Source organism: Pipistrellus kuhlii, unplaced genomic scaffold, assembly GCF_014108245.1.
Source record: "Pipistrellus kuhlii isolate mPipKuh1 unplaced genomic scaffold, mPipKuh1.p scaffold_m20_p_47, whole genome shotgun sequence".
In the NCBI taxonomy this organism is placed as follows: Eukaryota; Metazoa; Chordata; class Mammalia; order Chiroptera; family Vespertilionidae; genus Pipistrellus; species Pipistrellus kuhlii.
Genome location: NW_023425548.1, coordinates 1,490,954 through 1,629,505, shown reverse-complemented (window position 1 = coordinate 1,629,505; position 138,552 = coordinate 1,490,954). Strand labels below are relative to the sequence as shown.

Sequence of the window (138,552 nt, the reverse complement as noted above, 5' to 3'; positions counted from 1 at the left end):
TGATGAGAGTCAACCAGCACCTCCCGACCCTTCACCCGCCTGTCCAGGCACTAACAAACTCAAACTGCTAACCTCTACCTACTTAGAGGGGGCTTGGACACCAAAGCTAAACTAGGGCCAAGTATTAAATTCTCTGTGCTAATACAAATGTGAATGAGTCCTCTATTCTGAAGTCTGCCAACTCTTCCAAAGAAGGAGGCGGAGATGATAAGCTTGCCTGTTTAATGGGTAAAGGACCATGTTAGGAACAGGAGGTCTAACGGTGCACAGTGGGCAGCCCCCAGGCTGGGGAGGAACAGATGTGGCGGTAGTTTACATGAGAAGAGATGGTATGTGTTGAATTTCTAAGGAGGTTAGTGACGGTTCCATGTAGTTTCTCTACATGTCCTTGTATTATAGATAGGCAAGATGGTAGCCACTCCGAGGCAGGAAGATGGAGCTAAATTCTGGTTGAGGATAGAGGAAACATAACTTTCCCAAGCCCTCTCGGTGCAGACAGACAGGCAGATAGATCCACATATACAAAATTTACACAAAATAAATAAGGAGTTGTGATCAGTGTGGCTGGCCATTACCCTGGATCCTTCCCCACCCCTGTCAGTGATTCCAGGAACCTCTTAGGCCTTAGGCATTGTAGAGCCACCACCTCCTCAGGAGTCCACCTCAGTCCCCAAAGCTCCTGGGCAATAACCTAAGGCCTTTAATCCTGAAGCCCCAGTCCCGAAGGTCTCTGGAATAGGCTTCGGGACCAGGTCCCATATCTCAGATTGCCAGGAGAGCATACCTAGTGCTAAGTGCTCTGCCAACTGAGCCCCCTGTTAGGGCAGAATCAGTGGTAGCCTCCTGGTCCACAGAGCCCTAACCCAGTCTCAGCAAGCCCAGAAAACGAATCCTTTGCCTCTGAAGTCCTCACGAGCCCCATTCAGGGCCGGGCCCCCTGTTCCATTTGTTGGTGCTGGCTCCGCACGGCAAACCTGTTAACGTGCACAGGTATGGGCACCACAATCTTGGGGTTTCTTATGGGCTCTCCAGAACGGCTGCTGACATTGCCAGCTTTGATGCGCTTCCACTTGGCTCTCCGATTCTGAAACCAGATCTTGACCTGCACCTCGCTGAGCTTGAGGGCATGGGCGATCTGGGATCGCTCTGTCAAGCTCAGGTATTTCTTGCAATGAAACTCCTTCTCCAATTCCAAAAGCTGCTCACTGGTAAATGCTGTGCGGCGCCTCCGGCTTTTGCCCCCAGGAGCTGTGACTCCTGATGCCACTGGGGCTGCCTCCTCAGCTCCAGTCCCCAGGCTTCCCTTTAGCTTCGGTTTAGGTGCCAGGAGAACCCCCGGGCCCCCTGCAGAACTGTCCAGGAAGCCGTCGTCTTCACTGTCTCCGCCTGAGCCCTCTTCCTCCTGTTCGCTGCCTGCTGGGTCTCTTGCTGGTGCCTCCAGCTTCTCCTCATCTGAGCTGTACACCTTCCCCTCTGGGGAGCAAAAACCAATGGACAGGGAGGGAGAAGGTAGGAAAGAGGTTGGAAGAGGCGCATGAAACCATGACCAGGCATGGCCAGAAAGACAGCAGGAAGAGAGACGGATGTAGAGGGGATGAGATGGGGATGGAAGAAGTTCAGGGAAGACAAAGAAATAGGAAGAAAGGTATTAACCAGCACAGATTTCACTACAGCAAAGTGGGGCAGGCAATAAGTGTCTACGAAAGGAACACCATTCCCAGGACTGTCCCCTCCACATTCCCACACCCTACCTCAGTTCTGCCTACCCACTACCTTCCCGGCTTTCTCTAAACCCAGACCACACTGCCTCAGGCCCCGGAGTGAAGTAGTATGGGACCTGGCAGGGTCCTTTCAGTTGCTGGGGCCGGAATGAACAGTACAGGTGAGTTTACTTTTGCAGGATGGGGCTATCAGCCTTTGTTATTCTAGGAATCCTAACCAGACCCAGCGGAAGAGCTGTGTTGACTTCTGTTTTCCCTCTTCCTTAAATCTAGAATCTCATTTCCAGATGGGAACTTCAGGTTCATGGGATCCCCTATCCTCACCCTATTCCCAAAATTTAGGTCCGAAAAATGTAACACAAGGACCTGGAAATCAGTGTTCCTTACTGTATTCCTCCCAGTTCTTAATTAGACCATCCAGCCCATAATGGGAAACCCTCCCAGCCACATGCCTTACAGTTACCAGACTTTTCTTCCAAAATTACTTAGTCTCCTCGGCCCCTTTCATTCCTTTTCCTTATTTAAAAAATGATGTCATCGCTTTCCCACCTTCCCTCTTTCCCAGATAAGGTTGCTGAGCAGCACAAACAGCTGCTTTCTGCTTAAGTTCAGAATCCTGAGGACCCTGAGCTTGCTGCCAGCTGGGAGCATGGAGGGAATATGGAAAGAAATAAAAATGCAACAAGGGAAAATATAGATGGTGAAAACAAAATTTTGATTCATTTAGTAGATTACTGATTATTTGTAATCACAGCCACATAAACATTTTAACCCATATATAATTCTAAAATTTAATTGAACCATTGGTTCTATCCACTGACATTTTTATTCCTATAATGCAAATAATGCATTGCAAATGTTTTCAATATTTGAATTTTATAAAATCCCGTTTTCTGCCCAAAGGACCAATAAGTAGTGAAACAACAACAAAAATACCGCAAGGAAACCAACGAATAGGAAAGAAGAGAAAAATGAATAATCTGTAAATAGCTCTTACCAATAGAGTTTAGTGCGTAAAAGTGGGGAGCACCTCACAAATTGGGAGCACATGTATCTACACCCACATGTCACATGTACACTCATAAGCACACTCCAAGGTTGCTAATACAACCCAAAGTAAAATAACTTCAGGGAATGAAGTGCCTTATATGGAAAAGAAGTGTGCACGTGTACACATGGCTAGTACACCTCTCAGCACTCAGAGGTTACCTGCTGCTCTCCTCTAACCCCTCCCCACCTGCCTTTTTAAGCCAGCAAGAACTTCTCAGGGCCTCTACCCTGTTTCCCCGAAAATAAGACAGTGTCTTATATTAATTTTTTCTCCCAAAGTTGCACTAGGTCTTATTTTCAGGGGATGTCTTATCTTTCCATGCGCTAGGTCTTATTTTCGGAGGATGTTTTATTTTCGGGGAAATACGGTAGTAGCAGCCCAGTACATTTCAACCCCCTTCCCCATCCCGGAGTCGTCCCTTTCCTCTCTGATGCAATCTATGCCGGTTCCTTTTCCTTAAGAGCCACACTGACATTATCCTTAGAGGCCAAAATTCTCCGCCATATCTACATCACCCACTTCCACCTCCATTAGTGTCTTCATACCTCAAGGTTATTTTAAAAAATGTTTTTATTGATATTTTAGAGAGAGAGGAAGGGAGAGGGAGAGAAGATAGAAACATCAATGATAGCAAGACATGACAGAGACATCAATTGGCTGCCTTCTGCACACTCCCCACTAGGGATCCAGCCCACATCCTGGGCATGTACCTTCACTGGGAATCGAACCAGCAACCTCTTGGGTTCATCGGATGATACTTAATCCACTGAGCCATGCCAGCCAGACTCAAGGGTATTTTTAATCCCCAGACCAGCACCTTTTCTCCCTGTAGTACCCTGTTTCCCCGAAAATAAGACAGTGTCTTATATTAATTTTTTCTCCAAAGTTGCGCCAGGTCTTATTTTCAGGGGATGTCTTATCTTTCCATGTGCTAGGTCTTATTTTCGGAGGATGTCTTATTTTCGGGGAAACACAGTACTTCATTCTTTATCTAACCTTCTCAAAACCTACATGGCACACCCCAGCTTAGGCTTACTCAGCCTTTCTATGTGACTGTTCATTGCTTTTCACCAGCAAGCGGTCCTCATTCTCTCATGAGCACCCAGCTTCATATACTGTAAGGTGCTCCTCATGAGCTCACTCTTATCACCCACACCTTCTCCCTTATCTATCCCTAGCCAAATCCATTTTATTTACTGTAAGATTCACACCCTTGCTTTCTTCCTTTTTTTCACTAAGGCAGGGGTGGTTTGGGAATGTCCAGCCTGGTGCCATATAAGGCCCACAAAAATCATCTGGTCTGGCCCTGCCCAGGCATTAGGGGTGAGTTAATTAAATGTTTGACCAAATATAGCAGGCTAGTTTTTAAGTTGGTAATTTTGTATGGCCCGAGAATGGCCCACAAATTATGTTACAAATATCCAAAGGCTCTTGGCAGAAGAAAAGGTTCCCCACCCCTGCACTAAGGGTTTCCTCACACATCTTCCACTTTCCACTTCCAGAACGCAAACTTACCATGTCCCAAATGGAACCTGTGATCTTTCTCCCATGCTAGTTCTTCCCCACCTGCACCCACATCTTTGCCATTTCAGTTAATGGTAACTCCACCCTCCCTGTTGTGTTCAAACCAAACCCTGTCCAATCCATCAGCAAGTTCTGCTGGTGTTGCTGTCCTTAAAAACAGACCCTGACCTCTTCTCACCACCATTTCTGTGTCCAGTTAGTCCAGGTCACCATCATCTCTCTCCTGGTTCATTGACATTTTCTTCAAATTGGTTTCTCTGCTCTGCCCTCTCCCCCTATCCAGGTTCTTCTCTCTGGAATACATACATACTCATCACTTAGAGTTTTGCAGTGGCCCATATCCTATCTCCTTAGGTTTTTACTTTATCACCCTTTTAGAATTAATACTCCCAATACTCCCTACCTCTGCTTTTTTTGTTTCTATAGTACAAATCACCAACTTCATTTATTTTGTTGGTTCTCTCTTCCTATCCTAATATGTAAAAAGCCAGGGGCCATCACGACCAAAATGGGTCAGTGGTTGGCAAACGGCAGCTCGCAAACCACAGTTTGCCGACCACTGGGATGGGTGACTGAACAGCAGGCTGTGTGAGGCGACCAGGCTGGTGGGGGTTAGTGAGGGACGAATAAACAACTGAACAGCAGGCTGCATGGGGTGACTGGGCCAGCAGAGGGGGCAGGTGGGGGCGACCAGGCTGGTGGGGGCGGGGCAGTTAGGGGGGATCAGACAGGCAGTGAGCAGTTAGGAGCCAGCGGTCCTGGATTGTGAGAAAGATGTTGGACATCCCCTGAGAGGTCCTGATTGCAGAGGGTGCAGGCTGGGCTGAGAGGACACCCCCCAGTGCATGAATTTCATGCACTGTGCCTTTGGTTAGAATATAAACTCCATGAAGGTAGACTTCATTAATATATTTTTTCACTTTTGTACCTTCAGTATATAGAAAATTACCTGCACAGAGTAGGCATCAATAATTATTTATTGACTAAATAAAAGAACTGTTCCCTGCCGAAACCGGTTTGGCTCAATGGATAGTGCGTCAGTCTGCGGACTGAAAGGTCCCAGGTTTGATTCCGGTCAAAGGCATGTACATTGGTTGTGGGCACACCCCTGGTAGGGGGTGTGCAGGAGGCAGCTGGTCAATGTTTCTCTCTCATTGATGTTTCTAGCTCTATCTCTCTTCCTTCCTCTCTGTAAAAAATCAGTAAAATATATTTTAAAAAAAACAAAAACAAAAAACTGTTCCCAAGCTTGCTCTCTCTCCTTCTGTCCTTTCTTTCCCAAGTCTCTCCTAAGATATCCTCCACAGCCCCAATCCATCCCAGGTCTAGTGCCCATAAGGCATCTTCTCCATGAATATTATCCTACCCACTTCTCAGCAATCCCTCCGATCTCACAGTAGATGGAGAGGAGTCTATATGGAGTAGTAACCTATAGAATCATCTGCTAAAAGAAATGAAGGACAATTTCCAACATTACTACTAAATCCTCTAACTTCTAATTTTCAAAACATGGTTTGTCATAAATAATAAGAAAAAAACACACAAGAACTTGTAAAAACTCTGCCCATTATTATAATATTTTAAATAGCTGTTAAAAAGGCAGATACTGGATTACAATATTTTAAACAGCTGCTAACAGTGCTTGGAAGATGAAATCATTTAGCACAGTTCTGAGGACTCAAGGGGTGTCCAATAAATCTAAATTGAAGATGATTGAGGTGAGGCTCCCAGGTTCCTTGATCTGGCAGGGCCCTCCTGAGATCACATCATCCATCCCTCTGTCTTCAGACAGATTCCATAAAATCAAGCCCCCATAAGTGGGCCACCCTCAGTGCTGCTTTTAATGCCAAACAAGAACCACAGATTCACAGCCTCTCTTGGTTACTTGGTCCCAGTGGGATGCTGAGAGGGAGGGGCAGGAGTTTCTGAGTCTTTATAATCATGATATTGAAGGCTCTGATAAGCAGCTCTTAGAAGGACATGGGGTGGGTAAAAAAGAAAGCAACCAAGAGGGGGAAATACAGCTAACCAAGAGTCTGGCATAGAAGACAGAAGGAGTGGGTGAGAAAAAAGGAAGTGGGTGAGAAAAAAAGTAGGCAGAGAGGAGTGGGGCATGAGAGAAGTGGGGTAGAAGAATTAAGTGATGAGTCAGAGAAACTGAAAGAGCTGAACAGTTTAGAGAAGGAAGAAAGAAAATAGCAAAAAGCTTTAAAAAGGCACATACACCCTTACCTTCTTTACCTAAACACTGATGCATTGGAGCAAAGCAAAACATTTTACCCTGCCATTTTCTCTTTGCTCCACCAACAGTGGAACACATTACAATGTAATACCCAAAGTGTTAGAGACAAATTCAGAAGAATCGAAGGAACAATACATTAACCCAATCCTTTGCAATGTATCAGTCTTGAAACAGCTTATTATTTTCTCATGTTTTAACTAAGAAATAAATACAAACTATTTTCTTTTACCCAATTTGTAATAAATATTAATGATAAATATATTTAAATAAAATAAAATGGAAATTGCAATAGAAAAACGTGTTGACTAAAAACAAAAGCGAATCTTTTTGATAAAATTTCCATTTGCAAAATTTGATTTAGAATAATTGGACTTGTTAGATTTAATGTCTATAAAAGTAAAATTCTAACTACAGGTGCTATCACTAGTTGATATGAACAAAAAACCTTGATCAACAAAACAAGACCTCATTGAAATTTCACATGAGAAATAATGATTCTGATGATAATAATTTCACCAAAAGGAAAACTTTAAATTGGAAACAGTTTGCCTGAGCTAGGTAGGTAAGCCAAACAGAAAGAAAGATTCTGTCCTTTGTGTATGAAAATGTTATTACTGGTAATAGAAGAGTATTTGCATTTTAAACTTGTTCTCTATGGGTAAGTCTAGAGTCTGTGATAAAAGCTTGGTGTCTGTTCAGAAGGAATAATGTGGGGCAGATTGGTTATGAGAATATATCGAGCTCATGTGAGTTCTCCTTGTGGATGCTATGATACTAAGAACCCGAAATCACAAGTTTTGAACCACAATGAGTTACAGAGTCCGTGCCAGGGCATTAATGCCACTCCAGAGAGTAGCGTTCAGGCTGCAGGGACAGTGATGGAAGGAAAGCAGCTCCAGAGATAGAGAAGCCCCATGTTGGTAATGGTCCAGTCAGGCTGGAGAAGAAATCAAGGACCAAAGAACCCCTGGCAGCTATTTTCCTGTAGAAAGAATTAATAGCACTGGCTCTCACCATCCAGAGGGGAATCCCAAGGATGGTGGCCTGGGCTGTGGCACAGAAAACTACCCAGGGAGTGGAGAACCATTTTAGATTCCAGCTACAGAAACTCACAGGGCCCCTGTGCCATCCCTCATCCACCCTGCTGTTCTAGCTTATATGAAACCAATTGTCTTTATTACCCACTGAAGAGAAGTCTCTCCTCCATTCACTCAATTCTGACTTCTCTTTCCTATACTTCAAAGACAAACTACCTTCACACTCCCCAGCCACTCTCAGGACACAGAGTTTCCTGATCCATCTGATCAGGTCAACTACTTGGTTTCCTGAATACAGAACCAATGGAGGAAGGTGCTGTCAAGAGGTGAAAAGAAATGCAGGTTATACCTCATAAAAGGGGTGTTTGCTACACCCTTCATCTCATCATCAACTCCAGGACAGAATTATTGCTCTGTTCTTTTCAAAGACAGTACTTTCTCCAATTGTAGCAACTAGCTTACTTTCTCCCGCCCCTCATATACCCATTTATTGCCATCAGTTATCACTTTATTATTTATTTATTTATTTATTTATTTTTAATCCTCACCAGAAGATACTTTTCTATTGCTTTTTATTATTATTTTAATATATTTTATTGATATTTCACAGAGAGGAGGAAGGGAAAGAGATAGAGAGCTAGAAACGTCAATGAGAGAGCAACATCGACCAGCTGCCTCTTGCACACACTCCACCGGGGATGTGCCCGCAACCAATGCACATGCCCCCGACCGGAATTGAACCCGGGACCTTTCAGTCCGCAGACCGACGCTCCACCACTGAGCCAAACCGGTTTCGGCTCTATTGCTTTTTAGAAACAGTGGAAGAGAGAGGGATATACAGAGAGAAATGTTGATATGAGAGAGACACATTGATTGGTTGCCTCCTGCACGTGCCCTGATTAGGGCCCGGGCTAGAGAGGAGCCTGCAACTGAGGTACAGAATCAAACCGGAATCGAACCCAGGACCCTTCAGTTCACAGGCCGACACTATCCACTGGCTAGGGCGCAACTAGCTTACTTTCAACTTGTTTTACAGTAACCCTCCATTTCATGCCCCCCCATTATGCTATTACTCCTCCCTATAAGTTAGTCTCTCTCTCTCTCTCTCTCTCTCTCTCTCTCTCTCTCTCTCTCTCTCTCTCTCTCTTTCTCCCCCCCCCCCCTCTCCCTTTCCCAGGGCTCTTCAGCATTCTTGCTTCAGATTTGACATGAGAATTTTCTCTGCATCTCAACCATTCTGAGTCCCTCCCAACTTCATGACAACTTCAGGACAATTTTCCCACAACTCCAAGCTCAGAGCTCCTCTCATGGCATACTAATGGTGCCAATGCCAAGAGCACCTTAGCTTTCCAAAATACTTTCACATGTATTATTTTATATTCAAACAACTCACTGAAGCGGAGTAGAACCTATCATTAATAGTAATGAGAGGTTAGTAACCTCTCAAGTGAAAACACTGAGTTTCAAAAGATTAAAATGTTTTTCTTTAGTCACACAACTAGGGACAGAGCCATATCTAACCTTGGCCTCCTAAATCTTTAGTCAATGCTCTTTTATCCTTTGCAGTAAAATATCTTCCCCCGCCACTTGAAGTAAAAGTCCTTTCCCTAGATGTTTCATCAGATAAATAACCTTCCTAGCAAATCTAGTTTTAGGTTAGACCTCATCCCTTTCACTCATCACTGTAGAGCTCTAGCCTAATATTGTCCTTTAACAGGATATTTCTCTCATTTCCCAAAACAAAATTCCCATCAGATCTTTCTCATATTTTTTCTGTCATTATTAGTTTGATGATATAATCCATCCAGTCAACATTCCTTTTATTTAGAAATGTATTTTCTCATTTAAAAAATATTGTCAAACTCTGGAAATAGCTTTTTTAATATAAATTTTCTCTACCTCCATGTTTATAAGTGTCTCCCTCAAGTAAAGCTTTCTTGTACAAGAATCAGCCTAATTGAGGAATACAAATTTTCTACTATCTTCATTTCTCTCTACCTTCCTCATTACAGAACTCTCTTCAAGGCCTCACTCCAGGTATCTCTTCTATCATTCCCTAGGACTCCTTATCTAGCCAGGGAGAAGGCTTTCCTCCCTAATACTGAAAGGGAGTTAAAGGTTGGTTCTTTTCTTTCTTTCCAGTCAAGATAGGTATCTGTTTGGGGTTTGTTTTTGTCTGCCCAGCATCCCTTCCCCCTTTGTTCACTCACAGCACCCCTTCCTTTGGCCACTGCTTCTCATCTATTATCCAGTACAGTGGGGCTGTCAATCACATCCCTCCACTTTAGTGAAATGTAGGCATGGGACCTGGATCTGACCAATCCTAGCATCCCATCTGCCTGGCGACCTGACTCAAGCTAGTTAACCAACCTTCCTAGGATTTGATATGTGCTAGAACCCACTGGAGTCCCAATATCTATCTATCTATCTATCTATCTATCTATCTATCTCTATAGATAGATAGATATAAAAAAGAGGTAATATGCAAATTGTCTAGGACACCATAACATCACAACCGCTCAGGAGGAGGCTGCGTGCACAGGTGGGCAGGAGGGGACTGCGTGTGTGGTGAGGCAAGCCATGGATGGCGCAGGCCTGCAGAGAACAGGGCCTGCCAGTCGCAGTGCGCAGGCAGTCCTGCCTCTATGTGTGAGCTGCAGAGGAAACACCTTTTCTGACTGCTCATTGGTTAAGCTCCCTGTATGCAGTGTTCTTGGTAATTTGGGTAATAAGAATCCAAGAGGTAATCTAGGGTTTTTCTACCTCATTCTTGCAGGAAAAAAATGAAGGTCTGCTGCTGGAGGGCTAAGAAATGTCATATCTTGCCTAGCCAGTTTGCCACAGTGGATAGAGCCTCGGGCCTGCCAGCCGCAGGGTCCAGGTTAAGTTCTGATCAAGGGCATGTACCTAGGTTGCAGGCTCCTCCCTGGCCGGGGCTCAGGTCAGGGGTCATGCAGGAGGAAACCAATCCAAGTGTCCCTCTCAGATTGATGTTTCTCTGTCTTTCCCTCTCTCTTCTACGCTCTCCAAAAATCAATGAAAAAAGATCCTCAGGTGAGGATAAATAAAAAGAAAGAAATGTCATATCCTATGAAAGATATCTTGAAAATGCATAAAGAAAGTTGTCTTTTTTTTTTTTTTTTTTTTTTTTTTTTTTTTTTGTGGTGAAGGGACTGGAGTCTGTGTGGATGAAAACACCTTGGTGGCTATGGCGGCCGGCAGTGGCAGCAGCAGCGGGGTGATGGGGGTGGTGCCTTCCCCTGATCAGTCCAGTTGCCTCCTGCAGAGTGAGGCCAAATTGATGGAATACCCATCAGTAGGACATCCCTTCAAGGCTCCTGGATTGGAGAGGGTGCAGGTCAGGCTGAGGAACCCCTCCCATGCATGAATTTCATGCACCAGACCTCTAGTAAATTATAAAACTTACATCAGCTTATGCTTGTGCCACACTCATCCTCCTGCCTCTCATAAGGAGAGAATGAGGTGAAAACAGAGGAAGGAGACAAGTTGAAAAGAAGAAAATAATAGCACGGTTTGCATTCTTGTATTGCAAAGTCATATGAATCAATAACTGCCCATTTTAGCTTAAATTAGAGTTGAGCTGCTGTCACTAGCAACTCAAAGAGTTCTGACTACATACAATTCTGTAACTAGCTTACTCCCCTCCCCGCCAGGGAAAGTATGCATCTCCACCTCACTCCCATAAATTCCCAACAAAAATAACTTTTCACTCTGGCTGGTGTGCTCAGTGGTTAGTTTACAACTGAGTGCCAGGCCTCAAACTGAAGGGTTGAGGATTTGATTCCCGGTCAAGGATATGTACCTGGACTGCATGTTCGGCCCCCTGTATGGTCAGTGGGGGAGTTTGTGAGGCAACCAATTGATCGTCTCTCTCACATCAATGTTTCTTTCTCTCTCTTTCTCTCACCTTCCCTCTTTTCCTCCCTTCCACTCTATCTAAAAGCAATAGAAAAATGTCCTTGGGTGAGGATTATAAATGATAATAATAATCATTTTCCCACATTACCTGAAATCATTTATAATACCACCCCTTAAAATTCCACCAGTTTGAAATTCATTTGGATTTTTAAAAATCTCATTAGTTCATTTGAGTATGAATTATTTTTAATTCATTGGCTTTGCTCCTAACATCAAGTTGAGATCAGACATGAGAGAAAAGGAATTTGGATGAAGAAAAAAGGAGATTTTTGTTTTTGTTTTTATTGGAGAGAAAGGAAGGATAGGTGCCAGTGGAAATCAACAGAAAGGCTTTGTGCAGCCTTGGAATCTAGAGCAGATGCCAAAATGTGAGACAAGGAAACCAAAAAGAAGGAGCAAAAGACCCAGAAATTCCACTTTGGGGAATATATCTGAAGAAACCCAAAACATTAATTCAAAATAATATATGCATTCCTATGTTCATAACAGCACAATTTACAATAGCTAAGATCTGGAAGCAGCCCAAGTGCCCATCAGTTGATGAGTGGATAAAAAAGCTGTGGTACATTTATACAATGTAATACTATGCAGCTATAAAAAGGACCTCTTGCCCTTTGAGACAGCATGGAAGGACCTGAAGAGCATATGCTAAGCAATGTAAGCCAATTAGAGGAAGACAAATATATAATTTCACTGACGTGAAATCTAATGAACAAGTAAACTAACAAATAAAATAGAAACAGATTTATTAGATACAGAGAACAGACTGACAGCCATCAGAAGGGAGGGGTATTGAGAGTCTGGGTGAAAAAGATGAGGGATTAAACAAACAAACAAACAAAACAACAACAAAACAAAACCCTTATAGATACAGACAACAGTACAGTGATTACCAGAAGGAAAGGGGATGGGGGAAGGTAAAGAGGGTAAAGGGGGGATAAATTGTGATGGAGAAATGCATGACTTAGGGTAGTAAAACACAATACAATATATAGGATGATCCTGTATAATTAAAGGCTAATATGCAAGGGGGCAGATGCTCAATGCAGGAGCTGCCCGCTGGTGGTAAGTGCACTCCCATAGGGGGAGTGCTGCTCAGACAAAGCCAGGTTCATGGCTGGGAGCGCAGTGGCAGTGAGAGGAGCTTCTCCCACCGCTGCAGCAGTGCTAAGGATGTTTTCCTGGGGAGAGGGACTCAGCCATCAGTCGTACATCCCCCAAGGGCTCCTGAACTGTGAGAGGGTACAGGCTGGGTTGAGGATACCCCCAGTACACAAATTTTGTGCACTGGGCCTCTAGTGTATTATAAAATCATATACCTGGAACCTATATAATTTTATTAACCAATGTCACCATTTTTATAAATTCCATAAAAATTTAAATTAAAAAAAAAAGGAAGAAAAGCCCAGAGACAAAATCTACTCCTATTAGATTCATACAATGTTCTCTCCCGGCATTCCCCAATGAATAATTCTCAGAATACAGTGCTACTTCTATCATCACTCCCAGAAATATTTGTCCCTATCAGTAGAGAGAGTATCATCTATCCTACACAATTCCTATAGAAGATATCTTTCCCAACTTAATTCCCAGGAAAGCACCCCATCCATCCATCAGAACAAGGACAATACTGATAATTTTTTGCACACCTATTATGTTAGGATGCTAGACAAATATCTCCTCGTTTAGTCCTTAATTCTGGGAGGTAGGTATTATTGCCCTAATTCTACTGGTGAGTAAACAGATTGTAGAGGTTAGTTTTTTGCTTTAGGTCACAAAGAAAGGGTGGTACAAAGATCTGTATCCAAAGGTACTCTGGTACTTCTTCCTCTACACCACACCACATCTCTTCAACACTGAGTGAAGAGACTGATTCCTAATGTCACCCTATCATAAATATTGTACCATAATATTGGAAACATAATATAGAAGGTCAGGAACTGATTCCACAACACAACTTTTTAAAAATATATTTTATTGATGTTTTACAGAGAGGAAGAGAGAGGGATAGAGAGTTAGAAACATAGATGAGAGAGAATCATCGATCAGCTGCCTCTTGCACACCCCTTCTGGAGATGTGCCCACAACCAAGGTACATGCCCTTGACCGGAATCGAACCCGGGACTTTTTAGTCCCCAGGCCGATTGAGCCAAACCGGTTTCAGCACAACTTTTTAAAAAATATATATATTTTATTGATTTTTTACAGAGAGGAAGGGAGAGGGACATAGAGCTAGAAACATTGATGAGAGAGAAACATTGACCAGCTGCCTCCTGCACACCCCCTATTGGGGATGTGCCCGCAACCAATGTACATGCCCTTCACCAGAATCGAACCTGGGACCTTTCAGTCCGCAGACCGACGCTCTATCCATTGAACCAAACCGGTTTCGGCCACAACACAACTTTTTTTCTCACCCCCTGGTGGGCACTGCTCTCTTGCCCACCAGATAAAGTCGGTCACACTTGATCCCCAGTCTTTTTGGCCTGGATAAGATCAACTCCCACATTTATCACATGTTTCTCCATCTCATTTAATCTGAAGGCTGTACACAGCCACAGCTCAGTTAACACCTCCTTGATCCCAGATGACAATGTCTTTTCTATCCTAAAGCCCAGTCCTGATTTCACCTCAGGACACATATATCCCAACCTGCTCCTCCTCATCAGCTGCCACAACAACTCAGCTCTGAGAAGTATAGAATTTCACACAATCTCTTTGCTCAGGATGACCTTTTTTAAATTTTTTTAAATTTTTTACTTAAAGGAAACAGATCATTAAGTTATCCACATAGATGAAAACAGAATTGTAGATTTACAGCTCACCTAATTCAATCCCTAATTTTACTGCTGAGGAAGCTAAGACACAGAGAGATGTGATTTGGCCAAGATCAATTACTTACATACTTCTAACATCTAGCTATAACTTATAGAATAGTTATCACCCAGCCCAGCACTCAGTGCTTCTGATCTTCACTCTCAAGATAATTTTCTCCTCCTCTCCCTCCAGTACACCTCTGCATCACTTCTCTTCCCATTGCTCCCAGTTCCATCTTCTCTGTTCTATTATAATACCATTTCCCAGGAATCACAGACAAGAAGTCCATCTACTATTATCCCAGTTCCAAAATATAATATTGTCCTGTTTCTCCTGCACTCATGTTTCAGTGCTTTTTCCTCAGAGCCCCGGTCTCTGCCCTGCAGTCTTCCTGATTCTAATACAGATTTTTCATTTCATCACTTGGAGATTATTCCTTTCTCTTCCACGAGATGAAAGAAATTACTTGCTGTACAGTATTGTTTCTTCTTAATACAACTTATTCCTGCCTGTGCAGGTCATTCTTCTATCACACTGAATTCAAGCATCTCCTTTCTCTATCGTTCTTTCTCCCAATTAGCACATCAATACTTATCTCACATTACTCTAAGCTGATCACTTTCTCCCAGGGTGACCATATTTCCAATAAAACATCCCAACTTCTTTGCCACTCTTAATCCAGATCTCTTTCGTACCCATCATGACCACTGAAGCTCTGGTACCACCACTTGCATACAGAGCTCTGTCCTTTCAACTGGTTCAGATATGAGCTTTCTTCTTTTTGGCCTCAACATGGGGCATCTCCCCATTCCTCTAGATTAGGGGTGTCAAACTCAATCAGAGAAGGGGCCAAAATCTAAAATCCAGCCTAAATCGCGGACCGAATGGTTTACTGAACAGTCATAAACTGTCATTGTGATGGAAACGCAGCGGAGTGCAGTGATGACAGCGCGGTTCAGGCCACATTGCAAGGCCTGGCGGGACGGATTTGGCCCGCGGGCCTTGTGTTTGACACATGTGCTCTAGATAAAAGTTCTCTTCCACCAAACTCTCCTCATCATCCCTATTTAAGTGTCTCTCTTTTTTGTACAACTACTCCATTACTTCTCACATTTCTATTTCCTAATTCCCAATCAGTTTCACCACAAAGATCCTTTCCCTGTTACTTGCAAGGCAAAATGCTTCCCTAGCTTCCCAATGAAACATCATTCTCCGTACAAAGCACTGCTCATACTCTATTCTTCCTTCTTTCCATTTAAGTATTTGCCCTGGTTGAGTGGCTCAGTTGGAGTGTCATCCCATATGCCAAAGGTTTCAGGTTGGCTTCCTAGTCAGGACACACACCTAGGTTGTAGGTTCAGTCCCTGGTCAGGCATACACAAGAGGCAACATATCAATGTTTTTTTTCTCACATCGATGTTTCTCTCTCTAAAAATTCAATAAAAACATATCTAATTATTGTCTCTTTCCCATTGTTCCCTGTATAGACTATTCTTGCTGATGACTCTAAGAACTATCCTCCTAATCCTATATAATAAAAGCATAGTATGCAAATTGTCCCTCAACAAGAGTTCTTCCAGGAGTTTGACCAGAGGGCAGGCAGGCTGGGGGAAGGGAGGGAGGCCCCAGTTGGTGGTGCTGGCAGGGGGTCAGGGGAAGGGAGGCCCCAGCTGGTAGCCACTAAGGACCCCACTAGTGCACTAATTTCATGGACTGGGCCTCTAGTCATTTTACTAGAGGCTCAGTGCATGAATTCATGTACCAGTGGGGTCCCTCAGGTTGGCCTATAGGATCAGGCTGAAACCTGCTCTCCAACATCCCCAAGGAGTCCTGGATTATGAGAGGATGCAGGTTAGGCCAAGGGACCCCCCCCCCCAATGCACATCAGGGCAAGGGATGTGGAAAGTTGCCCAGCCGGAAAGGGACTGCTGGAGGGCTCCAAGGCATGTCTGGCCTGACTTGCTCAGTCCAGATCAGCTATACCCCAGTGGCAAGCTAACCTACCAGTCAGAGCATCTGCCCCCTGGTGGTCAGTGCATGTCATAGAGAGCAGTAGAGTGGTCTTAGCATATTATTAACATACTAGAGGCCTGGTGCATGAAAATTCACTGGAGGGGGTGTCCTTCAGCCCCCTCTCACAGTTGGGGAGTCCTCAGGGGTGGGAAGCGACCTGGTGATCAGGGGAAGGTTACCTCTGCTACTGCCACTGCAGGCAGCACAAGCCTCAGCTGGCCCTGGTACCTTAGTTTCAGGTGGTCCTGGGCAGCTGGGCAGCTGCCATCTGAGGCTTGCCTTTGCCTCAGTCCAGTCCTAGGCGGCTTGAGGGCTGAGAGGACTGGGGAATTCTGGATGCAGGTGCATGGAGTGGCCAGGCCCACCCAGAGTCCGGCCTTGTCACATGCCTGCTGCCCCAGCAGGGCTGAGGGGACTGGGCGCTGCCATTTTTGAGGGCGTGGCAATCAATTAGCATATCCCCTCCTTATTAGCTGTGGGCGTAATCTTTATGATGGTGTAAGGGTCAATTAGCATATCCCCTCTTTATTAGATAAGATTTCACTTTAGCCGAAACCAGTTTGGCTCAGTGGTAGAGCGTCGATCTGCGGACTGAAAGGTCCCAGGTTTGATTCCGGTCAAGGGCATGTACATTGGTTGCGGCCACATCCCCGGTAGGGGGTGTGCAAGAGGCAGCTGGTTGAGGTTTCTCTCTCCTCAACGTTTCTAACTCTCTCTCTCTCCCTTCCTCTCTGTAAAAAAATCAATAAAATATATTAAAAAAAGATTTCACTTTGATTGGTTGACCAGACAACTGGTCACTTAGCATATTAGGCTTTTATTATATGGAATATCTCCCTATTTACATATGCCACTGCAAAGATCTCTCCTCTCTTCCATTCCTCCCACAGTTTACCTTCATCATGGTACAAGATATCCCAGTATCCCATTCCAACCCTAATAAAATTTTCCTCTTGTCATTTTTTAGATCACTCTCTCAGCTAGGGAACTAGGGATTCTTTTTTTTTTTTTAATTTTTTAATTAAAAAAAATTTTTTTTTGGTCTTTTTATTTTTTATTTTATTTTTTTCCTCATTTTTTTAAATTAAGGTATTATATGTGTACATACCTTACCAATCCCCCCCCCGCCACTCTCATACATGCCCTCCCTTCCCATAGTTTTTCGTCCATTGGTTATGCTTATATGCATGCATACAAATCCTTTGGTTGATCTCTTATCTCCCCCATATATCCCTACCCTCCCGGCTGTAATTTCAGCAAGGGATTTTTAACCTTTTTTGTACCATGAATTCTTTGGCAGTCTGATAAAGCCTATAAACTCCTCAGAATAATGCTTTTAGGTATTTAACTTAAAACATATATGATTACATTACAAATAAATTATATAACAAGTTATCAAATATTTAAAGTGATTTTGTCATATAATCATGTTTCTTTTTTAATTTTTGAAATATATATTTTAGCCGGGACCGGTTTAGCTCAATGGATAGAGCGTCGGCTTGGGGACTGAAGGGACCCGGGTTCGATTCTGGTCAAGGGCATGTACCTTGGTTGCGGGCATATCCCCAGTAGGGGGTGTGCAAGAGGCAACTGATCGATGACTCTCTCTCATCGATGTTTCTAACTCTCTGTCTCTCGCCCTTCCTCTCTGTACAAAATCAATAAAATATATTTAAAAAAAAAAGAAATATATTTTTATTGATTTCAGAGAGAAAGGGAGAGGGAGAAGAGATAGAAACATGGATGAGAGCTCTGGCTAGTTTGGCTCAGTGATTAGAGCATTGGCCTGTGGACTGAAGGGCCCTAGGTTTAATTCCAGTCAAGGTCACATGCCTGAGTTGCAGGCTCAATCCCAGTAAGGGGCATGCAGGAGGCAGCCAATCAATGATTCTTTCACATTGATCTTTCTTTCTCTCTTTTCCTCTCTGAAATTAATAAAAACATATTTTTAAAAAATCACCTGAACCAAAACTTTTTTTGTTTTGTTATTCCTTACCTGAGGATATATTTTCCATTGATTTTTAGATAGAATGAAAAGGAGAAAGGGAAAGGGAGAAGGAAAAGGAGGGGGAGAGGAGGGGAAGAGCAGGGGAGAGGGAGAGGGAGAGGGAGAGGAAAAGAGAGAGAGACATTGATTGGGTGCCTCCTGCACTTGTCCACGCCAGGGCTGCAAACCAGGTATGTGCCCTTGACCAGGAATTGAACCTGTGACTCTTTGGTGCTCAGGCTGATACTCAAACCACTTAGCAACACCGGCCAGGGTGAACCAAGACTTTTAATGCTATCGATGAAGAAACAGAAGCCTAGAGAAATTATAAGACTTTGAATATGACCTGGCTGGTGTGGCACAGTGGCTGATCATTGACTTATGAACCGGGAGGTCACAGCTTGATTCCCGTACATGCCTGGGTTGCGGGCTCAATCCCCAGTGTGGGACGTGCAGAAGGAGCGGAACAATGATTCTCTCTCATCATTGATGTTTCTATCTCTCTCTCCCTTCCTCTCTGAAATCAATTAAAAATATATAGTTTTAAAAAGGAAATTAACTGTTGGTCATGTAAAACAGTCTAGCTACAATCAATCAGCTTACAGCAATCAGCACTCAAATACAGTATCATGCTCCTAAAAGTTTCCTGGTCTTCTGGCATGATTTCTATTATTATTGACAATCTCTATTCAGAAATTAGCAAATCCTTTTGTTTAATTTTAAAATATAATGTTCACTACATTGCTTTCTCTCAGGTTTGTCCCATCACATTCTCTTTTTATATCATCTAAACTACAAATGTTTTCTTTTTCTTACCATACTCAACTATCTTTGCTATTAATCTCTTACTACATTTTTATCATCTATACAAAAATTATTTGTGGATTATCTACCATACCTCACTTCTTAAGTATTCAGATAATCTAATTATTTTTCCCCTGAAGAAACCATTGCTCTAGACACCCCCAATTTAAAGTTTTCTTCTGCATTTCTCCAAACAGACAGCTCTTTTTCTTCATTCCCCCAGCACGCATCATTCTCCTCACTTGTAATCTCTGGGATGTGTGTTTGTACTCATCTTCAAGTTAGCTTAGATTTCTTTCAGCTATAGCTCACACACACCTTCACAACCAAGATCATCTCTGCCCATCCAATTCAAAGCAAAATTCTCCTTTTTCCTGACACGTAGAGCTTACAGCTCTCTTTACTCCATTGTTCCTAACATGGATGACTTCACTAGTCACTGAAATTCAAAGCTCCTTTTCCCCCATCATGTTCATATGATTGTTCTTACGATTCTCTAAATCTGTTATGTTGAATATGGTCACCACTGGTCACGTGAGGCTACTGACCGCTAGAAACATGGCTAGTCTGAATTAAGATGCACTGGAAGTGTAAAATGCATACTGGATTTTGAAGATTTAATATGAAAAGAGAATATAAAGTATCCCATTAAACATTTTTATATTGATTAATGTTGAAATAATATTTTGAATATATTGGGTTAAATAAAATATTAAAGTTAATGTCACCTATTTCTTTATACTTTCTAACATGCCTAATAAAAAATTTTAATTACATAAATGACTTGCTAGACAGCACTACTCTGGACTTTTCTATTGATTCATACTTTAAAATCTTTCCTACTAATTAAAAATTCTCTCTTCTTGTATCACACCTTCTCCAATTACATTCACTGCTCCCCATATGCCAAACTTAGAATTATTTTCAATCTGCCATTATCACTATCTTTTCTACCCTATTATTTCTGTACACAGTATTTCTTGGTGCCTACAATAGAGCTTCTACCCATGCAATCAAATCATAACAAAGTTTCTTCCTCATCAATTCTTGAAGGGTGCTATCTGTTTCAACTCTCAACAAAAATTTTTTTTTAGCCGAAACCGGTTTGGCTCAATGGATAGAGCGTCGGCTTGGGGACTGAAGGGACCCGGGTTCGATTCTGGTCAAGGGCATGTACCTTGGTTGCAGGCATATCCCCAGTAGGGGGTGTGCAAGAGGCAGCTGATCGATGACTCTCTCTCATCGATGTTTCTAACTCTCTATCTCTCTCCCTTTCTCTCTGTATAAAATCAATAAAATATAAAAAAAAAAAAAAAAAATTTTTTTTTAAATGTCCTTTTAATTCCCAAGAAAAGGCACTTCACTCATCATTCACTAAATTGGCCTATCTTCACTATAATTCATTTAGTAATTGTAAAACACTAAACTAATGTAAATTAATAATTTCAGACCAATATCTCCTATTCATACTAGAACAGAAACTCCTCCTTTTTCATTTTAAAGATAGAATTCTTTCTCTAAATTCTTCTAATTTTGAGGTTCCAATCCCATTATTTAAGCAGAGAACTCTCTTATCTCACATAAAATACTCAAATATAATTCTCAAAATGGTGCATTTATTTTCCCACCACTTTTGCAATGGGCCATGTATCATTACTCCTCAAAATGATTTTATGTCCAACATTTCTGCAATTACCTTTTATTTTCTCAACTATTTTGGGGGGGGGGGTGGACAAAACTGTGAAGATGGGTGTGAATGGCGAGCGGAGTTAGAAAGTTTGTACTGAAAGTGATAAGAAGTAGCAGTCACAGATAAGATCTCTTACTCATTATTTTCTTGGAATGTTTCTTCTGAAATATCTCCTTAGTACTCTATCCCAAAAACCCCCTTGTAGACCCTTTCTCTGTATCTCTTCTCTATGTGAATTATTACCTTCACTCCAGCACCTCTCAAAATTCTTCCTCTGTAAGTACTCCTCTCCTCATTTAAAAAAAAATCCTCACCAGAGGATATTTCCCCATTGATTTTGAGAGAGAGTGGAAGGGTGGAGGAGAAAGAGAGGGGGGAGGAGAGGAGAGAGAGGGAGAGGGAGAGGGAGAGGGAGACAGAGAGACAGAGAGAAGGAGAGAGAGAGAGAGAGAGAGAGAGAGAGAGAGAGAGAGAGAGAGGGGGAGGGAGAGAGAGAGAGAAACATCGATGTGAGAGACACATCAATTGGTTGTCTCCTACATGAGCCCCAATTGGGATTGAACCCTGAACCCTTCAGTCCATAGGCCTATACTCTATACACTGAGCCAAACCAGCCAGGTCCCTCACATCATTCTTAGCAAAGAAATTTACCTAAGAGTAAGTTTCTTTTTTTGCTTCCAACATTTTCCTCAGATAATGATCTTTCCTACATCATTCTCTTTATATAAATTCTAGTTTCCCATTACTTTTATTATTGAAAAACCTTTTTAAAAATTACTCCTAGTGTTGAAACTTTCCCGTTTCCTACCTGTATATGTATTTAGCTCTCATCCAGTCCTCTCAGACAGAACTCTTTCTGATCCATACACTGATCCAGATATTGCTTTTTCATCTAAAAATCCCTTGTATCCATCTCTTCCAATAGATAGCTCTCTCCTTTCTAATATTCTCTCTTTGGATAATCTGGGTGTTGTTCCTTTCCCTTATTCTTCCTTCCTCGATATTTCTCTTCTGTTCTTTTCCTCTGCTTACTCCTTTCTCTCTCTCTCAATGTCTGGTTTTACAGCCAATATTCTATCTGCGTCAGAAAAGAGCACCCATTTTACAAATGGTTCAATATCAGAACTGAGGGAAACCTGAAAGAGCAGGACAAGCTGCTTGTTCTTGTTCTTCCATGGTTTGGGCATATTCCCCTTCAGTTCTCCTGCACTGAAGTGTCTTCCTTTCTCCTCCCCACAGCTTATCTCTTCCCCAGGTGTGTCTGGTTCTTCCTCTGCTCCCATAGCCTTCAAAGGTCAATTTCAAGAAAAAGCCCAGAAACCTATTATCAGGAATTGCCTCCTCCTGGCAAAGGACAAAAAGACTATTGCATCTCCTCCCCGTTTTCACTAGAATCAGCCCCCATGCCTCCAGGGGTCACTTCCACTGCTAAGCTGGTTGCGATGAACAGTTAAGCAAAGGCAGGTCCATCCTGATGCTAAAGAAGTTTAAGATTCAGGAACCTTGCACTTGCATGTGGCCCTTATTTTTCTTAAACTGAGCCCACCAAACTGTATAAGCTTTAGATGTCAGCACATCTGGATCTGTCTCTGGATGGGGAGGAGCTTTTTTGGCTTCTAAGGGTTAAGGATCAATAAACAGGCAGTCAGGAGCTTTCTAAATAGATCTATTCCAAACAGGGTTCAGTTTAATTCACCCTGTCTCTATTTAGAGGGCATCCTCTTCCCATGGAGGGTCCAGTGTTCCTGCATTGGCTTAGCTAAATCTCCCGGTTCTAGAATCTTAGTTGAATTTTTGACTCCAGGCTTTTGGGCTGCGCCCAGCCCAGCCTCTCTCTTGGCATCCCAGTCAGCCCTGGTCCAGCAGGTGCTAAAGCCCCTGTTAGCTAAGATTTCTGTAGGGCCTCTACTCAGTTATTTAGGGCTTAGCTCTAAATCTGCCAATTCAGAAATGACCTCTCCTACTAAGATGAAGATTGGTCAACACAGACACCACCACTTTAAGACCCTCCCTTTGCCCCTGCATCCACAGAACTCATTTAGGGTCAAAACAACCTTCTCAGAAGCCAGAACTGCCCTCTTCTTAACTGACAGCTGCCCCAATGTGCCCTCACCCTGGGGTCTTGCTGCTGTCCTCAGGAATCCCACACTGGCAGCTTCTCTATTCCCAGCATCTGAGAAAAATGAAGGGAGTCTAAAAAGAAGACGCAGGAGAGCCAAGGCTTGAGGACTAGAATGCAGAAAGGAAAGACACTAATTTGGAAGTCTTTGGCGAGGCTTCGGGCACTTTGGAAACAGAGCAGGGCTGCGATTCTGGGATTTAGAAGTGCTCTGTATGAAGGGAACAGGAGGTGGTTCGCAGAACCCGCCATTTGGGGGTCTGGGATTCCAGGGCTCCAGGCAAGTGCCCATTCGGAGTAGCCTGCTGTCTGGGATTTTCAGGTAAGGAGCCTCCCGCTCGGCTCCCTGGCCAGCCCCAGCACTTACCCGGCAGACTTGGGAAAGTCTCTGAGAAGTGCGGAGGCAGGGGCGGTGGGGGCTCTGCCACTTTCTCCCGAGCCGGCAGCAGTTCCTCGGCTTCCAGCCCACCCTCTGGGCGTCGGCCGCCGGTCTCAGGGTTGTTTCGGGCGGCGGCGGCGGCGGCAGCGGCAGCGGCAGCAGCAGCAGCGAGATCTGGGGGACCGTAGAAGGCGTCCGGCGGCTCTGCAAAGCTGGGCAGCGCGGTGGTCAGCGCCACCATCGAGGGCACAGCCTGCCCCAGCCCGGCGCAGAAGGTGTTGGTAAGGCGGCCGGCAAAGGAGGCCAGCGGGGCGAGAGGTGGGAGGCCGGTTGGGAGCGGCGCAGGGGCCAGCGCCTGCGGCAGCACGAGGGGCCGGTAGGGCATGAACATGGGGTAGCCGGTGTAGAGCAAGTGGCCAGAGCGTGGCGGCGGTGGCCCGATCAGGGAGTCGATGGAGAAGGCAGTGCCCGGGCCCCCGCCACTGCCCCCGGGGGCGCCTCCGCCTCCAGCTCTCTGCATGGCGCCGGGGCTGTGGCCGCCCCGGGGACTCCCCTCCGGGCACCGCCGTGCGCCCCGCGGCTCGGGCGCCCGAGCGGACACGCAGAGCTGGCTCCAGGCTCCCGGGCCGAGGTGGCGCGAGGCTCGGGCTCAGCGCAGTGTGGCTCCCGTGCCGCGTTCCCTCTCTCTCATAAGGAGGGAGGGGGCGGGCGAGCGGGCGGGCTGGGGGTGTCGCCCTCCGGACTCATCCATCTTCTTCAAATTACGCTTCGCTTCCTCCCTCCGCCCGCCGCGGAGCCCGCCCGCTCCCTCAGCAGCGCCTGTTCCCAGCGGCCCGACCCGCCCGCCCCCCGCGGCCCAACCAACTATTATTAATGGAGATTGATGAGTCGGGACACACCGCTTTGTGAAAGTTTGCGGCCAACGAGAAGACGGCTGCAGCTGTTGGCCAGTGCCCCTCCTTCCACCCAGCCCGCCCCGACTTAGTCCAATGGGCCGGGTGTGCACTGGGCGCGGGCGGCCGGCGAGGAAGGCGCCCCACGAGGGACAGGCTCTGACCAAAGTGCCCCCTGCCCCAGCCACCCCGGCCCAGGCTGCTGCCCTCTGTCCGACCCGAGCCAGTCTCCCGGCGTCCCAGCCCCTGGGGCCAAAGACCTGCAGCTCCCAAAGCAAGCCCAGAGGGGCAGACGAGACAGGACCTTGGCGCCCCCTCGGGCGGTGGGGCGGGACGGCAGGGGGCGCACCTAGGCTCAGGGCCACTCACATTGGCCCTTTTCCTTCTCAGTTGGTCGCGTCCTCCCAGGCCCATCCACACTCTCCCCGGTCTCTCTCGGCATTGGCTCTTCCTTCCTTTGAATCCGCATTTCCTCCTCCGCGTGGATTCCCTTACTAGGGGTGTTGAACTCAATCAGAGAAGGGGCCAAAATCTAAAATCCAGCCTAAATCGCGGGCCGAATGGTTTACTGAACAGTCATAAACTGTCATTGTGATGGAAAGGCAGCGGAGTGCAGTGATGACAGCGTGGTGCGGGCCACATTGCAAGGCCTGGCGGGACGGATTTGGCCCTCGGGCCTTGTGTTTGACACATGTGCCTTAGTCCCTCGCTCTGGCCTCTTGGTGGTTTCCTGGGGGCCCACACTATGCCAAGTGCTTAGCATCCTTCTCCCCTCCCCTCCTCCTCCGTCTTTCTCCCATCCTTTCCCAATCGTCTCTTTCCTGCCCTTGAGTCTATCCCTACTCCTATTTATCATTACTATTTCTCATTCCCTATCCCAGTGCATCTTCTTCTATCCTCCCCCCTCATTTCTCCCCTGTATCTGTATCTCTTGTCTGTCTTTCTGTCGTCCTCCCTCCCCCTCCCTCTCTTACTATTAATTTCCCTGATTGGCTCCCCGGCTCCAGCGCTGCTGATGAGGCCTATTCATTCCTGGGCCTGACACTATCGACCTGCCCCGGCTGATTGCTGGGGGCTGGCCCCAGGCGTGCTGATGAGCCCTAAGGGTCAGCAGCGTTAATTATCTGCTAATTGCTGATGACTCTGCTCACCTTTCCCCATTCTCAAATACTGAAATGGTGGTCTCTTTTACTCTCCCCTCCTTCTGATTCCCAGAGGAAGAGTTGTCTATGAGGCAAAAGTCATGGGCACTTTCGCTTGAAGCAAGTCAACAGAAGAGTGCCCTGAGCTTCAGTACATAGAGCAAGCCTGGCCTGCTAAGATGGGGTCATCTGGCCACTGGGAGGGCCAAGCTAGTTAAAGTTAATAGTAGCGAATCCTCACAAGTTTAGGAGGATGACTTGGCTCAGGTGAGGATGAAAACTTATGCCAAAGAGTCTCAGAGTTTCTGAGCCCAAACAGAGCAGGGCAGGAAGGAACCCTGGGTCTCCGTGACATTTGTTCAGTTCGGAAGTGTTGTGTTGGCTTCGTGAACAACACTAATGTCAGGCTGATGCATTAAAACTCAGCACCCCGAAAGACACTGTTACCAGACTGGGACAGAGATGGTGGGACCCAAGAAGGGAGCTTTCTCTTGTTACACTTGATTGACAGTTCACCAGAGAGGTAAAGGAAGAAGAGTGTGATTGCCATTCAGTCCTGCTTGTGGGCTCTACATTGAACTCAGTGAAACTTCTAAGATGAGTCTGGTGGGAAGATGTTACCAGGGAGAAAAAAAGAGGTGGCTTAACTTAAGTCTGGGAAGCCCAACTCACCACTAAAGTACAAGGATAATCCTTGTACATCCTTCTAAAAATATTTGTCAGAATGCTTTGTTAAATTAACCAAGTGCTTCATGGTACCAATATGGAAGACTGGACTGTAAAGTGTATTGCACTAAAAAGTGAGATAGAGGTCAGTACTTGGTTTGATGGCTTTAGAGTACTGAATACACAATAAGAGGCTTATCGATCTGATAAATTATTGAGGGAACTTTTGGGCTACAAACTGAACCTAGAGCTCTATTAGTAACAATACCAATCAAATAAACCATGAAGGAAGACCCATTTTAAAAAGTAATTGCATTCATTTTTGCATAGGTAATAAAATCAGCACAAAGTTCCAAAAGCTCAAAGGATATATATAATTTTCACACACACACACACACACACACACACACACAGACATCTCCCTCCCACTAGTCATTTCAGTAAAGGACCACTTTAATAAGCCTGTCACTCTCTGGTGGGACAGAATGAATTAGTCAAAGAGGTGGTGCAAGGATCAAGTGAATATGAGGAAATACCTTTCAAAATGAGTTCTTCCTGGACTACTAGTAAATGGACCAAGAAGAGCAGTGTAGTCAAGAATGAAAGTCCCCCTTCCCCCCAAAAGAAAGAAAATAAATAGAAAATAAAATATATGCATTAATTCTAGAAGAAGAAGAAGAAGAAGAAGAAGAAGAAGAAGAAGAAGAAAATAATTAAGTCCCCAAATCAGTGGCTCTCCTATCAGTACCAAGGACAGAAGCCATTGCTGTCAAATCTTTACCAAGAGAAAACTGGTTCTCCCCGGGAATCCCAGAACGGATCCTTTGAGGGTAAGCACCTCCTCTCACTGTCTAAAATGTTACTCTAAAAGTGCTTCTTTAGCCGGACCGGTTTGGCTCAATGGATAGAGCGTTGGCTTGGGGACTGAAGGGTCCCGGGTTCGATTCCGGTCAAGGGCATGTACCTTGGTTGTGGGCATATCCCCAGTAGGGGGTGTGCAGGAAGCAGCTGATCAATGACTCTCTCTCATCGATGCTTCTAGCCCTCTATCTCTCTCCCCTCCTCTCTGTACAAAATCAATAAAATATATTTAAAAAAATAAAATAAAAGTGCTTCTTTAATTGTCCATGTGCTCTGATGTGTCCCACTCTCACTATTCCATCTGTTGGGGAGATGCTCCTGTAGATGAATTTTATTTTGCATCCACACTCTCTTCTTGTACAAGTCTCTGCTGGAGGGCATCATCTGGCCTCCCCTTCATTGATTAGAGGTCAGAACCTAGGATGCCAAGAATGAACACAGTATTCTAAAGTCAAAGCCAACAGCCCTTATCTGGTTTGGCTCAGTGCATAGAGCCTCAGCCCTCGGACTGAAGGGTTGCCCCGGGTTCTGTTCTGGTCAAGGACACCTACTTCAGTTGCAGGATTGATCTGGCCTGATTCCAGCTGGTCAGGGCTCTTGCAGGAAGCAAACAATGTATGTGTCTCTCGCACATCAATGTTTGTGTGTGTGTGTGTGTGTGTGTGTGTGTGTCACTCCCCTTCCCTTCCACTCTCTTTTTAAAACTGTATTTTTATTGATTTCAGAGAGGAAGGGAGAGGGAGAGAGAGATAGAAACATCAATGAGAGAATCATGGATTGGCTCCTTCTGCATACCCCACACTGGGGATTGAGCCCACAAACCAGGCATGTGCCTGGACTGGGAATCGAACCATGACCTCCTGGTTCATAGGTAGATGCTCAACCACTGAGCCATTCCAGTGACTCTTCCACTCTCTCTCTAAAAATCAATGGAAAAATATCCTCTGATGAGAATTAACAAAATAAATTTAAAAAGTTAAAGCCAGCAGATACTGCCGCCTCACTCAGGGACAGGAGAGTCCACTGACGGTGGGCAGCGTTGGGCCCTGTCCGCGAGTACCCTCTGGTGGCAGCAGAGTGCAACTGCGCCACCGCGAGAGCCCCTCCTCGCTCTAGTCCGGGAGATGCCCCGAGGGCAAAGGAATAGGATCAGGGTAGCCTCCAGGGACAGGCACGCAAGAGGCGCTGCTGGGTGAGTGCACTGGTTGGGATGAGGATAGTACACGAGAATCTTAGGGTCCAGTATGCACGCGTGTAAGTTTGTGTATGTCTGTTGTGTCCAGGTACCCGAACCCTGTGTATCTGCTGTTAAATGTGTGCTGTGTGTGAGCACGTGTTACACGCGGGTGGGTTGGTGGTGGGGAGGTCCGCGCCTCCAGTGCAGGGCGGAGTCCTCACGGAGGCGTGAAATTGGTTTGGAGCAAACACATTACGGAAAGCAATTACCGGGGAGAGGTTCTAGGCCCGCGGGACCGGCAGCCAGCAGGCTGGGAGGAAGCTCCGCGGCTTGCAAGAATGTCCGGGTGTCTAACCCTAGAAAGGGCCTTCCTGGCCCTGGCCGGCTGCGGGGAGCTGCAGTTGGGCAGCAGCCTCTCCTGCTGCCAACTCCATACTGCGGCCCCCCCCCCCCCCCGACCCGCTCCGGGTGTGGCCAGAAGTCCTTACCCGCTGGGAGAGGCTGCCTCTTTGCCAGCTCCCCATAGGCCTGCCCTTCTCGCTCACCTCACTCCTCCCGCCCAGCTCCTGCTCCCGCACGTCGTTTGCATTCACTTCATTGCCCCTTGCATTCGAACTAATTATTCACACACCTGTTTCTCAGATTAGATGGAAGACTCACTGAGGGCAGGAGCAGGTCTCATTCCTAAAACCCTTCCAGGGCTCAGGAAGCAGAGAATGAATGATGTGGACAGTATGAAACAGAATCCAGGGTGGGGGCGGAGGTAGTAGAGATTATAGGGGAATAAATGGTGACGGAGGGAGACTTGAACACATAATACAATATACAGATGATACATTGTAGAACTGTACACCTGAAACCTATAATTCTATTAGCCAATGTCACCCCAATCAATTCAATAAAAAGCAAGACATTTTCCACCAAAATGCATGCACAGGGCTCTCTCAGGAAAGCCAGGCATCCTTGAGAGCCAGGGTTCTCTTAGAACAGAGCTTTAGACATCTTCCACAACCCAAGGAGCGCACATCTGTGCCCCCGGACTGACCCTGGTCCTGAACTCCGGATCCCCAGGTCCAGCCGACCTTGTCCCCGGCCTCTGAGATGGACGTGAACTGGAGCCCCAGGTGGAACCCGGCTCCCGCCAGCCCCCGCCCCGCCCCGCCCCGCCTTGGTGGCCAGCACACCACGCGGCGGTTCAGACCGGGGGCGTCCATCAGCGGGTCCGGGGTCTGGGAAAGGGCCTGCGCTTCCCGCTCGGCCAGGCCCGCCAACAGCCTCTGACTCCCTCCCAGCTCCGCTGAGCGACCCTAAAACCCAAGTCAGTGCACGACCCCCCCACCCCCCCCCCGCTGCTCTCCGTGCACCCGCACGGCCGCTCCTCCCGGTCACTCAGGCCTCAGGTCAAAGCGTCACCCCTTAGAGAGGAGGTGTCCCTGCCCCCTGTCCCCGGGCTCACAGCGCCCCCGCCTCACACCGCCCCCCCGCCCCCGCCTCACACCCGCCCCCACCTCACACCGCCCCCCGCCCCCGCCTCACACCCGCCCCTGCCTCACACCGCCCCCCCGCCCCCGCCTCACACCCGCCCCCACCTCACACCGCCCCCCACCCCCGCCTCACACCGCCCCCACCTCACAATGCCCCCCCGCCCCCGCCTCACACCGCCCACCCCCGCCTCACACTGCCCCCGACTCACACTGCCCCCGCCTCACACCGCCCCCCCGCCCCCGCCTCACACCGCCCCCCCGCCCCCACCTCACACCGCCCCCCCGCCTCACACCGCCCCCCGCCCCCGCCTCACACCGCCCTCCCGCCCCCACCTCACACCAGCCCCCACTTCACACCGCCCCCCCGCCTCACACCGGCCCCCCGCCCCCGCCTCACACCGGCCCCCCGCCCCCACCTCACACCGCCCCCCGCCCCCGCCTCACACCGGCCCCCCGCCCCCACCTCACACCGCCCCCGGCCCCCGCCTCACACCGCCCCCCCCCCGCCCCCCGCCTCACACCGCCCCCGGCCCCCGCCTCACACCACCCCCCCCCGCCCCCGCCTCACACCAGCCCCCACTTCACACCGCCCCCCCCGCCCCCCCCCCCCCGCCTCACACCCCCCCCCCGCCCCCGCCTCACACCGCCCCCCCGCCTCACACCACCCCCCCGCCCCCGCCTCACACCGGCCCCCCGCCCCCACCTCACACCGCCCCCCGCCCCCGCCTCACACCGCCCCCCCCGCCCCCACCTCACACCGCCCCCGGCCCCCGCTTCACACCACCCCCCCCCCGCCCCCGCCTCACACAAGCCCCCACTTCACACCGCCCCCCGCCCCCGCCTCACACCGCCCCCCCGCCCCCGCCTCACACCGCCCCCCCCCGCTCCCGCCTCACACCGCCCCCCCGCCTCACACCACCCCCCCGCCCCCGCCTCACACCAGCCCCCACTTCACACCGTCCCCCCGCCTCACACCGCCCCCCCCCCCCCCGCCCCCGCCTCACACCGACCCCCGGCTCCCCCCGCCCCCCACCCCCGCCTCACACCGCCCCCCCGCCTCCCCCCGCCCCCCCGCCCCCGCCTCCCCCCGTCCCCCCGCCCCCGCCTCACACCGCCCCCCCCGCCTCACACCGCCCCCCCCGCCTCCCCCGCCCCCGCCTCACACCGCCCCCCCCCGCCTTCCCCCGCCCCCGCCTTCCCCCGCCCCCCGCCTCACACCGCCCCCCGCCTCACACCGCCCCCCCCCCGCCTTCCCCTGCCCCCGCCTTCCCCCGCCCCCCGCCTCACACCGTCCCCCGCCTCACACTGCCCCCAAACCCCGTCAGTCACGCGGGAGTTCCTCCACGGAGAGCCGCTCCTGCCCCCTAGTGGGTGGCCGCGCCTGGGCCCCCGGGGGCGCCGGAAGGGGCGGAACCTGAGCGGCACCCACTTTTCCCTGGCCCCCCGCCCCCGGGGGACCCCAGCACAGAGGGCACTCCCGCACACGCCTCGCGGAAACCGCTCGGACTTATGCCCTAGGCGGGACCTGGACGCCAACACGGCCCGCCAGTGGCCTGACCTCCGTGGGCCTGGGCTCCGGGCGCGGGCCCTCCCATCGGGCGTCCGTCCTCGCGCAGCGCCCCGCTATCGCCGGTCACCCGAGGCCAGAGCAGCCAGGTGGGAAACCAGCGCACTCACCTCGGGCCATCTCCCTCGGCTGCTCCTTCCTCAGCCCGCGAGCTCCGCGAGCTCCGCGCCCTCAAGCCTCACCCGCCGCCACGCGCCCTCCAGGCCAGCCTAACTGTTGGCGGGAAAAGCGTGGACTCCGGCGCGTGCGCACTCCGCGGCCCTGAAAATCTGTCCAGCAACCCTGACGTCACGGATTACGGTGCACTGGATTGGCTGCTCTGCGGCTCGGTCAACTCCGCCTGCCTCCCTCCCTCAGTTCCCTGCAGGCTGCTCCTGGCTGCTGGGGACCCTGCAGGTTCTTAAAACCCTGGTACTGCAAAGCCCCTCAGGAACTCTCTTCTGTCTTATTTCACAGCCCAGAGTCGGGGAGAGGCTTACTGGCTAGAACCCAAGGGTATAACTCTCAGTTCAGCTCCTGCCACCTCAAAGCTAACTGAAGGAGCAGATCAATAGTGGAAGGAACCAGTGTGCATCCATCCGATGCTCCCTGACCTACAGGACAGGAAAGAGGGAGATTTTTTATTTTTATTTTTTATTTTTTTGTGTGTGTGTGTATGTATTTTTTAAAAATATATTTTATTGATTTTTTTTTTTACAGAAAGAAAGAGAGAGGGATAGAGAGTTAGAAACATTGATGAGAGAGAGACATTGATCAGCTGCCTCCTGCACACCCCCCACTGGGGATGTGCCCGCAACCAAGGTACATGCCCTTGACCGGAATCGAACCTGGGACCCTTCAGTCTGCAGGCCAATGCTCTCTCCACTGAGCCACACTGGTTTCTGCTGTGTATGTATTTTTTTCTAAACCTGGGTCTTCCACTTTCTCCTGAACCATGGTTACCCCTCCATGCTTGCCCACCTTATCAGTTCATGTTGGCATTTCTGTCCCTCCCGTTCCATCCCCACTCCCAGATGCCTTTACTGTCCTGCCCCACTGTCTGCCTGGCCTCATCTGCTGAGGCTCTGCCCTAAGCCTGGTCATTTACTTGCTGGCTGTCCTTTGGGACTTTTCTGACACTATCACCAGGCAGAGAGGGGCAGGGATCTGCCTGGGATCCCCCAACAGCTGGTGGATGCCAGAGGGGGAAGGTGACGCACCATGGAACAGGTCCAGTCTGCCCATCCCGAGGCCCCAGTGAGTGGTCCAGATCAAAGGCAGGCCTGTTGGAGAGAGTACCAAACAACACAGTCTGGAGACTTTAATGTGCATACAGGATTTGGACTGTCCAGAGGGGACCTCAGGAGACCCCCAAGAGGAGAGTATCACTCGCCATGAGTCCTAGCTCTCTCTCCACAAACATGTCCATCCACCTCTCCCTGGTGGGAATGGCAGCCTCCACTCTGCTGGTGGAGATGGTCCTCCTGCTGAGAGGGCCACCGGGGCTTGAGCTGGTTCCGTTCAGTCCTGGGTTCAGTGCACTGTGAGAGGCGGGCCGGAGCCCCTGGTGTCCAGGGCATTTGCCGTAGGCTCTCTCAAAGGGCAGTGTCCACCTGAAAGGAGAGGGTGCATTCAGAGAGGACACTGCCCCCAACTCTCCTCCTGCCTCCTACCCCCCCCCCTCCAAAAAAGAAAAAGAAAAAAAAGATCTCCTGCTGAGACTGTCCACAGAGCCCAGGACTCACCTAGTAGAGCACGTCCTCAAAGTCCAGCTGCAGGTAGCGGAGCAGGCGGGGCGGCAGGGGCAGGCGGACCAGGGCACGGGGCAGGCAGGCCTCCAGGTGAGCTCGGAGCACACAGCGGCTCAGGTGCTGCAGCGATCTGGGCTGCCTTGCCAAGGCGAAGAGGGAGGAGTAGAAACGGCGGTGCTTCTGGGGGTGGAATGGAGGGCTCAGCGAGGCAGCCTGGGACAAGCGGCACCCGTTCCCCCACAGGGCAGGCTGGTGGCCGTGTGGAGCTTCTGGAGCCTCTGGGGGTGTTCACTCTATGTTTTCCTCTTCTGGGACATAAGAGGGTCCCCGGGGAATTTCTGTGTGTGTGTGTGTGTGTGGGGGGGCACCCATGTGGTAGGAGGTGGAAGTCTCCTGGACGGGCTGAGCGGTTGTGTGGTCAGGGTCCCGGAGTCTAACCTGCAGAATTTCAGGAGGAACCAGCCCCGCAGCCTCTGCAGGAAGCTTCATGGCGCTGTAGGTGTTCATCAGGACCTCGATGGTGCGCGGGGATGAGCACCAGCGTTCCAGCACCTGGAGGAGGCGGAGGCACTGAGTGCTCCCAGGGTTACCCCATCCTGCAGATCCCAGTCCGTCCACCCAGGGTGACCCACCAGCACAGAACAGCTGTTGTGGATGTCCTAATCTCTAGGACCTATAAATGTGACCCGTTCAGAGACAGGGCCTTTGTCGATGTAATCAAGTTAAAATGAGGCCTTTAGGGTGGGTCCTAATCCAATATGACGGCTATCTTTAGGAGAAGAGAAACAACACAGACTTCACACAGGGACAATGGAGGCAGAGATTGGAGTGATAAACCTAGAAGTCGAGGAACACCCAGGACTGTGGACAGCCACCAAAAGCTTGGGGACAGGCATGGAACAGATTCTCTCTCGGAGCCTCCGGAAGAAGCCAGCCTTGCCCACACCTGGATTTCAATTTCCCAGCCTCCAGGACTGTGAGGGGGTACATCTCTATTGTTTTAAATGTACTCCCTCACAATTTGTGATGCTTGGTGATGGTGGTAACGGGAAACCAGGATGTCAGTTAACATTTCTATTATGCACACTCTGTGCCAGATACTGTTCTTAGCACTTTACTTGTATTAAGTCTCTTAATCCTGTCCCTACAAGGTACAAACTATTATTATCCCATTTTACAAACAAAGGAAACTGAGGCTCTCTGCTGCTTGTTTTTTGGATGGAAAAGGGGTTCCTGAGCTAAGGTTGGAGCTCCTGAGAGGATAAAAAGATGAATGAATTCTCCTGATGCCAAGTGAGGGGTAGAGACAGCTAGCTACAAGGGGGGCCGGGGCAGGGAGCATGGTGGTCAGGGGGGCTTCACAGATCAGGAGCCTGGGGATGTGAAGGTGAGAACTCAGGATCCCAGAGAGCATTCAGGGAGAAGGGGCCAGACCAGCAGAAGCCTGATATAGGAGAGGGAGGGGGTGAGATCTCATTTCTTCATTCAGCAAATATTTACTGAAGGCCACGGTGGCCAATCACTGAGGAGCTGTCAGTGAGGAGGACCGGCATGTAAGGAAGTTTCTATTTTGAAAAGAAAACACAGCTTGAAGATATGCTACTGAAAATAAAAATCAGTAGGCTCAGAGACCGTGGTTGGAAGGGCACAGTCCTAGGTGATGATCAAAAAGGCCTCTCACCCTAGCCGGTTTGGCTCAGTGGATAGAGCATCAGCTTGTGGATTGAAGGGTCCCAGGTTCAATTCTGGTCAAGGGCATATGCCTGGGATTTTGGGCTCAATTCCTAGTAGGGGGTGTACATAAGGCAGTTAATAATTCTCTCTCATCATTGATGTTTCTATCTTCCTCTCCCTTCCTCTCTGAAATAAATAAAAATATATTTTAAAAAAATTTAAAGGCCTGTCTAAGGATGTGGCCGGATGCAGTGAGGAGCAAGCCATGCCAGGGAGCTGCCCATGACTGGGGGACCATCCATGTGGTCAGAAAGGCAACCATGCACAGGTGTGACACACATAGGTACTGTCATACCCACCCACGCCTGCATGTAATACCCATAAGCAGATTCGTGTTTCATCTTTTCCATTTCTTGCTATATGTCGAGCTACCAGCCGCAGATTCTTTGTAAAATCTGAGAACAGCCAGGTGCCATGTTCCAGACAGCATCTCTGTGCATACCCCACTTCCCTCCCACACCGGCATTGGGGGCTTTACCACCCTGCACAAGGAGAGGAGACCTGTCTGCCCGGACGGCGGGGAGTGCTGCATGTTCTGGGCACTGCCAGCTGATGGAAGCAGGGGAAGGTCTGGTCCAGGAAGCAGGACCCCTGGGAAAGCATTGTACACCCCCACAGTCTTCTGCTCTGGCCCTGCAGCTGGAGGTGCTCACCGAAGCTGCCCAGCTATTTGTCCAGGTCAGGCCTCTTTTCCTTACTCCTTAGAGCTAGGAAGTTGCAAGCTGGTTACCTTGGACTTCCCTGCTCGACCTGCTCCTCCTGCCTGCCGTTGGGGCCCGTCTCTGTCTGTCCTGGCCCACGTTGATTTGTCTGTGCACGCTGCCTGGAATGCCTGTGCCTCCAGCTCTTCAAGCCCAAGTCCCACTCCCTCCAGGAACTCTCCTATGTTCCAATCTGCGTCTCTCTGCCCCCCTTTGTCTAATGATACCCTACACTGGGATAATGCCTAACAGCTCCCCAAGTGCTTCCACATACACTACATAATTTCAAAACAAGGCTAGCTAACAGGTATTGCACATGAACTCCAGTTAGGCCCTACCCAAAGAGCTTTATATGTGTAACTCGTTTAGTTCTCACACTAACCTAAGAATCAGGCATACTGTTATGTTCCTATTTTGCAGAGGAAACTAAGACCCAGAGAGACTAAGCAATTTGCCAAGGGTCACCCAGATAGTGTGCCTGGTTCCAGAGCCTGCTCTCTTAGTCACCACCTACCTCAGAGGTTGTTGGGAGGACTAAGGGGACCCAGGTAACAGGCCACACCCCTTCAAACAATGTGTGGTGCGTGGGCAGGACTGTGCGGGCTCTTACTGTTACCCACTGTGCTCCAATAGCTTTTCATCACTGTTGGTCGCAGGGAACTTGGGTTCAGAAAATTCCAGGGACTTGACTATAGTCACATGAATGAGCATCAAAATGGGGTCTCCAACGTGCTCAGTTCAATAGGGTGGCTCCTAGAGAACTGGCTGGGCTGGCAGTGGTCCCAGGGGCACGGAGACTTCCTAAGCAGGGCGGAGGAGTTCCTCACCGGAGACAGGCATCCCAGCCATGCCTGGCACAGCTGTCCAATCGTGGGAAATGGATCCTGAACTTTCTGATCATGAAGGGATGGATGGGCTCTTTGCTCTGTGGCCCGCTTGGTGTAGGAGGCAGGGAGGAGCAGGGCCAGGGGGCAGGCAGAGGAATCCCCAGAGTCCTGCCTGCTGTTCCACCTCCTCCTCCCACGCCGTTTCTGACGACGGGAATCATTAGCTGTCAGAGCCACTGTCAGATTACAGGGAATTACTTGTCTCCTAATTATCTGGTGTTAATAGGAGATTAATTAGTGTTAATTGTTGATTTTCTTGTATTCTCCCAAAGGGGAGACCAATCTGCCGAACTCTCAGGCTGTTTAATTATTTGGTCTTGCTTAGGAATCTAGACAAATGCTTCTAGGCTTGTGAGTGGAGGGGAAAGGTAGGGACAGAAGGGGAGCATCCAGGACAAGGCGAGGCTGGACAGAATAAACAGGGAGATAGGGCAGGGGGACTTGCCCACAGCCATATTAGTCCTGACCCAACTCAAGTCCCAGTGCCCTTTTAGTCATATAGCCACCTCCAGACATAACCCTGCATGGGACAGGCCCCCTGCCAGCACATCAGTAACAGGTCTTCCAGTTGAGCCCCTTTGGGGAAGTTAATGTAAGTAAAGATACAAATTGGAAATTGATAGTGAAGGATTTTTTCTCAGGTGCCAGGTCAGCTGTGCGGGGCTGGGTGATGCCTGTCCTGCCAGCACTCAGAAACCAGGACCAAGCTCGTCCCGAAGCTCATGACCCAGGCTCATCACCTGCTTAGGGGAGCCTGGCCTGAGCATCAAGTGTCTCACTGATCAGCCCACAGCCAAGCAGAGCTAGGGCTTTCTTTATCAGCTCCCTCCTGTCCCCATCAATCCTGGCTCCTCCTCTCAGACTCTTCCATTTATAATCTGGCCCCACTGCCCTCAGTCCATATGTAGTGCACATGTATATGTATACATACACATGTGTGCGCACTTGTATGTACGTTCACACACGTGTACACACGTGTACACACACACACACACCACACTCCTCCCCTGGTCTGTGTCCTCACCTCTGCCGCTGTTGGGCTTTGCTGGCTTATGGAATGAAAGACAGACTGAACTGACCTATCAAATGCCCAGGTGGCCCAGGCGCACCCAGAGCATGTGGGCACACAGGCCTGGTCTCCTGGTCCCTGGCCTTCGTTGCCCTCCCTCTGCCCCCAGCCCTGTACCTTGGGGAGAGCCCCCGGCCAGATCCGGACAGCACCGTGGTTGAGCAGCGCTCGCACTGCATGCTCTGGGCTCTGGGCCAGGGCCATGGGGGGACCCTGCAGAGCACAGTGCAGGGCTGTGTGTCCCCCGTAGTCCATGGCATTGACACTGACGCCGCAGGACAGGAGCAGCTCCACGATGGCCCCGTAGCCGCGGAGGCAGGCCAGATGCAGCGGCCGCCGCCTGTCCTGGTCAGCAGCGTCGGGGTCGGCGCCGGCTGAGAGCAACAGGCGGCACAGCTGGAGGCAGCGGGCTGCGGTGGCCTCGGGGGCGGTGGGGGGTGTGCAGCGGGTGTCACAGGCAGCCAGCAGCGGTGTCCAGCCTTCGGCGTCCCGGGCATCTGGGTCTGCGCCCCGTCTTAGAAGTAGGTCTGCCAGCTCCACGTGGCCAAGCCGGGCGGCCACGTGCAAAGGGGTCTCCTTGTCCTCCTCGGACCGACCATCCACTTTCGCCCCAAACCTCAGGAGCAGCTCTGCACATCTGGTGAGGGTGAGAGGGCGGTGGGAAAGAAAATGGGGCATAGCCCTTCACCCCTGCATTTTCCCCAGTCTGAGCAAAGCCATCAATGGGGAGTCGTGGGTGGCTCCTGGTTCTGTATGCCCTCACCTCCCATCTTGTCACTGGTCATCCAGCAAGATTTTACAGGTTCAACAATGCCCCCTTGCCGAAACTGGTTTGGCTCATGGATAGAGCGTTGGCCTGCGGACTCAAGGGTCCCAGGTTTGATTCCGGTCAAGGACATGTACCTTGGTTGCGGGCACATCCCCAGTGCGGGGTGTGCAGGAGGCGGCTGATCAATGTTTCTCTCTCATCCATGTTTCTAACTCTATCCCTCTCCGTTCCTCTCTGTAAAAAAAGAAAAAAAAAATCAATAAAATATATTAAAAAACAAAAACAATGCTCCCTTTTCCGGTCCACATATGCCCTGCAGGGACAGTGCACTAAGCCCTCAATGGCAGGAAAAGCCACCAGACGCCATGGTGCACTCACACCTGGCAGGTCTGGGCCTTACTGCGTGCACTTGCTTCCTAGGGCAGATTCCGGTGGGAAACGGAGGCACTGAGGGCCTGAGGCTCTCACCCACGTTTGCACAGCTAGTGAGGGGAGAAGCTGGCCTTCCAGTCCTGGGACAGCAGGGGAGTTACAGGGACCTGAGGAGGGAATGGGGAGTGGGGCCTGGCAGTGAGCACAAACAAAAACAAAACTGAACAGCCAGAATTGCCCTATGAAAGGTCTGGTGCACCAAAATTCAAGGCTAAAGGCATTAGCCTCTTTGCTAAAATAAGCTCCAGCTTCCTCATCTGTAGAACAGGGATAATTGCTGAAATCTAGACCTAAATGATGCTGTTGTGGGCAGCATATGCCTGAAAAGCTGTTTTCATGAGAACTCATAACAGCAGCGTTAATGACAGGGAGAGGTGGGTGGTACAGATGATGGTGGATCATTATCTTATCCTGCCCACATTTCTGTGTTTGAAATTCCCCGTAATGATTTTAGATACACAGTTGCTTACTCAAGAAAGGAAGAAAGGATCATCACTGGGTGTCACTTCAAGGGAGCTGGGCTGGGACATGGCCAGAGCTAAAAATAGGAGCCCTCTGAGGCTGATGAGGTCAACAGGTGGAACTGTGTTGTCCAATCAGTAGCCATCAGCCACATGTGGCTACTGAGCACTTGCAATATGATTAGTCCTAATTGATACCAACTAAGTGTAAAATCACATCAACTTGAAGATAGTACAAAACAAGAATGTAAAACACCTCATTAATATTTTTTTTTTGTTGCTACTGATTATATGTTTAAATGATAACATTTTGGATATATTGTGTTAAGTGAAATATATTAATTAATGTCAGCTGTCTCACAGATATTCTTTTATACATAATTTACAGCAGCATTATTCATAACAGCCAACTATGGAAGCAACTAAGTCTCCATCAATAGATGTATGAATGGATAACTGACATGTGGCATCTACAATACATACAATAGAATATTATGCAACCTTTAAAAATGAAGGAAATTTTGGTAGTTGCTACAACAGGGATGAACCATGAGGACGTTATATAAGTCAGTCTCAAAAGGACAAACACTATATGATCCCACTTGTCTGAGGTAGTCAGAGGAGTCAGAGTCATAGACACAGAAAGTAGAATGATATTGCTGTGAGGAGAAGGAGAATGGGAAGTTGCTGCTCAATAGGAAGTTATTGCTCAACAGTTTTGTAAGATTAAAAACTTTCAGGAGTTGGGTGGCTGGTGGTGATGGTTACACAACAATGTGAATGCACTTATATACTTAGAAATGGTTAAGATGCTAAATTTTGTGCTATGGGTATTCTACCACTGTTTAAAAAGTTAATTTCACCTGTTTCTTTTTCAGTTTATGATAAGGCTGCTAGGAAATTTTAGTTACCTACATGGCTCACACCTCGTTGTATTTCTCAGGGCCTATGCTGGAATAGGACGTGTCTTCAATATGATAAGTCAGCGGAGCCTCTGAAAGCTGACGAGGTTAACGGGTGGAAGAAGGTCCACGAGAGAAGGACCCAGGATAAAAACTGGGCTCCTTTCAGGGGCCGATCTGAAACTTGGCAGGTGTGTAGTCAGTAGAGAGAGGCCTTCGTTGTGGGTGCAATTAGTCAACGGTTTGCAAAGGCTTCCTTTAAGGGAGTCCATGCTCAAAGAGTTGTGAGGACTCATCCTCCAAGGTTCCCTGCTCATAGGGCATACTTATCTGGCATATTCCATACAGTAAGCAATGCCTGTGCCACATTTGGATATATCTCTTAGTTTCTTGTGAGTTTGATTAGCTGGACTCAGTCCCTGTGTCCATTACTGAGGGTGCCTGCCATTCTGGAAATGCCAGACCTGCCAAGTTGAGAACCAGACCCTGTCCCCAGGGACCAAGGTAGACTCTAACAGGAAGTCACTGTCCTTACAGCCTATCTGGACCACTGGACAGTCCATCCCTGAGGGCAGGTCCATGCCTCAGTTGCTGTGGAACACATGAACGAATCCAGACAAGTTCTCCGATGCAGACCATGCGGCTGACCCCTGACACTGCCCTCCTCGGCCTCTGGGGAAGCAGAAACGGTCCCCGGCTCAGGCCATTCCAAACTTCCTGGGCCCAATGGTTGGATGGTTTGAAGAGTAAGTGTATCCTGACTCCCCACCTGAGCCCTGATTCCTCCATCCAGCCCCCGCAGCCTGCTCGCCCCTGACATGCTCCCCATCCCCCTGAGGTCATAGCTTTGTCTCCCCTACTAGTGGGGTGGGGGTTAGGGCGAGGAGTCACTCACTCGAGGGTGCCAGCCCCCCGGCAGAGGTGCAAGGGACGTTTCCCATCCTGGTCAGGGATGTCGGGGTCGGCTCCTGCCACCAGCAGCGCGTGGACACAGGCGGTGTGGCCTGCGGCACAGGCCTCATGCAGGGCGGTGCGGCCCCCGGGGGCGCTGTCTGGCCTTGCCCGCCGCCTCAGCAGCAGCTGCACAATCTCCGCGTGACCCCGGCTGGCTGCCACGTGCAGTGGGGTGGTCAGCTCCTCTTCGTAAGTCAGAGACCAGAGTCCTGGGGAGAGAGGAGACACCGGCCTCAGATCCTGGAGGGAAGCAAAGAGCTGCCAGGTAAGGAGGGAGAAGGGCAGAGGCCGGGAGGAGGGAGCCCAGGGCTCCATTCCCAGCCTCCCCTCTCCTGCTCAGACCCCCCAGTGCCCCTGGCCGTACTCAGAGCACGAATGTTGAAGCGGTAATCCCTCCATCGCTCTGGGTCGCTGGTATCAAAGATGGAGTCTGGTGCCAGGCCAGTGCTGGAGTCGGCGAGGATGCTGGAGACAGAGCCCACGTCCCCGGCCAGCAATGCCTGCCAGAAGGCCAGGGCAGGTCCTGAGGCTGTGCGGGTGACGATGGGTCCCGGGCCAGACTCTGGGTGTTCCGCAGACCCACTGCGGGGCTTCTCCACCAGCCTGGCACAGAGGGCACGTCTGTCACCTGGGGGCTCTGCCCACCCCCTGCACTCACCTGGGGACCAGCTCATTAGGGCAGAGTGTGAGCATATGGGAAGGGGGTTTTGGGGGAGGAGAGGTTGGGGCCAGAGGCAAAGAGAGAAAAGGAAGAGAAGCACAGACAGATGGAAGGAGGGGGTCTCTGTCCCTGAGCTGAGCCTGAGCTGGCCACACGGTTCAGCAGGAGCTATTCTGGGCTCCACATGACTCCACTCCTGGGCCAAGGTTTAGGCAAGCCTTGGGGTGAGGGAGAAGCTGCCAGGGGCTGCTTTTCCTTTAGCGCTTGCTCCCTCCACCTGATGCTGTCAGCCCAGCCGCTGGTCCTCAGCCCCAGCCCCCGCTGCCCCTCACCTCTCTGGTGGCTGCTCCATCGAGGCTCAGCAGCCCGGCTCTCCAGCAGCAGGTCGGCTGTGCTGAGCGGGGGGAACAGCTCCAGCAGCCTGGCCAGGTCTCCAGTGTACAGGGCGTTCTGCAGGGCCATGTCCCGGCACAGCAGCGGCGACGGCCGTGGGGGCTCCCAGTCTGGGCAGGACTGAGGATCCCAGGCTCGGCAGGAGGGGGCTGAGGAGAAGCACCCCGGATGGCGTCCCGAGAAGGGAGGGGAGCCCCTTCTCCCGGGCATGGCTGGTTTGTGGGAGAGAGAGCCAAAGAAGCAGGACTCAGGTGGTGCCTGGCACTGGGCCTGAGCCAGGCGAGGCCCGTGATGGGAGGGGCAGGGAACCAGGCCATAAATAGCCTGGGCTGTCCTAGCTGTCCTTCGTGGGGAATGAGGCTGAGGCTGGCAACAGGAACTAGGGAGGAGCCTGGAGATCGAGTGAGGATGGGACCCTCCAACCCCGAGTTTCACCCTGAATTGTTCACAGCCGGATCGAAGGGACGACCCGGATGGTGGCTCCAATTGCGGTTTCACAGGAAAAGGAAAAGGGAGTCCGGAGGTGGGAAGTGATTGGCCCCTCGTGTGACAGCTTGTTGCAGAGCGGGGATTGGAGGGTGGGGCTCTCCAGCTGCCATTTCTCATTCTTTCTCATCTACCGTGTGCTCCACCAAGAGGCCTCCAGCTGCTGGGGCCGAGGGAGGGCCAGTGAGTGCATGCAATTTTTTCTGTCTTCCCAAATTTCACCAACTAGCCCCACATCGTCATCCTCCTGAACCTGAGGGAGGGATTCAGAGTGGGGACAATTGCAGGGAAGGCCTTTCTATGAGTTATCTCCTCCAGGGGCTCTTAGGAAGACAGGCTCTGCCCAGGGGAACAGGGATCCCACCAGCAGCAACACCTCCTGGCTGCGGATCTCCCACCCCCATCCTCGTGCTGACCCCATCTCTGTGGACGACCCCTGCGTCTCCCCTGACCTCTCTATCTGCCGTGGTGAGAAGGGGTCCGAGCTGGAAAGGGAGAAGGAGGAAGTGGCTCTGCCCACATCAGATACTAAAACTACTTTCATTTGGAGAGAGAACATGAAAAAAAAGGGAGAAAGAAAACTCAAGCCACCCCCTGGGCTCGGCTGAGCCACCTCTGCCATAGGAGCTGGCGCTGCCCCCGTGGGCTCGCCTAGCCTGGCCCTCATTGCCGTTACAGCTGTGGTGTGCACTTGACCTTTATTCACACACTCTTTACATTGCTTCTTCGGGAGAACCCAGAGTTTTCTGACTCCAGTTCCCCCTAGCTCTTTTCTCCCCACAAGGGGGATCCACAGATGGACTTCTGCTCCCTGAGCCCTGGGGGCCAGGCTCTGGTCAAAGACAAAGGCAGGTGGAAGAAGGTGTCCAGAGGAAAGCGGAAGTGAAGACCGTTCAGAAAAGGCACCGGATCTACCAGCAGTCACAAATACCTTTTCTCCTCTCCACCCGCCACCTCCCTGCCTTCCCAGACGCCTTGGCAGGAACATCCAACCCTAGAGTAGAAGGGAGATGGGCTGGAGGTCATCTTACTTCACAGGTGAGGACGCCGAGGCCCAGGTCAGGAAAGGACTGTGCAGCCCACACAGCGGTCAGTGCTGAGCGGGGCTAGACCAGGCTCTGCTGACCTCCGGACTCCTGCTTTTCCCTTTCTTTCTACTTACTGAGATCCTCCCTCTCTCTCTCTCTCTCTCTCTCTCTCTCTCTCTCTCTCTCTCTCTCTCTCTCTCTCTTTCTCTCCTCCCCCCGCCCCATCCCATTTTCCTCCCCTACATACCTTGAGGAAGACAGGGAGTAGGGAGCCAGGACAGAAAAATGACAGGGTGAGGTCAGAGGACAGAGATCCGGGATCAGAGAAACTCGACAGGGTAGGGTAGGAGGTGGAGCCAGGTAACACAGAACAAGGGGTGGAAGCACGGAGATGGACAAAGAGAGCTGGTCCCCAAGCCATCTGGGAGTTTATGCCTCTGCCCCCCAGTCTCTTTGCCCTAGTCCCACTGCTCCTCTTGGGCACTCCTCAGAAGTCACTTCCGTTTTTTTTTCTTCTCCTTTGCCAGCCTGGCCTCCTCAGCCTCCTGGTCCTTGTTAAATTGTATCTTCTTCATGCCCAGTGGGGTCTTGAAGTACCAGTCCTAAAAAAAGAAAAAAAAGAGAAGGAGGAGGAGGAGGAGGAGGAGAGAATAAGTGCATTGCATCTGGCCCTTGGTTCTGCCTCCTGAACTCATCCCTTCTGCCGCTCGGTGAGCACCATTCGGATGGCTTGGAGAACGTGACCAGGGGTGTAGCCATCGGACACCTTGGCCAGGGCACTGATGTCCCGGCGGCTCTGGGTCACCTGGACTCTGGGTGTGCAGCATGTGCTTCCAGATCTGTGTCTGCAGTAGCCTTTTCTCCTCCTCCGACCCCCAATCCCCCGCCCGGCAGCCCGCTAGCGCCATGGTTTCTTTCAGTCCCACCGGGTGCTTCAGGCCACAGTGTCAGACCCTGCGGCCCTCTCTCCTGTGCTCCCATGCCACCTTACCACCCGGGGCGGGGGGGTTTGCCATTGACTCAGAGGCAGGGAGGTGAGTGGCAGCTGGTGCCAGGAACTCGAAGGGTTCCTAATACACAGGCAGCACCTTCAGGTCCCACTCTGAGGAAACCAGGGGAGCCAGTCCTGCCCACAAGTCCTTCCCTGTGACTTGCAGTTCCCTCGTGGGCTGAGCTCCACAGGGCAGCAGAGAGAGGGGCCCGAGGTGTGCTGCCCGCCTAGGGCTGCAGAGGGCTGCCTCGCTCTGGTGCCGGCCCACAATCCTCCCCGCTGGTGACCCCCGACCCCCTAAGTCTCACCTTCAGGGATTCCTCCTCCTCCCTGTACACTGGGTCCACCTTCGCCAGATGACCTAGGAACTCCGAGGCCACCAGGGGCCGCCTGGACAGTTGTAGGAGCCGCCGCTCAGTGAGCACCGATTGGATGGCTTGGAAAATGTGACCAGGGGTGTAGCCATCGGACACCCTGGCCAGGGCGCTGATGTCCAGGCTGCTCTGGGTCACAAGGACTCTCTGGGCGTGCAGCATCCGCTTCCAGATCACTGCAGGCATGGGGGAGGAGGTGGGGCTGAGAGGCAGCGAGCCTCTCCTCCCAGGAAGATGGGGGTCATCCCCACTCCACACAAGAAAATGAGACGAGAGGACTTAAGTGGCCAGCCCTTGTCCACAGAATCAGGCCAGGACCCAGTGTAGCAGCCAGCCCTTCCGGAGCACCTGGCTGCAGCGGTGCTGCTCAGTGGGGGGTGGGAATATGAGGGGTGGTCCCCGGACCCCTTCTCAGGCCGTGCCCACATCCCCAGGCCTCACCATAGCGAGAAGCGTAGTCAGGCCGTGGCATGAAGAGAATCCGTTCGTAGGTCCGGCACAGCCCCTTTATCTCAGCGAGCTGCGGCTGGCTGGTGGTCCCTATCAGCATGACCCGGTCTCCGGGATTCAGCAGTCGCAGGGCCTTGGTGAGGTCCTTCTTTATTCGCTTTGGGTCCATCTGCTCTGGGGAGAAGGGGTGCGGGTGGGGACATGGTGACTCATGATATGGGCTTCCAAGTTCTCAGGACACCTGTCCACACTCACAGGGACCCTGAGAGGCAGGTGGGAGCTGCTGTCAGTCCTGCTTTAAGGAGAAGGAAATATGGCAGGAGGAGGACAGGGGACTTGTCCTAGGTCACGCAGTGCGTGTCACTTGGAGTGGCTTACCAGGGGCTCAGGCTGCCTGCCCGTGCTCCCTTACCTCCTTTTCCTCTTTTGGGACCTTCTTATAGAAATTCTTCTCGGCATTTCCAATCCAGATCACTGAGGGCTGTAGGAGTCGAGCCACCTGGACAGGTCAGAGAACAGAAACCTGACTTTAGCCATTCCTGGGCAAGGCTCACCTCCCCGTGTGATCCAACCCAGGGTCGGGGCCAGCCTAGGGCAGTGGTGGCCTGGGAGCTCCAGGCTCCATGTGACACATACTGCCGACCCCACCTGCCAGCCCTTGGCACACCCATCACCCCTCAGTGTGAGCAGAGTCCTTGCCTTCCCTGGGGATTGGGGGTGGCTACATCTTTTTTTTTTTTAATTAATATATTTTACTGATTTTTTTACAGAGAGGAACGGAGAGGGATAGAGAGTTAGAAACAGCGAGGAGAGGGAAACATCGATCAGCTGCCTCCTGCACACTCCCTACTGGATCGGAATTGAACCTGGGACCCTTTAGTCCGCAGGCCGACGCTCTATCCACTGAGCCAAACTGGTTAGGGCTACATCTTAAGCCTTATCTCTCCTCCCACTTCGCCCCACCTCCCTCATTATGGGGGCTTCAGGTGTCCACAATCTCCTAGCAGTGCTCGGTAAAGACCTCACCAGCTCCTGCGCTCACGCCAACTAGGCAGGTGGGTGGCCTCCTGAGCACAGAGCCCACCCTACTCTGCTGTCACAGTCTGAGAACTAGAAACGCCGAACCTTAAAGACCATATGCACTAGCATCTGCACCCCGGCTTTGCCAGGGTATTTGCCGTGCAGGTTAGCAGGTGACAGGTCGAACAGGTTGGCACCAGTTTCTGTGCACACAGCATTGACCAGCATCTTCTTCCCCACGCCGGAGGGGCCCACCAGGAGGATGGAGCGGATGAGGGGAGCCATGGAGTGTATATCAGGGGAGCCTGAGAGAGAAAAGAGGCCAGAGACAGACAGGGGGCTGTCAGGGACAGGATGGGGCATGGTGTCAGGCGAGGTCCAAGGCCTGGGGCTGAGTGGGGTGAGGCTGCATTGCCGCCTTCCATGGCAAACATAACAAGAGCGGCAGCTCAGAGGCCTTAGCAATCACCATGACTACAGGGGGGTGTCAGGAGGGAGCCCTCCCTGCTTCCAGTGTCCTTTCTGCTTCCCATACCATCTGTTTCCACCCCTGCATTAAGAAGGGGTCCACCTAAAAGGTATGGATATCAACCTCCTTAGAAAGACACCAATGTTCTGGAAATGGGGCAGACTGTGGATGCCACCTGGGATTGAGAAAGGGGCTGGAAGTGTGGTCTCCTCAGCAGGTCAAGAGCCCACATGACTTCTGGGGTGGCCCAGGCTGGCTGTGACCTCCAACAGGGGTGGGCCAGACAAGAGGAACCCAGTGCATTGGAGGTGTGGCTGGACATGCCTACCTCAGCCACCCTCCTCCCCTCCCCAAGGCCTCCCTCCCCTAGGGCCTCTCACCAAGCCGGAGGATCGCGTACAAGGCTATGTTCTGTCGCACGTCGAACAGGGAAGGCATGGGCAACTTGTGGGCCAGAGTCAGAGTGGATCCGAGGTACAGGCAATCACCTGGGAGACAGGTGGCCACCTGGTGAGTGGCACCTACTTGGGCAGGGCCAAGAGAGAGAACCACTGGAGGAAAAGGTTCGCTTCAGAGGTGGTAGTTGGCCATCAGGAAGGCCATGGCCTGGGGGCCTTGGGCACCATTCCTCAGCCTGGGAGCAGGCGTGGGGGAGGGGTCTCACCGAGGAAGTCCTTCAGCATCACTGGATTGCACTTCTTTATGAAGCCAAAGACAACAAGCTCTTCAAACAGAGAAGCCAGGGACCTGTTAGAGGATGGCACAGAGCCTCCCCCCGAGAAGGAAGGGACATGGAGAAAGAGATGAGTGGGGTGCTGTCACAGGCATGAGGAGAGGGGCTAAGAGGCCCTTCTGACCCATATCCTATGGTCAACATCCATAGTGCCACTGGATAGCCAGTGTCAGAAGGCAGGGCACCAACCCGCAGACCCAAGAGGCAGACTGCCCATACACAGGAGGTGCTCTGCGGGTTGGGGGGTATAAGAAGGACCAGCATCCTGTAATGCTCCCTCCATCAGTCTGCTCACGGCCCAAAGTTCCACCAACAGAAACCCAGTCAGCTCCTCTTCCTGAAAACCACATTTAAGGTGAACATGGTCTGGGAGGTGGTCATCAAAGCAGCCAACATCATTGTGCTCATGACTCGCTTCAATACAGAAGTGAGTGGAAAGGGACAGCTGACTTCAATGCCCCGGAGTGGGAAGTCCCTGGGGAGATGGCTTTGTAGGGACAGCTGATGAGGGCGAAGGCTAGAGGGAGTTTATAACAATACTCCACTCGTATCTTATTCTATACCATCATTTCAAATCGCTTTCTTATGCTTCTGTTTGATCTTCACAGCTATCTTTTGAGTTTGGCAGGAGAAGTACTTGATTAATAAGGACAGGGAGTCAGAGAGGTTAAATGACCTTCCCGAGGTCACACAGCAGCAGAACCAGGACCAGCAGTTGGATCTGTGGAGGGTCTGCTACCTGTTCGGGGTCAGATCTTTTTCCTTCTTCCTCTTCCCAACTTTCTTTCCATTTTTTTTCTGGATAGAAACAAGCACATAGGAATCGTCCTGTGTCTCTTGCCTCCCCCACTGTGTGCCCTCCCCTGTCCCAGCCGGGCCTCTCAGCTTGCCTTCGGAGTCTTGAAGGGTCTGTCTTCTTCCCGGTCCACAGCCAGGCGCAGATTCTTCAGCTCTTGACGCATCAGCTCATCTACCTGCAGAGACAAGGAGCGTGTGGAGGGGCGGCCAGGGGCTGAGGAGGACAGGCAGGAGAGGCAGGGATGGAGGCAGGAGTGGAGAGGAAGACAGCAGCCTCAGAGCAGAGCCAGACGAGCACAGTGAAGGTAGCAGGCGGCCCATAACCTTCCTATGTCTTCTTTCAGAACCCTTGGCCTTGGCACTCCCTGACCCTGCACCTGTCCACCCTCAATCCTAATCCGTATTCTGCTCACGCATGAACCCTGCTCTCAGCCGGCTACCAATGCGGGGAGAAGCCCCAGGATAGAGTGGGTCAGCTTTCAGCTGCAGCCCTAGACCCACCCTTTGGGGTCTGTGTGAACTTGAGGAGTTGTATGACCTCTCAGCCTCAGTTTTTTCATAAGAAGCATCAGGAAAATCATGGTGTTTACCTCAGGGACCATTGTGATCATGTGATCTAATGCTCCCAAAGACACATCGCAAGAGCTCTTTAAGGGTTAGTTAAGATGATGATGGGTGTGACCCCGGGACAGAGCCCCCCATTCCCTCACCTCTAGGCTGCAGAGGAGAGAGGGGGGACCCGGAGAGGCAGAGGACGGTGGGGACCAAGATGGACTGAGATGGACTATGCAGGGAAAGCAGTGGCTAGAGGGAGCTCTAAAGGATGAGCAAGCTGGGTATGAGGAGAGGGAGGACAGAGGGAGCTGCAGGCTCTGGTGGGAAGAGGCCCGGAGCAGCGTGCCCACCTGTAACCGGATCTCCTGCTCCAGTTCCTTCCTCTTCTCCGCCCGCAGGGTCTTGGGGTCATAACTCTGGTCAGGGTGCAAGTGATCAGACCGGTTCTTCCACACATCTGAGCATGGACAGATGGACGGAGTGGAGGACAGAGTCCCAGGTGTACTCACACACACAATCACAACACTCATGCACACACACACACACACACACACACACACACACACATGCTCACACACACTCACACATATGCTCACATGGGCCAGGAGCCTGTTTCAGGCTGGTCTACTTCTCTCTCACTCTGTCTCTCTGTCTCTCACTCACATGCACTCACTCACATGTGGGCCAAGAACCTGACCCAGGCCAGCCCCCTGTCCTCACCCAGTTACCTGGCACTGCTTCCAACACATCACAGACAGAGGCCTGACCCCAGGATTCAGACCCAAACCCATATGACTCCACACTTTTTCCCTTTGGTATTAGCTCCTTGGCCTACACACCCACACTGCCACCTCATGACCCACGTGGCACATGTACACCTTCCCCAGGACCAAGGGTCACTCTGAGGTCCTGGACAGCTTCCAGCCTTCTCCCCACTTACTTTTATACTCCTCGTGTCCGTCACTGATCAGGGGTACAAATTTGGATGGCAACACTTTAAGCATAGTATCTGCTTCCTACAATAGAAACACCATTTGACCTTGACCCCCTCGCCTTCACCCTTCACAAACTGACCCTAATTCTCACCAAGACCAGCTTTCCTACCAGAAATCCCCTCGGACTTTGCTCCCCCTGCCCCGCCCTGCCCAATTGGTCCCCACGCCCAGGAGCTGCCTTACGTTCTTCTTGGCCTTTTCTTCCTTCCCTTTCTTCTTCTTCTTCTTCTCCTTCTCCTTCTCCTTCTCTTTTTCTTTATTTTTGTCTTCTTTTTTATAGCTCTCCAGGAGCTGGTTCTCCAGCTCCATTTTTACCTGTGACCCAGGATAAAAGCTGCTTCAGAGGAGACCAAGGGCATTTTATAGGAGCAAGAGAACCCAGGCCTGTGGCTGGGGTGGACTCAGGATCCCAAGGCCTAGGGGAACTTGTGGGGTCCAGATGGCTGAGAGTCCAGAGACTTATCTGGGGTCCAGGAAGAGGGGCACCAGGTGATGAAGTGTTCTGACCAGAGTGGCTGCTCTCTCCTGGTCTGTGGGTACTAGAGCTATAATAGTCTCACCAGACATTTCCTCTCCCTGGACAAGGGTGCCTTCTCAGAGGCAGGTACCCCACCCCCCGTCACCCCCAAGCAGTCTTCCTAACTACATATATCTCTCCTCCAGCCTCCTCTGCCTCCATTGAGACTGACCTTGCCCGGCACCCCACCGCCACCCTCAGTTTACACTCAGTACTCTCTGTAACCTCAGACTCCATCGGCCACAGAAAATCTGCCCCACCTCCAGGATACCTGTTCTGGAGTCTTGTCTGAGAAGATCTGGGTGGATCCACCTAAAGACTCGTCTGGATAATTAGGGAATCGGCCAGTAAGGGCACTAAGTGAACATAAGATGGTCAGAGAGATGGACAGGTGGGTGGACATATGGACGAATGGATGGGCAGGTGGAAGGGTGGGTAGAAGGGTGTGTGTGTGGATGAAGATATGCATAGAGAGAAGGACAGGGAAAGATAAGGGACCAAGGAGGCTGAGGGAGAGAGGGGAGGAATAGTTACAGAATAGAAAGGACAGATCACTCAAGGAAGACATTCCTGGATGCTTTCCCCGTCTTATTCTGGCATTTTCTCTTCTATTTGGGGTAATAGCAAGTCATGGTGGAGATGGCCCTGTAGTGGACATGGTCCCAAGTGTAAGCCAATGCATTAGCAGAGTGCTGGTGGGATGGGGTGAACGGAGAGGGGGGCCCAGGCTAGAACAGAGGACGAGTCAGGTGTGGGGACACAGGCGAGGGGGGAAAGGGGTTGAGGATTGTCAGCTGAGGCTGGGACACTGACTGGCACTCGATAAACCACTGTCGGATTTGATCCTTCATTTTCTCCCTCATGTCGGGGCCCTCGGTCTCTCTGAGAGCATCGTGGGTCTTCACAGTGGCCATCTGGAACTCCTCCTCTTTCTCTATCTGGCGGAATCTTTTGACGTCCTTCCTGAGGTTGGCCACGGACATGTGCTCCACCGGGTCGGGCAAGGGGGTCTGGGGACATGAGGAGGGGGCCAAGGGACTCAGGAGAGGGAGTGGGGAGGACCCGGCACTAGGCTCACACACCTGCCCCCACGCATTCTCTGCACATGCCTCGCGTGCCACCCACACGGAACACCGGGCATGCCTGCATCAGGAGAAATTGTTTGGTGCCGAGACTCCTCTGTGTAAATTACTGTGATAATGAGTTTGCTAGATGCATCTGGGCAGGCCTCCCTGTCCGGGCCCCCAGCACACCCTCCCCTGTGAGCCTCAGCCCCAGCCCCCACCTGCACCCCTGCCCAGCGCCCGCCTTGGCAGCCTCCCTCGCAGCCACTTCCCCGCCTCATTGGCTCCCAAATGTATTTTAAATATCACTGTGCGCAGAGACAATTACTGAAAACGCTGAGCTCACACTGCTGATGGGCCGGGCGGCAGGCTCATTCCTCACGCCCCTGCTGTGCCGAAGCCCCCTGCCCCTCCCCGCCAAAGCCTGACCTCGGCCTCCTGGGGGTCCAATCATCAGCCCCCCAACAAGCCTCTGACCTCCACTCCCGTGAAGCAGACCCTGACCCCTCCTCCTTCTGAAGTCCCGCAGCCTCTTACAGCAGCCATCCTAGCTCTGCCTCTAACCCCTCTGCCTCTGCCCCACATCAGCCAGGCCTCCATGGCTCTGCCCACTGCAAAGCCCCTCCCAAGGGATCATGACCCTTGCCCTGTGACCCCAAGTTAGAGGAAACAGACAGATTCAGGGCGTGGGGCCTGTGCAGAGCCTGGAGTTTGCCCCTTACTACCCACTCGCTCGTGTGCACTCTCACGCCTGCCTCATGCCATTCACACTGAGCCCTGCCCCCCGAGTGCAGAGGAGAAGCAAGTCTGGGGCCCATAGCAAGTGGGGGGCCCATAGCCCCCATGAAACCCCCACTCTGTGTGAGGGGGTGCACCATCCCAACTGGGCCCGTGACCTCCTCCCTCTGCTGGGCTCCCACAGGCAGCCCCTCTTCCAGCCAGGGGCACAGGCATGGGGGCCAGGATACTGGGTGCCACTAACCCTCACCCACACCCATATTTGAGATTCTTCTAAGGGCTCTGGTTCAGGAGGGTGGGAGGGATGTGTTGGCTGTGGCTTTCCTGTCCTTCCTCAGCCAAGCCCTGAGGACCCCTGGCACTGGCCTGCGCCCCTCCATCGTGCCCACCACAGTCCTGAGTGGCGGGGTGTGGGCAGTGCTGGCCGTACAGGGCTGTGCTCTGGGGCTGGGACACAGAAGCTTGTCCGTACAATGGCAGCCCGGGGCCCCTGCCTGTGGCCAGAGGAGGACTCACCATGCCGATGAACACCATCTCTGCCTGCCGGTCGTGCCGAGTGTTTTTCCTCTGCAGGTAACCTTTCCATATCTGGGGAACACACAGGCCCAGACCCTCCGCTCACTGCGTTTCTCCCAGGACGTGGCTCGGGGGCTTAGCAGCTGCTCTGGAGGGTCTGGCTGGGGAAGGTCTGGGTGGGAGGTGGGGGAGGGGCTGGGAGGCACCGGGGAGGTGCAGCTTGCGGACAGATGCCACCTGAGGAGGAACAGCACGAAACAGGTGGGGCAGGGTGCGCCAAGCTGCCCAGCTCCTCCGCATTGCTCCCTCAGGGCCTCCCAGGAAGTCCCTCCTCCTCTCCACCCTGAATCTGCTGTATCTTTTGAGGCACAGGTCAGAGTTCAAGTACTGCCATCTTCAAAAAGCTCATATCTCAGAATTCCCATTGCATTTGGAATAAATACTCGATTATTTCATCCGGTTCTGCAGAGACTCTGGAGCTCCGCTAAACAATTCCTGCATTTTTGACACAAGGAAACTGAGCCTGGAGACGGGACAAGATCTCTCCCGGGCCCAGAGCCCGCCACTGCAGAGCTGAGATCTGGGCCAGGTTTCCTGACTCCTCACCCAGCGTTGTCCCAGGCCACCAGCCCCTCTCAGACCTGCGACAACCCAGTGCCAGAGGGTAGAAGGAGTGCCCTGGGCAGAGGGAGGCTGGGGGCACCTATCGGGCTCCTGGGACTAGCAGTGGAAAAGCCCAGGATAATGGCTTTGGATTAGTATTTGTACTGGAGAACTTGAAGACTGGGATGTAGAATTTCCACACCCGTATGTCTGGCAACAGGGACAAAGTGACTTGCTTTGGTTCCTGGGGGAAGTGGGGCTCTGTCTTTAGGGTTAAGCCCCCCTCTCAAAATGCTGCTTTATTGAGCCCTGGAGGCAAGGACCTCCCCTCCATGGGGTAGCTGGACATTGGGTGGGTCACCAGTTGCAGGGGCTGGGATTGGAACACCCTTCCTACTCATCAGTGATCAAATTCTATCCCAGCTGGGGGTGGGGGGAGGGGTCAGCGGTCAACCTGAGAACCAGGAGGTCACAGTTCTATTTCCGGTCCAGGGTACACGTCTAGGTTATGGGCTCAATCTCCAGTAGGGGGCATGCAGGAGACAGCCGATTAATGATTCTTTTTCATCATTGATGTTTCTCTCTCCCCTCCTCTCCCTTCTTTGAAATCAATAAATATATATTTTTTAAATAATCAAAATCTGCCCACTTGGAGCCCTGAGTGATTTAGCTCAGTGGATAGAGCATCAGTCTCAAGGGTCCCAGGTTCAATTCCAGTCAAGGGCATGTGCCTTGGTTGCGGGCACATCCCCAGTAGGGGGTATGCAGGAGGCAGCTGATCGATGTTTCTCTCTCATCCATGTTTCTAACTCTTTATCCCTCTCCCTTCGTCTCTGTAAAAAATCAATTAAAAAAATATATATTTAAATCTGCCACTTGGAGAGGCTGTCTGTCCTCAGGGGTGATGTTTGTTAGTTGGTTGGTTTACTTCTGGGTTTTGGTAGAAAGTGGTTCCAAGTTTCCTCTCTCGGGCCCAGCGGACAGAAGTCTTTGAGGCATTGGGACTTGAGGGAGAAGAGGAAAACCTAGCTCCGTGCCCGCCATTCTGGGCCTGTTTTGGAAAGAAAAGGTGGCAAGTGACTTCCTGTGATGAGCAGGGTCCCAGGAATAGTAACAGCTGTGGAGCAAAATGGCCCTTTTCTGCACTGAAATCTTCCCAAGGCCCCTCCAGTGTCATCAAGCTGGTAACCACGACTGCCCAGCCTCGAGGCGGCCAATGAGAGAGAGGCCAGCACACACCCTGGGGGCCAGCAGGCGCTGGGAGGTGCAGAATGGCCGCCGGAAGGATGGGGAACCCGGGGACGCAGCTGGACGCTCTGCAGTGAGCAGGACGGGTGTGGTTGTGTTATTTCCCTGTTAAAACTGAGGGTGACCCCAGACGGCACAGGCCTGGAGGACCCCTGGGTCACATCAGATCTCTTCCTTATATTTCCTCTTGCCTCCGCTGCCGGGAGGGTCAGGGTATATTTTAGTGACATTTTTAACATTCTTAAGAATTTCCAAAATGATTACCTACTCTGTTCTGCTACTTTATTATGGATTGTTCTCTCCTAATTTTAATGATCCGTCCATTTCTAGGACTTTTATGGTATCCTACTTCAAGTTCTTTTTGGGGATCAGATGTAGAATAAACAAACAAATAAGATGCATGATTATTGACTATCAAGGCCCCTAGTTTAGAGTCTAGTTGTGTGGCCACAGAACCCAAGCACCTGCACCTCTGTCATCAATTGTCAAGCTAGGGAGGCTTCCTGGAAGAGGCCACTACCTCGCCTTTCTTCCTGGACCCTGGGAGGTTACCTTCTGAATGATGGTCGCTGCTTGGTTCTGATTGAACTTGTGCCACCCGCCCTCCCTCATCTTCCGATCCCGCTCCTCCTCTCTTCGAATCTCTCGAATGAAGGTGGCCCGGAGTCGGCCTTGTCTGGCCCTCTCAGCCGTTTGCAGCAGGATTATGGCATCAGTCCGGTTCATTACTGGTAAGACCTGGCCAAGGTGGAGCAAAGGAGCAGAAGATGGAGGGTGGGGGCTCGTATCTAGGAGGGCAGTCGGGAACCTAGGCACCGAAGGGCATGCTGGGGCATGCGCCTCCCAGGACATCTAGTGCCCCGGTCCTGCTCCTCTGTTGGTGTTGGAAGGTACGAGCAGCCTTGGAGGAGACTAGGGATTATCTAAAGAGCTCTCTCAGGCGGGAACAGGCAGGGCAGGGCCTCCCTGAGCCCAGAAGGGGGCATCTCTATTCCCGGAGCAGGGCTGTGGGAGGAGTCTAAGAGTGTCCCCTTGACTTGCCTCCTGGAAGGACACTGGCTCCATTCTGGATAGGATTTCTGCCAGCATCAGCTCTCGCTCCTGCTGAATGCTGGAGTACTCCAGCTGGAAGTATTTGGGGACTGGAACCTCCAGGTCTGCCTTTGGGGCAATATGGGGGACGGAGGGCCAGGAATCAGAAGCCAGGCCATTTGGCCAGTCCATTACTATCAGCTACTTACAGAGATCCTGAGTTCCTCCCTGCCAGATCCCTGGAGCTGGAAATTTATGGGTAACTGGCAAGTCCACTCTCAGTCATCCCTTTCTCCCCTGCCTGGATCCGTGGCCAGAGTTGAATTCTGGAGGATCATGGTAGTTATTGGGCAGTGGTTCCAAACCTGACTGTGCACCAGAATCAACTGGGGAGCCTTTAAAATGCCGACTCCCAGGCCTTCCCCAGACTACCACATCAGAATTGCATGGCCTGGAGAATTGGTGGGGCGGGTGTGTGTGTGTGTGTGTGTGTGTTTGTTTGTTTTTTTCAAGCCAACCGCTGAGTTTGATGCAGCAGGCCGGACACTGAGACTGCCTTGCATGGGAGCAGGGAACCATGACCTTGGAGCTGCTAGAGGCCCGGTGCAGAAGCTCCATGCTCTGGAACCTGCTGGCACATTCAGATCGCCTGAGGGTCTTGTTAAAATGCAAGTACAGATGAGGAGGTTTGGGGTGAGGCCTCCAGAGTCTGCATTTCTGATGAGCTGCTAGGTGGTGCTGATGCTGCTGGTTCCTGGGCTGCACTTTGAGGAGCAAGCTTCTAGAGGACTCTTTCCTGATCCCTCCCGGGCCAGGAGTCTTCCCATCCACGCGGGACCTCCAGCCTGACTCTCCAGCTACACACATCCCCAACTACCTGCGTGCACCTCCACCCTGCCCCAGTTTCTGAAGGCCTTCTCCCCGATCCTTGATCCATCTGCTTGACCTCCCCCAGCGGTGTCCCAAGGAGGTCAAGACTACCCCACCCCCACCCCACCCCACCCCCACCCCCACCCGCCGCTGGTGTGGGTGGCGCCACATTGCCCTCGCACCGGAATGAGCCCGAGGTCCCGCAGCACGTGGTCCAGGCAGTGCCACTCGCACATGTCTACCCGCACCATCTCATCCTTGAGCTCCAACACGCGGCCCGCCACGCTGTCCAGCAGGCGCCGCAGCAGCCGCCGCTTCTGCGGCTGCACCATCTGGTCATAGAGAGTGTCGAACCCGCGTAGCAGCCCCAGGTAGTACACGTAGAGCGACGAGAGCCTGTACTGGAAGGACTGCCACTCCCAGGCGGGCACGGGTTGCAGCAGGGGCTGCTCTTGATCCAGTAGCTCTTGCAAGGTCACGTGGGAGGAGTCCCAGAGGCGCTGATAGGATCTGGAGAGGAGGCGGTGTGCCCTGGAGCGCTCTGGGCACCGGAGGCACAGGGACAGGGGCTGCAAGGGTGCTGCTGAGCCTCCGAGGAGCAGGAACTCAGGCTCCAGAAGGCGTGATGTTAGGGTTACTTACAGTGGAACTCAGTGAGGTGAGGGGTCCTCAGGGGAAGAAAATGGCAGCTACAGTGAGCACACTGGGGCTTAGAGGTGTGAGGTGGGGGTCACTAGAGGAATGAAGAGTGGCATGGCTCTTAGGGGCTCCCTGGGAGGAAGAGGCCCTTTGGAGTTGGCAACAGTTGGTCCGTCCAGGGTGAGGGTGCAGCGCAGAGTTCTGCAGTGCTCCAGGATGATGGGTGAGGGGTGGGGGGAGGGGGGAGTGGAGAGAATGGTCTCTTCCCCAGAGCAGAGCCTTAGCTCTGGGTTTAAGAGTCCAAGAGATGTCCGAAGAGCAAAAGCTGACCCCAAACTGGGGCTGCTGAGTGAGACTCGGGGCCCTGGCCCAGCATGACCACCCCCACAGGTCCCTCTCCCTGTCCGGCGGCCCCAGCCTGATGGGATCTTGAGAAGGAGGCAGCTTGCTCTTCGCTCTCCCAGCCCTGGGGGCTCCACTCCAGCCCCAGCTTACCCCTCAGACATGGTGTCCCTCCTCACGCCGCCCTTGGTGAGCTGGTCATGGAATCCACAGAAGCCCTGTGGTTCCACTCTGCCTGCACCCCCAGAACAGCCCAGTTTTAAGGGTTCTGTCCCATTGTCTCCATGTTCTAAGGCTGGAGGGGAGGGGCTGTGGGTGCACAATTGGGGACACATCACAGAGGACATTCTGGAGGCAGCACTCTGAGGAGAGGCAGGCTCTCTCTCTCTTTTTAAAAGAATATATTTTATTGATTTTTTACAGAGAGGATAGGAGATGGATAGAGAGTTAGAAACATCGATGAGAGAGAATCATCGATCAGCTCCTCTTGCACAGCCCCTACTGGGGATGTGCCCACAACCCAGGTACATGCCCTTGACCGGAATCAAACCTGGGACCTTTCAGTCCGCAGGCCGACGTTCTATCCACTGAGCCAAACCGGTTTCGGTGAGGCAGGCTCTCTTGCAGCAAGCCCTGGAAAGTTAAGGCAGAGTGTGGGACCAGCTGTGGCTACTTCTCTTGTGAGGATCAAATAAAAGAATGGTCCCTGACTGAAATCACCCTGTAACTTCGAGGCTCTGGTGACTATTAGTCCTGAGGGTATTACTGAAGCTGGAAGAACCCTATGCTCCTTAATGCAGACCCAGCTCATTCTGCTGTGCAACTGTCCCGGAGGTTCAGGAGACCATTCTTTAGAAAAGACAAAACATCATATCCCAACTCTGGCCAGCTGGTGGTTGCCTTTCAGGCTCCATATTAAGCAGGGACTTAAAATTAAATACATACAGAAAGCACAGGGCAAAGGAAGGGGGGGAGGGAGGCAGCAGCAAGGAGGAGCCAGAGATAAGTTCTCAGGCATTAGTACCTGAGGATCTTGTCAAAATGCAGGTTTCAATTCCACAGACTGAGGTAGGCCTGAGAGTCTGCATTCCTGACAAGCTCCCAGCATGTAGACACAGCCAGTCTCTGGATGGAACCTGGAGTAGCAAGGTACGAGCCAGGAAAAGCCAAGGCTCAGGGGCCAGGTCTGTGCCTGCCCGCTTCTAGCTGTGAAACCCAAGCGTGGATAATTAGTTCTCATGTCAGGGCACCTCTATGTGAGTCCGCAGGCTCTTCATATGAGAAAATGTGTGTGAAGGCAGCCACTGTCGCAAAGAGCCTCCTGAGCACATGGAGTTGAAGCCGATGAGCTGAGTCTGTCCAGTCACAAAGAGAACACAGGGGACTTAGTCACTGACTCCCACCCCTCCCCACCTCTCCGAGCTCGGGACAGCATTTATGGGTCACATGCCCATAAGCTGGAACCAAGGCTGAATGAGAGAGAAAAGATACATGGGGTCAGGTGTTAAGTGGTGAACCTGAGTGAGGGACATACAAATGTCATTGTATTCTCTTGCAACTTTGTGTATGTGTGTGTGCGTGTGCGCACGTGTGTGTGTGGTGGTAGTGGTGGGGGAAGTGTTGAAATTTTTTTAAATGAAATCGGGGAAGAAAAGTTAGGAGTCTCGCCGGGACCGGTTTGGCTCAATGGATAGAGCGTCGGCTTGGGGACTGAAGGGTCCCAGGTTCGATTCCATTCAAGGGCATGTACCTTGGTTGCAGGCATATCCCCAGTAGGGGGTGTGCAAGAGGCAGCTGATAGATGACTCTCTCTCATCAATGTTGCTAACTCTCTATCTCCCTTCCTCTCTGTATAAAATCAATAAAATATATTTTAAAAAAAAAAGTTAGGAGTCTCAAAAACCTTTCTACCAATTTGTTCTGAAATGGAGGGGAAGAAAATGTTAGGGGAGAATGAAAACATCTTCCAGATCCCAGCAAGCTATTTGCAAGCTGGCTCAGGCCTTCTGTTTTATATCTTTAAAAAAAAAAAAAAAATGCATCTAGCCGGGACCGGTTTGGCTCAGTGGATAGAGCGTTGGCCTGCAGACTGAAAGGTCCCGGGTTCGATTCCGGTCAAGGGCATGTACCTTGGTTGCGGGCATATCCCCAGTAGGGGGTGTGCAAGAGGCAGCTGATCGATGATTCTCTCTCATTGATGTTTCTAACTCTCTATCCCTCTCTCTTCCTCTCTGTGAAAAACCAATAAAATATGTTTTTTTTTAAATGCATCTAGCCTGGCTGGTGTTGCTCAGTGGTTGAGTGTACAGTTAGATTGCCAGTCAGGGCACATGCCCGGGTTGTGGGCTTGATCGAGCCAGCTGATCAATGATTCTCTCTCATTATTGATGTTTCTATCTCTCTCCTTCTCTCTTCCTCTCTGAAATCAATTATATATATATATTTATGCTAATAAAATAGTAATATGCAAATTGACCATACCTCCGCTACACCCACAAGCCACGCCCACAAGCCAATCAGAGTGAGTATGCAAATTAACTCCAACCAAGATGGCTTCAGCCACAGAGAACAGGAGGGAGGCTTGGGTTTCCCAGGCAATGGAAGAAGCCAAGCTTTCCGCCTGCCCTAGCCTGCCTAAGCCTCCACTCAAGGCTACAAAGTTTCAATTGTAGAAGGTAAATAAATTCCAGATACCAGGGCCTCTGCCTGGGTTGCTGGGGTCGTGGCTGGCTTGTAAACCACCACAGGTCCCTTGCCCAGACCACCCGTGCCCTAAGGGAACACCCACCCTGATCCAGGACACCCTTCAGGGTAAATCAGCTAACATCCACCCATGCACCAGGCCTCTATCCTATCTAATAAAAGAGTAATATACAGATTGACCATCACTCCAACACAACTGCTCCCATATGGTCAAAGACCCTGCCCCCATGTGGACACAAGATGGCCATCACAAGATGGCCAGCAGGGGAGGGCAGTTGGGAGGGACCAGGCCTGCAAGGGGGTGATCAATCCTGCAGGGGAAGGCACATACAGATAGCAGCTGAAGTCCCAGAGAGATATCTCAGCTCGGCGTGTGTGTGTGTGTGTGTGTGTGTGTGTGTGTGTGTTTCACTGAGAACTCTGGGATCTAATCCTGAAGCTGGGCTCCGCATCAGAGAGCACCAAGCTGAAGAGGGTACCCACATAACATCTAGCTTGGAAAAACATGGGGTGCTGTCTGCCAGGGAGTGGCAGCTGAAAGTTCAGGCACCCTTTTAAAGGGCCAATGCATAAGAATTCCCTGTAGAGCCACCCATTCATGCTCAGGCAGAGGGGGCATGAAGTGGACTGGAGCTGTGAGAGCAGACCCTAGGACTAGGTACTCAGGGGATAGAGCTCAGAAGGCAAATACCACAAATTTCCTGGGCTGAGTCATTCCCTCACACAGCAGAGGACATATTTTTTCACACAGACATTTGCCTAACTTGGGGGGAAGACAGTTGACACACCCTATTGGAAAATACCTTGCCCTGAGGCAAACAAGAGATTAAAAGTTCCCAGGCATAAGCAGCTGCCCCACCCTGTTGAAAAAATTCTCCCCACACACCTAAGGATGATTGCCTGGGGGCAATTCAAGTCAGAATTCTATTAGTTTGTAGACAAAGGCTGTCTCTGAAGGTTTGAGTCTTTGCCTGATCCAATTAGTCAGAAACAGCCTTTAACACTGTCCTGAACTAGAGATTGAGAAGTGTAGATACATAGTTACAAACCCAAACAGACACTCAAAATGAGGAATCAAAGAAATAATCCCCAAATGAAAGAACCAATGAATTCTCCAGAAGAGATAAATGAAGCAGAGATAAATTTATCTGAAACATAGTTCAGAGTAATGATGTTAAAAATGCTCAACAGCCGAAACTGGTTTGGCTCAATGGATAGAGCGTCGGCTTGGGGACTGAAGGGACCCGGGTTCGATTTCGGTCAAGGGATGTGTGGGCACATCCCCAGTGGGGGGTGTGCAAGAGGCAGCTGATCGATGACTCTCTCATTGATGTTTCTAACTCTCTATCTCTCTCCCTTCCTCTCTGTATAAAAATAAATAAAATATATTTTTAAAAAATGCTCAACAGTATGAAAAAAGATATAGTAACTATGAAAAAAAAGTCTGAGATAAATAATGAAATAACACAAATAAAGAACACATTGGAAGGAATATTAGGGGAGCAGATTAAGGGAAGCTAATGATTGAATCAGTGAATTAGAAGACAGAGTTGAAAATGTCACTCAATTAGAGAACCAAAAAGAAAAAAACACACACACAATTAAAAAACAGGACGACAGCTTAAAGGAGCTGTAGGACAATGTGAAACATAACAACAATAGAATGATAGGTGTGCCAGAAGAGGCAGAAAGGGAGAAAGGAATAGAGAAGGTGTTTGAAGAAATAATGGTAGAAAACTTCCCTAACCAGATAAAGAAAAAAGTCATACAAATTTAGGAGGCAAAGAGAATCTCAAACAAGAAGAACCCAAACAGACCTATGCCCAGACACATCATAATTAAAATGCTAAAAATTGAAGACAAAGAGAGAATCTTAAAGGCAGCAAGAGAAAAGAAAACTGTTACCTACAAAGGAGCTCCCATAAATCTGACACCTGATTTCTCATCAGAAACTCTACAGGCCAGAAGGGAATAGCATGAAGTACTCAAGGTAATGGAAAGCAAGGGTCTGAGACCAAGATTACTATATCCAGCAAGGCTATTATTCAAAATAGATGGTCAAATAAAGAGCTTCCCAGACAAAAAAAAAAAAAAAAAAAAAAAAAAAAAAGGCTAAAGGAGTTAGTTCATCACCACGAAGCCATCATTACATGAAATGCTAAAGGGACTACTGTAAGGATTTGCTGAGAAGAAGATACAGAGAGAGAAACCTATCCATACAGAATTAAAATAGCTATAAATAAGTACCTCTCAATAATAACCCTAAATGTAAATGGAGAAAATGCTCCAATCAAAAAAGTGTAGGGTAGCTGAATGGATAAAAAAACATGATCCAGTTGGGACCGGTTTGGCTCAATGGATAGAGCGTTGGCTTGGGGACTGAAGGGTCCCGGGTTCGATTCCGGTCAAGGGCATGTACCTTGGTTGCGGGCATATCCCCGGTAGGGGGTGTGCAAGAGGCAGCTGATCAATGACTCTGTCTCATCGATGTTTCTAACTCTCTATCTCTCTCCCTTCCTCTCTGTACAAAATCAATAAAATATATTTAAAAAAAAAAAAAACAAAAAACATGATCCAACTATATGCTGTCTACAAGAGATCTACCTTAAAACAAAAGACCTACACAGGATGAAAGTGAAGAGATGGAAAAATTTTTTCCATGCTCTATCCAACAAAATAGACTTTAAAAGCATCATGTTAAGTGAAAGAAGCCAGTTGGAGAAAGATAAATATATGATCTCACTCATTTGTAGAATATAATGAACAACATAAACTGATGAACAAAAATAGAGCTAGAGGGGAAAATATTCTAGAATATAATAGATGTAATCCTGTTATTTGCAGATTTTTAAAATTTTCTACAACTTTTTTGATATCAGACTATGTTAACACAGTTTTGGTATTATTATTATTATACTTAATATCCTTTTACTCTTGAAATATTAATGTTTATTGCATGTAACAATATATGTAAGGTTATTTTTCTTGAATAATTGGTGTTTATTGCATGTAACATTATCATATTTAAAATAATTTTTCTTGAGATATTAATGTTTATTACATGTAACATATTTAAAATAGTTTTTCTTGAAATTAAAAAAAAACAAAACAGAAAAAAAAGGAGTAACACAGGAGGAATTTCAGGCCCAGAGAGGGCATGATGAAAACAGCTGGCAGTAGCTGGAGGATTCCAAACCCAGCCCCAAGTCCTACAACAGCTCACTGCCATTGAGAACATTTTTCACCTGTGCTCATGGGGTACACCCAGAAAGCAATAAAAAAAAAAAAAAGTATAAGTAAGTGTTGCAATTCCACCTTAGTGGCCATCAAAAGTGACAATACCTGCCCTGGCTGGGTGACTCAGTTAGTTGAGCATCGTCCTATGCATTGAAAGGTGGTTGGTTAAATTCCTGGTTAGGGCACATGACCAGGTTGTGGGTTTATGCAGGAGGCAGCTGATCGATATTTCTCTCCTCCCCCCCCCCTTTCTAAAATCAACAAAAAACCATTTTTAAATAAAAATAAAAGAGGGGGAAAGTGATAATATGCACGTTTGTTTCAAATCACACCTCAATTTCACATGTCCATTTTTAAATCACCACTGCATGAGAGCAGTTCACCCTTTATTTAGCTTAGGTCCCAGGTCACTTGGAGCTGGTGTACTTGGTGACAGCCTTGGTGACCTTGAACATGGCGTTCTTGGCCAGCTCCCCAGGCAGCAGCAGGTGCACTACCGTCTGGATTTCCCAGGACGTCAGTGTGGTTCGGCCTGAGTACTGAGCCAGTCGGGTGGCCTCGCCAGCCAGCCGCTCAAACACATCATTCACAAGTGAGTTCATGATGCTCATCGCCTTGGAGGAGATGCCGATGTCAGGGTGCATCTGGATAAACGGCAGGACTGCTTTAACCAGGAAGCTCTGCCTGATGCCCCAGCCCCAGGTTGGGGACGCAGGACTATTGCCACCTCACCAGCCTCTTCCCAGAAGCCAAGAGACATGGGAATAGGGTTTCATTTTTATACTACTGTTTCCAAGTTAAAAAGAAATGGTTTGTCCCAACTGAAAGAGGCAACACTATCAGGTTCTGTATAAGCACATGTCAGCATCTATCTTTTTAAAAAAAAAAAATCCATAGTGTTAAAAGTATTACATGTCCCCCTTTCCCCCATTGACCTCTTCTAGCCCATCCCTGCCCCTCAGCATCTGTCTTTGACAAATGGAATCAGTTACACAGCACTTTGCTTTTTCCATTGAATGCATTTGCATAGTGTTTTGGATTTTTTTGGATAGTGTTTCATAGTGTGGAGGAATCATAGCTTATATCTCCACTCCTCTTTTAATGGACATTTTGGGGGTTTTGTTTTCTTGCTATCAATGTTATAGTAAATATGCAACTTTGGACACTGTGCAAGCATACAGAAGGTTATTCCTAGAGACCGCACTGCCAAGTCAAAGGGTGTGTGACTTAACTTGGAGATTGTTGTTACCAAATTACCTGCCAGACAGCACACCTATGTGACCCAATCTCAGAGATGAGTCAGGTGTCCTGACTCCTCTCATCTCAGAGATGAGAGGAGTCAGGACACCCAGGTTCTGTGGCTGGACTGTGACTCATTCTGTCACCTCAAAAAAGGCACTTTCCTCAGCCTCAGTTTCCTCTTTTATCACACAGGATATTTTTATTTTTTAAATATATTTTTTATTGATTTCAGAGAGGAAAGGAGAGGGAGAGAGAGATAGAAACATCAATGATGAGAGAGAACATTGATCTGCTGCCTCCTGCATATCCTACATACACTGGGGATTGAGCCCACAACCCGGGCATGTGCCCTGGCAGGAATCGAAACAGTTGGCTGAGCCCCACCAGCTGGCTATCACACAAGACTTTGAACTAGGTAATCTCTAGTAAGACAAACGGTGGAGACCTGATACAATCCTAAAATATGAGTAGGCAGACAGTGTTTCTCTGTAAAGTGGGAGGTAAGTAACTTTCCAGTGACAGACATCAAGCTATTGGTGGAGATAGAACTAGACACCTCTGGTTACCACTGACAACAGGAAATCTGGGCCCTAACAAGGCCGGTTGAGCCTAAACCCCAAGTGTCTCATTAGATCCCATTCTCCTCAGGGTTGCCGGTGAGGGTTTTTGTGTTGGCAGCTCACTCAGCAGCTCTCCTCTGCAAGGCCAGTCCTGGCCCAGCTCTTCCCTCATGATGTTTGAGCCCTGGTTAGGCTAAGCTGCAGGACTCACTAATACCTGCTCCCACACACACTTGCTTCAGGACACTGGAGTGTGTCATCCAGAGCTACCCTTTGGCCACCCCACCTCACCCTTCCCAGAGACCAGGCTGTCAGATCACTAAGACTGCTAATGTCTGGAGACAGGCTCCACCTCTGGGTAAGAACCTGAGACGGATTGCAGAGACCTGGGCAGGCAGCAGGGCTGTTGGCCAGGTTGTCTGGATCCTCCAGACACACTTCAATTGTTGGGTTCCCTTGGTGCCTCCAAAAGTTTGTCAGTCCTAGGCATAGGTGCTTCTCAGAGGCACACCACCGATGTGCTGCCTGGCTAGAGGACACCTGTGGTTTCGGGTGGGACCAGCAGGAAGCATTCAAGGGGCTTGGCTAGAGCTGCTGCTGTCAGGTCCTGTGACTCAGAGAACCCACTGAGCCTGGATGCACCTCAGGTTCCTCCTCTGTAAAGTGGACCAACCCCTTAGCTCCGCAAAGACAGTGCCACTTGTATGGAAGGCCTTCCCAAGACCTGAGTTCACACAAAGTGCTCCTAGCTCTACCGGCACCAACTGGAATTTGTTTGCACCATAATGTGTTTGGCACCTGGGAGATCAATCACCTTCAGCCCACCACTTTCTCATGGTCTTCCCTTTTAATTTTGTGCCACCTAACATTCCGTATAATCATTTTGTCTTTCCAAAAGCCCTGTAAGCTTCAGAACTGTGGTGGAGAGCATGCCTTAAATATCCCCTGCACATCACAGGTGCATGATCTCCTGAGAGGGGTAGAGACCTCCAAGATCAAGTTCAACCACCTCTAGAAGAGCACAGTGTGTGTGAGGCCACTCGTCTCAGCGCCAAACTAAACCAAGTCCTGACTCCCAGTGCAGCACTACCCTTCCAATTCTTTGCCAGTACATTACACACACACACACACACACACACACACACACACACAAACTTCCAGCTCTCATCTGCTTTAGCACCTTGTAGATATACATTGAGTAGGTTTCTTTGCATCCGCTATGCTTTCTGGACTTCATCCTGGAACTACGGCCATTTCCACTTCCAGACTGCTACAGCTGTCCATGCTCCGTGCTTATCCTCCTCCGTGAGCTGCCTCCTGCTGGTTGGGGCTACTTTTTATGAAGTGGGTAGCAGCCAGCCAGGAGGGGTTAGGGACCAGCATCTGGGATGAAGGGGTGGGGCTTGGCCCAATCCTATCCAGAATATGCTCCAGTGGTCGGCAAACTCATTAGTCAACAGAGCCAAATATCAACAGTACAACGATGGAAATTTCTTTTGAGAGCCAAATTTTTAAAACTTAAACTTCTTCTAATGCCACTTCTTCAAAATACACTTGCCTAGGCTGTGGTATTTTGTGGAAGAGCCACACTCCAGGGGCCAAAGAGCTGCATGTGGCTCGAAAGCTGCAGTTTGCCGACCATGGCTCTAGGTTAATCTTGAAAGAGACATCTCCTCTCCCCCAAGTGATTCCCTGTCTCTGAATAAGAAACCCTCCACCAGCCCACTCCTCCAGCCGACCATCCCCTACCGTATCACACCTATTAGAGTTCACACACCATCAAACAGCCACGCAATCACCTGGCACCCACTGTGCTCCGCATGGCTCAGTGCTGAGGGGGAGTTGGAAGGGAACAGGCATACTGTCCCCATAAAGCCTGGCAATTACAGGGGACGGCACAGAACTGGTTCACAATGAATAATAAAAGAAGTCAGCGGGCTAAAGTGTGTGGTGGAAACTGAGTTCAGAAAACTTAATGCAGGCTGTGGTAGCCAGAGAAGGCTTCAAGGAACAAACGGGGATTTGTAGCTAGTTTTGTAGGATGAGTACAGTCCACTGGGGTGAAGGGAGGGGAGTGTAATTGGGAAGAATAGGGGGAAGATAAAGTGTGAAAAGCAGAGTGGAGTGCAGTGAGACTGGAATGAGGTAGAGGATGCAGCGGGAAATCACAGCCAGGAGACCTGGAGGAGCCGGGGAAGAGAAACTGGATGAGGTGGGGTCCCTGTGGAAGGTAGTTGCAAATGGAAGGGAAGGAAAAGGCAGCTGTTATATGGAGTTATTTGTCTCACTTTTCCTGGCTGGGGTGGCTCAGTGATTGACCGTCAACCCATGAACCAGAAGGTCACAGTTTGATTCTCAGTCAGGGCATATGCCCAGGGTGCAGGCTCAATCCCAAGCACGGGGTGTGCAGGAGGCAGCTGGTCAATGATTTTCTCGTCATTGATGTTTCTCTCCCTTCCTCTCTGAAATTATATATCTATAAAACACACACAAACACATATTAAAAAAAAAACTTGTCTCACTTTGAATGCTATGATTAAAGGACCTGGAGCCACTTGAAACGCACAGGCTGGGAGGAAAGATTTCCCAACTCAGGAAGAGGTGGGAAGCCAAGTGAAGACAAGCACCACCTGTCCGTGGGTGAAAACAAACCTGAGCCAGCATCCCTGCACTACTCACCCTCACTCAGTTCCCAGCATCTGGCTGCCTCTTACATGCTAAGGTCTGAGAGGACTAGGAGGCCAATTCTCCCGCCCCCCCCCCCCCCCCCCCGCAAGCTTTATTGTTTCCAGTGTGGTTAAAAGAATGGCTCAGGCAAAAGCCAGACATGAGGGGGATGCAGAGGGGCCCCTCAAAGGCCTCTGGGCTCCAAAGGTCCTAGTCTGCGTGAAGGGAGCCTTTCGAAGAGATACTCGCCGAGCCTAGGGCTGGCCAGCCTGCGGAGGTTAGTCAGGTGGTCGCCATCTTCTTTATGGTTTCATCTCCTCATCCAGGAAGTGGTTTTCCAGGAAGTCAGAGATGAGGGTCTGTGCAGGTAGGACCCAGGGCCTGCCATGGTGGCCTCCATCTTGTCCTGAGTTTTACCCCCCTCATCTTGGGAAGGCTTCAACACGTCCTAGAAGGGAATCTGCCCCTGCGCTGGTTTTGCATCTTTAAGAGATGCTCAGCACCCTCGTGCTTCTTTTCTGCCAACTTGCGCAAGAAGAGGCCCATGCCCCCCAGAGCCACGTGGTGGTGGTCCAAATAAAAGCTCCGAGAGAGGTAGGTGTAGGAGGCCCACAGATGAGGTTGACCAGGCAGCCTCCACCTCAGTGGAAGAACACTGACGACTTAGGGAGCTCGTGGTTGTTTGGCAATAAGAAGTTAATGATAATAAAACAAAAACCAAAAAGCAGTGTTGGCTGGTTTCAAAGGCTGGGGATGGCTGAGGTGGTGACTGGAAAAGACATAGGTGGTTGAAGCTGGAAGAAGGGTCATCCCTGGGTCTGTTCCATCCAAACTTTGAAGCAAGAGACAGATCCGGGACCGCTGAGGGCACTGTCAGGAGGCCAATGCTTAGCCCACAATAAGGCACTGCTGTTTTTAGGCATTTGCAGAAATACCTATTTGGTGAGCTTTTTAAGCATTCATAAGTTTTGAGATTGGCTTTTTCTTTTGCATAGTCAAGCCAACTTCCCTCCAGCTCTGAAGCCCCCATCCCTTCACACCTTAGGTACACTGCACAGGGACCCAGCGGCTTTCAGGGCTGTAATGTAACCCAGCCCTCTTTGGCCGAAGCAGCAAGAGCTCCCAGCTCCACAGCTTATCATCCATGCCCACAGCTCACTCTTGATACCATTCCCTCCGGAATCCAGTCTCTGGATACTCCAGACCAATGACAGGCCTTTGCTGTGGACCCCACTTAGGGCACAAAGAGCAAAGCCTCTGGGTGGAGTAGGAGTCCTAGCTCCTCCTCTGGCCTCGGCACCTTGAGCTACACCTTCTCACCTGATGCTCTTACTGTGCCTCTGCTCTTAGATTTCATGGCCATCTGAGTCCTTCTCATCTCGAGTTAGAGCACTAATTCCCGCCTTTCTGGCAAACTTCCCTCCCTTTTGTATCCTTCTACCTAAACCACAAGTTAGCATCTGATTTATGCCATCTTGCTCTCTAGTCTTGTTCCCTTTCTCATTAGATCATGTGCTCTGTGGGGGTTTAGACGACATCCCAGACTTTTTTTAGTTGGGAGATGCACTATAACGAGCACTGAAAAATCATGGCTGTGTCTTCCCACAGACATGGCTGCCGAGGTTTCAGAGTGGAGTGAGGAATCCATGGTGGCACAAAGGTGAATGCTATTCAAGCTCCGACAGGCTATGCCAATCCATGGGTTGAACGTAATCTAGGTAGTGCTAATGAAAATTAAGGCTGTGGACAGGTAAATAATAAAACTCCCTTATGACTAGAACATGATTCACAAATGTGGGTGTGAAAATGCAAGACTCTTGACCATTTTTGCACCTCTCCCATCCCACCAATAAAATCGACAGGTCTGGAGCTTGGGCAGATGCATTTTCAGCAAGCGTCCTAAGTGTGTGATACAGGCCCCACGTAGCAGCTCAGACAACTCGGAGAACATGTTTCAGGAGCTACTTCTCAGCGTGGTCCCCAGGCCAGCAGCACCGGGGAACCTGCTGGAAGTGTTACTTCTTGGTCTACGGACCTGGAAACTCAGGAAGGACCATGACCTGTGACCTGACATGTCCTCCAAGTGATTCCAACTCATTCAAGTTTGTGAACCTTGAAGTTTGTGAACCATTAGCGTAAGAAAAGGCACAATTTCAAATCAGCCAAAGGGGACTGAGGGTTTTTCCGGATCCTATGGACTAGTCTTTAGACCACATCCATCTCGACACCCACCCCAGCTCTTGGTGAAGGGAAATGGATACTGGCGGTGCAGGAAGGGGGAGCAAAGGGCCCAGAAACCCGAGAAGGAAAGCAGGGACCATGGCTTGTTCTTTCTTTATTGGACGCTTTGTAGATGTCACGCAGGTCTAAAAGTTACACTTTTAAATAATTATTTAAAAACCGATCAGGAATAAGGCCCTGATCCAGAGCTCCAAACCAGAAGCAGAAAGAAATGGGGGCGGTGGGCTGAGTTGTATTCCTCCAACATCACCAAAACCCAGAAAACCAGGATCCTAAGCTCCTTCACAAGCCAACCAGGGTGTGGGCCCTTGGGCTAACCCTCAGGTGCCTCTGGCTGCATCACTCAGGGTCAGGAACCAGCAAGGGGCTGGCAGGAACAGCCGGCTGAGTCCAGACATGGACAAAAATAATGGGAAGGACAGAAAACGGACAGGTACTGTCCAGCTGTAGATAGGATCACAGAGTGTAGCTAAGGCAGGTGGGGGCAGGGGAGGAGCTGGGGAGTGGTAGTGCAGCAATGCAGGAGTGTGGCCCCAGGGGCCTGGCCCATCTGGCCAGGATAGGGCTCACACATTGTGGGCCCTCCTGCTAAGCTGGGGCTCTTCGCCCACCAGCTTGGACTTGAGGTGCTCCTTGTAGGCCAGGATGTCTCCAGGCCACTTGGTGATTGTCTGCTTCTCACAGACCCAAATTTCTTGTGCTACCTAAAAAGCAAATCATAGACTTAATGATCCTGGCCGGCAGTCTCTCCCTCCCTCCCAGAAGGCTGTTCTTAGGGAATTCTGGGAAGAAGATTCCACAGCCTTTCCAAGCCCCCTCACCAGCCTCACATCCAGCTCATGATTGCTTTCACTATCTCCATATTCTTTGGGATGGCTTAACCCAGAGAAACTGTAAAGAGCAGGTTTGGAGACTTCCAGCCAGGACCTGCTGTCCTCCTGATCACCAGTTCCCTAGCAAAGCCCAGATCTGATCACAGGCGTCACTGTCAGCTCCATCCCATCTTCCCCAAAGCTGCAGATAAATGACCAGGAGCTTTTTCACCAAAGACTGGTGGTAGCCCTCTAACAAAATCCTCCTAGTATAATACCACTAGGCTGAAGAGTCTTGGGACAGTAGCAAAAGCACTCTATTCTTTACCCAACTCCCTCCCTGATTTTGGCCAACAATATCAAATAGGCTAATATCCCCAAATAGCTACTGAAGAAATGAAGTATTTCCATTGGGGCTTTCTAAGTTTCCCAAAGAGTGATAAGATCTATCTGATCCAAACCATGCCATTTATGCCCTGAGCCCCTTTCCCAAATAGAATAAAAATGTGTTGCCCTAGCCCAGTGGTCGGCAAACTCATTAGTCAACAGAGCCAAATATCAACAGTACATCAATTGAAATTTCTTTTGAGAGCCAAATTTTTTAAACTTAAACTTCTAACACCACTTCTTCAAAATAGACTCACCCAGGCCGTGGTATTTTGTGGAAGAGCCACACAGAAAGGGCCAAAGAGCTGCAGTTTGCCGATCACGGCCCTAGCCGGTTTGGCTTAGTGGATAGAGCGTCGACCTTCAGGCCAAAGGGTCTTGGGTTTGATTTTGATCAAGGGCAAGAATCTAGGTTTCAGGCTCCTCCCCAGCCCAAGCTCTAATCAGGACTTGTGCAAGAGGCAACTAATGGATGTGTTTCTCTCACATTGTTATTTTTCTGTCTTTCCCTCTCTCTAAAAATCAATGGAAAAATATCCTTGGGTGAGGATTAAGAAAAGAATGTGTAAGTGCCCCCTATGTGTCACAACTGTCCTCCATCCAATCTTCTCCTGTATGCCCCCTGCTAGACCTCCGACCCAAACCAGAGAGAGCCTCACCTGCTGAATAAGTCTGAAATCATGGCTGACCAGCATCATGCCACCCTCAAACTCATTGATGGCATCAGCCAGTGCATCAATGGTCTCAATATCCAGGTGATTGGTGGGCTCGTCCAAGAAGAGCATGTGGGGGTTCTGCCAGGCCAGCCAGGCCAGACATACCCGGCACTTCTGCCCATCAGACAGGTTCCGGATCGGGCTCACCTGAGTAGAACCGTGATATTTATTTAAGTTAGTGTTACCCCCACCAAACAGCTCTCTTCCCCCTCACTTAACAATAACTGGTTCAGGAACACCCAAGTTCAGGCAGCAAGGTGGTGACACAGTCATCAGTCTCTCAGGCCTTAAGTAATGCATCTGGAGACCGGAAGTTCCTGCAGTTACCAAGGCCATGACTCTTAGCACTTAAACTTAATGATTCAGCCGTGGCCTGGTTAGGCATCATCCCATACACCAAAATGTAACAGGTTTGATTTCTGGTCAAGGCACAAACCCAGGTTGCAGGTTTGATCCCCAGTAGGGGTGCATGTGGGAGGCAGCCAATTGATTCTCTCTCAAATCAATGTTTCTGTCTGTCTGTCTCTCTCCCCTACTTCCTCTCTAAAAATAAATAAGCTTTAGGATTCAGAGCAATCCAGTGGACCCTCAGTCAGGACCTGAGTCCAGGAACTTATTTTCGAGGTTTAATTTCCCTCGCCTCAAGCACAATGGCTCGGAGACTGCATGCTGTCCTTGCCCCTCCCTCATAGAGCGACCTAAATGCTCCACTGTAGCAATTTTCAACCGTGTGCCACAGGAATTCTTAAAACAAGAAATACCTGACTATTCAGTCAAAGACCTCTTTTCCCTTAGATTGTCAAATAAAAAAACGACAACAGCCTGGCCAGGTGGCTCCATAGTTGAGTGCTGACCCATGAACCAGGAGACCACGGTTCAATTCTGGTCAGGCACATGCCCAGGTTGTGAGCTCAGTCCCCAGTAAGGGTTATGCAGGAGGCAGCTGATCAATGATTCTCTCATCATTGATGTTTCTATCTCTCTCCCTCTCCCTTCCTCTCTGAAATCAACAAAAAAAAAAACATTTTTAAATGACAACAGCCAACACAACAGCCATCCAGTGTGCATGTATCAAAATTATACCCTTTTGCAGGGTCAAATTGGGGGGGAAAAACCGTGTTTTTTGGTATGCCACAGAATTTTAATAGTTTGTGTGTGCCATCAGGTGAAAAAGGTTGAAAACCGCTGCTCTACTTTATAACAGCCTGGGGCAAAGGAAAGGGAATGGTGGCCAGGACAGTGTCCCCTGACCATCCCGCCAGTCTCCCAGTTCTCTGGGCTTCTTCTCCACACCCCCCTCCACTAACCTGCTGCTTCCCAGTGAGACCATATCGTCCAATGATCTTCCTCATTTCTTCCTTCTCCTTGATCTCTGGATAGCACTTCATCATGTACTCCAAAGGGGAGAGGTCCAAGTCCAGCTGCTCTTGTAAATGCTACAGGAAAAAAGGAATCCACCCAGGCTTGACTGACATCCAAGAACCCTGCTGGGTTACTTGCCAAGTAACTTCCTCCCTCTACCCAGGCACCACCTGTTCAAGGAGCAGCAGGTGGGGGCTGACTGGGTCACATGCAGCCCAATTACCACACCAGGAAGTTCCTTCACCTCAACCCCAAGCCTGTCATACCTGATGGTATCGCCCTATCTTGACATGAGAGTGTTTCCGGATCATCCCATCTGTGGGTAAGAGCTAGAAAGAGTAGTAGATGAAAAACAAGCACACAAAAAGGGAAACTGGTCAGAAGCAGACACAGGCAGAACAGGGACACAAACATATGTTCCCAATGAACAAGACTCATACAACTTCCTATACTGAACCCACATCACCTCCTCCCAGACTGCTCCTCTGGCCCCTGAAAAGTATTTAGGAAGATATACTGAAGCAGATGTTCTCAGCATATCTCAGCGGTGACTAAATGTCTACTGCAGCATGCAACCTACCGCACAACAAAGGACTCGAACATAGGCACCACACATATCTTCTAAAATGAAAGCGTATCTGTAAATGCACAGATGTTCCCATACTCTCAATCAGTGGTTCTCAACCTTCCTAATGCCACGACCCTTTAATACAGTTCCTCATGTTGTGGTGACCCCAACCATATAATTATTTTTGTTGCTACTTCAGAACTGTAATTCTGCTACTGTTATGAATCATAATGTAAGTAACTGATATGCAGGTCTTAGGCAACCCCTGTGAAAGGGTCATTCGACCCCCAAAGGGGTCGCGACCCACAGGTTGAGAACTGCTGCTCTAAATGCTGATTGAAAATACAAAAACTACTGAGACCCATGCATGTGTCCTCTCTCTTACATAGTCTCATACTTTCTCCGGAAGTCCCACCCCATCTGGCGCCATACCTCTCCAGTTAGCAGCTTCAAAAGAGTTGACTTCCCTGCTCCATTGGGCCCTACCAGAGCCACTCGTGTGTCAAGGTCGATACCAAATTCTAGATTGTTGTAGATGCAAGGCTGAGGTGAATGAGAGAAAGAGAGAGAAAGAGAGAGAGAAAGAGAGAGAGAGAGAGAGAGAGAGAGAGAGAGAGAGAGAGAGAGAGAGAGAGAGAGAGAGTGAGTGAGTTGGATACCAGACCACAGTACCGATCAATCTGACTGGCAGACCAACCCCATTGAGTCCCTGGAGGAGGTGGAAGTGGAGGAGGAAGGCAGACTCCAGCCCACTGCCCCCCCCACAGGCCCAGCTGAGTAAGAGGGGCTACTGAATCCCTGGATAAGGCACCTCAGCTGCCACACCTGAAAATCTGCCACAGCCCAGGGGTTAGGAGGTATACTCAGCACAAAACAGAAGACTCTCCCAGCCAGTTGACACCTTGTAAAATGCACCCCAGCCTCCCAACTACACAGGAGACTCACCCCATCTTTTGTATACTTGAAGCTCACATTCTGCACCATAATGACGGGTGGAGGGATCTTGCCACATGGTGGAAAATAAAATGACAACGTCTAGGAAGAGGACAGGGCATTTATCAGGTTAGGTGCTTTCTTAATCACCTCACTTTTAGGCCATCTCACTCCCCCCAACTGGACTCCACCTTGTCGCTCACGACCCTCTCTGTTAGTCCTGATGCCATCATTTTCTGTAGCGTCTTCTCCTTGCTCTGGGCCTGCCGTGCCAGTTTCGCACTGCCATGGCCAAACCTAGCAATGTAGTTCTGAAAGAGATCAGAAAGGGGGCTTGGAGAATGAGCAGGCATCAAACAACTCGTCTTAAAAGCAGAGTAAAAACTTATGTACTCCTCCTGACCTCCTCCAGTACTCCCTGAAACCCTCATCCCACTCCCTGGAGAATGTGAGCTCAGCTCTCCAACTGCCCCACCTTCATGTGCGCAATCTGATCTTGCTCCCAGTGAAACCTCTTCATCTGGTTCTCCTCCAGCTCCAGCCGTGTCTTCACATACTGGTCATAATTACCCTGTGGGGAAAGGCGCCCGTCAGGGAGGTTCTCACCCCGGGTTTAGGGGATGCCGATGGCATGTGACTAGGCCCTGGCTGTAAGTCTGTGCAGTAGGGAAAGAGGAAATGCTCTAAAAAAGCATATTCTGATTTGGAATTTGGGGTCTTTCAAATTGCATGCCTCAGTCAGAGCAGGGCACCAGACCAAATCCTCACTTTAGCCATAAGACACCCACACCCACAGCATTGGGAAAACGACCGTTGTGCAGACATCACAAGGCTCTCCCTAATACACCACTCCTAGAGGCTGAAGCCCCTGCAGTTGACAAGAACTGCTCCCAGGAGGGAAGACATTAGCCAATCAGATTTAGGACCTGGCAAACCCGGCACAATTGGACTGCTATGGTTTCTATCTGCAAAACATTGGACTTAACTTAAATATCCATTAAAAAGGGTCTGACAAATAAGGTACAGGATAGCCATACAATGAAAAACCATGCAGCCACCAAAATGAATAAGGTTGATTTATATACATCTTCATGTGAAAAGCAGTCCAAGATATAGTAAACTTTAATAACAAACTACAGAAGAGAATGATTATTAAGATTACAACTGTGATATGTATACAGGAAAATTTCCACAAATTCTTGCAGGTACACAGGAAATTTCTGGAAAGCTATTTAAGAAACTATTAGTACTCCCATGGCAAGTATAATTATGAATGAAGAAAACTTCTATTTTTCATTTGATATGTTTTTTTAAATAGAAACTGTGAAAAGGCACAAAAGTAGGCTGTCAAGACCCTGAGGCCCATTCTTCATGGAAGGAAGACTCAATAAGAGCCATTCAGGGAGACAGAGGGCAGCCCAGGCACCATGAAAAGTCGATCTCTTTGCCATGAGGCAAACATGCACCATGTGCACTGGCTAATAATCCAGGCTTATGGCTTGAAAGCAATTACTTTGGGACTAAAACAGGCTGCAAGATTCCTTGTCCATATTTTTTTTATAGCAATAGGTAGAAAAGGCTGGTAAGTCTGTTTTTTCAGTCTGTTTGTGTTTTTTTTAAAAGGGGAACTTTAGGTAATTAGTAAGCACAGAGGTTTCTGTGGAGAAGCTGGAGGCTACTCACCGTATAATACTTCAGTTTCTTGTTGTGCATGTGAATGATGTTGGTACAGACGCCATTCAGAAAGTCCTGGGAATGGGAGATGAGGACCAGGATGCGCTTAAAACTGCAAAGCCAAAGAACCAGTCAGGGAGGTGCTCACAACTGGAAGATAGTCCACAACAGGTAAGCTGAGAGTCAGGCCCAGGAAACCATCTCCTTGCTCATCCTCACACTTGAGCACCTGTTAGATTTACTGGCAAATTCTCAGCTCTCAGCAAGCACTGAAACCATTATACACCGTTTACCTCTAAGGACGTTTTAATGCCTTTCAAAGTGTGGTGAGATAGTCTGAGTTTCCCTCATCTTCTAATTTTCAACAGAATGGAACAGAGATGGCAGTTCCAGTGATGGTAAAAACTAAAGTGTATGTGCACAAACCCACCCATAAGTGTATCTACACTATGGATGGGAAGAACTGGAATCGGCACAGTCAAAACCATGACGCTCTTCTTTTTGAAAGAAGTCACTAAGTCACTGCAGAGACGGCTGAAAGCCTTCTTCTAGAGCTGGCACAATAGCCCAGGGTATTCGGCTCTTTAATCAGAGAGAGACCATCGCCATATCTGCTATTTTCCCTTTGTCACTACATCGTAATCTTAGATAATGTCTATAAATACAGTAAAGAAAATTGACTTTAAGCCCAGCTGGTATGGCTCAGTGGTTGAGCGTCAACCTGTGAACCAAAAGGTCACGGTTCAATTCCCGGTCAAGGCACATGTCCTGGTTGCGGGCTCAATCCCCAGTACAGGGTGTGCAGGAGCAGCCATCAGTGATTCCCTCTCATCACTGATGTTTCTATCTCTTTCTCCCTCTCCCTTCCTCTCTGAAATCAATAAAAATATTTTTAAAAAAGAAATTGGCTTTAATAAAAACAAAAATGATATCTATATATGAGGTCTAGAAATACAGTTAAATAAATCAGCTTTACTGTGAACTGAAAGTTCCCAGTTTCAATTCCAATCAGGGACACATGCCTGGGTTCAATCCCCAGGAGGGGGTGTGCAAGAGGCAGCTAATCAATGATTCTCTCTCACCATCGATGTTTCCACCTCTCTCTTCCTCTCTTTTCCTCTCTGAAATCAATAAGAAAAAAAAAAATCTGCTTTACTAAAAACAAAAAACCATCCACACATTTCAGACAAAAGACAGACAATCAAACACAAAGGCCAGCCCTACAGGTGCTTACCACTGTCCCTGTGGCCTTCATGGCCTCACTGCAGTTCACTGGCTCACTGCTCTATATCAGTGTGGTTTCTGGGTGTCCATTTCCTCTGGACTCTGCTCAACTCCCTCCTCAGCATCTGCCCACTCCCAGCCCCAGCCCTGTCCCCTTACGTCTTTAGTTCTTCTTCCAACCACACACAAGCATCGAGGTCCAGGTGGTTGGTGGGCTCGTCCAGAAGCAGCATGAAGGGCCGAATGAAGAGAGCTCTGGAGGACAGGAAAGGACAGAGCCAGCTCAGTCTAATGGGTGTGACACAGAAAGGGACTGTCTTGCCTGTTACTGCAATTCGGGTCAGGCCTGGTTTGAGTCCTGAAACCAACTCTAGGTTCTATACCTCAGAGAAAAGGAAGAACTAGGAGAGAAACCAGAGTCGAAGAGTAGCAGTTAAAGGGCAAAAACAGGGTTGAGAAGCAGAGGGATGAGACTATGCTTTGGAAATGAGACTAAAGTCCTTGAGTCTTTTACACTGATGGTGGTGACCATTAGGAAGAAGATAGGACAGAAGAAATAAATCATTGGAGCAAAAAGCATTCAGGTTAGAGCTATCTGGCATGGTTGCTGGACTCTAGCAAGGAGTCCAGGGAAAGTGGTTTTCTTAGATGGAATCTCAAGACAGGAAAAGCAAGGGGTAACTCTGGTCCCCACACCTGTGGAGCTTTTTAGAAATAATATTTCTGGACAGCAAGCTCTAGTGTTCTGAAAAAGAGGCTAGGAAATCTGTATTTTTTTAAATTTTATTTTTATTTTTAAAAAATAAATCTTTATTGTTCATATTGTTATAAAAGTTCCTCATCCCCCCCCCCCCACTCCACCAGGTTCCCACCCCACCCTCTGCCCTTTCCCCACTCCCCATTGTCCTCATCCATAGGTGCACAGTTTATGTTCAGTCTCTTCCCGCACCCCCCCATTCCTCTTTCCCTGAGAATGGTCAGTCCACTCCCCTTCCATACCTCTGATTCTATTATATTCAAGGAAATCTGTATTTTTAAAAGCTCTCTAGGCAAACCTGAGGCAGTTAGTCCTTCTCACACGTGGAATCCCTGCACTGGTGTTTGAAGGTGCACACAGGCAGCCGTGCTGAGGCAGTGTGTCAAAGCTCACCAAGGCACCACCTATTTAACCAGGGGCTTTCTGGGGGGATTTCTAAAGGAATGATGGTTACAAAACTTGGTAAAGGGATTAAATGAAGAAAAGAAAAACAAAACAGACACAAAGTATGGTGATTACCAGAGGGAAAAGGAAATGGGGGAGGTAGAAAAGGGTAAAGGGAGAATAAATAAATTGGTGGGGGGAAACCAAAACTTATTCCAGGTCCAAGTCACAGGATGAGAAAACAGGTATCTTAATAGCTAATATTCTAACATTCTCTCCTTACAGAGAAAACCAATGAGAAAGAGTGAAGCACAAAAAGGGTGAGAGGGGAGCCAGAAACCCAACAGCGATCACTTCATTCAGGAGCCCACTCCTTAACCCACACATACCAAGCCTCTGCATCGTCGTCGATGTCTGTGTCCTGTTTACAGTTACTGACCACTGACCTCTGTTCAAAACACTTCTCCTAGAGTGAGCTTTCAACCCTGAGAAAGAAGGGGAGCTACAGAGGGTGGAGGGAGAGGGACTCACCTGGCGAGGGCAACCCTCATCCTCCAGCCTCCACTGAAGTCTTTTAGTTTCTTGCGCTGCATGGCAGGTGTGAAACCCAGTCCGTGCAAGATCCGTGAGGCTCTCATCTCGGCCTTGTCAGCATCCAGCTCCTCCAGACGCTCGTAGAGCTCCATGAGCTTCTCACACTCCGCTGTGGGCAGGGAACAGCCATCAGGCTCCTGGGCCCTTCCCAGGAGGAAGCCTCGCACCTCCGCCCCCAGGTCTGGAGCCCTACCATCCTCATGGGCCAGCCGCTCAGCCTCCTTCTCCAGCATAGCCCGCTCTGTATCGACTTCCATCACACACTGCAGGGGTGTCTTGTCACTAGAGGGCATCTCCCGAGTCAGATGGTAGATGTCGATGTGCTCAGGGATGGGCACTTCACGTTTCCCAATGGCAGAAAGCAGCATGGACTTGCCTGAAAGGCAGGCAAAGAATGGAAGGGTACACTCAGCAGTTTTATGTCATTACTCCAACAACTTCCTCCACTCCAGCCCAGCCACCTCACCATTAAAAAAAAAAAAAAAAGCCGAAACCAGTTTGGCTCAATGGATAGAGTGCCAGCTTGGGGACTGAAAGGTCCCGGGTTCGACTCCGGTCAAGGGCATGTACCTTGGTTGCGGGCACATCCTCAGTAGGGGGTGTGCAAGAGGCTGCTGATCGATGACTCTCTCTCATCAATGTTTCTAAACTCTCTATCTCTCTCCCTTCCTCTCTGTACAAAATCAATAAAATATATTTAAAAAAAATATATATATATATAGATTTCAGAGAGGAAGGAAGAGGGAGATAGAAACATCAATAATAAGAATAATTGATCAGCTGCCTCCTGCACACCCCCTACTGGGGATCGAGCTCACAACCCAAGCATATGCCCTTGACCAGAATCAAACCCGGGACCCTTCAGTCCACAGACCAACGTTCTATCCACTGAGCCAAGCTGGCTAGGGCACCGTTTTTTTTGTTGTTGTTGTTTTTTTAGAACCATCCTTCTTTTCTTTCTTTAAAATAATAATAATAATAATAATAATAATAATAATAATATGTCTTTATTGTCCAGCCAATGTGGCTCAATGGTTGAGCATTGACTCACGAACTGGGAGGTAGCAGCTTGATTTCATGTCAGGCTACATGCCTGGGTTGCAGGATTAATACCCAATGTGAGGAATGTAGGCGGCAGCTAATTAATGATTTTCTCACATCATTGATGTTTCTATCCCTCCCTCCCTCCCTCTCTGAAATAAAAAGGGTTATTTTTTTTAAAGTAATAACAATAAAATTTATTGATTGATTTTAGAGAGAAGAAGGAAGAGGGAGGGACAGAAACATCAAGAGAAAGACATGGCTCGGCTGCCTCCTGAGACCCCCTCCTGGGTACAGGTCCACAATCCATGCATGTGCCCCGACTAGAATCAGTGACCTCCAGCTCAAACAAGAGGCACACTGGCCGGCCCCTTCCTTCCTTTCATTCATTCAAACCCTGCTATTACCCCAACCCCATTCTTAGGATACCTCCCCTCCAATTCTTGCCTCACCCCTCCTCTGTGAAGTCTGTTCATCTACAGCGGCCTCACACTGCCAACCCACCCCCCACCCCCCGCCCACTTTTCCAGTACCTATTGTAACTCCTCATGTGGTACTTACCACACACTGCTCTGTATGCTAGCTCCTTTCCCTGGGCATTTCTGCTCCCACCCATCCTGTAAACTCCTTGCTTTGTACATAGCTGGCGCTAGGTAAATACTTGCTGAGTGAGACAGATGAGCCAAGGAGAGATACCTCCCACCTCGCCTTCCAAGGGCCTCACCAATTCCATTTAAGCCAATGAGGCCATAACGACGGCCTGAGTTTAATTCCAGTTTGGTGTCACTGAGCAGCTCTTGACCATGAAAAGTGAGGGAGAGGTTGATAATGTGGACATCAGTACTGTTGGGGTGAGAGGCAAGGACACCAGTGACAGCTCGAGCAGCAGCTTTCTTCATCTCAAAGTCCTCCAGTTCCTTGGACAGCAAATCCACTTCTGGGGACAGAAAAGAAAAGCCGTTGAGAAGAGACTCAGCTCTCAAACAACAAGGCATACCCTAGAGTGCCTGGATAGCCCTGTTGGCAGAACATCAGACTTTTAACCTGAAGGTCCAGGTCTCCAGTCCCTGTTTGGACATTTGTGGCTTTTCCCTTTATTCAGGTTACTAAATATTACCATACAGAATTCTGAATGCTCAAAACGGCATATATATTCTAAAGGACTCCAGATCAAGTTGAGCAGATTCAGAGGTCTCACACACTTTAAACAGAGTATACATTGTATATATTGAGATAGATCTGCCCTAATACCATGCTGTTTGGGACACTTTTTAATTAATAACTTATCCTTTTTTAAAATCCTCACCCAAGGGCACATTTTTATTGGTTTTTAGAGAGAGGGAGAGAAACATCCACGCGAGAAAGAAATATCAATGTGTTGCCTTCCGTACATTCCCCAATCAGAGATCAAACCTGCAACCTAGGCACGTGCCCTGAATGGGAGTCGAATCTTTTGGTTTCTCAGAATGATGCACCAAACCAACTGAGCCACCTGGCCAGGGTTTACAACTTATCCTTTTAACTTCTCATTTCTAGATGATATAAATACCTGGAGGGAATGACTGTAACTACAAATTGTCCTCTATATGTATTACTGACGGTCCTAATGCTCCCCAGAAAGCAGATACTACAGAGGAGTAATTCTCTTATTTCACAAGCTAAGAAGCTCCTAGATTAGGAGTGGGGAGCCTTTTTTCTAACAAGGGCCATTTGGATATTTATGATATCATTCTCGGGCCATACAAAATTATCAACTTAAAAATTAGCCTGCTGCCCTAGAGTGGATAGAGTGCAGCCTGCAGACTGAAGGGTCTCAGGCCTGATTCCAGTCAAGGGCATGTGCCTCGGTTACAGGCTCAATCCCCAGCCTGGGTGGGGGATGGGGGGTGAGTATGTGGGAGGCAACCAATGGATGTGTCACTCACATTGATGTTTCTCCCTCTGCGTTTCTCTCCTTCCCTTCTACTCTCTCTCCTCAGGTGAGCATTAACAACAACAAAAATTATCCTACTATATTTGGTCAAACTTTTAACTAACTCACCCCTAATGCCTTTGCAGGGCCAGACATTCCCCACCCCTGTTTAGAAGATGCTTCCAGGAAGCTTGCTGCCCAGAAGGGACCAGTGAGGAAATTTATAGAGGGAAACCGCAGGCAGGCCAAGGCTGGGCAAGCCAGAAGTTCCCAATCTGGAGGGTTTCAGAGGCAAAATGACCCTGAGATAGGAGACTAACGAGTGGGTTTTCATGCATGATTACATCTTTAGGTTGAGAACTATTACTTTTTTTTTTTTACAATGGTAAATAAAATAAATTTATTTTGCATTTTAATGACGTCTTTCATTTACCTAGATTTGTAAAGTAGTGCTATACGCATTCTTTCAGAACATGATTATATATTTTAAAAATCTTTACTGTTGAAAGTATTACATATGCCTCCTTTCCCACCTATTGATTTCTTCTAATCTGCCTCCTCACCCACCCCAGGGCTCCACAACCTTATTGACTGTGTCCATGGGCATATATGATACAAGTTCTTTGGTTGATCTCTTCCCATGCACCTACCCACCCTCCCCCTAATGACAAAGTTATTAGTATTAATGGCTAATATAACTGGCTAGTTGAGTTTACTCTGTGCCTGGGACTGTGCTATATCAGCATTTCCCATCTAATTTAATACTAATAATCCTTATGACATAAACACTTATAATCATCAGTTTATAAGTGAAGAGGTTAGATAACAGTCAAGGCCAAAAAGGCTAGTATAATAAGTGACAGAGTCAGAATTTGAACTAGTGCATGCCTGGGCCTTCACTTGCTTCACTATACCACCTTTCTATATAGGAAAGTACCCACGAAGAGTTGTTGAAAGTGGGACAGAAGTGGGAGTAGAGAGAGTCTTAGTAAGCTTAGGCCAAAAGAGAAAAGGTGATCTAGTTACCTTTTCAAGTAGGAATCAGAAACTATACCCAAGGTTCCAGTAATGAAAATTTTCTGACTTTTTAGTCTCTTATCCTTATCTGTGTTCCCTTAGTGATTTTAGAGTAGAACCCATGAAATGAGAAAAGCCATGTGCTTGCTCTCAGGGTAAGTAGAGATGTAGTAGAAGGGGGAAGATAGCTCGGTGCCCTCCTAGGACAGGTAAGCTTGGGGAGAGCTTCGCCAAGACAGAAGGTGTGGTAGTATGTGGTCAGCCTTAGAGGTCATCTCCAAATACCCTATCTTGTCAGATAACCTGTGCTGGCACCATTAATCACCTCGCTGCTAAACCTGCTCTATTTGGAAGGAACCAGCACTGAGGGCGGAGAATACCCCACAGACACACACCAGTCATTCTGTACCTACCTCAGCTCCCGAACACTGTGATATATATATAAGTTCTTGATAAAATACTTTTTGAATGGAGGACAAAGTTTTTAGTTTTTACTGCAAGGAGGAATTTTAAATTTTTTTTCAATATTAGAGGCCCAGTGCATGAAATCTGTGCATGGGGGATGGGGTGGGGTCCCTCAGCCCGGCTGTACCCTCTCCAGTGAGGATCCCCTTGGGGGATGTCTGACTGCTGGTCACCCCCTAACTGTCCGGAAGGAAGTCGGATGTTCAAACATCCCCCAAGGGGTCCAACAACACCCTAAACTGGCAGTCAAACATCCCTCTCGCAATCCAGGACCACTGGCACCTAACTGCTCGCCTGCCTGCCTGCCTGATTGCCCCCACCTGCCCACCTGGTTGTTCCCCACCTGCCCCCCTGCTGGCCTGGCCACCCCCCAATTGCCCCCCTGCTGGCCTGGTCACCCCCTAACTGTCCAGAAGGAAGTCAGATGTCTGGAATTATCCAGTCTAATTAGCATATTACCCACCCTTTTATTAGTATATTAGGGGTGTCGAACTCAATCAGAGAAGGGGCCAAAATCTAAAATCCAGCCTAAATCGCAGGCCGAATGGTTTACTGAACAGTCATAAACTGTCATTGTGATGGAAACGCAGCGGAGTGCAGTGATGACAGCGCGGTGCGGGCCACATTGCAAGGCCTGGCGGGACGGATTTGGCCCGCGGGCCTTGTGTTTGACACATGTGGTATAGATGGTTGTTATTACCAAACTTCCCACAGCCTTGCTTTGTGCCAATCCCTGTTCTAGATGCTGAGAAGATGATGGAGCAGGTAGAAAGAAGTTCATGTCTAAATAAGTAGTTGATATGGGGAGGGAGGGGCTATGGGGGAGGGAGGGAGGGGGGCAAAAAAAAAAATCATTAAAATATGTAAAAAAAAAAATAAATAAATAAATTAAAAAAAAAATAAAATAAAAAATAAAAACAGAAAAAAATAAAAATAAAAATAAATAAATAAGTAGTTGATAAACTTTTTCTTTCAGTCCGCAGACTGACGCTCTATCCACTGAGCCAAACTTTTTCTTAAAGGGCCAGATGGTAAATAATCAAAGTTTACTTTGATTTTACCACTTGTCCTGTAAACTTTGATTTTACAAAGGGGGAAAGGAGGCATATGCAATACTTTCAACAGTAAAGATTATTAAAATATATAATCATGTTCTGATAGAATGTGTATAGCACTACTTTACAAATCTAGGTAAATGAAAGTCATCATTAAAATACAAAATAAATTTATTTTATTTACCATTGTAAAAAAAAAAGTAATAGTTCTCAACCTAAAGATGTAGTCATGCATGAAAACCCACTAGTTAGTCTGCTGTTTACAGGACAAATAAGTAAAATCAAAGTTTACAGGACAAGTGATAAAATCAAGATCATTAGGTAGTATCTACATTACCATTTGAAATGTAACCATCTAAAAAAAAGTAAAAACCATTCTTAGCTTAGGAGGGCAGGTGGCTTAAAAAAAAAAAGGCTGGCCAACTGTCTATTTTTATAAATAAAAGTTTTATTGGAACACAGCCACAATCATTATTTATATATTGTATATGGCTGTTTCTACTACAGTGACAGAATTGAACAGCTGCAAGAGACCATATGTGTAGCCCACAAAACTACAAATATTTACTATCTGGAATTTTTGTTTTCCTTGTTCATGGACATTGGGAGAAATCCATCAATATCTTAACACTCTTTTTTCTTTTCTTTAATTCTTTATTGCTTAAAAGTATTACATTACTATTAGGATCTTTATAGAAAAAGTTTGACAATCCCTAGTCTAGCTCTTCATCTGCTCAGGCAAGGGGAAGATCAAAATTAAGGGAAGGCTATATGCCATTTTCTTTTCTTTTTAAAATTTATTTTATTGATTTTTTTACAGAGAGGAAGGGAGAGGAATAGAGAGTTAGAAACATCGATCAGCTGCCTCCTGCATGTCCCCTACTGGGGATGTGCCTGCAACCAAGGTACATGCCCTTGACTGGAATAGAACCTGGCACCCTTCAGTCTGCAGGCTGACACTCTATCCACTGAGCCAAACCAGTTAGGGCTATGCCATTTTCTTTTGATCTCTTCCAATTTATAGCATCTATGACCTAAGTCATCTTCTGAGCTTCAAAAGAAAGAGACTTAAACAGACCTCATTGTCTAGCCCAGTGTTTTTCAACCTTTTTTGGGCAAAGGCACACTTGTTTCATGAAAAAAATCACGAGGCACACCACCATTAGAAAATGTTAAACAATTTAACTCTGTGCCTATATTGACTATATATAAAGTAATTCTCTTGAATAGGAATCAAATAAACACAAAGAAAGTATTTTATAATACTTTATTATGAAATATTAAGTAAACAAAATAGTGAAAAATTATAAAATTCTTGTCTTGTCTGCACCTACGGCACACCAGGCAACATAGTGTGCCGCGGAACAGCGGTTGAAAAACGCTGGTCTAGTCTACAACATCCAAGAAAACAGGCTCAAAAGACAAGTGAATCGCTTTGAAGAAATGGAAAAAAGATTCTGGAACAAACTTCACCAGAGTGAGTACTGTCCCTTCTACTCAATCCCCAAACAAGGGGACCAGATGAACTCCAGTGCCTGTCTTTTAGTGTCTCACGTTGTAAAGAAGGTGGAACTGTTGGTCAGAGGTCACTTTCTTTGCTATTTATCTTGATCTTTTCATACTTTACTATCTAAGGAAGATCACATGGCAACAGCAATTGGTAAAGGTTGGAGAACGGTGACCCAGAGTATCAAATAATCCCAAACCCAGAGAAAAGAGAGGACCTATTAATTATAAAAGCAGAAATGACACAGTTCCTGGCAATAAGTAACGTTTTGAGAAGGTTTGTCACATTTCAGAATAGTATCTTCCTGAGGAAGCAAGGTAAAATCCAAAGATCCTGAATAATTGAAAGGGGGTTGCTATATGTGGGTTCCCTGGGAAATTCTATTTTCACAGAAGAGGAAAGGTAAATAAATTTGTATTGAGGACAGTGGACAATAGTCTCAAAGTGGGATTCAGTTTTCTACCTTTCCAATTCATCCAGAAAACCCCCACAGAGCCAATGACGCATCTTACTACGGTTCCTGAGCATCTAGAGGGGATCCCAACTCTCTACTATAGAGATAACAGCTCAGCCTGTTCCCTCCCACTATTCCTAACTTCTCATCCCTCCCCTCCTATGGCCAAGAACAAAACTTCCCCGTGGCCTGACTTCAATGCACCAGTTTTTTCCTATAATTCTTATTTTGGAGACAATTCTTATCATTTAATTATCTCCTCTCAATTATTTTTAACTCCCCCTTTTCTGAATTTCTATCTGTCTGTCATAATTGGCCTTGGTAATTCTCCTCTCACCTTCAAACATTTACTTAGATCTCTATATGCAAGGTTGGTCATAAAAAATATTTAGGTGAAAAAATGAAAGAGAAAACATAAAAAGATAATGGTATAAGACAGCACAGGAGTGTAGTAAATGGAGATATTAAGATTAGGTTTGATTGGGAAAGGCTTTGAGAAAAAAGATCGAATGTAACTAGCACAAAAATTGTAGTATTAGAACTCAGTGTGTAAAGGACAGAAATGTGGTGACTATTCAAGGAACAATAATAGTCTGTATTGAGAAGGCCTGTTGAGAGAGTTTTTTTTGGGGGGTGTATGTGAGAGAGAGGGCTGGAAATAGACTACCAAGAAACAGGGATATTCTTTTTCTTTTTTAATATCATTTTTCATATCTATCTATATCTATACCTGTATTGATTTCAGAGAGGAAGGGAGAGGGAGATAGAAGCATCAATGATGAGAGAGAATCATTGATTGGCTGCTTTCTGCATGCCCCCCACTGGAGATCAAGCCTAAAACTCAGGCATGTGCCCTTGACTGGAATTAAACCTGGGACCCTTCAGACCACAGGCCGATGCTCTATCCACTGAGCCAAACCGCCTAGGGCTGGAATATTCTTTATCGCACATTGCCATGTTTCCCCACCTGGACTGTCAGTTCTTCCAGGGCAGACTGTGTTTATGGTAAACCAGTATGTAGAACAGTGTCCAAACTATAAATAACAGAAATGTATCCCTTTCCCAGGAAAAACCCATGAAGTAACTCATAAGTTTATTAATAGAAGTCATTACCCCTGAGAGAACAAGGATGTAATTTGGCAAAGAGCCTAGCACACGGACCACCAACTGTAGAAATGGAAACTGAGAAATGGGCAGGGAGCTGACCTCCTCACAGTCTAGCAGACAGAGCAACAAAGTAGCACAGCTCTCTATTTGCTTGCCCCTGGGTATGTGAGAACCCTGTGTTGTTTCCCTGAACAGTAACAAGATGCCACAAGCTCCAGCCCTACTGTTTTGGTTCATTAAAAGTTTCCCCGCACCAGATACAATGTTCAGCGCCCCCGGCACCAGGAGTCCAGGCTCTGGCCCGGGCATGCATCCATTAAGCCCTAGCAACCATCCCTGGACCCCACCTCACCCTCAATTCACCTGTGGTCTCTTGGCCATTGAGCCCCTCGTTTTTGTCTTCTGCCACCTGTGGTTCTGTGACAGCATCTCCGTTTTCTTCATGTCCCTTTCTGGGCCGCTGTCGAGCTTTGGCAGCTTCCTTCTTTTTCGCTGCCTTCTTTTTGGCCAGGTCGGAGGGCATGGTGATGAACCACAGGGGTAGGTTACTGTTCTTTCAGGGAGCCTGAAGGAAGGCAAACACCCCAAAAAGTCTAAACTTAGAGAGAATGCCCCGGGCCCTGCTCGATCCTTTCCGGGAATTTTCCTATCAAACCGCGGGACCCAGCTCCGCCCCGGCCCGGTCGTTCCAACTTTGTTAGTTTCTCAAGCCAATGCGGATCCTCGGCCGCTCTTTTAACCTCAGCATCTCTTCCCTCGGGCTTTGTCCACCAATCCCCGCGGCCTGCCTCGCTCTGGGAACGCTCCTCTTTACGGGGCGCCCGGTGGGGACCGGGTTCTGCCCCTCGGCAGAGGGCAGAGGTCCCGTCTCCAGTTTCCCCCAACTTGGCGTTCCGCGCTCCAGCCGTCCGCCTCGCTCTGCCGGGCTGCCTCCTCCCGTGCGCCTCCGGCCTCCTCTCCGCCGTCCCCTTCCACAGCACCCAGCCAGCCTCTCCCCGGGACGCACAGTCCTCCCGCTCCCCGGGTGAGTCCCCTTCGGGTCTCCTCACACGCCAACCCCCGAACGGACCCCAACCAACCCCCGCCCGTCAGCTTCTTCTCCCCCTTTGACTTTTCTACTCCCTCGAAGATTCCTCCATCCATCCCGACCCGGTCCCTCCTCCCTCTTCCCATCCTTCTTCCCCTTCACTGGCCGGCACCCTTCCCCCCGCGCCTCTCCCCCCAACTCACTGGGCCTTGCCGCTCGGCCTCTGTCGCAACGGAGCTGCTCCTGGGGCTCCTCCGCGTGCGGCCGGCTCGTCGGCCAATCACGGGCCCGCGCGGCTCTCGGCGCGCCGACGCTCAGACTCCTGGGAAGTGTGGTTCTCAACTCGCGGCTGCCGAGGCAGAGAACGCTCCTCGAGAACTACCGCATATCCCAGGGGCTTCACGGGCCTCTGACGTCATTATGATGCGCGAGGCCGGGTAGTGGGCGGGGGGGGGGGGGAGATTAGAGTTCTGGACCCCTCTGTTAGCCGAAGCGCTTTGGCTTCTGGAAACTGCAAATCCCAGGGTGCTCTTCGGATAAGCGGGTTGGATCTTCCACGCTTTACCCCACCTCTCGAAAATCTGTTGAGTTGTATGGAGATACCAAGTTTATAGGGCCTCCCGGTTTAGGTAGCCGGGCGAGTGACTACACTTCCCAGATTGCATCAGGCAGGAATCGGGTCGAAACAATGGGCTAAGCAGAGGAGGGAAAAGGAGGAAGAGAGAGGCGGTCGTGAACAGAAAGCCGTCCCGCATGAAAGGAAAGCGTCCCCGTTTCTTGAAACCCAGGTTTAAGAGGCTAATCCAGCGTTAACCAAACTTGTAGAAGGTGCCGATCGTTGTTCCTAAAACTTGCCGCCTTAGCCTACCAACTCCAGAATTGTTGGATATCAATCGAAATCATGCAAAGTTTGGTGGGAAGACCCTCTTTCTGAGTATATCTTTTTCATCGGTCCGTTACTTTTCCTGCGAGCCTCACAGATTTCTCATCGCCTGCGATGTAAATGCCAAATTTGTAGCTTCAAATGCAAAGCAGACGTTTTGTAATGCCTGTTAACCTCCCCAGGCTTCTGACCAGCAGTGCCACACCATCGGTGACACAGCCTGAAGGAAGCAAAGGAAGTTGTTACTCCCTGTGAAGATTTTAAAAATGAACTCGCTCCGCCACCCAAACTTGATTCTCCAATAGAATCTAACTGCTCGTATTTCAAGTAATCCACCTATTTCACATTGATGCCTTTGAAAGTAACTTTTTCTAGATTACCCTCCACCAATTAAGTGCCCACTGTATGTTAGGCTCAGAGCTAGAGGCTGGAGTTGCAATGGTGACAAGTCATTCTCTAACTAGGGAGCTCTCAACCCTGCTTGAGAACCGCTAGCAGGGTCACCTAAGACCATCGGAAAACACAGATATTTACATTACAATTCATAACAGTAGCAAAATTATACTTATGAAGTAGCAATGAAAACAATTTTATGGTTGGGGGTCACCACAACATGAGGAACTGTATTAAAGGGTCTCGGCATTTAGAAAGGTTGAGAACCACTGGATTAGAGTGTTTTTTTTGTTTTGTGTTTTGGTTAATTCTCACCTAAGGATATTTTTCCCATTGATTTTTTTAATTAAAGATTTACTATTTATTAGAGCATCCAAAATATGAAATATTTAGACATGAATCTGAGAAAAGGTGTAAGATATCTAAACAGTAAACATTATAAAACTGCTAAAAGAAATTAAGACCTAAATGAATACATTTAAAATGTTCATGAGTCAAAAGACTATATAATTACAGTATCAGTTATTCCAAAATTGATCTACAGACTCAATACAATCTCAATAAAAAAATCTTAGGATGTGTTTAGTAGAAATTGACAAATTGATTCTAATATTCACATGGAAATGCAAAAGACCTAGAATGGCCTAAACAATTTTGGCAAAAAACAAAGTAGGATGACTGACATTACATGGCTTCAATTAAGGCAATGTGTGAATGGCATCAAAATAGACAAATAGATCAATGCAACAAAACAGAATCTAGTGCTGGGCCCACACAGACATGGACAGCTGGTTTGAGGCAATGGGGCAAAGGCAACTTTCAAAAAATAGGCGACCCATTTAAAAAGGGAAGGAGGGAGGAACTTAGGTTCATACCTCACACCCTATACAAAATTTAATTCAAAACAGAGGATAGTTCTAAATGTAAAATTTTAAATTATAAAAACATGAATATGGGAAAAAGCCTTTATAAACTTGGGTAAAGTAAATATTTCTTAAATATTATACTAAAACCACAACCCATAAAAGAACAAACTGAAAAATTGGATCTCATCAATATTGAAATGTTATGCAATTCAAAAGCTACTGTTACCAGAATGAAAAGAAACCACAAGCTGGGAGAAAATATTTGGAAATCACATCTATGAAACAGGACTTGTGTCAATACTATATAAAGACCTCTTACATATCAATAAAAAAACAAAACATAGACAAAAAATATGAACACCATTGATATTTTTAGAGAGTGAGGCAGAGAAAGAGAAACATTGAGGTGAGAAAGACATATCGATTGGTTGCCTCCCACACATGCCCAGACTGGGTTGGGGGAATCGAGCCTGCAACTCGGGTATAGGCATGCCCCTGCCTGGAATTGAACCTGAGACTCTTCAGTCGAGAGCCAAGGCTCTAATTACTGGCTAGGGCAGGATTAGAATTTAATTACTGTTAATTGGCTAATTACTTAGCCAGAACAGGCTTCCTTTTGCCTTTTCTGCTACTAGTAAAATCCTTGCCTAAGTATACACTGAATATTTTTTTAAATATATTTTTTATTGATTTTTCACAGAGAGGAAGGGAGAGGGATAGATAGCTAGAAACATTGATGAAAGAGAATCATTGACCAGCTGCCTCCTGCACACCCTCTACCAGGGATGTGCCTGCAACCAATGTACATGCCCTTGACAGGAATCGAACCTGGGACCTTTCAGTCCGCAGACTGACACTCTATCCACTGAGCCAAACCGGTTTCGGCTGAATATTTATTTTATTTAATACATTTGACAAATAGTAAGCATCTACTCTGGACAGAAGCATTGTTTTAGGTAAAGAATTTAGACAATAGCTGAGTGCAAAGCCTTTCTTTGTGAATCAAAGAAGTTATATATGTTGTAGATCACAGAAAACCGCTCTTCCGAACACCTAAAATATGCCTTCCTTTCCCAGCCTCATTAAAATGTGTGGTTTGCGGGCAGGCTACAGGTTACAGAGAACTAACATCTATTATGCCCTTTCATCTATGCAATTCCATTTAATCTCCCCCAACAACCCTGAGGTGGGTATTGTCATTTTACGTATTGGAAACAAAGTTAATAAAATATCACTGCTGGTAGGAAACAGTAGCAGGATTTAAGTCTGGAATTTTCTGGTTCCAGAATTCCAGCTCTGTGAAATGGCTCAGGATAGCAAGAGAAAGGCTATAAGAAGCCACCTACATACAGCAAGTAATCATCTCCAGGATTTCCCTTGAATCAACAGTTGCTTCACAGTCTTCCTTCAGCACAGCATGAGTGGCTTAGAAAACTTGTTGGCCACTTAGAAATTCTGCCATTCTCACCTGGGGTTTACATATCTTTCAGGGAGCAGATCTGGCAAAGAGGGGAGAGGAAATGGGGAAATGGAGAGAGAGAAGGTCAGTGCTGGAAGCAAGGACATTTAGTCTGGACTCGTCATTTAAATATGAAGAAACAAGGCCCAAGAAAGGAAACGTCTTATCCAGAATTACTTGGAACTTAATGAGAAGGGTCTGGAACTGTGCTTTCAATGTGGTAGCTTCTAGCCACATGTGGCTATGGAGCACTTGAATGTGAACTTGAAACGTGACTAGTCTGAATTGAGATAAGCTGTATCAAATATGCATTCAATTTCAAAGATTGCACATAGGGGGTAATATAAAATATGTCAATTTTTATATTGGTTATATGTTAAAATAATATTTTGGAGCCCAGCCTGCGTGATCCATGAAGTCAACATGAGGTGATGCTCAGTGGTTGAGCATCACCTCAATCTATGAACCAGGAGGTCACAGTTCGATTCCCAGTCAGGGCACATGCCTGGGTTTCAGGCTCCATCCCAGTAGGTGATTGTACAGGAGGCAGCTGATCAATGATTCTCTCCTATCATTGATGTTTCTATCATATATATATATATATATATATATATATATATATATATATGTCTTTATCACATATATATATATTTATATGAAATAATATTTTGGATATATTTAATACTATAATAAAATATATAAAAAATTTAATTACATATATGGCTTACATTTGTGGCTCAGATTATATTTCCATTGGACAATGCTTACCTGGAACATATTATCTTCCCATGTCCAGGAAAGTGTCCCTACTCTGCTTTCTAGAGTTTCTCCTAACAAGTCATTTACCACCTTTTATGAGCAAGTTGCTGAGTGGCGATCAAGTTGTGGTCTGAGGATAAGATCAAAATGCAGCAAAGGATAACAGTCATGGTGGGTTCTAGCTTATATGCTTCCTAGAATGATGGCTCTTAACTCTATCAGCTCTGGTGTTCCTTTTAATAGCAAATATTTTTTTAAATTACACTCCCTTTACTGTTTTGAGATAAAGTTTGTAGATGATATAACCTAACTACACACATAAATTTAAAAAAATAGATGGTGTCTTAACCCTAACAGAAGAAAGAAAAAATCTTCTCTAATAAACGACGTTATTTCATGATGCTTCTATCTATACTTAGGATTATCTTGAATATGACAGTACAAATGCAGACAGAACACCATGAGTGACACTGCTACCCGTTATGGTAACTCAATAAATTCCTGAACAAAACAAAGTACAATCTTCCTTCCATTTACATGATAATTAAATTCCTTGCCAACTCAGCACTATCACAAACCTGAAAATTTACTTCATCTCCATATGTAAAATACAGGTTCAAGGATTAATTATTATGACCAGTGTTTTCACTTACACGAATGTTTAATAGAAACAAGTTTTCAAAAGAAACATATTTTTCTTAGTAACTTTTTATTAATTTCAGAGAGAGGAAGAAAGAAGGAAACAGAGATGCAAACATCAATGCTGAGAGAATCACTGATTGGCTACCTCCTGCCCGCCCTCAACTGGGGATGGAGTCTAAAACCGCAGCACCTGCCCTGACCGAGTTGGAACAGTGACTTCCTGGTCAACGCTCAGCCACCGAGCCACACGGAGCCACACCGGCTGGGCCAGTAGGACATTGGAAAGCTCCCGGACAGACAATTGTTACTTGTGTGTTACTATCTTACCACGTGCAAGACAGCTAACATTCTTGGCTCTTCTCAAACATTTGGCAACAAAGTTGCTCCTGATCACTTCCAGGTTGGGAGCCCTCCGTGGTGTTCAGAGGCCTGCCCGCTCCACCTCCCCTGGCTGCTTTCCCCTCTCTCCAGGCCCTAGCTGCCCTGGCCTCCCCAGTCCTTCTCAGCCAACCTCTTCCCTCTTCCTGGACTCTGCCTTTTACCTGGAAACTCATATTTTGTTTGGGTAACTTACTGAAACTTTGGATTCTCAGCATTACCAAATTCCCAGTCTAATTCTTCCTGTCATGTTTTCCCATGGGAATGTGACAGTTCGGATTTCTGCCTAAGTTTATATTTGCCGGTGGGTGTGCGTTCAGTGGCAGCGCTCAGCTTCCCGAGGGAGGGCACCACGCCCACCCCGTCCGGCGCCGGTGACTCAGTGCCCAGACCGCGGCCTGCGCCCTCGTGGGCGAACACTGACAGGTCTGCCCGGGCCGAGCGCGGAGCTCCGCAGCCCGCGGGAGTGCTGGGGGCGGAAACTGATCGCGGGGGTGTGTGTGTGTGTGTGTACTATTTTCCAGGGCAGATGGGAGGGAGGTTGAAGGTTTGGGGCGCTGAGGGCCACTCGGAGGAGCAGCCCTGGATGCACGCTGGTCCGTGAGGGGCGGCGGCTGGCCGCGCGGACACAGTCCCGGAGCCGCGGCACGCGGTCCCGGGGAGGCCTGGCTACCATAGAGAGGGCAGGGCGGAGCGAGCGGCCGGATGCGGTCACCATAGAGACGGGACTGACAGCGAGCGGAAGGGGAAGGAGGGGCCGGGCTGTGAGGTGGCAGCTGCTGCGGCGGAGCCGGCGCCTCGGCGGGACCTGGGGTCTGTTCCTCCTTCCCGCCCTTCCCCCACCGCCCCCGGCGACGGCGCCGCTCCCGCCCCACGCCCTCGCCCCGCTCCCCGGGACGGCGCTCCCCTCCGCCCCGGGCCCTGCTGCCGGGCCTCCGGCTTCGGCCTCCGAGTGCCCTGTTCATCCGCCCGCAGCCGCAGGCGGGCCTGTGGCCCCGCGGAAGCCCGAGCACGGGGGCTTTGCCCTCCTCTCAGTCCCCCGCCCCTCGACAGCTCCGTGGCGCAGCCGGTTTTATTTCTGTTTGGAGCCTTAACAGCTAAAAGTCGCTTTGAGCCTTCTTTCCAGGACTAGAATGGGTCCGTGATCGCAGAGGGAGCATCCGCGGCCAGCGAGCCTCAGCCTGCCTTCCAGACCCCCTGCGTGGCTTCCAGCTGCTTCTCCTCGGCCTCGGTTTGGTTTGGGTACCTGGGGCCTTGGTAAAACCGGACAGCAAGGAGCTCTAACACCGCCTCGGTTACTGTCACTTGCCTCCTGTCCTCCTGAAGAGGGAGATGGGCAGCACCAGCCTCTGAGCATCGGGGTTGGGGAAGGAGGTGCTACAAAATGGCTCCGTCAGCCACTGTGCTTTTCTGAGAGCTGGGGGCTGGCTCTCGCTGTCTGCCCCTCATTTGGGTGGACAGAGCTTCCTGTGCCCTGCCAGTGGCTCTTGACCGCTCCTGACTGGAAGGAGGTCACTCCAGCCCTGTGTTTCCTTGGCTCTCAGGAGTGGAGTAGAAAGAGGCCCTGATCCCTTTCATAAAGTGAAGAACCGGGCCAGGCACTCTGAGGAAGGGTAGGGAGGCAGCTCCTTAGGGTGGGTCCTGTTCTGATGAAGCATGAGCTTTCCCCTGACCCCTTCTTTATCAGTTGCTGCTGGCTCTTGACTTAGTCTGCAGATGTGTGTGGTCCTTTTTGGGTTAAGTTTGGCAGGAGGGAGTTTTGTTGCCTCCCTTTTCTACTGGAAGACAGACCATAAGCCATTAGCAGGTGAACTTGATTCTAATATTTATTACCGTTTGGACTGAGGGTTAGATCTGGCACTTTGATAAAAGAGACCAGCCAGACAGGATTGTGAAGACGGGACAGTCCAGCTTACTGGGGATGCTGGGCCTCGATGCAAACACACCTTGTTCTGCTGCTGAACGCACAGACCCCAGGTTCCCTGGTTAAACTGCATGCCTACCAGTGGCCTGGCACCCGTCAACCCACCGAGTGCTCCTTGAGGCTGTGTCCTCTGGAGCATGCGCACAGCAGGGCCTACCACCATGCGACTGAGCTCCCTGTTGGCTCTTCTGCGACCAGCACTGCCCCTCATCCTGGGGCTGTCTCTGGGATGCAGCCTGAGCCTCTTGCGGGTTTCCTGGATCCAGGGTGAGGGAGAAGATCCCTGTGTAGAGGCTGTGGGGGAACCAGGAGGCCTGCAGAATCCCGACTCAAGAATTGGGCTTGACCAAAGTGATGAAGAGTTCAAACCACGGATTGTCCCCTACTATAGGGATCCCAACAAGCCTTACAAGAAGGTGCTGAGGTGAGAGCTGATTGCGTGCATAGTCCCCTGACCCCACTTTAGGGCTGTCCAAGGCTTTGCCTCTGCCTTCGGTGGTAATCTGTGTTGGGCTCCGTGGAGCAATTCTTACCATTGTGGTTTGTTCCAATTTTTCCCCTCTTCCTCAGTCTAAGAAAGTCTCACCCGTTGGAGTTGCATTAGTGCTAGATGTTCTTAAATAGGGTAGGAATTGCATCTACTTCATCTAACCCATCATTAGTACCCCCTCTCCCCAATGTCAGCTATTCAGGGGGTGATTACTCCTGGAGCTAATTAATACTGATGAGGAGGTCTGTTGCTTCTCTTTTCTCACCTCTAACTATCTCATTTCTAGAGGGATGTGTGTGCTCTACAGGCTGGGTTCCTGAGATGAGGGAGTTGACCCTTGACACACTGGTCTCTCCACAGGACTCGGTACATCCAGACAGAGCTGGGCTCTCGGGAGCGGTTGCTGGTGGCTGTTCTGACTTCTCGGGCCACGCTGTCCACTTTGGCTGTGGCTGTGAACCGCACAGTGGCCCACCACTTCCCTCGGTTACTGTACTACACTGGACAGCGAGGGGCCCGGGTTCCAGCAGGGATGCAGGTGGTATCTCATGGGGACGAGCGGCCGGCCTGGCTCATGTCAGAGACCCTGCGCCATCTGCACACACACTTTGGGGCCGACTACGACTGGTTCTTCATCATGCAGGATGACACGTATGTGCAGGCCCCCCGCCTGGCAGCCCTCACTGGCCACCTCAGCATCAACCACGACCTGTACTTGGGCCGGGCGGAGGAGTTCATCGGTGCTGGCGAGCAGGCCCGGTACTGCCACGGGGGCTTTGGCTACCTGTTGTCTCGGAGTCTCCTACTTCGATTGCGGCCACATCTGGACGGCTGCCGAGGGGACATTCTCAGTGCCCGTCCTGATGAGTGGCTTGGCCGCTGCCTCATCGACTCTCTGGGTATCGGCTGTGTCTCGCAGCACCAGGTGACAGCCCTTTCCAGTCAGCTCGGGTCCCTGATGGCTTAGCGGTGGCAGGGACTGGTCTCCGGGCTGGTGATGCTGCTCCTTCCCAGCAGCACACGGCAGCCTCTGGTTTGCCCTTTACAGATACGGAGTGTGCCTCTGGCTGCCTGCTGACCTCAGGCGGTCTCAGGCCTGGGGGCTGTCCAAAGTGGCATCTTCTCAGGGACCTTGTGAGAAGATAGAAAGGTGCCCCCTCCTCATCAGCCCTCCATCCATCTGCCCCCCTCCTCCTCATTCCTCCATCCATCTGCCCCCTCCTCATCAGTCCTCCATCTGCCCCTCCATCCCCTTCCCTGACACACGCACAGTCGTGAACAATCTGGGAATGTTCTAGAGATGGCTACTGTTTCGGAGAAGAGAGGTAATCCCTGTTCTAGCCCTGGGAGCTGCCCTGTCTCTGGGACCGGCATCTTAGGAGCACTCGCTGGCTCGTGGTGGTCATTCCCTGGAGAAATGGGGGCTCTCTGGGGAAGAGACTACCTTTAGTTGCCTACTGAACATGCTTTTTCCCAAAATTTAGCAGTGAGAGTAAGGCCCCCACTTGGTCCTTGCAGTCATGGGTGAACGCCGGGTTTGGTCAGGGCGGATTGAGACGGGCAGCCCTCCGAGTGTGGCATTGATTGGTCTGTCTGGTCCGTCTAGGGGCAGCAGTATCGCTCATTTGAACTGGCCAAAAACAGAGACCCCGAGAAGGAGGGAAGCTCGGCTTTCCTGAGTGCCTTTGCAGTGCACCCTGTGTCAGAGGGGACCCTCATGTACCGGCTCCACAAGCGCTTCAGCACCCTGGAGCTGGAGCAGACGTACAGCGAAATAGAGCAACTGCAGGTGAGCCGGGCCGGTTGGAGTGAGTGGCAGCTGAGGGGGAGGCTGGTGGGATAGGAAGAAGCTGATCACACCTACATTTTATTTTTATCCTCACCCAAGGATATTTTTCCATTGATTTTTGAGAGAGTGGAAGGGAGGGGGGGAGAGAGAGAAAAACATCGATGTGAGAGAGACAGACACATCCATTGGTTGCCTCCCGCATATGCCCCGTCCAGGGCCATGAATCGGCCTGCAAACGAGGTACATGCCCCTGACTGAAATTAAACCCAGGATCCTTTAGTCTGCAGGCGGATGCTCTATTCATGGAGCCAAACCAGCTAGGGCTAACCGTACCTAAGTTTAAATCAGCTCGAGAGAGAAGGGGCCCTTGGGTCCAGGCCAGTCATCAGATGAGCTCCTGGAACAACCCGGATTAGAAGGGTTTGATGGTGAACTGTGAGGGTCAGGGCTCGGAACAGTGTGCCACTCCAATAGCGCTTCTCTACCAAGGAGGCCACCACCCCGAAGTCCCCTGACTTCTATCCTTGTCCTTAAAAACCAGGAGTTTGAAGAATATTCTAGTTTACTGTGGGGTTGCCAGGAGGTGTGTTCTCAGGAGGATGGGAGTTCATGGGGTTTTGGAGAGGGAGCAGTTGAGCTTTGTATGTCATGATGCTTTAAAGTCTGTCTGCCAAAGCACACCCCACCACCACCTCCTCACCTACTGCATTTGTGTACAGGGGTGTAATTCATATGCCTACTGCGTTTATAGAGGGAGAACGTACGGTACAGGGAATTGAGTGATTAGCCAAGGGGCACCCCACTAAGTGTCAGGACAGAGCTCAGAGCCCAGGACGGGTCAGGGCCTGAGGACTACCTAGCTCCCTGCTTGACTGTGTGTCCCTCCTGCCCTAGGCTCAGATCCGGAACCTGACCGCGCTGACCCCGGAGGGGGAGGCGGGGCTGAGCTGGCCGGTGGGGCTCCCCGCCCCGTTCACTCCGCGCTCTCGATTTGAGGTACTGGGCTGGGACTACTTCACAGAGCAGCACATCTTCTCTTGTGCGGATGGGGCGCCCAAGTGCCCCCTGCAAGGGGCTAGTCGGGCGGACGTGGGCGACGCTGTGGAGACGGCTCTGGAGCAGCTGAATCGGCGCTATCAGCCCCTGCTGCGATTCCAGAAGCAGCGGCTGCTCAATGGCTACCGGCGCTTCGACCCGGCGCGGGGCATGGAGTACACCCTGGACCTGCTGCTGGAGGCCGTGACGCAGCGCGGGCACCGGCGGGCTCTGGCCCGCAGGGTCAGCCTGCTGCGGCCGCTGAGTCGAGTGGAAATCCTGCCCATGCCCTACGTCACGGAGGCCACCCGTGTGCAGCTGGTGCTGCCGCTCCTGCTGGCAGAGGCTGCTTTGGCCCCTGCTTTCCTCGAGGCCTTCGCGGCCAGCGTTCTGGAGCCACGAGAGCATGTGTTGCTCACCCTCCTGCTGGTCTACGGGCCACAGGAAGGTGGCCGGGGGGCCCCGGACCCGTTTCTCGGGGTGAAGGCTGCAGTGGCCGAGTTGGAGCGACGGTTCCCTGGGACGAGGCTGGCCTGGCTCGCCGTGCGGGCGGAGGCCCCTTCCCAGGTACGGCTCATGGACGTGGTGTCCAAGAAGCACCCGGTGGACACGCTGTTCTTCCTCACCACCGTGTGGACCCGGCCCGGACCCGAAGTGCTCAACCGCTGCCGCATGAACGCCATCTCTGGCTGGCAGGCCTTCTTCCCCATCCATTTCCAGGAGTTCCATCCCGCCCTGGCACCACAGAGGTCTCCCCCGGGGGCCGGCCCCGACCCCCCATCCCCTCCAGGTGCTGACCCTGCCCGGGGGGCTCCTGGAGGAGGCCGGTTTGACCGCCACGCTTCCGCGGAGGGCTGCTTCTACAACGCCGACTACCTGGCTGCCCGCGCCCGGCTGGCCGCTGAACTGGCAGGCCAGGAAGAGGAGGAAGCCCTGGAGGGGCTGGAGGTGATGGATGTGTTCCTCCGGTTCTCAGGGCTCCACCTCTTCCGAGCCGTGGAGCCAGGGCTGGTGCAGAAGTACTCCCTGCGGGACTGCAGCCCTCGGCTCAGCGAGGAACTCTATCACCGCTGCCGCCTGAGCAACCTGGAGGGGCTGGCCGGCCGGGCCCAGCTCGCCATGGCCCTGTTCGAGCAAGAGCAGGGCAACAGCACCTAGCCTTGGGCTGCCACGTGTTCCCCTTTCTGCCTCAGCCCCAGGAGGGCAAGGCGAGATGGATGGAGAGCTTGTGGCTGTATTTTTTTAAAATAAGAAAATGTGATTAAAAGTGTCTTCTGCCAAAGTGATTTTAGGTCTAGGGAAACGGTCAGGAGGAGAATGAGGGAGGGGCTGGGGATTTTCTCAGAGGGACCTACTGCCTCCCCTTCCTCATCTCTCCCGGTTGCCAATGACCACACAGCTGCTAGCAGATGAATGACCTTTAATCCAGTTCCCTGCCTCACCCACAGGTGGGCAGAGGGTGCTGGCAGAGCCCGGTCCGGCGGCCCTGGCCCGCGGTGCTCACTCGCAGGGCTCCTAGGTGTTGCGCACCACCAGCGACTGCTCCAGCTCCTGCCTGCGCTGCTGGATCTTTAGAGAAATCAGAGCAGGAGCAGGGTTACGGTGTTGCTGGTGAGTGACAGGACGACCTCGCCCACCCGCTGCCCACCCCGGAAGAGCATCTGGGAGCAGGGAGGGCTCCCAGGAGGTGAGGGACGTGGTGGAGCGGCAGGGGCACTGGAGGCTGAGGAGGGATGTTTCTCAGTGAGGAGGGGCCTGAGGTAGCCGGGCCCCTTCACACCTTGCAGTAGAAGTAACGGCTGACAGCCTCCTGAGACCAGGGCTGGTGGTAGAACTCAGCCCGGCGCTCCTCCTCAGGGTTGCCTGCCACGTCTGTCATCACCTGGGAGGGAGAGCGGAGTGAGCCTTGAGCCCGGACCCCTCCCGTCCCTGTGTACAACCTTGACTGTCTTCCTGATATGCTTGTCTTCCATCCAGTGCTCCCCAAGTCCCCTTCACCTTGAGGTCCCGGCTCTGGGAGCAAAGCAGGTCTTGGATGTAGCCTTTGGGGTCTCTGGAGAAGCTTAGCATGAAGTCCCTCTGGATCTTGAGCTGGTTTATGGACTCAATCGTCTCATGGATCTACAGGTAGAAAGACAGAAGCTTTCACCTGGCTATGGTGATGTGGAAGAAGGGGGGAGGGAGAGGGAAGCATGTGGGGGAAGGACTGCTGCTGTTCCTTTAACGAACAGTCCCTCGGGCCCCAGGCTGCTGCAGTCCCAGGGGAGGGGTTGTTAAGTCCTTCATCTCTCCATAGGCCCATGCTCGTGTCTGTCCTGTCTGTGCTCTGTCATTTCTGGGTTAACATCCCACTGCAGCTCTGGGCTCTGGCCCCACCTTACTGTCCAGAGCGCTGATCTCCTGCTGGTTGGCCGTGGACAGGAGGAAACTGCTCATCTGCCCCTTCAGTGGCTCCTCCACCTCCACATCAATGTCGTAGCACGCCGTCTTCTTCTGGTCCGACGGGTCCACACTGCCAGGAAGTCCAGCCCTGTGTTCACCTGCCCCCACATAGCCCAAGGGCCCAGGGGAGGCACAGTGGGGAGGGAGGGGGCATTGGAGTGGGAGGGACAGGCAGGGCAGTGGGAAGTGATTCCCTGGTCTGAGGAGCAAGCCGGGCCTCACCTGATGACGTGATTGATGACAATTGGGTCAGGGGGCAACAGCAGAGCTGTGAGGCGTTGGGGAATCTCAGAAAACTTCAGCCGGGGACAATCAAAGATCTGAGGCAGGAGGAAGAGGTCACTCTTTTGTGCTTGGAAAGAGTGTAACTACAGTTCTAGACCCTTCCATTCTGGAAAGGCCACAAGAAGCTAGGTACATCTGATTCACAGGTCTGAAACTAGGGGGCCAGTAGGTTAGTGCGGTGCAATAGTTAAGGATGGACCCTGGGTACAAATTCTGCTCCCACCACTTACTATGCAGCCTGAGCAAGTTGCTTAACGACTCAGACCTCAGTTTCTTCATCTCTAGAATGGGGATAATAGGATCCCTCTCTCAGGGTTGTGGTTAGAATTCAATGCATCAGTACACTCAAAGTGCTTGGAACATACCTGCCTGACACGTGGCACATGCTCAATAAACATCAACTGTTCTTTTTACTCCTCAGGCTTATCTACTGTGTTTATTTAAAATGTGTTAAGAATAATCTCTACTGCCCCAGCTGGTCGCTCAATGGTTAGAGCATCAACCTGTGGACTGAAGGGTCACTGGTTCAATTTTGGGTCAAGAGCATATAACCCAGTTTCGGGTTCTGTTCCCAGCCCCATAACAGCACATGCAGGAGGCAACCAGTCACTATGTCTCTCTCACATTGATGTCTCTCTCTTCCCCTCTTCCCTCCCACTCACCCTAAAATGGTCAATGGGGGGGAAAATACCCGCAGGCCCATTCAGTGTGGCTCAGTGGTTGAATGTCGACCCAAGAACCAGGAGGTTAGGGTTTGATTCCCGGTCAGGGCACATGCCTGGGTTTCAGGTTCGATCCCCAGTAGGGGGTGTACAAGAGGCAGTGGATTGATGATTCTCATCACTGATGTTTCTATTTCCCTCTCCCTTCTTCTCTGAAATCAATAAAAATATATTTTAAAAAGATATCCTCAGCCTGGCCAGTATGGCTGAGTGGTTGAGCATCGTCCTATGAACCACACAATCAATTCCCAGGTTGCGGGCTCGATCCCCAGTGTGGGCTGTGCAGGAGGCAGAAGATCCATAATTCTCTCTCATCACTGATATTTCTCTCTCTTTTCCCTTCCTCTCTGAAATCAATAAAAATATATTTAAATTAAATAAGGTATTCTTGGGTGAGGATTAAGAAAAAAATCTCTACTTTGGTAGAATTTTTGTCAAACCCCTTTCATAGCAATTTGATTTTCCTAACTGTCCCGTGGGTTAGATGGGAGAGAGAAGGAACCAGGCTCAAATGGCCAAGTAATTCACCCAGAGTCAGGACCCAGGACTAGACCCCAGAGACCCAACTCCAAGTGCCAAGAATATTACATTCCTGAGAGCTTTGTGGGGTTCCAGACCTCCTTCACCTGGGATGGCTAAAATGCAGCATAGAGCTACACCATGGTAGGGCCTGACTAGGACCCTGGTCTCTGGCTCCGAGAGTGCCTACCGTTTCCAATGCTGAGAATCTAAAGGTAGGGGCAGTATTACCTTAGAGAGGCACTTCCCCTACCGGTGACTGCTCCCCCGCCCCTGGGCAGGGTACCTGCTGGAAGTACTTGTCCCCATTGATGTACTCCTTGTCGTGGGAGTCCTGCAGCCTGTTGGTCTTCACGTACTGCCACAAGGCCTGGACGATGGCTGAGCGGCTCTGCGTGTGCAAGCCCAGCAGCCGGGCCAGGCGGGGGTCCAGTTTGAACTGGGGAGGCTGTGAAAGGACCATGAAAATCAGGGAGTGCTGCCAAAACCGGTTTGGCTCAGTGGCTAGAGAGTCAGCCTGCAGACTCAAGAGTCCCGGGTTCGATTCCGGTCGGGGGCATGTACCTTGGTTGTGGGCACATCCCCAGTGGGAGGTGTACAGGAGGCAGCTGACTGATGTTTCTCTCTCATTGATGTTTATAACTTTCTATCCTTCTCCCTTCCTCTCTGTAAAAAAATCAATAAAATATATTTTAAAAAATAAAGAAAGAAAATCAGGGAGTGGAAAGAGCTCAAAGCCAAGCAGCTTGGGACTGAGGTGGAAGTTGGGGTGGGGGAGGGGGAGGTACGACATGGTGACTGGGTTCCTTGAAAATGTGCTTCTGGAGAGGCGGTAGTGAGGAGGATGGGTCTCTTGGGATGCCCACCTTGGGGGCTTTCGCCCACCTGTCTAAGAGAAAGGGTGTGGGGGGCCAAAGGCTTCACGGTGCCTGCAGGGTGGGGGACTGGCACGGACCTGGTAGTCCAGCATGAGGAGCAGCGTGCAGCGCACACTCAGGTCCCCCGGCCTCTTCACCTGGAACCCGTCCGTCTCCTGGGTGGTGGGCGTCCGGTGCCACTGTCCACGGGAGAAGAGCTGGGTCACATCACGCCCATCTGGGCTGGGGAGGCTCGGCGCTCCAGGGTGGTCCCTGAGGCACATCTGTGCCGCTGAGGGACTGTGGGACTCGGGCCTGCGGGAGGGTGGCAATTCTAGGGCAATGTGGGGTCCGGGTCTTACCTCAACTAGGTGGTTGTCGGGACCATAAAGGTCTTTGTCCAGCTCAATGACCAAACTCTTGAAGAAGGAAGAGAACTTTCGCTTCTGCTTGCTGGGCTGTGGGAGAAGAACAGGGACCGTGGGGGCAGAACAGGGACCGTGGGGGCAGAACGAGCTGGGAGGGGTGGGGCTGGTTGGGTAGGGCAGTGTGGTTAGAAGCAGGCCTCTGCACAACAGAAGTCTCTCCAGGCCACCCACCCCGGGCAGGGCTGACTCCCTAACTCTCAGTGCAAACACCTAGTTCTGTCCTCCGTCCAGCCCCAGCCCAGCCCCACCCAGGACACCTGGAGAGACCTGGGCCAAGACGTACGTCATCCAGGAGCTTCCCCTCCACCCGCAGCTCCCAGGAGGCGATGCTGCCATCAGAGTCCTCGGCATCCGGCTTCGCAGGGTTAAACGTGTTGGAGATATAAAGACGCAGCTTCCGCTTTTGCTGTAGAAATAAAGAGTGTCCCACAGAGCACGCAGCGTGTGCCACCCGGCTATCCCATGCCTCCATTCTGGGAACAGGATGTAGAGTGCCTTCCCACCCCTAAACCAAGGCACCTTCATCGGCCTCTTCAGAGCCTCCTGGATGTCCACCCGCTTCCGCATGATGGTTTGATCCAGTTTCCTCTCAAACGCCAGGAGGTCCATGTAAGCCTGGGATTCAGGGACCAGCTCCCGGATCTGGAAGAGGAGGAGCAAGGCAGGGAACGGCTCAGCTGCTCTTATAGGTGGAATGTGTGCGTATCATGAGCCTCCAGGTACACAGAGGTAGAGGGGAGCTGGCTGGTTCTGGGACTTTGAGAGTGAGAATGGGACCTCGCCCCAGGACTCCGTAGCCAGCAGTAGCAGCCTCATGTATAGGGACAAAAATTGCTTCTCCCTCTAGGGAGACCCATGCATTTCATGACTAGGGGAGGCCAGAGCCACCATGGACCCCAATAAACTCTGGGGCTTCACCTCCTCTGGTCCTTCCCTTTGTCACACAGCCTCTGGGTGTCTGCAAACTGGCTAGGACCTTGGTGTCCCTGGACAGTTAGGGGATGTGGTTGCTTGCCTCTGCCATGGCACTTCACCCAGTCACTCCAATTGATGTCTAAACCAGCTACCTGCCCCCCCCCCCCCCAACACACACACAGCTCAGCATGTGCTTGGACCGCTGCAATTCAGTCCACTGCGCCCCAGGCCCAGGATCCTTCCCTCTGTCCCACACCCTCCCTCTGGCCTGGGGAGCCTCACTTCTTAATTAGCCTTTAAAACAAAAAATAAAACTGATTGTGACCGCTGAAGCTCTGCTCCTTAGCGGGAGGGGAGGCAAACTAGGTGGGGCAGCAAGCGGGGGTGGGAGTGGGGGCGAGGGGGTGGGGGAAGGGATCCGCTGGGGGTTTCTGTGAAAGGCACTCACCCTTTGAGGGAGGATTTTGTCAGCCATCTTCCTCCTCTTGGCACTGTACATTTTTTAAAGAAAAAACCAGGTTACCATGGTGACAGATCTGGGAGTAAGGAGGCCACCTGCTAAATTATCCCCCCTCTCCACCCGCCTGGCTGGGGTTCCCGCAGCCCACTCCTCTGCCTGCTCCAGGGCTGCAACAGCGGTCTGTGGCCTGGCGCTCTATCCTCTCTAAGGGGCAGAGGTGACCTGTCCTTTCTCTGGCCGGGAGCCTCCTCCCGCCCCAGGCCTGTGCCCTGACAGGGCCAGACAATCGGAGACTCAGGAGGGGCTGAGGTGGGGAGCTGCGAAGGAAAAAGCTGGGAAGGAGACAGGGCAGAGAAGAGGGAGGGCGGCTCCTGAGGACTTTGCTATGCGGCTAAACTGGGGTCACTGTCCAAGGGAGGGGAGCCGACCCCGACCTCAGGCCCTGGAGCAGGAGGTGATGACAGGAAGCTGGTGAGGACTGCACCCCTGCCGCCCTGGGCTTGGAAGGGGATGCTGGTGCCCTCAGACCACCTGCCAACAGGGCCGGGGGGGGGGGGGAGAGCACTCCTAGGGACCCAGAGAGAATGTGTGGGGACATTCTCCCCTGGGACGTGACTTTGGGTGAATTGGACTATTCCTGACTGGCTAGCTGCTTCTGACTTCCAAAGCACCCCAGAGAATCCTTGGCAAGTTTACAGCCCAGAGTAAAGGATGGCTCTATACTGCCCCCATGTGGTGTTCTCAACTACTGCCCCTCCCTGTCCAAAAATCTATTCTAAGACTAGACAAGTCGCTTTCATTAAAGGTCTGACTTGTTTTGTTTGTGTGTTTATGTTTGTTTGTTTTTGTTAATCTCCACCCGAGGATATTTTCCCCTTAATTTTTAGAGAGAATGGAGGGGAGCGGGAAAGACAGAGAGAAACAATGATGTGAGAGAAACACATTGATTGGTTGCCTCGTGCTGAGACCTGGGCTGGGGAGAAGCCTGCAATCAAGATACATGCCCTTGACTGGAATTGAACACAGGACCCTTTGGTCCGCAGGCTGATAATCTATCCACTGAGCAAAACCAGCTAGGGCTGTTTTTGTGTTTTTTAATAAAAAGACATTTTTATTGATTTCAGAGAAGGAAGAGGGGAAGAGAGAAACATCAATGATGATACCTCCTGCACGCCCTACACTGGGGATTGAGCCAACAACATAGGCATGTGCCCTGACTGGGAATCGAACCTGTGACCTCAGGTAGACGCTCAGCCATTGAGCCACACCGGCCAGGAAGGTCTGACTTGTTTTGAACAAAGTATCGGTGTGAGACTCTTCATTTATACAAAATAAATCAGGGACTTGTTAACTGTATAACAGGGTGGTTCACTTTGAAAGAGAATTCACCATAGGATTCCCATAAACAGGGAATTTTCCTTGATGTGTAAAAAATATTTTATAATGAGGTGTAATCCATATTACTCATTTTCCAGGACTCCATGTGGTGAGCAGAGGGAAGCATGTGTGTTTGGCTAAATGTGAAACCCAAAGGGGCATTTCTCTTGTCATGCACCAGCAGGGGCTTGGGGGGGGGGGGATGCCACCAGCTGGCTCCAACAAGGACATGGGCTGGCCTCGGTGGCTTGGGGGCACACCTGGTCCAGAGGACAAATGATGACAGCTCTCTAACCTTTGAGTGCCCGAGAGCAGGACTGGGCAGAAGACACCCCCCTCACCCCAACAGGGCAAATTCCCAAGCGCCCTCCCCCCGACACACACACCAGGAATTCAGATTTCCAAGATCTGGAATGAGGCTTTAAACAGCCCAACCAGGGAATTCTGGGGAAGGTGCACCGGACAGCCACACTCTGAGAAACACAGTCCCGAAGCTCTGTCCGCAGTCCTCCTGCCAGCACCCACCCCCCATCCTAGAGGCTGAAGCATCACCCTTAACCTGGGAGCAGAGCTGGAGAGAGGGCTGGAGCAGGTGACGAGGAGAAAGGGCGCTGCGGCCGCAGCCCGACTCCGCTGGGCACACAAAGGAACCAGAGCGGTGCCCCTCTCTCCACTTCTCCAGAGGGCATCCCTCCCAGGACGGCTCGGCCCCCCGCTGATCGCTCCTCCTCGCCCCTGCCAATCCCGCTCCTCGCCCACCCCGTCCCTGCGGCCCGCCCCCTCCGCGCTGGGCCCCACTCACCTGCGGCTCCGCGCGGGGGCGGTGGGCACCGGCTGGCCCTGGCTCTGGGCCTGGCTCTGGCCGGGCGGAGGCGCTGCTCGCTTGCGGGCGGGCTCCATGCCCGCGGGGGCCAGGCCGGGTCGCACGGCGGGGCTGCCCATGTATGGGGAGCCCGGGGGGCCCATGGGCGCCCCCTGGTGGGGCATCCGGGCTCCAGACGGCATCCCGGGGCGCTGGGTTGGGGAGGGGGGTGGCGGGTGAAGCAGAAACAGGCGCCCGCCGGTCAGAGCAGGGCCCGGCTGCAGACGTGCGGAGCCGCGGCTCCCCCACCCCAAACCCGGCTGGTGACCCTGATGCCGCCGCGTGCACGGGGTGGGAGGGGCAGGGCGCCGGCACCGCGCGGTTCGGCGGAGGGGGCTTCGCTCTCGCTGCTGGAAGCTAACTGAAGCCAGGCAACTGCACAGGGCACTGCCAGCCTCGGATTTGCGGAAGGTACCGCGACAATGAATATTAATGGCGCCTTTGAACCTTTTCAAAGGATGTGCACATCCACACGCTCCCCTGGAAAACAGACTCAGAGGGTCCTTCCATCCCCACTTGGCAGATGAGGCCTCCGTTACTCCGGAGGAGTAACCTCGCCAAGGTCACACAGCTCCTCCTGGCCAAGGCAGCAGGAGGGGCCAGGTCCCCCTCCACCTAGGTTAGGGCCTGAGCTCCCTGCTGGGACCCCCGCAGGCCAGCCTCCCTTTCCCTCCCTGCTTCCCGGGCTGTCCTGCCTTGCACCGTCCCTCTCCCAACCCCACCCACCCCTCTCTCTGGGCCCAGCTTTTGACCCCTCAGCCCCAACCTCTACCCCCTTCAGCTGACTCTACGCTTCCACACCTAGGGGCTTCACTGACTCGGTTCACCCCGTAATTTGCTCCCAAGGTGAAGGCTGGAGGTGGGTCTGGCGGCAACCTGAGAGGCTGAGATCAAACCCCACCATGATTCTCTGATGGGGGTGGGGGCGGGGGAGGCAGCGAGGAGCCGGAGTGGCTGCCAGAGGGCTTGGGTAGGTCAAAAGCAGCATATTTCCTCTTACAATCATCTTTCCTTCCTGTAGGCTGAATCTCCAGAGATGCTCTCATCATACAGACCTCTACTCCCCACCCCCCAGTGAGGTCACAAGTCAGGGCTCAAAGCGGGCTATGGAGAGACGGATGAGGCAGGTGTATTCCCTTGACACTATCCAGGTGCTCAGATGGTATGTAAATGAGATGCAAATACACCGAGTGAAGTGTTCCACAGACTTTTTAAACCCCACCTCTCTGGATTCCAGATGAGAGGTTGGGGAGGACCAGAGGGGCTGGAAAGTGGAGGGTGGGTGGGATGGGGTTTGGGACGGGGATGCAGCCCCTTGGCCCTGTTATCATTTAAATGCTACCACTTTAGCCCTAGCTGGTTTGGCCCAGTGGTTGGAGCATTGGCCCTCAGGCTGAAGAGTCCCGGGTTCGACTCCTGTCAAGGGCATGTAGCTCAGTTGCAGACTCAATTCCCCGCCCAGGTTGGGGTGTGTGTGGGAGGCAACCAATGTGTCTCTCTCGCATCAATGTTTCTCTCTGTCTTTTTTCCTCCCTTCCACTCTAAAAACCAATGGGAAAAATATCCTCCGGTGAGGATTAACAATAAAAATACTACCACTTTACCCCTGGAATGCAGCTGCCCCCGGGGACAAGGAGAGCCCTGACTCCAAAGTGGGTGAATTCCTTCTAACTGCCTAGCATTGCGTCTAACCCTCATTCCCAGCCAACCAGCTGTCTCTGTCCATCTCTCCCACAGTGGGACCTGCCTGTCCATGTGTCTGCTTCCCCCACCCACCTGACCCTGTCACTCACACCTCCGGGGTGGTGGCCCGGAATGGGGCCCAGGCCGGCCGGTCCCCACCAGCACAGATGAGGCACTGGGAGTGGGCCGGCGGGGCTCATACCTATTCAAGAACTGAAGCTCTAACTTGACCAAATAAAAAACCTCCCACAAGTTAGCTTTTCTCCCACCTAAATGGGCTTTCTTTGCGGGACTTCCCCAAACAACAAGGTTAGACAACTCAGCTGGCCAACTTGAACATCCCTGGGGAGTTACCCCCCGAGGTTCGGGCTGGAGGACAGGCTACGGCAAGGAACCCCATTTTCCTTACCAGCTGCTCTCCCATTTATCAAGGCCAGTGACACTCACTGATCTGCTGAAGAGGCCCCTGGGAGCTGTGGCAGCCACCAGGGCCACCCCCATGATGGGCCGGGGTTCTAGGGGCCCCCCTCACTGACAGCATGCCTTCCTTGGGGTCAGAACCAAATCTGGCCACAGTCAATCTGACTGCTTCCTCTGTACCTGGCTCCAACCCTAGTGCTCATGTCAAGTTCTGAGACCTCTGCCTCTCCCAACCAACTGCCGTCCACCCCTCTCCCAGCCTGGCCCTTGATGCCTCTGCCTGATGCTCCCCTGCCCTCAGGTGGCCCTGGCACCCTCCAGCTCCCTGCACTTCCCAAGCCTGCTCTTGTCAGGAGTCTTGGCCTCCGGCCTCACTCCCTGACTCCAGCCTCCCTTCACACCTTTGAGGCATTTAGGACAGCAGCTTTTGGTGGCTGAGTCTGCCAGGGGGATCCATCTCAGACCCCTTCATCTTGGGGTCTGTCCCTGGAGAGGGCCTCTGTCGGGCTTTGATGGCAGAGGCCACCAGCCAAGCCCCAGAGTCCTCCTCCTGAGATGCACAGGCTGTTCAGCCAGAGCTTCCTGCTCCCCGTGCCTCCAGGGGTCACCTGCTCCTGGCTCCTGAGATACCATCAGAGACACTCTCCCAACCGATGAGCACAGTCCAGCACACGCCATGTCCCCACCCCCACCCCCACCCCCGGGGCAGGGGTAGCACCTGGGCCCGCAGGGGGAAGAACGGATGAAAATGTGTCTGGTACAGAGGGGAGCCCCCCTTGGCGATGGGGCGACAGTCTCCGCGTCCCAACCCCAGCCCTGACAAGCGCCCAGGCAAACGCCTCCCCGGCCGCCCGGGAGCCCATCCCCGGCGGCGCCCGGCGACGTGTGCGGTGCCCGGGCGCCGGCTCCGTCCCGGGGCCCGGCCGAGGGCTGGGCGCCCGCCGGGGCCGGGGGCAGAGCGGGGGGCCCCCTCCCGGCCCCTCCCGGCGGCCCTCCATTCAGCCCGAGCCAGGTGGCTCGCCCTCCCCCGGCAACTTTGCCCCACTCACCACCCCATGGACCAGAAACTCAAAAAGTTTGCTTTTCGTGGCTTTGCGCGCCCCTCCGGCAACTTCGTCCGCGGCCATCGGGGTGGGCTCGGCGGCTCCTCTCACTCTCTCCCTCTCTTTCTCTTTCTTTCCCTTTTCTGCCTTTTTTTCCCTCCAACTCTCCCCTCTGAGTCCTGCTGGGCGCTCTCACACTTCTACTCGAGCGGAGTGGGGAGGGGGCCCCTTCAGGGCTGCCCTGACGGCCCACGGCCCTCGCCGCCGCCGCCGCGGCCGCCGCATTCCTGCGCCGATAAGCCCGAAATAGTCCGCGGCCGGGGGCTCCGCGCTCCGGCCGGGCGCCGCCCGCCCCGCCGGCCCACAGCGCGATAAGCGCCGGCCGCGGGGAGCCCGGCCCGGGCGCGGGGGGCGCGGGGGGCGCGGGGGGCAGGCGGCCGCCGGGGCGGCGGGGGGCGCGGGGCGGGGGGCTCGCCGCCGCCGCTGTCGCCGCAAATAGTTTCTCGGGTTGGGAGTGCGCCGGCCGGGCAGGCCGGGAACAGCCAGTTCCAACTTTCCCCCAAGTGGCTCCGGCTGCATTTCTGAGGCCCTTTCCCCAGAGACCTGGCAGGCCAAGTAGGGAAACATTCGCCGGAGGGACGGGGGGAGCCGCGCCCGGGCCGGGCCGAGGCCTGGCTCCCGCGGTGGGTGTGCCGAGCGGCGGCGCCCTCCGGCCGCAGTGTGGGCGCCCTTGTCCGCCCCGCGCCGTGGGGGCGGCGGGTGGGTGTTTGTGGGGCGGCGGCGGGTGGGTGTCTGTGGGCGCGCTCGGACAAACGCCTCTGTGTGCCTCTTCCACCCCGGGCCGCGGGCGCGTGCGGGGCGGGTGCGTGTGTGGCGGGACCTGGCTGTGTCCCCGGCTCGGTGTGAGTCTATTTCTGGGTCTGAGAGGCTTTGTCTGTCTGTGTCTGTGTGTGGAAGTGAGGGCGGGAGGGGGTGTCTTTTGGAAAGAGCGAGGTGGGTCGGGCTCATGGGAACAGGAAGAGAAAGATGTGGGGAAGGCAGGAGCTGGGGGGCGGGGTGCTTGAAGGTGGGTGGGTAGAGAGCATGAGGCCAGCAGGGCCTGATGGCTTTGGGATGGGTGTGGGGTGGGCATCTCGGAGCAGCCGGGGCTCCTGGGTTTGGTGGCGCCAGCCTCAAGACCCCGAAGATAGCAGGGGTGCTGGAGGAGTCACGAGGACGCTCCAGGAGGCTGCGGTGGTGGGAGCAGGCGGTCCTCTGGGTGAAGGAGGGACAGGAAATAGGAGGGGCAAGTCAGGAGATCTACATGCTAGGAACCCTGGCCCCGCCCATGTCCCCCCCACCACCACACCCCTCTCTCCTCCAGAAGGAACCCCGGGGTTATGGGGACCACAGTGGGTCAAGCTTATGGCCCTCCTGGGGCTGCACTGTCAGAGTCCAGGTGAGGAGAGGGGGCAATTTGTTGGAAAACATATTGAAGTTAGGCCTCCAGATCCAGCATTGCACTGGGGTTTGGCAGAGGGGGCTGGGCCCCAACCCTTCAGAATGCCTTCAACGGTCAGGACAGAGAACTGTGGCAGTATTTGGCATGGGGAGTCTCTTCCGCCTGCACCCTGGTTTCCCTTGGGCCTAGAGGCTCTGGGCCATTGGGGCATCCACTGTCAGTCCCCTGAAACACAGAGAAGAGGGCTGGTCCACGATGCCCCTCCTCCACCCTGGCTTAGCTGGGACCTCCAGATCCCCTTTCTACCAAATCTCTACCTGGGTTCCACCCAGACCCAGGCCCACAGAGACTGGGCCCTGGGGGTGGGTGGGGAGAAGTGGTGGCTGCAGGCAATCTGGGGAGCCGATCTCCATCCCGTTCACTAACACACCCCACCCGGCTCACTCCCATTTCCCAGCTTCTGCTCCCCATGTTCTTTGCCTGAAAGGCTCTCCACCTCCCTCTGCTTGTTCTGATCACATTCATCCTTTAAGCCCAGCTCAGGTGCCACCTCCCCCAAGAAGCCTGCCCTTGCCCGCTCGTGCACACGGATCTTTCTCTTTGAATGTCATTGCCACCTACCCTGTGGCATGAACTGGCACTGAGCTGACCAAGGGCTGACGTGCTTCGTGTGTGTTAGGCAGGGCCTGGCTTTAAGTCCCGCTCACTCCTCCGCCGGGCCTGGGCACAGGGACTCCGCATGACCAAACACCTGCTGACTCTTCAGCCACCCACGGCTCAGTGGCCAGTGGACAGGACTCAGGCTTGGCCACTTACCTGAAGCTGTGAGTCACCCTGGGCTGGGCACCCCTACCCTCTGGGGTTGCTTCTAGCACAGACATGTGAAACCACGAGCCTGGGGGTCTGGGGGTCTGGGCAGGGGCAGACTCCTCTTGGCTCTGTGTAAAGCAGAGTTCTCCATTCCCAGAGAGGCATTTTGGAAAAAGAAAACAGCAGAGGAGGTGGATGGGTGCCTCGTAAGCAGCTGGGCAGTGTGAGGGTCGGAGGGCTCAGCATTTGTGAGGGGCTTGGTCTCACTGGTGGAGTTGTCAGAGGGGGTAGACCAAGGGCTGTGGTGGCCCCAAGAGCTGGTGTCACCTGAGTCCATAAGAAGTCCCTTCTGGGCCAGCCAAGGACAGGGCCTCCCCTGCAGCCACCCCCGGGAGATATCCGTCTGCTGCATGTAACCGCCCCGCCCCGTATTCCTGGCGCCCACACCAATGCAAACACCAGGGGACAGGAGCCACAGGACCTGCACTGCGGGCCACCTAGCCAGCTCCACATCCCACTCCAAGGCCAGGCTCCCGAGGAGCTCGCCCGCCCTCCCGCAGACACGTTTGCATGCCATCGCCCCAGGGGCGACGCTAGCGGTGCGGGCACAGAAAGCGGAGGTGCCAGTGTGGGTGCCCGGCCAGGACTTCCACGTCACAAAGGCCAGGATCCCCCCCCCCCCCCCCCCCCGCTCAGCTACCAAAGGGCAGGCAGCCGGTGGGCAGGGGTCGGGGAAAGCCCAGGTGCCAGCAGGCAGGGGCCTCCTTCCGAGCCCCCTCCAGCCCGCACCGACCGGCCCGGCTCCCGCTCCGGCCGGGAGCGGCGCGTGCCCAGCGGAGGGCGGTCGCCGGGCCGGAGCCGGAGTCCCCCTTGCCGTCCCCCCATCGCTCCTTCCCTCGCCGCGAAGCACCGCCGGCACCAAATGGCAAAGCGCCGCTCCCCGCGCGGAGAGATGCGCCGCGGCGGCGGGACCGGCTGGGCGCCCCCGGCCGCGCCCAGCGCGGGGACCCGGCCCGGCCGCAGGCTGCGGTCCGCCCCGGTGTGGTCCTCCCGGGGCCGGGGCAGCGGCGGGAGCTGGGCCGAGCCCGGCCGGGCATGCGCGCTGGGCCTCCCTCCGTGAAGGTCAGCCCCGGGCCTAGCGGCAGGACTCGGAGCGGGGGGAGCGGGAGGCGGGAGCGGCGCGGAGGCTTAACTCCTTCCCTGCGGGAAGGTGGTCACCGGCTGCGCCGAGCGGAGTCCCACCCTCCCGGCTTCCGTGGAGGTCCCATTCCGAGGACTCCACACAGGGGAGGAGGGGAGGACGGAGGAAGAGGAGAGGCGGGAGGAGGGGGCTGGGGAGGGAGGGGAGGAAGGCGGGGAGGAACAAAGGAACGGGACTGAAGGGGGAGATCGCTTTCTGTTGCCCCCTTTTCCTCTACCCCAGCAATAAAGCTTTCCAAGGCAGAATGGAATGGCCCTCTTGGATTGGGGTGTGTGTGTGTGTGTGTGTGTGTGTGTGTGTGTGAGAGAGAGAGAGAGAGAGAGAGAGAGAGAGAGAGAGAGAGAGAGAGAGAGAATAAGAATGAATGGGAATGAAGTGAAGCCACCAGGAGCTCTCAGGCTGACAGCCCCTGATTTCAGGGTCCTGGGCCGGCCATATACCCAGCCCCCACTTTGCCCCCTGCTCACTAAACCCCAGGGCTAGCCAGGGGGCCAGAGGCAGCTCTGCCCCAGCCTACCTGCCTGGCCCAAGTCCCTGCCCCAGGGAACCCTAGCTGGATGGAGGGGCCAGGCCCAGCTCCCAGAGATGAATGGAGGGGAGTCTGCACCTTAACCCCACCTATAGTGAGGGGCCTCCTCCAGCCAACGCACAGGACAGTGGCAGAGCAGACCCTGGGCAGGTGGCACTGTCCTCCACTCCTCCCTGCCCAGGCCAGAGCAGTGGTGCAGGGACCTCTCTTCATGCAAGAATGTCTCTGTGCCCAGGACGCCATCTGCTACTATTACGGGGCTGTCTGCCTCTCTGTGAGACTGCCTTTGTGTCAGCTTGCAAACACATATAAGAGAGACAACTATGACAGAAAGAAGCAAAAAGAAAACAAAAGCAGGACATCAAAATAGCGCGGGACCATTGCCCCTCAGCTCCTCAGGAGTAAAAGGATTCCATAAGAGACACAGGAACCAAGGCAGACAGATGGGAAAGAGAGGGAGACAGACAGAGAAGCAAGGACCATGCCGAGCCAGGGGTGCTCCTAATCTACAAATGAACCGGGTCCCTGACCCCCACACACCTCCGCTGACCCCTCACCGGGATGTGTCAGCTCCCGTGGAGGGGCGCTCGGCCTTGCCTGTGGTCCCGAGGGCTGCACAGTCAGCAGGTGCAGGGAAAGGTTAGTCAGGTGAGGCAGTCCTTTCCCTCTTTGCGTGAGCAGGTTTCCTCAGTCTACGGGGGCTCCCTGCCCCTCACATACGGTGAGGGCAGACACCAGGATGCTGGAAGTGCCGGTCAGGAGAGGAAAGCTGAGGCTCTGGGGCCTGAGCACGTGCCGCCCAGAGGGAAGGCACATTTCGGATTCACAGCCAGTTTTCTCTCACTATCCTCTCCCATTCTTTAGGCAATAGTACATGCGCAAAAAGGAGCCACACTGGCCTGGTCCCCATTTCAGCAAGGATGGGGGTGGTCCTGAGTGGTGCTCTAACAGCCAGGCTGCCGCCTGCAGCCGATTGGGTGGGACCAGCATGGCTCTGCCACATCAGGCAGCGGGGACGTTCCCATAGAAACAGCCTCAGTCCCATAGTAACATCCTCACTCCTGGACCAGTTACATTTAGGGCAAATGCAAGGGGGATCAGGACTCACAGGCCGTCAAGACACCAAGCAGCAGCAGCAGCAGCGGCAGCAGCACAGGTCTCTCTTTGCCTCCCTGAGGCCAGGAGCCTTCCTGGATCCATAGGGCTGGGAGCCCCACCCATCCTCACAGGACCCTCTCTCTACTGCCTTCCCTCCAGCTCTGCTTCTGCCATCTGCCAAATGCTTGAGGCTCCACAGAGTCACCTACCCCTCTTTATGTCCTTAACATCCTGGCCTGTCTCAAGTCTATCAACAGATGCTGGTCCAGTCCTCACTTCGTTCACTGCCAGGGATGCTGGGGACCACATTCAGGCACAGCTTCAGGACCTCCTGTGGACACCCAGCTCTGCTCATGGCTGGCTACGCGTGGTCCTGGGAAGGCTGCCTCCTCCCCAATTGTGATGTCCCCTGTGAATGAGATATGCTGCCTTATTCCAGACCTCCGAGAAAGCCAGAAGGGCCTTGGCTGGCATGCCAGGGAAGGACAGTTGCCACCCGTTGCCAGGCCCCAAGCACGGACCCTGGCTGCACTTCCCGCTCCTCACCCTGAAAGACTCCTGAGGCCTCAGCCACTGCTCTGACCAGGGGGTCAGAGGGCTTTCTGTAGCCACTGCATTCTGAGGTCTGGGATATCACCCAAGAGAAGAGAACTGAAGAGAGAAAGGAATTCACCTGCATTTCCTTGAAGACGTTTTTTGGGGAAATTAAACCAAATGGCGATAGGCAGTGGAATGCGTAGATAAAACCTCCCTGGGGCAGCCCAGGGACCTGGCCTCCCAGCTGTCTTCGGTGTCACCTGGAGCCAAGGGTGAGCCCTGCTCTCAGGGTCTGAGATACACTTTCTCCTCTGCATCCAGGGGGCCCTGCCCTCTGCCCCTAACCCGGCCTCTGCCTCTCCACCCGTCTGCTCTACCTGTGGTGCGCCTGCCTGACTGCGCCCTGGAAAACCCACACTTCCCTCCCTCCTAGGCAGGCTCCGTAAGGCTCCAGCACCCTCTCTCTGCTCCCCTCTCCCGCCAACCGGAGCCCTCCGCTCTGTGGTCTGTCTTAAATCAAATGTCCAACCCACTTGGCCACTTCTGTGAGCATCCCTTTTGCTTTCTGTGACAGAAGCTAGGCTCCCCTGGACAATGCTTCCCCAGAACTCCCCCCCCCTTCTCACCTTGAGGGGGGCAGCACCACTCCTGGCCCACGGCAGCTGCTTCCAGGCCCCCGTTCTGCATCTTATCCCCCACCTGGTGCCTCCATTTCCTGGGGCTCCAGCTCCAGCTCACTGTCACTCCCGCCAAGGTAACCCCTGCCCTCTTCCTGCTGCTTTCAGACCCTCCGGTCTTGACTCCTTGGCCTCCTCACCACCAGCGATCCTCCCCCCTGACCACTCACACCCAGGTCATCGCTTGTGCCTTGTCATTCCAGGCACTGCAGTCTGCATCCCGGTATTCGTCTCAAGCACTCCACTCTCTGACCGCTCTGTCCCGTGCCTCGACCCCCACAACTCGTGACTCCACTGGAACCTCTCGCCCATTTCTCTGACCAACATCCCTCATTGCAATGACACCTGTATAGAGACTCTCTTCTTCCAAGTTATGGTGAAATATATATATATATAAAATAAGCATTCATTTTAACCTCCCTTGCATTTATATTCTTGACTGTCTTAAAAGTTATCTCCAGCTTCACTAACTCTTCCCCTGCCCCCAGCAGCTGGCTGTGGCCGGAGTAAAACATAACCTGCCCGGAACTGTCTCACTGTCACTTCAGGAGCACAGAGTTCAATGGCCTAGTGCCATCCTGGTCCGTTCATTTCCTTCCCTGGACCCACTTCGACATGAGTTTTCTCCTTGTCCCTCCTCTGACTTCAAAGTCCTCCTCCCTATTCACTCCCAGAGGATAGGCATGCTTCTTGCTTCACTGAGAAAATGAAAGAAACTTCCAGAGACTCCCACCAACCTCTGCTCTCCCAGCAGCTTTCTCCCGTTCCTATAGGAGTCACCTGTGCTCTGGTCCAGAGCTGCCATCCCTGGTATCCTGGCTCCTGTCCCCTCTCACACCCTCAAGGACGTTGCTCCAGCAGTTCTCTCCCACACCATCACATGGTCAGCCTTCCCCTCGTTCCTGGATGCCTCTTACCAGCATGAAAAGTCCTATCATTTCCCCATCTGCTCATCCTACCGGTCGGTCACTGCCCAGTTGCAATAAAACTTATCAAAAGAGTTATCTTCCCCCAAGCCCAATCCTTTCTGACAGCCTACTCACAGATCCACTGGAAATGCTCCTGCCGGGGGCCACCCTCAGTTCTCAGGCATCATCTAGCTTAAGCAGCTTCCTCATTCCATAGAGCTGGCCACTGTCTCCTCTCGGAAACACTCTCTAGCCTTGGCTCTAGAGAGCAGTTGCCATCCGGTGGTCTGTGGGCCACTGGTGGTCTGTGAGGTCCGAGAGGTTGTCGACCTCTGCTCTAGAGCACATGACCAGGTCACAGGCTTGATCCCCGGTTGGGAGGTGGGGGTTCAGGAGGCAGCTGATCAATGATTCTCTCTCATCATTGATGTTTTTTTCTTTTTTCTTTTTTCATCATTGATGTTTCTATTTCTCTCTCCCTTCCTCTCAGAAATAAATAAAAAAAATAAATAAAATAAAAAGGGGAATCAGATCATATCACCTCTCTGCTTGAAACTCTCCCAAGTCACCCTATATTCTATATATATATATATAGATATCAGAGAGGAAAGGAGAGGGAGAGAGAGATAGAAACATCAATGATGAGAGAATCATTGATCAGCTGCCTCCTGCACACCCTCCACTGGGGATCGAGCCCGCAACCGGGTATGTGCCCTTGACTGGAATCAAACCTGGGACCCTTCAGTCTGCAGGTCGACACTCTTATCTACTGACCCAAATTGGCTAGGACCAAAGTCCCCCTAGCTTATTTTGAGTAAGGACCAAGGTCCTGCAGGTCCCAGAACCCAGTCCCAATGCTACTCTCTGCTCCCTCTGTCCCTCACCTCCTGTCAGTCCTTCACTTGTCTGTGCCCCAGCCTCTGGCCTCGTGGTGGTTCTTCAGAAACTCCAGGCAGGGGGCAGCCCTGGGGCTTTGTTCCCTCTGCCCGGGAGGCTCTTCTGCATGGCTAACTCTCTCATCTCCCTGAAGTCCCTGTTCAAATGTCCTCTTCTCAGTGGGTACAATCTGTCCACACCATTAAGAACTGCAGCCTTCCTCCCTCCGCAGTCACCTCTCATAGTTCTCTCATCTCCCTGTGTGTTGCACACCTTCCACCATTCTATATCATGGACCTACTTAGTGTGTTAGTGTGTCACTCCTCTTTCCCTCTGTCTGCAGGGAAGCTCCAAAAAGGCAGGGATCTTTCTGGCTTGTTCATGAATATATTCCAAATATCTGGCACATGGCAGAGACAGTGATTCCTCCAAGGCAAAGTCAATGGGGGATTTCTATTGTAGCATGCTTTCAAATGACACCTGTATATATGCTACAACCCTTGATCATGTCATGGCAATAGCATCATCTTAGGTTTGAACAGGACTTTACTGTTGGCCAGAGGGCACTGTCACACACAGTAATCAGCCTACCCTCACAGAGACCCCATCAGGTGGGGGATGGGATTCCAGTTCTAAAGATAAGGAAAAGGCTCTCAGAGCCATTGACTTGCCTGCAAATCCATCTCCCTACCTCAAGGTCCCTGGGTTTTCTCCATCCCAAGCTACCTCTCTGACATCTCCATGTAGAATGCCTGCCCACTGGGAATAATCACACACACACACACACACACACCCCTCCACCTTCCCCAAACACCTGGCTTTTAGAGAAGAAAATCAAGATTCCCAGAAGCCTGTACATTTAAGCTGAATTACTCTCATTTATCTTTTAAAATTCACCCCAAAAGATCTCAAGCAGATTGTTTCAAACACCAGGAATACAAATTATAGGAATCTAAACAAATTTCAATGCATTTTTAGGAGGTTCCTTTAAGTCCTATGTGAGAATTATCCTTTAGCCAACAAAATGAATCTTAGTTCAACTTTGAATTCGCCCTTTGCTCCTGTGGGTGGAGCAGAGGGCAGTATGGTGGCTTCTCCTGGCCTTTCGGAAGGACACACGTGTGCATGTAACTCTTGGGCGGGAAACACACACACACACACACACACACACACACACACACACACACACGATCACCAGAGCAACAATGCCTCTCTGTCCTCCACCTGGCCACCCCAGTTCGTGCTTCCTGCAGGGACCTGATACCTAGCCATAGGCAGGTGGTGGTCTTGGGCAGACCCAGGTCCACCTTGTCCTGACTTCCTAGGGCCACTTGGTGGCCACAGGTCTGAAGAACTCAATTTGGCCTCAGAAGGTAGGAGAAGTGATGTGAGCAAAGGCAAGAGGCTCCATCTGTGCCAAGAGGACCCCAGGCTTCTTGGGGAGCCAGGGAAAGTATGCGGGGCTGAGAGGAGATGGGCCTGCTAGGGATCAGGGTTCGTGAAGCAGGGCTCAGCGTCTCCCAGGTCCCCACACAGCAGACCCTGAAGTCGGCAGACCGTGCTTTAGTCCTGGGTCCCAATAGTGCAGTGACAGCCAAGAACCCCCATGAAGACTCCCCATGGATCAGATGAGGGGAGGGTACAGGTGTTCTTGGGGCCTGGACCAGCTGGGTGCACCACCCCTGGTCTCCACAAACCTTTGTAAAGGAGTCTGCTTAGCGCCCCCACCCTCCTGTATAAGGATTCCCCTCTCTGGGTAGCCCTGACCGTTTCCTTGCTCCTAGATCTAGGCTCTTGCCTTAGATATTGCAACCCAGCCTGTCTCAGCCCAGAGCTGTGACAATGGGCCCTGACTGCCCTGCCCACTGCCCACTGCTGCAGTGACTTACAGGGTACGCTGTGAGGGGACATGGGGAAGGCTGAACCCGGCTTTGTGAAATGCCTTATCCCTAGCAAGCCCATCTTCTCTCAACCCACAGACAGGTGCCTAGTTCCCCAAGAAATCTGAAGTCCTCTGGGGGCCTATCCTTCCCCAGGTCCTGAATCCACTGTTCTAGCAGGGTCTCTGCAGGCCCATGGGGTGGTAGCTCTGAGCTTCCACCTGAGATCAAGGCTTCTCAAGTCCTTGTGGCACTGCTGGATAATTCTTGTGTGTGTGTGTGTGGGTGTGTGTGTAGTTGTGTCACGCATCATACAATGTTAAGACCATCCCAGGTCTCTATCCAGTAATTTCTACCACCACCTCACCCTCTAGTGAGACAAAAAAGTATCTCCAGACATGGTCCTTTGTCCCTGGAGGGGGAAACTGCCCCAGGGAACCACTGGCTGAGAACCACTGCCCCAGAGTCAGTCAGTGGTGGGTTCATGCCTGGCTCAGCCACTGATGACCAAAACTTGTACAAGTTACCCGACCTGTCAAAGCCTCATTTTCTCCGTTTGCACAACAGGGAGCCCCCACCCGCCTCACAGTGGTGAGGTCACTTGTGTGCAGAATTCAGCATGGTGCTTGGCACAGGGTAGGCACTTCACGAGAGCTTGCTGCTGTTGCTGGGTTCCTGATGCTGCACCTCGCAAACACTCCCTTTCTCCCCACCCCCCGCTCCACTGCCACTACTCTGCTGACCTCTGGGTCCCTGTGGTCCTGCTGCGGACCAGCCCCCAGCTAGGGGAGCAGTGAAACCAGGGAGCCCTCGGAGTTCTGCAGCTGTGCGGGGTCAGCCAGGTGATATTCATAGTGGCTAATTATGGGCGCCTGGAGGGGAGTCTGGGTTCTCCCCAAACCACCGGATGCTTCCTTGAACAGAGAAGGGCCATCAGTATGCAGCTGGGCCTTGCGTGGTTTGCCCGTATACGTGGCTCAGGAACATGGTAGGCGCTGCAGGAAAGACGGGCAAGGGAGACACTTCAGGAGCCACCACAGCAAATCAATTGGGTTTAAATCCAGGAATAATTCTTAAGGCTGCTGTTGGCCCAGGGAACTGAGGTTTGGGAGCTGCTGCTGAAGGCACCGAGAGGCAAAGCAGGGTCTCCCCCTGCACTGTCCTTCCCCACCTCTTCCCTGCTCCCCCCACCCCCCATGCTTAGTGAGCACCCCTGAGTGACTGCTTTGTGGGCAGTGCTGCTGATTGGATGCTAGACACCAGCCTCAGCCCTCGAGACACATGAGTTTAAGGACCGGAAAGGGGCTGATGGGACCGAAGGCCTTGACCTGCTGGGAGAGGCAAGAAGCTCATGTCAGCTGCCCCCACCCAGCGGCCAGGAGGGCTGCCGTTCCAGCACGAGGTAGTGGGTCCCGTTCCAGAGCCCTGGGCGGAGCTGGTGAAGGAGGTCTCTCAGTCTGAAGCCGGCAGTCAGGGGAGCCTGGACCAGCACGGCGTGAGGAGGATGGCAGTCCTTGCGGAGGAGAGAGGGAATTACCCCTAACAGCTACCTCCTCGGGGGCTGTGGCTGGCGGTGCAGCGGGCCTTGTGTCAGTGGAGGAGAAGCCAGCAGCTGCAGCCTTGCCGAGCGTTCTGGGGCGCTGGCTGTGGGGTTGCCATGGGCTGGCTGCCAGTGTACCAGCGGAACATGGACTGTGTCAGCGGCACAGAAAGGAGGCCCCCTCGGGCTCCACACAGTCCCACGAGGGGAGAGCTAGAGCCAGGTGGGAGCCTGTGTTCCAGCCACCGGGGCCAGGGATCCACAGTGGCAGGGAGTCCAACTGTCCCCTGGGGCCTTGGTTCTTCCCGTGGCGGGTGTACCCCAGGGTCAGACCTCCTAGAGGGGCTGGTCACGTAGCGCTCATCTCACTCCTGCAGAAGACAGACTCCCGAGGCTGAAGGCCGCGATCACAGTCCCTTATGGGCTGGATCGTGCTCCCCACAAAGCCATTCGATGGGGTCCTAAGCCACCGCACCCAGGAACGTGATCTTATTTGGAGACGTGGCATTTACAGAGGACATCAAGCTCAGATGGCCATTAGGTTGACTAATCCAATGTGACCGGCGTCGTTAAGAAAGAGGGAACATTTGGACACAGAGGCTGACACACACAGAGGGGAGGTGATGCGAGGAGACATGGGAGAAGATGGCCTTCTACAGGCCCCGCAGACAGGCCTTCCCCACAGGTCCTTCCTCACAGAACCCCGGAACAGACAACCCTGCTGACACCTTGATCCCAGGCTTCCTGCCTCTAGACTGTGAGAGAACGCATTTCCATTGTTTCAGCCCTGGTCTGCGGTGCTGGGTGGCGGCCCTAGGCACTCATTACTAACCCACCCCAACGCTGCTCTTCACTCTCCCCACAGCAGTCTGCCCGTGACCTGCTGGCCAGTCCGTGGGCCAGCCATCCTGCTCCCACATCCTAAGTGCGGCCCATGGAACGATGTGTCCCTCAGGCACACCCAGGGCACAGCCTGGCCCAGAGGACCTGAGTCTGAGCGTTCACCCCACAGTCTACTGACACGAGGACAGCAGTGTGAAGTCACGTCAACCTGTCTGAGTCTCATTCTCTTCAATTTTAAAATGGCTATACCTTCGTCTCATTGGGCTACTGTCAATAGCAAAACAGTAATAGAGGACATGTGAAAATCCTCTTTAAGTCACAGCGGACTGAATGAGTGCCATTGCTAATGGATCACTCATTGGTAACCACCCTTCCCACTGTATTGAACTCACTGCCAATGAAACCCTCAATTCTCTCCTTACTCCAGTTGTGCCAAAGCATGTTTCCCCCTCCCATTCTTGTAATGCTGTCTTTGTGGACTCAAGAACAGACACATCTTTATTCCTGTTCATATTCATCTTGTGAGCCTTGGGCCATTATTCTGGGTGAGAGCCTTTGAATCTCAATTCCATTAGCCAATACATTTACTGTCCTTTCCAGCTGTGCGTCATTCATAAACCCAGTGAGCATAACCTCCCTTCCGCCAGGTCTTTGCTGAAGGCATTGAAAGAGGACAGGCACCAGGACAAAACCCTCTCTCCAGACAACCTACCTCCTCTGGGCTTAGTCTTCAACTGGCAGTAAATTTGCTCCATCATAGGAATACCCAGCCCATTGGTGGAGTATCATGTGGTAGTTTAGAATCAGCCACAGTGCCCTACCCGGGTTGGCTCAGTGGATAGAGCGTCAGTCTGCAGATAGAGGGTCTTGGGTTTGACTGCGGTCAAGGGGGTTGCCTGGGCCTGGCCTGGGCCTGGTAGGGGCTCATGAAGGAGACAGCCAATCGATGTTTCTCTCTTTCCTTCCCTCTCCCACTCTCTCTAAAAATTAGTGAAAAAATACCATCAGGTGAGGATAAATAAATAATAAAATAAAATCAGCCACAGTAGGAGTATTTATACCATGGGAATTGGCAAACAATACGATCAGAGCTCAGCTCCCCCTTCCCAGCCAGTTATTGGATATTTAAACACACACCACTGCATCCAGCCCACATTATGTGCCAAATTCAAAATATTGGGGAAGACTTTGTCAAATACTTTGGATATATGTTCAAATCACCATATATACCTTTGTGGAGCTTAAAAGCCTATAAAAACAATTTAATATTCATTATATAATCTGGTTCTTTCAACATCCCAGGAAGTGAAAGGGCAGGATATTACTATACCATTTTTAAAAATGAGGGGCACAAGGTTAATGATTGACACAGAGCCAGACAGAGAACTAGTGTGGAAGGTGGGGCCACTGCCCTGGTTTAAACATGGACAAGTTGAGAGGGGGGTTCCACAGCAGCCCCCACTTTCCCATCAGGAGCACACATTGAGGATTAACGAGCAATGCTTCTCAAAATGGGATCCCTGACCGTTACTTGGGAAGGGGTCTTCACATTTGGCCAAGTTCTTCACGTTTTGTTTATAGCTCATTGATGACAAGAGATACCTAAAGTGGCAGCAGCTCTTAATGCAATGTTTCTCAAACTGAGGCCCTCAAGTTCTCGGGATGAGAAATGTCCTGAGCCTGAGGGGTAAAAGTGGTGACGGGGGTAAGGAAAGTTCAAGATGGATGTTACAAATGGGGCAAGGCAGACAGCTCTCGTGTAGTCCACACTGTGTCCTACCTTAAAAACTGGCAGATTTCACATAAAGAAACATACTTCCAGAGTCTCTTAAGAAACGGGAAACCTGGCAATATAAGCCCACCAAGGCCTCGGAACAGTCAGATGGAGGTTAGATGGGGGTGCCCCTTTTTGAAGGGGCAAGAGCTCTCTAATTCGCTCCTCCTCCTGATTCCCTGCTTTAGGGACCACAAGCTCTAATGCCCCTGGGGGCTCATCAATTAATGTAAATCAGTGGTCTGGGCCTTGAGCGCCAGAACAATTAGCCTTTGACCTTCGGTCTCTGCTGCAGGTGCAGGGCCTGGCTGTTTCACTGTGGTCCCGGCCACACACACCTCTGAGAGCCAGATGTGGCAGAGAGACCCCACCTGCAACTCTAGCCCCGGCCATGCAGAGGTTACTTAACCTCTCTGTGCCTCAGTTTCTCACCTTAAAAACAATCAAGATAATAATGGCATTTGCCTGATAGTGTTGCAGTAAGGATAAATGTTAAACCATGACACATTCTAAAAACAGTTCCTGAATTTGCCACGAGCCCTCCATCAGCACTGGCTGCTATTATTCTAACGCCATGTGCTTTGCTCTGTTCCCTCCTGCGGGTGGTGCTCTAAGCCTCAGGTGCTGCTGAGGAAGTGAGGGGGGCCACTAGATGGGCAGTTGTGGCGTGAGGGGGGTCTTGACAGGTAGAGCTATCATCTACTGAACAGGCACATTTTGGAAAGGGTTTCAAAGACAGAGTTTAATCTGAAGGGAAAGGCTGGGGTGAGATAAGGTAAGAGTCGGTAAAATAGGGGCTCAGAGGGTAAACTGAGGTACAAAAATAAAAGCAAAATGATGCTTCCTGCTGGGTGGGAGAGTCAGATTTGTGACAAAACTAGGTCTCAGCTTCTTCCCTCTCTATTCAGGCTGCCACCCTCAGGGACCTCCCCCTCCTCCTGCCTCAAAGCAACCCATTTGCGGCCCTGCTGCTGATTCAGCTGCTGAAACCCAGCCAGATGTGTCCACAGCCCCAGAGAGCTAGGGGACTACAGGGTCTCTCCTGGACCCCCACACCAGTTCACTTCCAACTGAAAACTCTATCAGAGGAAAGAAGTTGGGCCTCTCAAATATGCAGATTACATCAGGCAGATGGAGAGCTACTGGTTGGGAAGATGACTGCATAGGCGTGGGACAAGGAGAAGGCACATGTTGGTTGGTGGGAGGGAGCCCAAAGGGCTCCTTACTGACCCCAGGCTTTATGAGCCAATGGTGGAGGTGGCCTGGAACCAGGGGAGACCCTGGGCACTGATAGAAAGTTGTGCTCTGGGGTCTACAGATGACACCTGGAGCCGGAACAGCCCTAGAAGGACATTTAACCCATGTACTGGGCTCTAAGTGTTCCTGACATTCACCACACACGAGGCCTTAGGTGCAGTGCTTATGGAAGGGGTGTTAAGTCCCACCTCACAGATGAAATACAGGCCTGAATCAATACAAAGGCTGGCACACCAGGCAGCCTCGCCCCCTCTGGCTGTCTCTCCCCAGAGGGCACCAAGGTCATGAACAACCTGCACATGCCCCCAGGTAGGAACACTTGAAAAAGCCAGAACTGGATGTTCCCGAGAGCAGATACAGAGTGTATGACAACTGTCTCCCGGTGTCTGGGGGCGGCAAATGTCATGGAAGCAGAAATACTCTCCAAAGGGCAAGACCAAGGTCACCACAAGAACAACCGAGGAAGAACTAGCCTTTGGAACATGGGGAACAGGTCCTGTTGGGGATGGACTGCCGGGTGGAGGCCGAGAGCAGCTGGATGGAGCTGCTCAGGTGTTGGCAGGTCAAGGTGGGCAGGTAAGGAAGGCCCATGCGTGGGTCATGAGGGTGTGGAGCAGGCTTGGCCAACAGAAAAAGGGATGGCAGACTCATTTTAGGATCAGCTGTCAGGGCTCCTCCTCTCTTCTCTGACTGCCTCATTTATTTACTCGCTCGTTCAATATTCTTGTGTGCTACGCGGAACGAGATAGATGCATGCATCTGTTCCTTTAAGAAGCTCTACAATGAACTATTTAAATTTCTGGTACATAAGAAAGTGGGACTGATTTTACATTAACCGGGGAGTGAAAAAGTGTCCCCGGAAGGAGTGCATTTAAGTCTGGCCTTGAGGAATGAGCGTACTCAGGCAGGAGAAGGGAGCTGAAGGAGTATTGCTATTGCATGCGGGAAGGCCGTGATCGAGGGCAGTAATTTGAAGGCCACGAGGACATGGAAGACAGGCCAGGTTCTGTTTCAGGAAGCCTATTGTGAAAGCCCTGGTGGGTTGGGGTTTGGGGCAGGGAGTCAGACTGAGGTAGTTAGGTGGCTACCTAGGTGGTCTGGGCAAAAGATAGCAGCAGATGGACTAAGATGGTAACCTGGGAAATATGCAGACGGACTTGAGATGTGTCTAGGAAATAAAATCAAATAAAAGAATGAGGTGATTGGGTAGAGGAACCAAGACGCTGACATAGGTAAACACCGATACTCACTGCCTCCCACAACCACATCAAAATCACAATGAAACTACAAAACAACCATTATTCAGAACTGCCTGAAAGCTGGCTGAATGGAAGTGCTACAATTAGAGAAGTAAAAAAGACAGCACATTGAGACTGATAGGAGGGATGGAGGCAGAACAGGTTGTTCATACACACACATGTGCCTTTTTTTTTAAATTGCAAGAAATATCTTGGCTGCAGGGGCACCCCTGTGAGGAGTAAGGGTCCCAGCCCTATATCAGGCCCCCAGTGCAAGGTTCCAGAGCTGGTAAGAGAAGTCCCCATAACTTCAGGCTGTAAAAACCAGTACGGATTGTGGCTGAGTGACAAGGAGACCCAGAGACCTCCTTTTAAAAGGCCAGAGCATGAATTTACTTGGACTTAATCCCTCTGAGCTCCAGTGCTGGGTGGCTTTGGAGGACACTGGGACATACAGGGAGGAGTGTTTGGCATGGTGGCAGGAACTCAGGGGTGGATTTCTCCCAGACAGGGAGTGCTTGCAGGTGTCATTGTTCCAGTGCTGGGACCTCCTCTCCCCCTTTACTCTTCTCCGCTGCCCCCACTCCTATCCCTGGTCTCAGAGCTGACTGGCAGCCATATCTGAGTTTCCATCAGCCTGGCTCACACTGTTTGCTCCCCACTGGTGATTCCCTGAGACCCCGCCCCATCCAATTTGCAACCTCCCCCCACCCCCCCAAGCTGTTTGCTGTAGCTTTTCCATATGAAGGGCCTGTCCTGGCTAAGGTTTCAGACTTTGCTAAAATCTCTCAAACAAGCAGCAGCTGGTGTCAGGATGCCCCAAACCTATCAATAAAAGGCCCAATACCCAGGACTAGCTCTAGCCTGCCTTGTTTCACATCTTGGCCTCGCCTGGGCACTTCAAAAGCCCAATAAAAGTAGCAGCCACCTACAGACCTCTCTGTAGCTCCTTCCAGGCAGCCCCAGGCAGTGTCTGACTTTGCACCTCCTAGAAGGCCTCAGACCCAGTGCACCTGGTGGATAGCTTCAGACCATACCAAGTTGCAACTCTACACATCCACAAGCAACACACCCAAGAAGCAGATTCAGTGAGCACCAGTGGTATCTCCTGCACAGCTGCTCTTCCACTGTAGTTGCAGCTGGTTCTCACAGCCAATTTGGCCTAAACGTCAGTCCTTCCCAGTGACACCAACAGCAATCAAGGTTCAACTACAGGACTATGACACAGCCCACACAGGGCACAGCCCATACAGTGCCCAGTTCAGGTGACCCAAGAGGTTGAGCCACTGGGCCCTAAAGGATACCTATTACACAAGGGCACTGTACTAGTTCCAGAAGACATAGCAGACCTACCTAATACACAGAAACAAACACAAATAAGCAGCCAAAATGTAGAGATAAAGAAATATGTCACAAATGAAAGCAAACAAACTGCTGGATACAGAGTTCAAAACCATGGTTATAAGGTTAATCAAGAATCTTAATGAGAGCTTCAAGGGACTTAGTGAGACTTTTAAGGATCTTAGTAAGAATTTCAAAAAACATGAAAGGCACCAGTCAGAAATTAAGCATATAATACTGAAATAAAGAATAATTTACAGGAGTTAAACAGTCAAGTAGAGGATTCCGAGAATCAAATCAACAATTTAGAATGTGAGGAAGGAAAAACCACCCAATCAGAAGTGCAAAAAGAAAGGAAAAAAAATTAAAAAATATATAAAGATAGTGTAAGGAGCCTCTGGGACAACTTGAAGACTACCAATGTTTGCATCTTGGGGGTGCCAGAAGGAGAAGAGAAAGAGTTATTTGAAGATATAATGACAGAAAACTTCCCCTATCTGCTGAAAGAAATAGAGTTACAAGTCCATGAAGTGCAGAGAGTCCCAAACAAGAGGAACCCAAAGAAGCTCCACCAAGACACATCATAATTAAAATGCCAAGGGTAAAAGACAGAGAGAATCTTAAAAGCAGCAAGAGAAAAGCAGTTGGTTACCTATACGACTGTCAGCTGATTTTTCAACAGAAACTTTGCAGGTCAGAAGGAGTGGCGATAAATATTTAAAGTGATGAATAGCAAGGAACTACAACCAAGATTATTCTATCGCCAGCAAAGCTCTCATTTAGAATTGAAGGTCAGATAAAGAGCTTCACAGACAAGAAAATGCTAAAGAAGTTCATCACCACCAAATCAGTATTACATGAAATGTTGAAGAAGAGGAGGAAGAAGAAGAAAAATATGAACATTAAAATAGCAATAAATGCATATCTGTCACGTGGAAGGGCCCGGGGCCTCTCGGTTCATGTGCTGTGCACTAACCCTTTCTTGGCCGTACATTTCCTGTACTAACTACCTCCAACTCCTCCTGGAATGAGATGGGCATCCTCTCGTCCCTGATCTCTCCCTCCTTTCAGGCCCAGAATGCTCTGCAGTCTGGAGAGATGGTTGACATGGAATGATCCAGGTTCGTAAATTCCAGCCAAGGCACTGGGGAAACGTGTGCATAAGACCAGTCAGTTCAAATTTCCTGCAGGTTTGGGTCACAAAGAAATCAGGTTCACAGCTTGGGAAGCAAACCACGGGCCAGCCTGAGAGTAACTACTCTCCCATTGGGTCTGCACATACCTCACTCTGGGGACACGGGCCCACAAAGTGTCCCTTAGCTGAGTGCCCACCAGAAGCAGCTGACCCCCTGGTGCAGCAATTGAAGAGAGTTCAGAATCCAGCCAAATCCGAGGGCCATTCAGCTCCCAGCGACACCTCCGACACCTCCGGCCCATTAGCTCTGCCACTTAACAGCTCACTGAGAGGAGCTCTCACTTGCCATCACACCATGAAGCGCTGGGTGGGCGGGGTGACAGCCCCAGCTCTGTGAACCTGGTCCAGACACCAGCCAGCTCAGAGCTTGTCAGCATCCGAGTGACAGCATGTGCCCCATTGCAGGGGTCCAGGCCGCTCCACACCCACCACTGTGCACACTGAATGAAGGCCAATCTAGGTGATGGTGACTCTAAAACAAACTGCCAGGAACTTCCTCTAGCACCTGACTCCTCACCGCCGTCCGCATGTGGGGAGGTTGGGGCTCCTGACTTATAGATAAGCCTTACATTCTCCTTGTGACTGGGGCCGGGTGTCACCAGGGTGTACTCACCGTCCCAGGGCCTCCCAGCCTCCCAGTGTTCTCGAGCCTCCCCTTCCCGACTGTCCGTCTTCACAGCCTGAGGCGCCTGCCCACTGCTGCTGGGAGCCCCTCAGGGCTTAGCTCAGTGCACCCCCAATCGGTGGAAATGTACGAGGCCATGTGACTCTGGCGTATCTCCCAGGGGCCTCAGCTGCCTCCCACCAGCCTCCCCCCTCCTCGCCCATGGGACCTGGCCTCCGCCCTCAGACACCCCAGAACTTAAGCGCACCCAGGAAGAACGTGTGTGGGACACTTGCTCGTAGCTTTCCTCTAGAATTTCGCATTAAAAACGGCCCCACAAGCTGAGGGATCGGTCCTCACTTCACCTCAGACAGTGCTCAGGCTGGGGCAGAGGGTGGGACCTCTGTTTGGGGCCTTGACTGCCCTGCCCCTCACTGCATTTATCCCAGGGAGACAGCAGCAGGCGTGGAGCTCACGGCCCCCTGCTCCATCCTCTGGCCTGCCAGCAGCCAGGGCTCACCGTGGGCCACAGGGGTGTGAACAGCCACACCCGCAGGCGGAGCTCCACGGCAGCTTGAGGAAGAAGCTGAGAAAGGCACCTCACCCAGACCCCCTGACCTGCCACCTCGCGTTGCCCATCCAGGGCTTCCCGTGCCCCTCTCAGAACCCGGGCACTTCCTGCGGGCTGGCCTGTCAGCCCCTCCTGCGGGGACTGGGTCTCCCAGGTCGTGCCAGGTGACCCCACCAGCGAGGGCCACAGGCGGAGCACAGACCAGCCTCGGGCTTCAGACGGGCACCTGCCCCTCCCCACGGATGAACACGCTCAGGGGGGCGGGCTTTCCATGTGGAGCCTCAGGGTGTCCTTCGGGACCAGGGGGACTGGTGTGGGCTAGCCAAGCCATCCTCCTCTCCCTCTGCCAGGAGGAGGCCAGGGGTCCAGCTCACCCCTGGGGCACGGAGCACCTCTGAGCCGCAGGCCTGCCTGGTGGCCGCACAGGGCTGACCCCCAAGGCCGCGGGCAGGCTGCTGCCTCCTCCTGCTGAGAACCCCCGGGGCCCTGCAGCTCTGGCGCAGCTCCACAGCGGGGCTGGGGGGCAGGTTCCTGGAGGCCACGGTGCCAGGGGCCAGCAGGTTCCTCCCAGCAGGGGGAGCGCGTGTGTGCACAGGGGGGTGTTCACACGTGGGGGAGAGAGGAGATGAGTGTCGGGATGTCTGTTGGTGGGAAGGAAGTGATACACGCCATGGACACAGACATCTTCACCTGAACCAAAGCCCGGCTTCAGGCTTGCCTGCCCCGGCTCCACTGGCTCTGAGGCAGGATCAGGGACAGGAGTGGGGAAGGCGGAGGGTGTGCCCGCGGGCCCTGGGCTGAGGCTCCAGCTGAGCGAGGGCTGAGAAGAGGCACCGCCATGGTCTGGCTGGGGCGGAGGTGCCAGGATGGGCCAGACGCCTCTCAGTTGGGCCCCAGGGCTCCTGCTCCTAGCACCTACCTGTACCACGGTGGGTGGGTGCTGAAGGCCTGGAGTCATGGGTGGCAGGGTCCTGCAGCAGGGCACTCATCCGGTGCCCCCTCGGGGTCCGGGCCCAGAGCCCACCTTGCCTGCAGCTCCAAGCGCCATGCTGAGGAGGACCTGAAAGGAGAGGGCAGTGGGAGGCAGCAGCCCCAGCCCCAGGCAGGTTCCAGGGCCCCAGGAGGCCGGGAAGACAGCTGAGGGGCCACCATGGACCAGCCCCCGACAGGAAGTGACCGGACGGAGGTGGTGGTGAGGGCCCGGGCAGTGTGCGGGCAGGAAGAAGAGCAGGGGAGGGGGCAGTGTGCGGGCAGGAAGCCGTCACACACGGGCCTCCGAGGACAGAGCCGGGACAGAGCCGAACCCAGGCAGGCCCAGGTTCCTTCAGGGCCGAGCTCTGGAGACCTGGCGATGTGCGTGGGGGCTGGGCATTGAGGTGAATGAAGGGTCTGACCAGAGGAGGATGGGACTGGTGGCTTCGGGTCACCCCTCGGCCCTCCTGGGGGACTGCAGGTGCAGCAGGTGGCAGTGTCAGCCGTCCCCTCCGTTCGCCCTGTGGGCCTGGGCTTCGGGGAGGCCAGAGCGGAGGTCCCCGGCAGACGGTGGGTGTGGGATTGAGGAGAGGGTGGTGTTGTAGATAGGGGCGGGGAGTGGAGGGCTCGAGAGTGGCTCAGGGTCATGTGCAGGGGTGGTAGCCAGGGGGTGACTCTGGGCAGGGTGAGGAGGAAGGCAAGGCCACGGAAAGGGAGATGCCAACAGGGGAGAGATTACCAGCCCAGGATCGGGGGAGGTGCCCTGCAGGAAGGTGGGAGAGAAACACCTGAATGGGAGAGTCACAGGCAGGAGGATACTAAGTAAGAGACAGAGAGGTGCCAGGCAGGGGGGAGGTGCCAGGCAGGATGTGAGGAAGAAGATACCAGGCAGGGGGAAAAGGGAAGATGCCAGGCAGGATGTGAGGAGGGAAGATGCCAGGCAAGGGGGAGGAGGGGAGGTGCCAGGCAGGGGGGAGGAGGGAAGATGCCAGGCAGGGGAGGTGCCAGGCAGGGGGGAGGAGGGAAGATGCCAGGCAAGGGGGAGGAGGGGAGGTACTAGGAAGAATGTGATGATGGGAGGTGCCAGGCATGGGGCAGGAGGGAGGTGGCAGGCAGGGGGGAGGATGAGGAGTGCCAGGCAGGATGGGAGGAGAGAAGATGCCAGGCAGAGGGAGAAGGGAAGATGCCAGGCAGGGGGAGGAGGGGAGGTGCAAGGCAGGGGGAGGAGGGGAGGTGCCAGGCAGGGGGAGGAGGGGAGGTGCCAGGCAGGGGGGAGGAGGGAAGGTGCCAGGCAGGGGGGAGGAGAGAAGATGCCAGGCAGGGGGGAGGAGGGGAGGTGCCAGGCAGGGGGAGGAGGGAAGGTGCTGACAGGATGGGAAGTGGGAAGATGCCAGGCAGGGAGGAGGAGGGGAGGTGCCAGGCAGAGGTGTCGGGCAGAGAGCAAAGATGCCAGACAAGAGTTGAATGGGAAAGTGCTAGGCAGAGGGGAGGTGACAGGAAGGAGGAGTAGGTGGAGGAGGGAAGGTGCCAGACTGGAGGGAGGGGAGTATGGACCAGGCAGGAGGGGAAATGCGGGGGCGGGGGGGGGGGGGCATGGAAAGGTATCATGTAGGGAAAGAGGGGTGGGGGTGGGAATTTGGCATCATGGAAGAGGGGCCAGACAGGACAGGAGGAAGAGGTACCAGGCTGGGCTTGGGTGCCAGGCAGCGAGCAGGAAGGAAGAGTCAGGAGTGGGGGAGACGTCAGGAAAGGGAGGGAGCATCCAGGCAGGGAGAAAGGGGATGCCAGGTAAGGGGAAGGTGCCAGGCAAGGGATAAAGAGGTGGATGCCAGGCAGGGGAAGAGGGATGCCAGCCCTGGGGAAGGGATGCCAGGCAAGCGGGAGGAGAGGGGAAACTAGACAGGGGGGAGGAGGGATGCCAGGCAGGAGAAGGAGGGGTGATGCCAACAGAGGCAAGGCGGGTACTTCCAGGCAGGGAAGGCGGGCGGGGGCCTGGAGGCCGAGCGGCGTGGGTCGCTCACCTGCTCCCCCGGGACGCCCGGCGCGCGGCCGCCTGCTCCCGCTCAGCGATCGGCTTGGCCGGCGCCTGCGCCGCTGCAGCCCGAGAGGGGGAGGCGCAGGGAGCGTCTGCAAAGAGCCAGGAGCACAACGATGAGTTAGGGATCGGAGCAGGCGCCGTAGCCCATCTAACCGACCGTGTGGTCCTGGCCTGGGCACAAAGGCGCCTTAGGTCTGCACATGCACTTGGCGCCCACGGGTGCACACGCCGTCAGAGCGTTCTATGTGACCCGAGACAGTGTGCACTTCAGGTCCGCACACACGCGCTCACATACACACACACACACACACACACGCACACACACACACACATGCACACACGCGCAAGCACACACACACACACAGAAACACGCACGCGCGCGCGCAAATGCACACATGCACACACGCACGCACACACCTTGGCGGGGAGGGTGTGTGTGTGGAGGGGGTTCCATGCCAGGTTCAGGGTCAGGCTCTGATGCCCCCTCCCTCTCCCCAATCTTTAGGAGCTTGCCCACCTGGTCTAATCCAGGCCCCTGGTCACCTTCGCTCCTGTCTCTGCAGGCACTCTGACAGCCCAGAGGCGGCCTTTCTGGGCATCCAGCCAGCCCAGGGGTTCCGATCACTCCGTGAGCACTCTGAGTACTCACGTCAACAGAATCATATAGCATTTCTTTTGTGTCTGGCTTATTTCACTTAACATAACACCCCCAAGGCTCACCCGCATGGTAGCCCGTGTCAGGATTTCCTTCCCTGTAACTCTGAGGAAGATCCCCCTGCATGTGCGATACAACGTGTACATCCAGACCACACTGTTCATCCGTTCACCGTCTGTGGAGGACTGGGCTGCTTCCACCTCTGGCCGCTGTGAGCACCGGTAACGCTGCTACAGCCCTTCAAAAAGACGCACATTAATTCCCAGAAACGCCCTCAGCTCAGAAGGTGTTCTGTTCCTCCCAGCCCCATGGCACTCGATGCCTCACCCCGCGCTCCTGCTGGTGAGGGGATGTGCGTGCAGTGAGTCCCGCCGCCCTTCCCGGGATGCTGGCTGTGGACCAGGGACGCCTGGTGGTGCAGGGAAGAGTGTGGTGGCGGGTATTGTGATGTGGGAAAGCTTGCTGAGTGACCTGGAGGACAGACGGACAGCTGTCTGGATAGTGGGGCTTGGGTGGCTTCCCATGACAGGGGCCCTGGTGCCCCAGGTCAGTGCTGGCGTCCATCCTCTGGGCCAAGAAGAGCTCATTTAGACAGTATCCAGCCTCTTGCCCCCAGCCCCTCCCCTCCCACCAGCTATTAACTTGGAGGGATAAGCTTCCCAGAATGAGTCCTTCTGATGGGACAGATGGTTAGTTTCAAAAGTGAGCAGAGGTAGCCCTAACTGGTTTGGCTCAGTGGATAGAGCGTCAGTCTGTGGACTGAAGGGTCCCAAGTTTGATTCCAGTCAAGGGCATGTATGTACCTTGGTTGCGGACACATCCCCAGTGGGGAGTGTGCAAGAGGCAGCTGATGGATGTTTCTAACTCTCTATCCCTTTCCCTTCCTCTCTGTAAAAAATCAATAATATATATATATATTTAAAAGTGAGCAGAGGTGGTTCTAACGTAAGGGTGTGTGTGGTGGGGTCATCAGAGGAGCCCCCAGAGGGAGAGCAGGCAGCGAGGGCACAAGTGGGGGCAGCAGCAGGCAGCAGACCAAGAACAGGCCTAGGCCTGGCCCAGAGGGGCAGACAGAGCAGCCACAGGGGCAGTCCCGCCTCCGCTGACCCTACCTGTGCCCCCCTTCTCCTCCTCCCTCTCAGAGCCTGTAAGGAAACCGCCAGGCAGCCTGGATCAGGGTGAGATTATCAGGGATTAAGCCAAAAGCCCTTCCACTTACTTCCCAGGTGGGCGGCGGCGTGCCTGTCTCCCGGCACTTACCACCCTGATTGTAAGTCACTGTTCCCTTGCCATTATCCCTCAGGACTGCAAGCTCAGCAAGGTGGGACTGGGGCTTCTTGGCCTGCACACCCAGAAACCTGGCACAGAGTCAGGAAGGGTTTGAGGATGCAGAAAGGGGGCCATGGCTGTGGAAGGGGTGGCAGTGCAGCCCAAGAGAGCCGGGGGGTGGGGCTGAGCCAGAGGCTGGGGTACACCAGGCTTGAGATAAAGGGCAGAGACTCAGTCCCGGGTGAGGCCCAAGGCTGTTCATGTGTCACCTCTTGTACAGCAAGAATTGGAACAGCCTAAATGTTCATCAACAGATGGCAGGTTAACTAAATGGTGTGACAAGCATAACCAGGTGATAAGAGGCAGAATAAACAGATGACATGATCAATACATCATTCAATGAATGTATGTTACCAAACAATGGCAAAGCTCTCTATGTACTGACAGAGAAGTGTGTGGAAAAGTGCAAGGTGTGCAGAAGAGCATGTAAAGCATGCTAATGTGTGTGCACACACACACTCACACGCACTCACACGCATTCACACGCACTCACGCATTCACACGCACTCACACACACTCACACGCACTCACAGTCCTCTGGAAGGGTACAAAAGGAACTGGTCACAGAGGTTGCCTCTGGAGAGGGCCTGGAGGATGGAGTTGGGAGGGGTAATGGATTTAAATTTAGAATATTTTATCCATTCAAAACATAAGTAAAAAGTTTACAAAAATCATCTATATCATCATTTTGATTTTCGATGTATTCTGAGCACCCTCTATGTAAACTCAGACCACAGAGCTGTGCCTCTGACTCAGAGCCCATAGGGACCCTTTGTTAATTTCCCATGTTCGTTTTGCCTTCCTTCCTCCAGCCTGTATTCCTGGCAGGCACCACACTGGGCTCTGCGGGGCAGGGAGGAATGAGCACTCTCGACCAGACAGGAGCGATTAATACACCTAAACAACTCACCGCACAGCGAGAAGGGACGATGTGCATGCAGCCACCGAAGCAGGTGTGAATGCTGCAGGGGACAGCAATAGAATGGAGGTCACCAGGGGGTGGGAGGAGAAGGAATGGGGAGTTTGTGTTAAACGGAAACAGTGTTTGTTTGTTTTTGATTGATTTTAGAGGGAGAAGGATAGAAATATTATTGATTGGCTGCCTACTGCATTCCCCCTACTGGGGATCAAGCCCAAAACCTGGGCATGTGCCTTGACTAACAATAGAAACAGTGACTTCTTGGTTCATGGGTAGACACTCAGCCATGGAGCCACATCGACTGGGCTGGGGACAGTTTCGGTTTCATGAGAGTAAGTTCTGGAGATGGTGGTGGTGGCTGCACAACAATATTGAATACTGCTGAACTGTGCACTTAAACATGGTTCGGATGGTAAATTCTGTTACTTGTATTTTACCACAACTTACAAAATGTTTAAATGCTAGCAGAAAGAGGTGAAGAGGCGTCTCCTCACCTACACCAGGTGTCCAGCACCATATCCGAGCTTGGTCTTCCAAACAACCCCGCATTTACAGAAGTCCACCGCGAAGCTCAGGGAAGTGGAATGACAGGTCTGAGGCCACAGAACTAGCACGTGGCAGAGCTGGGATTCAAATCCACATCCCCCAGGCTTCTTCCCAACCACACAGGCAACCCTGGGCAGACCGATTCCAGTCTGGACGGGCTGCCCATCGCTGTCATCTTGGAATTGCCTTTCAACATAGTCTTGAGAATTTCCTTCCTCTCTC

At 51.5% G+C, this 138,552-nt stretch overlaps 7 protein-coding genes across 16 annotated transcripts; 1 reads left to right on the top strand and 6 right to left on the bottom strand.

The window, feature by feature from the left end:
• Window positions 1–144: 144 nt before the first annotated feature.
• Window positions 145–24,270, bottom strand: GBX1 (gastrulation brain homeobox 1). Its single transcript, XM_036412690.2, has 3 exons — window positions 23,312–24,270; window positions 16,136–16,138; window positions 145–1,473 (listed from the first exon to the last, which is right to left on the bottom strand). The coding sequence occupies exons 1-3, from the start codon at window positions 23,841–23,843 to the stop codon at window positions 923–925; spliced, it is 1,086 nt and encodes a 361-aa protein (XP_036268583.1). The 5' UTR covers window positions 23,844–24,270; the 3' UTR covers window positions 145–922.
• Window positions 24,271–32,280: 8,010 nt separating this feature from the next.
• ASB10 (ankyrin repeat and SOCS box containing 10) lies at window positions 32,281–42,137 on the bottom strand. Of its 3 annotated transcripts, none has more exons than XM_036412695.2 (6): window positions 41,746–42,137; window positions 40,694–40,961; window positions 37,352–37,871; window positions 33,282–33,395; window positions 32,838–33,023; window positions 32,281–32,705 (listed from the first exon to the last, which is right to left on the bottom strand). In XM_036412695.2, exons 1-5 carry the CDS (start codon window positions 42,014–42,016, stop codon window positions 32,838–32,840), a joined length of 1,359 nt encoding a protein of 452 aa, XP_036268588.1. In that variant the 5' UTR covers window positions 42,017–42,137; the 3' UTR covers window positions 32,281–32,705. The 3 variants fall into 3 exon arrangements, with proteins under 3 accessions (XP_036268588.1, XP_036268587.1, XP_045428346.1); XM_036412694.2 differs by lacking the exon at window positions 41,746–42,137 and adding an exon at window positions 41,117–41,552; XM_045572390.1 differs by lacking the exons at window positions 32,281–32,705; window positions 41,746–42,137 and adding an exon at window positions 41,117–41,552 and having other exon boundaries at window positions 32,834–33,023.
• A 1,369-nt stretch (window positions 42,138–43,506) lies between these two features.
• On the bottom strand, window positions 43,507–57,438 carry IQCA1L (IQ motif containing with AAA domain 1 like). Its single transcript, XM_036412736.2, has 19 exons — window positions 57,428–57,438; window positions 56,476–56,803; window positions 55,433–55,552; window positions 54,944–55,129; window positions 52,541–52,612; window positions 51,036–51,232; window positions 50,494–50,578; window positions 49,889–50,020; window positions 49,651–49,726; window positions 49,061–49,167; window positions 48,248–48,331; window positions 48,097–48,155; window positions 47,289–47,371; window positions 47,005–47,112; window positions 46,261–46,460; window positions 45,548–45,634; window positions 45,127–45,304; window positions 44,620–44,861; window positions 43,507–43,922 (listed from the first exon to the last, which is right to left on the bottom strand). Exons 1-19 carry the CDS (start codon window positions 57,436–57,438, stop codon window positions 43,815–43,817), a joined length of 2,463 nt encoding a protein of 820 aa, XP_036268629.1. The 3' UTR covers window positions 43,507–43,814.
• Window positions 57,439–63,500: 6,062 nt separating this feature from the next.
• On the bottom strand, window positions 63,501–64,500 carry LOC118704785 (histone H2B type 2-E1). Its single transcript, XM_036412716.2, has one exon. It carries the CDS (start codon window positions 63,856–63,858, stop codon window positions 63,622–63,624), a length of 237 nt encoding a protein of 78 aa, XP_036268609.1. The 5' UTR covers window positions 63,859–64,500; the 3' UTR covers window positions 63,501–63,621.
• A 5,501-nt stretch (window positions 64,501–70,001) lies between these two features.
• Window positions 70,002–89,278, bottom strand: LOC118704779 (ATP-binding cassette sub-family F member 2). Of its 3 annotated transcripts, none has more exons than XM_036412702.2 (15): window positions 89,124–89,278; window positions 88,257–88,458; window positions 81,101–81,313; window positions 79,529–79,711; window positions 79,273–79,444; window positions 77,760–77,855; window positions 76,386–76,488; window positions 75,178–75,273; window positions 74,894–75,013; window positions 74,715–74,804; window positions 74,202–74,312; window positions 73,468–73,530; window positions 73,147–73,275; window positions 71,783–71,986; window positions 70,002–70,628 (listed from the first exon to the last, which is right to left on the bottom strand). In XM_036412702.2, exons 2-15 carry the CDS (start codon window positions 88,414–88,416, stop codon window positions 70,491–70,493), a joined length of 1,878 nt encoding a protein of 625 aa, XP_036268595.1. In that variant the 5' UTR covers window positions 88,417–88,458; window positions 89,124–89,278; the 3' UTR covers window positions 70,002–70,490. The 3 variants fall into 3 exon arrangements, with proteins under 3 accessions (XP_036268595.1, XP_036268596.1, XP_036268597.1); XM_036412703.2 differs by lacking the exon at window positions 89,124–89,278 and adding an exon at window positions 89,006–89,113 and having other exon boundaries at window positions 88,257–88,460; XM_036412704.2 differs by lacking the exon at window positions 89,124–89,278 and adding an exon at window positions 88,634–88,920.
• Window positions 89,279–94,926: 5,648 nt separating this feature from the next.
• CHPF2 (chondroitin polymerizing factor 2) lies at window positions 94,927–100,820 on the top strand. Of its 3 annotated transcripts, none has more exons than XM_036412697.2 (4): window positions 94,935–96,648; window positions 97,075–97,639; window positions 98,321–98,503; window positions 99,398–100,820. In XM_036412697.2, exons 1-4 carry the CDS (start codon window positions 96,362–96,364, stop codon window positions 100,694–100,696), a joined length of 2,334 nt encoding a protein of 777 aa, XP_036268590.1. In that variant the 5' UTR covers window positions 94,935–96,361; the 3' UTR covers window positions 100,697–100,820. The 3 variants fall into 3 exon arrangements, with proteins under 3 accessions (XP_036268592.1, XP_036268590.1, XP_036268593.1); XM_036412700.2 differs by having other exon boundaries at window positions 96,507–96,648; window positions 97,001–97,639; XM_036412699.2 differs by lacking the exon at window positions 98,321–98,503 and having other exon boundaries at window positions 94,927–96,648.
• Window positions 100,821–100,941: 121 nt separating this feature from the next.
• On the bottom strand, window positions 100,942–134,975 carry SMARCD3 (SWI/SNF related, matrix associated, actin dependent regulator of chromatin, subfamily d, member 3). Of its 4 annotated transcripts, none has more exons than XM_045572420.1 (14): window positions 134,865–134,975; window positions 132,791–132,920; window positions 108,346–108,557; window positions 106,155–106,197; window positions 105,311–105,433; window positions 105,075–105,197; window positions 104,726–104,821; window positions 104,462–104,563; window positions 103,793–103,954; window positions 102,203–102,300; window positions 101,915–102,050; window positions 101,537–101,659; window positions 101,319–101,420; window positions 100,942–101,107 (listed from the first exon to the last, which is right to left on the bottom strand). In XM_045572420.1, the coding sequence occupies exons 2-14, from the start codon at window positions 132,827–132,829 to the stop codon at window positions 101,054–101,056; spliced, it is 1,413 nt and encodes a 470-aa protein (XP_045428376.1). In that variant the 5' UTR covers window positions 132,830–132,920; window positions 134,865–134,975; the 3' UTR covers window positions 100,942–101,053. The 4 variants fall into 4 exon arrangements, with proteins under 4 accessions (XP_045428376.1, XP_036268602.1, XP_045428375.1 ...); XM_036412709.2 differs by having other exon boundaries at window positions 132,791–132,931; window positions 134,865–134,946; XM_045572419.1 differs by having other exon boundaries at window positions 134,809–134,909.
• Between the last annotated feature and the right edge of the window lie 3,577 nt (window positions 134,976–138,552).

Bases quoted from the DNA above. Each gene is read 5' to 3' on its own strand.
- GBX1 (XM_036412690.2), bottom strand. From the start codon at position 23,843: ATGCAGAGAGCTGGAGGCGGAGGCGCCCCCGGGGGCAGTGGCGGGGGC.
- ASB10 (XM_036412694.2), bottom strand. From the start codon at position 41,426: ATGAGCTGGTCCCCAGGTGAGTGCAGGGGGTGGGCAGAGCCCCCAGGT. The intron at 40,962-41,116 runs GTACGGCCAGGG...CTCTCTCCCCAG, and splicing joins CTTCAACATTCGTGCTCTGA to GACTCTGGTCTCTGACTTAC. The intron at 33,396-37,351 runs GTACAGGGCTGG...CGCCTCCTCCAG, and splicing joins GGCCGGGGGCTCTCCCCAAG to GTGCTGGAACGCTGGTGCTC.
- IQCA1L (XM_036412736.2), bottom strand. The intron at 55,130-55,432 runs GCAAGTCAAGGG...CACCTTGGCCAG, and splicing joins AGCCAGTGTCCTTCCAGGAG to GTCTTACCAGTAATGAACCG. The intron at 50,021-50,493 runs GTATCCTGGAGG...CCTGGGTCACAG, and splicing joins CAGACAAGACTCCAGAACAG to GTAAAAATGGAGCTGGAGAA.
- LOC118704785 (XM_036412716.2), bottom strand. From the start codon at position 63,858: ATGCACCCTGACATCGGCATCTCCTCCAAGGCGATGAGCATCATGAAC.
- LOC118704779 (XM_036412702.2), bottom strand. From the start codon at position 88,416: ATGCCCTCCGACCTGGCCAAAAAGAAGGCAGCGAAAAAGAAGGAAGCT. The intron at 81,314-88,256 runs GTGAATTGAGGG...TTCTGTCCCCAG, and splicing joins CAATGGCCAAGAGACCACAG to AAGTGGATTTGCTGTCCAAG. The intron at 70,629-71,782 runs GTGAGGCTCTCT...TTTGCTTTTTAG, and splicing joins ATTTCAGACTTATTCAGCAG to GTAGCACAAGAAATTTGGGT.
- CHPF2 (XM_036412697.2), top strand. From the start codon at position 96,362: ATGCGCACAGCAGGGCCTACCACCATGCGACTGAGCTCCCTGTTGGCT. The intron at 96,649-97,074 runs GTGAGAGCTGAT...GTCTCTCCACAG, and splicing joins CCTTACAAGAAGGTGCTGAG to GACTCGGTACATCCAGACAG. The intron at 98,504-99,397 runs GTGAGCCGGGCC...CTCCTGCCCTAG, and splicing joins GCGAAATAGAGCAACTGCAG to GCTCAGATCCGGAACCTGAC.
- SMARCD3 (XM_036412708.2), bottom strand. From the start codon at position 111,635: ATGGCCGCGGACGAAGTTGCCGGAGGGGCGCGCAAAGCCACGAAAAGC. The intron at 105,434-106,154 runs GTGAGTGCCTTT...CTCCTCTTCCAG, and splicing joins ACAAAATCCTCCCTCAAAGG to ATCCGGGAGCTGGTCCCTGA. The intron at 101,660-101,914 runs GTGGGGCCAGAG...TTCTACCTGTAG, and splicing joins TCAGCGCTCTGGACAGTAAG to ATCCATGAGACGATTGAGTC.